Source organism: Globicephala melas, chromosome 2 (genome assembly GCF_963455315.2).
Source record: "Globicephala melas chromosome 2, mGloMel1.2, whole genome shotgun sequence".
NCBI lineage: Eukaryota > Metazoa > Chordata > Mammalia > Artiodactyla > Delphinidae > Globicephala > Globicephala melas.
Window position 1 is genome coordinate 25093831 of NC_083315.2, and position 143407 is coordinate 25237237.

Genomic DNA, 143407 nt, shown 5'->3' on the forward strand with positions numbered 1-143407 from the left:
TGTGGATAATTTCTATTGTCCTTTCCTCAAGTTAACTGATTCTTCCCTCTGCTAATAAGCCTGTTGAAGGAATTCTTCATGTCTGATATCATGGTCTTATTCGTCTGCTAGGGCAGGCCTTATCTCCAAATGCAGCCACATTGGGGGTTAGGGCTACAACATATGAATTTGGGGGGAAGGAGGGAAGGTCACAATTTAGTCCATAAAGAAATGGTGTTCATTTCCAGCATTTTTCTTTAACTCTTTTTTAGAGTATTCATCTATCTGGTCAAATTCCCCATCATGCATGTTGTCCACTTTTTCCACTATACACTCTTAATATATTAATTATAGTTATTTTAAAGTTTCTGATAGTTTCAACATCTGCACCATCTCTGTGTCTGGCTCTGTTGACTATTTTATCTCATTTCATTTTGTTTTGGGGGGATGTCATTTGGATTAAATGTTAAATTTTGTGTGTACAAGAATAACAGAGACTGAAGTAAACAATATTTATACCCAGAAATGAGCATGCATGTTCTTCTATCAGCTCTACAGGCAGACCTCAATTTATTGCACTTCATTTTATTGCATTTTGCAGATATCGTGTTTCTTACAAATTGAAGGTTTGTGGCAATCCTGCATCGAGCAAGTCTATTGGTGTCATTTTCCAACAATTTGCTCACTTCACATCTCTGTGTCACATTTTGGTAATTCTCACAATATTTCAATCTTTTCCTTATTATTATATTTGTTATGGTGATCTGTGATCAGTGATCTTTGATGTTACTACTACAACTTGTGGAAGGCTCAGATGATAAGAGAATAATTAGAATAATCTTACACGTCTTATAACCTTATCAATGTTCTTTTAGTTATATTATAAATTTGATTATTAAGTTAATGTATAATAATAACAGACGCTTTTTTCTTTAAAAATACAACATAATTTTATGTTTTTTATAAATGAAATATAATAAAATTTATTTTAAATCACAAAAGGGTAATGAAGATGTCAAAATAGGCTTAATAGTATCTCAAAATTGATGAAAATAAAGAGTATACTAAATGTTTTTCCTTGCATCAGGAAATGAAAATACCAGGGCTAATGAAAAGAAAATCTGTAAGGGAAAAAACCCAAGCCTATCTGGAACATAGTTTCTCTTTTTAGGTGTATTGTTAGGATAAGTTCAGTTGTAAGAAAAAAATCAAAAGTAGAAATGACCAACAAGGTAGATGTCTATTTCTCTTTCAGGTTCAACAAATTCAAAGGGAGACAGTCCAAGCTGCTTTGGTCCTCCTGGTGTCAGGGACCCAGGTTCTTTCCATCTTAGCTCTACTCTATGGGTGGCTTGTGGCTCCTAGTTTTGAGAGTCCTCATGGCTCAATATGACTGCTGGAGCTCCAGTCATTATGTCTGCATTTCAGCCAGCAAGAAAGAGGAAGGGTGAAGAATGACACATTCCTTCCTTTTAAGGCCATTTAAATCAAGTGACAAGATATAAAGCACATCTCTGTTTTCAGTTTTTTGTTGTTTTTTTTTTTTTTTTGGCAACTAAATCAGCAAACAAAAAAAAATGTCTATTGGTTTTGGAATAGTGTGTAAAGAGACTATCTGGAAGAGATGAACTATCTTTTAGGGATGAATAATCTTGCCTAATTGAGCCTCTCTGGTCTACCAGAATGCCAGATTTTAAATCTCTTATTGGTTAGTTATTTTGGAAACATTCTCATTTTAGAAGCCTGTTTACTTCAGGATTCTTATTTAAAATGGCTACTTTATACTAGAAGTATACTATACTTTACACTAGAAGTATCCCTAATAAAATGGCCAAAGTAAACTTTCACTGGAAAGTATACCTGCAAAACCATATCAAAGCTGTTGGCTTGCCTTGTTTCAATTTCTTAATATTACCCATGAGCTAAAAATTCCTGTTTGAAAACAGGATGTTTAAGGTCGTCATGAGACTTTTTAAATTTAGTTTTTAGAATAAATAATATGGGTCTTCCCTGGTGGTCCAGTGGTCAAGAATCCGCCTTCCAATGCAGGGGACGCAGGTTCCACCCCTGGTCGGGGAACTAAGATCCCACATGTTGCGGGGCAACTAAGCCCATGCACCACAACTACTGAGCTCGTGCACCTCAACAAGAGAGCCCGCGTGCCACAAAATACAGAGCCCACGTGCTCTGCAGCCCACGCACCACAACTAGAGAGGAGCCTGTGCGCCGCAATGACAGATTCCGCATGCCCCAAAGAAGATCTCGCGTGCTGCAACTAAGACCCGACGCAGCCAATAAATTAATTAATTAATTAATATTTTTAAAAGAATAGATGTTTCAAAAATATGGAAAAAAGGGTAAAACTAAACGTATACATTGAAGCATCCCCCCTTCATCCCATGTCCCATTTATTCAGTTACCATCTCCATAGGAATGCACATTTATTGCTTTCTTGTGTGCTTTCCCAGGGTGTTATCAAATATGTGTGTTAATACTAGAAAATATAAATATATTCTTATTTTCTCCCTTCTGACATAAAAGGCAGCATACTATACATAGTTTTGCATATTGTTTGGTTATTTGTCTTCTAAACAATATATCTTGGAGATCTTTCCACATTCGTAGAAAGAGAACTTTTTTACAACTGCATTATATTCACTTGTATGTACTTTCCTGTTGATGGACATTCAGGTTATTTCCAATCTTTGCAACTATTAAGATGTTTCTTACATTTTTTTATAACGTATCTGGAGAAATCATTTTGCAAAAAAAAAAAGAAAGAGAGAAAGAAATGACACTAACAATAACTCTAACCCCAAAGAAATCAGTAAGAGTTTTAGGTTCATAAATACCTTATCTTTCAACTCAGAATCTATAAGTTCTTACATTAAAAAAATTACAATGTCTATAAAATATTATAACTTGTAGGTATTTTATTCTTAATATTTTAGGTCAAGGACCCTTTTGAAACAAACACTAATGAAAGTTATGGGTCTTTTCTGCAGAAAAGAGCATGCTCAAAAAACTTTTGCAAAATGTTCCAAGAGGTCATGGGTCACCTACTGTGATTGGTCATAGATCGAAGATTTTAAAATTCGTGAACCAAACTCATTCCAATAAATTAATATTTCTAATTTCTAGCATAGTGGAGGAATCAAAATACTTTGAGTAGTTGTCTGCATAAAAAGATTACTACATATTAGATGTTGCAAAGCGTACGAATGGGCTTTCTTGGGCTTGCATGGTGTTTTCATTTTTTTCTAAAGCAATAGTCACTATTTGCAAACCAGGAGATATCACACAAGGACCTATATTTCCAATGTTTCTTCAAAAATTAAAACTCTAGTGGCACTGGACACACACTAGTCCCGTAGTCTGCAAGAGCTTTCAGCTCACTTCCTCTCACGCCCACCAACCCGCCCTCGGGTCCTTAAGGGCATTTGGGTTTGAGATTCCAGGATAAATCATGGGTTTGCATTTTTAAAACCCTAAGGTTCTGTCACTTTCTTCCTTGGATTTATCCTGAGTTATTTATGGATGAACTAAAGAACAAAGGAGAAAGCAGGAGGCTCATGAAAGCTGTTCCTCTTCTTCAAGCCCTCCTCACCAGCGATGAGATAAGGGAGGAAGAAGAGGCCGGGCTGGGGGCAGGAGAGGAGGGGCAGATTTAAGGAAGAGCTCCCAGGGTGACAGGCCGAATTGGGATCTTGGGTGAACGAGGGTCAGTAGGGGATTCTCCTGGTGTAACTGAAAGTGGAATACAAAGCTGATTCAGCTCGGGGAGGTTTGCTTTACAAGTTTATCATCTTAGTTGGCTGTTGTCTTGCTGTAGGAAGTGACAGCACAAGTGGGAATATTGGTCCCAGCTGTTGGAACTTCCACCCAGGATGGAGTTTCTATCCTCACCATCTGTTCATGGGGCCTCCCTGTCTATCTCCTTCTTTTTGTTTTGTTTTGTCTTGTTTTTGCGGTACGCAGGCCTCTCACTGTTGTGGCCTCTCCCGTTGCGGAGCACAGGCTCCGGACGCGCAGGCTCAGAGGCCATGGCTCACAGGCCCAGCCGCTCCGCGGCATGTGGGATCCTCCCAGACCAGGGCACGAACCCATGTCCCCTGCAGCGGCAGGCGGACTCTCAACCACTGCGCCACCAGGGAAGCCCTCCCTGTCTATCTTCTTGGTGCTTTGGTGCGATGAGGAGGGAGAAAGAAAAAAAAAAACTATTGAGAAAAACAACTTTGTCTTCTGAGTTGCTGCTGAGGTATTTTACACTATGATAACCTTACTCACACCCAGAGTCTGGACATTTAGATAAAGACTTGAATTGAGGATGCCGCCATAAGTTCCCGCTTTGCTTTTCCTCGGGCACCTTTTAAAATAACGCCTTACAGTGAAGGCTGTGAAAAGTTAGTGACCTTCGCCCAAGCACCTTGTAAATAACAGGTGCTCGCTACCCTGCTCTCCATCTCCTGCTTGCCGCCACCTGGGACGGAGGACTGATTTTCCCCAGGGTCACTGCGCCCCCTCGCTTCTGCGATCCGTAAGTAATAATCAGTCTATGACTCTACTTCCTGTGTGGGTCTATTGAAACTTCACCTTCAATCAAAACGACCCCCGTGGGTTTCGCTTCCCCAAAGCGGGAGCTGGGATGCTGAGAAAGCTGCCTGCCGACACCCTGTGAGTGACTGCTGCTGCCTCGTTCAGCAGGTCATAACCTGCATATTCTTAATCCATTACATCAGCTCGGCTTCTCCACATGTCTGGTCCCCGCCTTGGCAGCTGGCTCGGCTTAGTATCAGATATAACGTTTCTCCTAACCCTTTCTCCACCCCTAGCTTGTACTTAATATTTTTAGCTGATAACTTTCTCTACAATCATCTGAAGTAATTTACAAAGGACAATATATTATATATTACACATTGCGTACCATATATGTAACACTTATTGAGCATTTGTTATATGTGGGGCACTGTTCAAAATGCTTTTGTTAACTCCTCTGATTTTCACAACCACCCTGTGGTGTGGGTCCTGTTATTCCCATATATGCAGAACTGGAGAGAATGTGGTTTCAAAGTCAATTAAAAAGTAAAAGTTCCAAGCCAAATCAAACAAAAACAAACACATAGATACAGAGAACAGAATAGTGGCTACCACAGGGGAAGGGATGGGGGGAGGGTAAAATGGGTAGAGGGGATCAGCTATATGGTGACAGAGGGAAACTAAATGTTTGGTGGTGAGCACGCTGTACGGTAGACAGAAGTAGAAATATAATGTTTTACAAATAAAACTTACGTTATAAATCATGTTACCTCAATTAAAAAAAGTTCCAAAACAACTTTGAGTTAAAAAATAAACTTTAAATAGTTGTTAAACACACACTACTCTGACATGTTTAAATCTTTAAGATTCAAAATCCATTTCATCGCTTAATTTTTCAACTAAACGTGATTAAATTATGGCTATGAGGCTGCAAATGAATATAACTGAGTTATCAAGAAATGGATTGGGGGCTTCCCTGGTGGCGCAGTGGTTGAGAGTCCGCCTGCCAATGCAGGGGACACGGGTTCGTGCCTCGGTCCGGGAAGAGCCCACATGCTGTAGAGCAGCTGGACCCATGAGCCATGGCCACTGAGCCTGCGCATCCGGAGCCTGTGCTCCGCAACGGGAGAGGCCACAACAGTGAGAGGCCCGCGTACCGCAAAAAAAAAAAAAAAAAAGAAAGAAATGGATTGGTCTCTTGGAGATTTTTGCTACTTATCACAGGGAAGAAAGTAAGGGGTGACTTTCCCCAAGAGCAGACAAGATTTTGTATTCTACAGTGTGGGGCTCTCCCACCCGAGGGATGCAGTTTACAGATTATGTATTTGTTTGGTGTTTGTTTATTTGATTGCAGAGTAACAGGGTGGTGGACCCAAATAGGCCTTTTCTGGACAAAGACCTTGGCTAATTGAAAGAATCTGCCTAGATTGTCTGTGAGGCTGTGCAAAAAAGGGGGTCAGGTAGGTCTGCTGAGACCAGAGGCCGGAGGGTGGGTTTGGACAACGACCACCCAGAAATAACCAAGAAGACAGAGGTGACAGAGGCCTCTCTCTATTTTTCCTGGCAAAATCCATGGGAAGGGAAGACAGCCATTTGCCTTTGGAGGATGGGGCGAGAGCGATATCGGATTTGTGTTGATCTTGGCAAGTGGAAGCTTGGAGCCAGATAGGAAGATTTACAAAAATAAGAAAATGTGGTATTTTTTATACTTTGAGGATTGAGAAGCAATTCCTTCCCCTTACAGTCAACATTTGTCTTTCTGCTCTTCAGCACAACTCCTCCTGTGAGTGGACTAGTTTTCTCTGGGTCCCTCTGTCTCGTTTTACTGCCTCGGTGCCCCCAGGTTGACAGCAGCAGCTAGGTGCCCACGAGCTGATGCCTACAGACTTATATTGCCTTAGCTCCTAAGTCAGCATCTCCCAAAGCCAAGGACACTATCCTTTGGTGAGCAGCGGAATGATCGCCCCCAGTCTGGGAACCAGCTGTGTCTGGTTCCTAAAAGGCTCCCCGAGTCTTCATGCTGTCCTTCAAGAATCTGAGAATTACCATGTGACCCAACAATCCCACTCCTAGGCATACACCCGAGAGAACTGAAAACATATGTTCACACAAAAGCCTGTACATGAATGTTCATAGCAGTATTATTCCTAACAGCTAAAAGTTGGAAACAGCTCAAATATCCATGAACTGGTGAATGAATAAACAAAATGTGAAATATCTATTTAATGGAATATTATCCAGTCATAGAAAGGAATAAAGTACTGCTACACCCTACAACATGGATGAACCTTGAAAAAAGTTACACTGAGTGAAAGAAACCAGACACAGAAGGACATATCGTCTGATTCTATTCCTGTGAAATATTGAGAATAGTCAAATCCATGGGGAAAGAAAGTAGATTTGAAGTTACCAGCAACTAAGAAGGGGGGAAATTGGGAGGAACTCCTAACAGGCCCTGGGTTTCTTTTTGGGGTGATGGAATTATTCTGGAATTCGATAGTGGTGATAGTTATACAATGTCATGAATAAAAACCACTGAATTATACTCTATAAAGTGGTGAATTTACTGTTATAGGAATTATATCTTACTTTAAAAAGTTAAGATTCTAAAGGAGGAGGAGGAGGAGGAGAATGGGTTGGGGAATAATCCATTAGCCTTGATCCATAGCCTCCCCTTCTTGGTGGCCCAGTGTGACATGTTATCCTCCCATCCTGAGGGTTCACTGTCTGCTCCCCTCCAGAGGACAGCCGATGGCTGAAGACCCAGCTCCCAGGTATCATCTCTCCTGACCCCACAGCCCTGTCCTCAACTCCAGCTCTTCCCTGAGTGGTGGCTGCTGACCAAGCTCCCCAGCCCTGTAAGGGACCCTCTTATTTGACGGCCCCAAACAAGCTCCCATCTGAGTCACCCTTGAGGTGTGGACACTGTACCGCAGGGATCCAGATCCAACTGTTCTGCATCCAGGTCAGTTCCTTTGGCCTGAGAAAACAGGTCTCGGACTTTGTTCTCAGAAATAAATATACCATATTGTTACAGGTGGAAGTGTGTCACCCCAAAAAGATATGTTGAAGTCCTAACCCCCACTAACTCAGACTGTCACCTTATTGGAAATAGGGTCTCTAAGAGGTCACCACGTGAAAATGAGGTCATTAGGATTAGGGTGGGTCCTAATCCAATACGACTGGTGTCCATATAAAAAGGAGAAATTTAGACACAGAGGGAAGATGAGGTGAAGACACAGGGAGAAGCCAGCCACGTAACTGCAGTGACGCACCTACACACGCAGGAGCACCAAGAATTGCCGGCAAACACCAGAAGCTAGAAGAAGCAAGGAAGGATCTTCCCCTGGTGCCGTCCAAGAGAGCATGGCCCTGCAGACACCTGGATCTCGGACTCCTGGCCTCCAGAAGATCAGAGGACCAATTCCTGCTGTCATTAAGCCACCTAGTTCTTGGTACTTTGTTAAGGCAGCCCTAGCAAAATAATACACATACAAAAGCACAGGGCTGTTTGGGTGTGGATGGCAGAGATTCACATGTTTCTAAAAGAAGAAACCATCAGTACTGCTCATAAAAAGGAACAAACTACTGACACACAGCAACTTGAATGGATCTCGAGGGAATTATACTGAGTGAACAAAGCTGACCTCTACAGGTTACAAACTGTATGATTCCATTTACATAACATTATTCAAATGACAAGATTATAGAGATGGAGAAAAGATCAGTGGTTGCTAAGGCTTAGGGAGAAGGTGAGAGTGGAAGGTGGCTGTGACTAAAAGAGTAGTAGTGGGAGGGATGCTTTTGATAACTGTTCCCCGTCTTGACAGTGGTGGTCACAGACACCTACATATGTGATGTGTAGTGCCCAGAACTGAATACACACGCTCCATTGAGGGCACGGAAAGCGGACTAAAACTGAGTAAGGTCTGGGGGTTGCATCAATGACATTCCCTGCCTGTGCTGTTGTACTGGAGTTATTCAGGATGTTACCACTGGAGAACAGATGGAGACCCGAGCCCAGAGACGACCCATCCTGCCTAATTTCACTCCCAGAACTGGGGATTTCTGATTGTGCGTCCCGAGCTCTCTCACTGCACACTCGCTTCTCAATAATGTCAGGCTTAACTGGAGATCCCAAGAAAGAAAAAAAGCCACCTGCAAAGCAGCAGCTAGCCGAATCGTCTAAGGCACAGAGGTGAATAACTGTCGGTCCTCCCTCCCACGCCCGCTTCAAATAGTTTAAATGTTCTTGGGGAAGAAAGATGCAGCAGGAGTAAGAAAAGTGGCGGTGCCGGGAGCCAGGCAAGGTTCGGGACAGGCGGCCTGGGCTTCGTTCCCTGTCTGGGCCTGGGCGCACCGGTCAGGTGACCGGGCCAGCCGCGCCGCGGCGATATCCCCTCTGTCACTCAGCGTCACCGGCCCGGACCAGCGGGACGCGCGGCAACTCGTTCGCCAGCTCCTGGTCCAGGACCTTCGAAGTCGGAGCAACAGGCAGAGACAAGCGAGGCGAGGTGACCGAGTGGAGCCGAAGCCAGGTGTGACGCCCACCGGCCGTGTTTACGTGAACTAGTCTGCTTCCGAAAGCTTCTCCCACTCGTCGCGGGGACACACGACGGAATGGACTGCTGGGGTCACCAGGGGCGAGAAGGGCAAAGCCGGGGAGGACCCCGGGCCTCCTCAGGGCACAGTCCGGGTCCCCGTCCCGCGCTGCCGGTGGCGTTGCGGGGACCGGGCGGCGGCGCGGAGGTCATAGGGTCTTTTTCCAGGGGAGGGGGTGGGGATGCTGAGTCACGGGTCTGTCACCGCTTCTCACCTCTCCAGCCCTCGGGGGCTAAAGCAAAAGCAAAAGCGAAAGCGAATGCGGCTCGCGGGGCGGCCGGTCTCGGAGCTGCGCCCGCCGCCTGCTCCCGGGCAGTGGACATCTGAACGCGCGAGCGGCGCGGCGTCGCGTCCGCGGCGAGCCCGGGAGGAGGCCGGCGGGGGCGCGGCCGAGGTCGGGCCATGTCGAGGCGGCTCCGGGGCTGCGGAGTCGGCGCCCTCCCCGCGCTGCTGCTGCTGCTGCTCGGACCGCCGGCGACGCCGGGTAGGGAGCGCGCGGGGAGCGGGAAGCCGGGCTGGGGTCGGCCCCCAGCACAAGGGTGTGCGCCCGCGCGCCGGGGACACGTGGAGGGACGCGGGGACCGTCGGCTCAGGGCCCCGCGCCCCGGCTCGCCTGGCCTCTCAAGGCAGGGAGCGAGTGGTCGGGCTTTTCATTCTACGTTTTCCCCAATTTCCGAGGCAAAGGGAAGAAGCCGGGGTTTGCAATGCGGGCTCGGAGTTGAGAGTTTTACAGCGATTTCGAGAAACGCATCAGCCCCGCGAGGAAAGCTGTGCGCGCGTTCATCCGCCGGCAGTCCCCCCGGGGGATGGGGCGGTCCGGGGAAAACGACTGGTCTCTACCCTCCGATCAAAGCAGGTTATATGGGGGGGGGGTGGTAGGACGGGGTACGGACTGCGTGCGTCCCGGAGGAGTGAAAACGTGTCGGGCAGGTTGCACACCTGGGGGACCTGGCAACAGCTCCAAATTCTTCCGCACTAGGAAACCGAGAGAGTGCGCGGGGTGGGGGGCGCGCCCCGGAGTACGCGGTCCCAGGCAAACGGGGAAGAACGAAGTTGAGGATGGCTGGGTGTGTTCGGGAAGAACTTTAGGTCGCACAGATGTCATTTCCCGGTTAGACTCGAACGAGTGTCCTATAGGTTGTAGATTTTCGTCCCGAGAGCTAGACAAGAGGGAGGAGAAAGGAGAGATGGGTCTGGCTTTATCCACGTTGGCGCGCCTTAATCTTGTTACAGTCACGGAGCTCTTTGAGGGTCTGATGAAAGCTACGAACTCTCTCCTCTGAAAAATACATGAATGCACATACTTCCAAAACTTCCATATAATTTTGGGGTTTGGGACCCCAAAGACCAACCATGGACTCTCCAGGAGATAGTAATCCCATGATCTGTGTGTGTGTGTATGTGTGTATGTTTAAGGCAACACTCCTAATAACTTACCTCCAGTCGGGCCAGTCTACCCATTACTCCATCAGAGGCATCCATCCACAGTTGTGGCTGGCTGGCCTGCTGTGAACCCATAGCTCTGAAGGCTTTCCTAAAGTTTAATTTTCCTGAGACTATGTTTGCATTTCCCCCAACTTCTGAGAATCTGAGTTATGTTGGTGATGGAGTCAGTTGGCTAGCCAGTGTCCCACACGACCCCTGGGGAGATGTGGGGCACAGCCAGAGCACTGGGGCAACTCGACTGGACAATGTGAAAGTGAAATTCAGCTTTAGTCAGAACCCGGCAAAGATGAGCCGTCTGCTTACAAATGCAGATGACACTGCAGGCAAGCTCTCTAAAGCTCATCAACCAGCATAGCTCTCTGACCCCACAAAGGCATTGCTGCCATCTTTTGGCTCTCGGTGTTTCTTAGTTTTTCTTAAACAGTTCTCTCGGGGGTATAACTGACAGATAATAAACAGTATACATTTAAAGGCACAATTGGACAAGTTCAGAGGTAAATGTATAGTCACGAAACCATCACCACGGTCAAGAGAGTAAACATGACCATCACTATCAAAAGCTTCCTTACATTTTGCGTTTATCCTGACCTCCCAGCCCTGTCCCCCAGGCAACAAAGATCTGCTTTCTGTCACTATTGATTTGTTGCATTTTCTAGAATTTTATATAAACGGAATCATGCAGTTTGTACTCTTTCTTGTTTGGCTCCTTTCACTTATAGTAATTATTCAGAGAATTCTCCAGCCTTGTAACTTGTATCAACAGCCCATTCTTCTTTATTACTAGCACTGTTCTACTGCATGGATATTGCAGGGTTTTTTAATCCATTCACTTGATAGTGGACATTTTTGGGGTTGTCTCCGGTTTTTGACTATCACATATCAAGCTGTTATGAACATTCACATATAGGTTTTTATGTGGACAGAGGTTTTTGTTTCTCTTGGGCAGAGAAAATGGCTAGGAATGGAATGGCTGGATCACGTGACATGTGTATGTTTAATTTTTAAAGAAACAGCCAAATTATTTTCCAAAGTAATTGTACTCATTTACACTCCCACCAGCGGTGGGTGAGAGTTCTACTTCCTCCACATCCTTGTCAGTACTTGGTATGGCCAGTCTTTTTTTGTTGTTTAACTTCTAAAATTTTTAATTTTTTTACAGCTTTATTGAGATATATGTAATTGGTATATAATATTGTGTAAGTTTAAGGTGTACGACATGATGATTTGATATATGTGCATATTGTGAAATGATTACTACAATAAGATTAGTTAACACATTCATCATCATCTCACAGTTACCAAAAAAAACCTGTGTGTGTGTGTGTGTGTGTGTGTGTGTGTGTGTGTGTGTGTGTGTGTGTGGCCAGTCTGTCTTTTTAATCGTTCCATTCTAATAGATGTGTAGTGGTCTCTCATAGTTTTAATTTGCATTTTCCAAATAATGAATGATGTCGAGCGTCTCTTCTTGTGCTTATTTTCCATCAATATATCTTCTTTTGGTAAAGTGTCTAGTTAAATATTCTGCCCTTTTAAAAAAAAATGAGTTATTGAATTGAGTTTTGAGAGTTCTTTCTATATTCTGGATACAAGTCCTTTATCAGATATATGATTTGCAAATATTTTTTCAGAGTCTGTGGCTTGTCTTTTCATTCTCATAAGCGTCTAACGAAGAGCAGAAATTTTTTTTATATAAATTTATTTATTTAATTTTGGCTGCGTTGGGTCTTCATTGCTGTGCATGGGTTTTCTCTAGCTGTGGCTCACGAGCTCTACCCTTCCTTGCAGTGCTCGGGCTTCTCACTGCGGTGGCTTCTCATTGCAGAGCACAGGCTCTAGGCACGTGGGCTTCAGTAGTTGTGGCACGTGGGCTCAGTAGCTGTGGCTCGTGGGCTCTAGAGCACAGGCTCAGTAGTTGTGGTGCACAGGCTTCGTTGCTTCGTGGCACGTGGGATCTTCCCAGACCAGGGATTGAATGTCCCATGTCCCCTGCATTGGCAGGTGGATTCTTAACCACTGCACCACCAGGGAAACCCAGAAATTTTTAATTTGGATGAAGTTCAGCTTATTAATTTTTTCTTTTATATACTGTGCTTTCAGTGTCATATCTAAGAAACCTTTGCTTAAGTTAAGGTTACAAAGGTTTTCTTCTGTGTTTACTTCTAGAAGTTTTATAGCTTAGGTTTTACATTGATGTCTGTGATTCATTTTGAATTAAGTTTTCATATAATGTGAAGTATGGCTTGAAGGTTTTATATTGGTTTGGTTTTGGGTTTTATTGCATGTGGATATCCAGTCATTCTGGCACCATTTGTTGGAAAGATATCTCTGCTGAATTGCTCTTACACACCTATTTTGAGCATCAGCTGTTTATACATGTGCTGGCTGCTGTAGACAAAACATCCGTACGTGAAAATCAATTATATTACTAGACATTAGCACTGACCAATTGGAAACTGAAATTTTTTTAAAAAGCAATATCACTGGCAATAGCATCAAAAAGTATGAAATATGTAGGGATAAATCTGACAAAAATGAGGAAGACCTGTACACTGAAAACCACAAACCGCTGCTGAGAGAAATTAAAGGAGATCTAAATAAACGGAGGTATATCATGTTCATGCATTGGACAGATCAATATTGTTAAGCTGTCAATCCTCCCCAAATCAAAATCCCAGCAGGCTTTCTTATAGAAATTGACAAACTGGTTCCAAAATCCACACGGAGATGCAAAAGACCTAGTATAGCCAAAACAACTTTGAAACACAACTGAGTTGGAGGATCAACACTTCTGATATTGAGAGTTAGAAGGTTACAGTAATCAGGACAGTGTGGTATTGGTGTAAAGATGGACAAAAAGCTAACAGAACAGAGGGTGCCTGATGTTTTTAAGTGAGCTTAGAAGTGGATACGGATGATTAGATTTGCTACTTGGCAGTATGATCCTGGTCAGGAATTATACAGGGCAGCTCATTCCTTACAACTAGCTGGGTAAATAATACTCTCAGATCTGTTCCTGTTAGTTTTCAGCACTAACAGACACAGCAAGTTGAAACCCATCATCTCGGCTAGGAGGTCATTTGCTTCTTAAAGATCCTCGTAACCTGAAAGGCTGCAGATGATTTGCCCAAAGCAGCTGGAAAGGGCAATGATTTGTTTGAAGATGAATATCCCTGCTCATCAGTTTGGGTTTTGTTGTGCAGGGTGCTAGTGTAGTGCTTGGGGGTGGTTGTAAAACTTACGTCTTTAAACATTTTTTAAACCATTTTTCAGAATCTGGGAAGTTTTGCTAAAACCTTTTTTTTTTCCAAGTCATTTTTACCTCATTATTGCTTTGTGCTGCTACTGATAGCAAAAAAAGTGATAAAAACTTAAACGTACAAAATATGGGATTTGTTGAAATCAACCTAAATGTCCAACAGTGGAGGATTGCATAAATAAAATAGGGTTGCTTTCAAATATATGCATCATATGATTCCGTTTTTACTAGAAGATCTAGTAGTTGTCATTGAGTAGAAAAATTATAGGTTATGTCTGTGTGTATGTGTCTGTGTGTGTGTAGTTGTCCGCCTTTTCTTATTTTTCTGTCGTAATTTGAATTGCTTTTGTAATGAAAGGAAATAAATAAAACTACAAAAGAAATAATGCAAAAAAGATCTAGAATTTTGGAATTTTTTTCTAATTCATCTTTAATTAATTATAGCCGATCTTGTTTGCCAATGTTTTTGTGGCTTTATAAATGTTGCAAATTGCTCAAAATCAGGTTCTATAAAGTCACTGCATATAACATTTGTGCATTATATACATACATTTATAATCCTTTACAACTTGTTTAAACAATTCCTTATTGTTAGAGCTATTTGTAGGCTTCTGTTACCTTCCAATGGTTGGATATTTAGGTTGTTTCAAAATGTCTGATGTTCTAAAAAGCACAGAGTAGGAATAACTGGATGAAAATTAGCTATAAAGAACAAAAAAGGCAAGGGGAAAGCCCTCAAAGTCTTTTTTAAATGGCAGAAATGTTTGAGGATATTCTTTTTCAATCAAATCATCACTTCAACTAACTTGTACTCAGCTAAATCACTTCTGCCAAATTGATTTTACCAAATAGTACGTAACTAAGTAAATTCATGTATAAAATCCCCTAGTATATACTCTTGGAGTCATATCCATGTTACTCGTTACACATGATTGATGTTGCCTGAATGTTTCCACTTGGAAAGACTTACTTTTCTTCTGTGCGGAAGGGACCTAATTAAGGGCTCTGGTGGGGGGATATTATTGGAGTTGCATGGTGGAAGGGGTTACTCTTATCAAGAGTGTGAATAACAAACTGTAGTCAAGAGGGTCTGGAGGCAGGAAGCTAAGTTGGAGGCTTTTGCAATAGTTCCAGTAAGTGGTGATGAAACCCTGAAGCAAGGCAGCGTCAGTAATGGAGAGGGGAGGGGGCAGATTTCCTTTTGAGTTCTACAAGTATAGAATGTATTTCACTCTTTCCCTTTTTTGTTTGCCCTTCAACCTATAGCCACTCAAGTCTTCCAAGCCTTCAAAAGTCATAATTTAAGGACTTGAACTGTGATGAATCCACCTACTACACAAAAGGTAGATTAAGAAGCTCAGTGAATGAGCCTGAGAGAGAAGAGAATTGATGAGTTAAGGGCATGACCTGGCTGTGGTTGGTACTTACACTGAGTGCCAATAGGAAAAAAATGTGTTGGCTTGGCTGGCGTTTCAGCCAGAAAAATAATGAGGAAAAATGGATTACTGTGAACACAGACAGGCTTTTATGCTTTTGAGACATCAGAGTCACAAAGAGCTTGAGGGCAGAAAGCATATCCTATACGTCTTTGTATCCTACCGCAGTCAGCATTCTGTAGGCATTTAAATAATAGAATAAGAGAAAGAAAATACTCGAACGGATTCTGACTTTCCTTGAAGACTGGGAGGCGCCTGCTACCCTTGAACTCTGGATGCAAGACTAGGCCAGGGCTACTTACTCATACTAGACTGTGTAAACTGACTTGATAAAAAAGTCTGATTCACAGGTTCTGAGAAGTGAAAGAGGTGTGGCCCTACACAACTATTTTGGTGACTTCATTTAAATGATCAATAGGACTTGTTATGTATATTTTTTGCTACTTAAGAGCTTTGAAAATGCCAGAATCTTACATTTTCTCCCACTTCCATTACTTCATCCATTCCACTCTATAGATTCATAAGCTAGTAACTAACTTGAGAAAACACCCATCACATACTGGGCTTAGTTAGAGCTGTAAGAGCACCAGAGAAATATATTCCCCCCCTTCAGGAGCTTACAATATTGTAAACAAGGTGAGACTTGCTTACACTGATTATCGAAGGAACAATGTTATGAGAGAATATATAGAGAAATTATAATTGAAGTATCAAAAGATGTGATTAAGGCCTCTGAAATGAAAGGTTATTGATGCAATCAAATGTGTTATCTCCAATGCACTTGTGAGAGAGTCTAGCTTTGTAAAGTTAGTTACTGGCCAGTATGTGGCTGATTGGGTTGGCTGCAGTATACTAATACCCTGTGGATTCATGTATCAATTATTCATGGATTTATCTTTCTTTGAGGACTGTTCACAACAGAAAGTAGACTCCCTTTTTTAGCAAAATGATAGAGTAGGTATTCTGAAAAACTCTCCTGCTGAAAAAAATACCCAGAAATGATAAATAATACAGAGCAAACATCTATTAAAATCCATAGCCAATAAAATAGGTAAACAACTGTTTAAAGCAAAAATAATAATAATGTGTTGTGGTACTTATAAAATATGTAGAAGCAAAATGTATTACAAAATAGCACAAAGGCTGGGCAGAGAGAAATGAAAGTATATTGTTTAAGGCTCTTATACTATATATGTGAAGTAGTATAATTTCACCTGAGAGTAAGCTGTGATAAGGTAAAGACACATGCTATAAACCCGAAAGCAACCACTAAAATAATATAACCAAGAATCATGAAATTTCTATGGGACCATCTCCATAGAAAATCCTATGGAATCTACAAAAATGCTACTAGAATGTGTTTAGCAAAGTTGCAGAGTACACAATTAATTTACAAATATCAGTATACAAAATGCTAGCAACAATTAGAAATTAAAATAAGAATAATGCCATTTGTGTTGAAATAAAAATATGAAATACTTAGGAATACATCTGACAAAATATGTACAAGATTAGTACTCTGAAAACTATAAAACACTTCTGATAAACTACTGAAGATATAAATAAATCAAGAAAGATATTGTGTTTATGGATACTGAGAAGACTCAATATTATTAAGATGTCAGTTCTTCACCAGCTTGATCTATAAATTTAATGCAATTCCAATCAAACTTTCAGCAGGCTTTTTTTTTCCAGTTAGAAATTGATATACTGAGAAATTGATATACTGACTCTATAACCCAGTGAAGAACCAAACTCACCTTTGAAAATAATTAACAAAGTTAGAGGATTTACACTACCTGACTTTAAGACTTATTATAAAGCTATAGTAATCAAGACAGCATGGTATTGGTGTCAAGATTAACAAATAGACAAATATATCAATGGAACAGAATATCAAGTCCATAAATAACCCCACATATACTTGGTCCTGTGTCAAGATCCTACACTAAATACCACTGGAGGTCCACTGCTGTGGCTGCTGGATGAGAGGAAGGAAGTTTTTTAATGCACAAAACCTGTCAAAGATACAAGGGAGAGGTTGGCTGCCATGAAAGGAAAAAGCAATATAACTGAAAACTCCAACCCTGAGAGCCAAGCACACAGGGCCAGCCTAAGAGTGAGGCTGGATTAAGACCACAGAGAACTTCCCCTGATGCCACCACATCCAGGCAAGCAAGCACCAAGTAAAAAACACAGCAGTCAACTGCTCAAGGTGGGGTGGGCAAGAGTGTGGAGAGACAACCCCTGTGGTTTAGATAAATGGAAAAGGACAAAAGATGAGGGTGGAGCGGGAGCACTGAGAAGAATCTTCTGCCACTCTAGCCCCCACCCTAAGCACAAGATAAGACTAGAGGAGGGGCTTCCCTGGTGGCGCAGTGGTTGAGAGTCCGCCTGCCGATGCAGGGGACGTGGGTTCGTGCCCCGGTCCGGGAGGATCCCCCCCCACCCCGGTCCAGGAGGATCCCACATGCCGCGGAACAGCTGGGCCCGTGGGCCATGGCCGCTGGGCCTGCGCGTCCGGAGCCTGTGCTCCGCAGCGGGAGAGGCCGCAGCGGTGAGAGGCCCGTGTACCGCAAAAAAAAAAAAAAGATTAGAGGAATTTGAAGCCAATGGTGTTCTGAAGGTAACCATAGCAACAACAAAATCCAAATCCAATTCAACAGCTGACTAGATTGACTCAATCCTCCCCACATCATCAGTTTAGCAGAAGTGTTCACATTTTCAGGCATAAATACTATTTATCTCAGTTCTACACACATAGTTCAGTGTTCAATCAAAAATTATGAGACATACCAAAAAGCAACAACAGCACAGTCCCACTATGAAGAGACAGAGCAGTAAACAAGACTCAGAGTTGACCCAGAAATTGGAACTATCAGACTGGAAGTTAAAGTAACTATCATTAATATGTTAAAGGCTCAAGTGAAAAAGATGGACAGGATTCACGAGTAAATGGGGAATTTCAGCCGAGAGATGGAAATCATAAGAAAGTATCAAATGGAAATGTTAGAAAATTTTTAAAAAACAAAATGAAGCAAGCCTTTGACAGGCTTATCAGAACACTTCACACAGCCAAGAAAAGAATCAGTAAACTTGCAGATAGGTCAGTACAAATTACTCTAACAGAAACATAAAGAGAAAAAATGAAAGAAAAAAAAAAAACCCATAGAAGAGTATCCAAGAGCTGTGGTACAATAGAAAGTAGTCTAATATATGTGTAATCAGAATTCCAGAAACAGAAGAGAATGGAGCAGAAGAAATATTTGAAGAGATAATAGTTGAGAATTTCCACAAATTTATAAAAGATATTCAGTCACATATCCAGGAAACTCAGAGAACACCAAGAAGGATAAATGGCCCCCCGCGGAAAAAAAAAACCCAAAAACCTCATGCTAAACACATCATATTCAAACTGCTGAAAAGTAAAGAGATGATAAAAAGAATAAAGATACATTATACACAAGGAACAAAGATAAGAATCACAGTAGACCTCATCAGAAACTATGCGAGCCATAAGAAAATGGAGTGACATCTTTACAGTGCCAAAACAAAACAAAACTGTCAAGCCAGAATTCTAATAATCAGGAAAAGTATCTTTCAAAAATGAAACCAAGGGCTTCCCTGGTGGCGCAGTGGTTGAGAGTCCGCCTGCCGATGCAGGGGACACAGGTTCGTGCCCCGGTCCGGGAAGATCCCACATGCCGCGAAGCAGCTGGGCCCGTGAGCCATGGCTGCTGAGCCTGCGCGTCCGGAGCCTGTGCTCCGCAATGGGAGAGGCCACAACAGTGAGAGGCCCGCTACCGCAAAAAAATTAAATAAATAAATAAATAAAATAAAAGGTGTGGAGAGAGGAGAAAAGAGGGGAGGTCGGCACCATGAAAACCACAATTAGGGAAATAATTAAAATTTTCCTGACCAAAAGGTAATCTTGGTCTGAGTTGTCAAGGGCTCATAGAGTTTCCTTCAACAGGAAATCTCAAAGAAAGGGCCCAAGTGCCACTCATCAGGTGGTTTTTCTTTGGATACTTATTTTTTAACTTATTTATTCCAATACAACCTCAAACTTACCATGAAGTTGAAAAGATAGTACAAAGACCTTCGGAATATCCTTTACCCAGATTCGCCAGCTGTTTACATTTTTCCCCATTTGCTTTACCATTCCCCCATCTCTCTAAATAAATCTACATTTATTATACACGTGCACGTTCTTCTGAAGCATTTAAAACTAAGTTGGCGACACTATGCTTCTTTATGCTTATATATTTCAGTATGTTTCCTAAGAACACATTCTCTTACATACTTTCCTAAAAAACAGCACTCTCACATAATCATAGTACAACTATCAAAATTAGGAAATTTAATTTTGACATAATATTATTATCTAATACTTAGTCAATATTCAAATTTTGTCAATTGTCCCATTAATGTCCTTTTTAGCTGTTTTCTTCCTAATTCTGGATCTAATCCAGGACCATGTATCACATTTAGTTGTCACATTTCTTTAGCCTCTTTCAGTCTGGAACATTCCCTTTGCCTTTCATTTTTTTTTTCTTTTTTGGCTGCGTTGGGTCTTTGTTGCTGCGTGCGGGCTTTCTCTAGTTCCCGCGAGCGGGGGCTACTCTTCATTGCGGTGCACAGGCTTCTCATTGCAGTGGCTTCTCTTGTTGCAGAGCACGGGCTCTAGGCACGAGGGCCTCAGTAGTTGTGGCACTCGAGCTTAGCTGCTTCGCGGCATGTGGGATCTTCCCGTACCAGGGCTCGAACCCATGTCCCCTGCATTGGCAGGAGGATTCTTAACCACCATGCCACCAGGGAAGTCCCTCTTGATCTTTCTTGATCGTGAATACAGGCCAACTACTTTTCAGAATGTCCCTCAGTTTAGGTTCATCTGGTGTTTCCTCGTGGTTAAATTCCAGTTATGGATTTGGGGGAGAGAGACCACAGATGTGATGCTTGTGTTCTTGTCAATGAATCGGATCAGGAGGGATATGACAGCTATTTGTCCAAGTGTTGGTGATGTTACTTCTGATCACTTGGTTCAGGTGGTGTTTGTCAGCTTTCTCCAATATAGTTACCATTTTCCCCATTGTAACTAGTAACTAATTGTGGGAAGATTCTTTAGGACTCTATGTACCAGTCAGGATTGTGGTCCTAAGAATCTAAGAAGAGCAGAACCACCTTGTGCAGCTGTGGGAGCTGGTTACCATCTAGGTGAGCTGTTCCTTCTGTGTCTGGAGCCGGAGCCTCCAGGCCACGGTCTGAGTGGGAAGATGGTCATAAAGTGGGGGAAGCAAGAGCCACCTGGGAGCCGTGAGGCCAAGCTGGATCCCATGTTGGCCTTTCATCTTCCCTCCGAGACTCCAGCTTCCACGAGGAGCGTGTCCAGCAGAAGCTGGCGCTCCTCTTCATGGCAGAAGATACACACCTAAGGCCCAAAGGTGGAAGAAGCTGCAGCAAAGAGTCACGGGGCTGGAGGAGCTGTTTGGCCACCCAAGGGAGCCTGCAGATAAGCGACAGTGTGTGAGCGGCAGCGGCCCCTGTCTCCCAAGTGCAAAGGAACATGGATGCTCCTTCCCTCCTTCCAGATTGAACATAAAATCTTTGTTGTGTCACAGGCTAACTGGACACCGTGCAGGGAGGGGAATTTAGGGCGTGTGTGTCCAGCTCAGCTAAACTGACGCAGGGCAAATCTGCCACACTATGTAAATACTATGTCCCTCATTTTTGCATCCATTGTCCCTTTTTCTTATTCCATCATCCTGTCTATATTTATTAGTTAGCATTATACTGAAGGCTTTCTCTTCTCCCCTATTTAGTTATTAGTCCTTTATTTATTTATATTAGCACAGACTTGAGTCTTGTTTTATTTTATTCCTTAATCTGTTATTATATTTGTTTTGACACTCAGATTGTCCCAGATTGGCCAGCAATAGCCAGTTCAACCTGGCCACTAAATCCTTTTGACATGTTGCCATCATTCTCTAAGCCCTTCCCTACTTTCTGGTACCAGATATTCCACACTCACCTTGTGCTTTCCCTCTCCCGGCCCCAGGTCAGCCTTTTCTCCAAGAAGCTGAGGTTCCTTTTAGTGGAGACAAAGATCTTGGTACTAAATGTGTTTTCTGCTTACATGTCATTGCTTCCAGGCACTGTCAGAGGACACAGGTAGCGTGTACGCACACACGTGTACACACAGAATCACGTATACACAGACGTGTACACACACACTATGATTGCATTCTGACACCTACAACCCCAATTCTATCCCAGCACCTCAGGGTGCATTCCAGTCGTCCCCTCCCCATTTCCATAGTTGTAACTTCTTCCTCCAACAGTGAGGACCCTGGGTTGAGTATGTCTTACTCACTGATGACTGGTTCCAGTAGAGAATCAGGAAGAAAAGGAGGGATGACAGTGACTTCAGACCTTTGCCCTCAGGTTTAACAGCAGAAATGGGCTTGGGAGGAAAATCTACGGATGCTACAAGAAGTCACTACTCATTCACTCAGGATCTGGCCCAGCGTGCTTTGCCTTGTAAAACAGAGGTCCTCAACTGTGTGCACAGCACATTTCCTGATCAGTGTGTAAAATTCACTGTTGCTCAAGTGAATATACCAGCAATGACAACGTTTGGCAGAAGGGGTGTCGAGCTGGGAGGGGTACTACCTGCTGTGAATCTAAGGTGAAGTCAAACCACCACAAAGAAGACTGCCTATTTACTGAAGGCTGTAAGAACTCTGAATTATTATATACACCATAAACTTAGGTGCTTTTATACGCAATAAACTATCCCACCCACATAGCAGCCAGCCCTGAAGGATGACCAAGTGAGTTACACATTAGCATGGATACCCTTACGCTGTGGCAGTGGCTCTTTATAACTTGCTGGCACGGTCGCCATTGTCTCAATGTTTTAAATCCCCTTGAGTGGGAAGGGCGCAAATGTTTGATTTCAGAGAATGCCACAGACACTCAAAGTTGAAATCCACTGCCCTAAATGGAGGGGAGTATTTTAAGACTTAGAAGATGTAGAACAATTTGCTGACAAAAATCCCAAATCTGAAAACAACACAGAAAACAGGGAAGACTGAAAAAAGGTGGCCGAGGAAAGATCAATAGATTCAGAACATCATTTGAGGGACTTCCCTGGTGGCGCAGTGGATAAGACTCCACGCTCCCAATGCAGGGGGCCTGGGTTCGATCCCTGGTCAGGGAACTAGATCCCATGTGTATGCCGCAACTAAGAGTTCGCATGCTTCAACTAAGGAGACCACGTGCTGCAACTAAGAAGCTGGTGAGCCACAACTAAAGGAGCCCTGGAGCTGCAACTAAGGAGCCCTCCTGACGCACCTAAGACCTGGTGCAACCAAATAAATAAATAAGTATATTTTTTTAAAAGAACATCATTTGAAATTAGAATCAGTGGATTAAGCTGAACTTGAGGACTACACAGCGAATAAAAACATTTGGGAAGGGATTCAGGCGAAAGAGGTACAACCCAAAGACCAGATGGGAGAGAGAGGAAGATGAAGGAAGTAAACCTAAACAGCCAGATTTCTTCTCTTCACTATGAACTTTGTTCATACAAATTAGTAGGAAATTTTTCTTTTAGAAAACTGGTACATTGAAATAACGATTATCTTATGATCTCATTGAAAAGAAAATGAAAATGTTTGAGTCCACTATAGAAGCCCCGCAAGCGAAAAGAGAACATTGTCACCATCAGGATGGAGTGATAAAGGACGGCAGGCTGTATGTTATAGTTTTAAAAATCTAATATTAGATGTCAATGGGGCTTTAAAAGAAGAGTCAGGGGTTGGATTAAGAACAAAAAGCAAACAATCCATTTTCCCTCTTGAGACTAGGGAGACCAAAGTAAAGCCTGGAGTGACTAACCCACCGAGCTCAGGTGGGCTCCGGCATGAGGATGCTGACACCTCAGTGACAGAGCCTGAAGCAGGAGGGGAGGGTCTGACAGCCGCCCCAGCAGTGGGCTGGCCTGTCTGCAGGCTGCTGGGCACTTGACCGTGGATTGTTCCAACCACACTCTGAATCTGGCTCCTTCTTTTTTTGTTGTTTAAGTTTTTTTTTTAATGTGGACCATTTTTAAAGTCTTTATTGAATTTGTTACAACATTGCTTCTGTTTTATGTTTTGGTTTTTTGGCTGCGAGGCAAGTGGGATCTTAGCTCCCCGACCAGGGATCGAACCCGCACCCCCTGCATTGGAAGGCGAAGTCTTAACCGCTGAACCGCCAGGGAAGTCCCTGGAGACGGCTCCTTGTGATTTTGATATCTAAAGAGGCCCACCTGGCCAGCAAGATGTGGCATAAGGGGTCCAGGTGGTGGTGACGCTGAGAGTCAGGTGAATAAGTGTCCTGGTGATTCTGGCAGTCATTCTCTGACATCCAAACCTAGGCCAGCAGCTGGGGAGTGTGGAAACCCAGGGGATGCCCTCTGGAGGAGAAGATGGACAAGACCTGGGCAGAGGGGCAGTCCCTAGTCCAGAAAGCTAGGGTCCTGGACAGAGGCAGCCCAGTCCACAGGGAGCAGGTGAGAAGGATGGTGAAAGCTGCTATTTGGGGGGCCCGTGGCTAGTCAAAGCTGACCCCAGATCCTGCCCGACCAGAGGAAGGTTCGGATTTCTAGGAAGCAGGCACAGGTTCTGGTGGGGTAAATCAAACAAGACTGGCTTATTCGAAGGCTGTAGAAGGAACTCAGCACCACCAGGACACACGGGTGAAGACAGAGACATTTTCCAAGGCAGATGAAGATTCATGTTCTGGAATCCAGCGTCCTCAGCACGTCATGCAAAACTGTGGAAGATGGTCACATTTTCCAGACTCTGTCCCCCTCCGGGCGTAGCACAGGCTCTAATCTGGATAGGACACTGTCCAATCCCAATAGGTGACTGAGCCCACCTCATCCATTTGGGAGTTGGGCTGTTCCTAGTACTCTCAGGTGGCTAAATCAGCAGATTTTCAGACTAGCACTGTCTGATCCTAGCCTGTTCCCAAACTCAGATATGAGAACAAAGGACTTCACTAGGTGTCATGCTAACAGCACTAGACGAACTATGGAGCTGATTGCTGATCTACTGAGCATCTGTCTACAGAGAGGTGCCTCGGGAATGAAATGAAGGTCCAGGACGGGGCAAACCCCAGGACACTGGTTTTAGCCATCAAGTTTCATACAAAGAAAATCGTAGGGTCTAAATCTTGCTCAAATCTTTCAACTTCCAACTAATTAGAAGGGGGCAATTATTAAGAAAACTTTAATTGTTCTAGTTCTGGCTCTTACCTTCTTTTGGTAACATTCTCTGATAAAACGTATCTTATTTTTCACTCCACATGCACTTGGTCACATCCACAGTCTGCTGGGAGTGACTTGTGTCTTGTCTCCCAAAAGCCTGTCCAGAATCCTCCCAAATGGCCTCACAAGTCTTCTCGGCTTCAATTTTACCCTAAGCTGCCCTAACTTGCCCAGAGGAAGGAGAAAATTCCTAATTCTAGGATCTCCTCCCTTTTTCACATTCATTTAGCAGCAAAAGCACTGAATACCCACCCTTGGCATGGTTTAGCCCTCTCTTGCCCTGTGGTCAGCCAAGGTTTCTGACTTCTTGTGGCAGGGTATTTTAAAATCCCCTCCCCCACTTTTTTATTGTGAAGTATTTCATATATTTAAAACAGTATATAATATATACACATGACTAATATTCTTCCAGTCCTCATCGGTGTAGCCTTTCATCTATGGCCAGTGGTTACTCTGCGGGGTCGTGGTTAATGCCAACAGCTATTCTGATTGTGGGGCTGAGGGAGGGCTTTCCTGAGGAAGCGATGTTGAACTAAGCTAAGAAGGGTGGCAGGAGATGGCCAGCCAAGAGTGGCCGGGGGAGGTGCATGGTGAGAGGCATGGGGGGACCAGAGGCCAGTGTGGCCAGAGGGAAGGGCAGCTGGAGAGGCAGACAGTGCCGGGTCCAGCAAAGCCTTGATTTTAGTTTTTATTCTAAGAGCAGTGGGCAACTGAGAAAGAGTGAAGTCATCAAACTTGAAGTCATCTGAAGATGATGCCGGCTGCCTTGTGGAAATGGATTAAAGGCTTGTAGGGATAGCAATCCAGAGGCTAAGAGATACTGAGGCTGGAGACTGATGGGAGTGGAGGGCAAGAGAGAGGGGTCTCTATTTATGACCCCTGGTATCTAGCTATGCTGAATGGCTGGTACTTGAGGCAAGATTCTGGACAGCTTCTAGACAGTGGGGGCCCTTCCTCAACATCTTCCACATGCTTGGAATCTGAGGTGTATCCCCAGGGGCCCCTACGATAATCCAGACCCCGACTATAAAGTTATTGACTACCACCCGTGTTCCCTCGGAGCAAGCTGAAATCTCTTCATCTCTCCCCTCTCATCTGCACTTCTGCAGGCATCACATGCCCAACTCCTACATCTGTGAAACATGCAGACATCTGGGTCAAGAGTTACAACCTCAACTCCAGGGAGCGGTATGTTTGTAACTCTGGCTTCAAGCGTAAAGCCGGGACCTCCAGCCTGACCGAGTGCGTGTTTAACAAGACTGTGAACATCGCCCACTGGACCACTCCCAATCTCAAGTGCATCAGTAAGTGCACTGTCCCTCCGCCCCTTTTGCCAAGGCCACGCAGAGAGCAGACTGCACTGTGGGCAGCAGAATGAGGTGGCCTTGACATCTGGGTTGAGGACTGAGACTAAATAAACAAATGGGCTTCTAAACACACCTCCGGGAGATGGAAATACATGGGCTTTGGGGTCACACAGTTCTGGGTTCAAGTCCTGGCTCTGCCACTTAACCATCTGTGAGACCTGGAGTGAGGGCCTCAATGTCTTGGATCTCTTTGTTCCTAATCTAGAAAATGGACCTGATGTCAACATTGTGGCTTGTAGGAGGATTAAGAGAAATCTGGTAAATATTAACTATTATTAGCTCAGTGCTTTAAGATGACAGAAGCAAGAATTTGGCTACAGACAAAAGTGTGTGCTCACAGCATGCTTGTTTCCCAGAGAGCATTCCCGATTCCTCCCTAGGAGACAGCCTGCAAGGAAATCACTCCCCGTTCTCCTCCCCGGAGAGCAGCGCGGAGACCCACAGAGCAGAGACCCCCTTGGCCCAGTTATCATGTCTGGGGTCCCGCCAGAGCTCAAGACTGGGTGTGAGGAAAGATCTCCAGAATCCCTTTTTTTTTAACCATCCACAGCTGGATAACCACACCAGAAGTCAAACAATCTTGGAGTGGAAGCCAGTAGTGCTATTTTCAGGAATACTAAGCCCCATACTCTAGAAAAGGAAAGGTTAATCTGTGATCTTCCAAGAGAATGATGATTTAACAAACATTTATTGCACACGTGGTGCATGTCCAGCCGTGATACTTTCTCACGTAGTATTTGTGAAAATTCGCCACTCCTCTCTGGGCAAAGCAGACAAGCGGGGCTGTTCTACAGCAAACTCACAACTGGGGGACTCCTTGAAAAACCAGACTCCCTCTGGCTTTTTGAATCTGTATTGAATCTGTAGCGCTGAGATCGCCCTGTATCCCTTCCCCTCCCGCTGCGTGGCCACCATGCAGGCATCAGAGGCCGGGCAAGGAGGGAGCCTTCTGCTTGTTGCAGAGGAATAGCTGGGCTGGGAACATGGCGCCCACGGCATCCTGGGGCCATTGGAGGGATAAGCTGGGTGACGACGGGTCTGAGCAGTAACTTCTGGGAGAACACAGGTGTCTTCCTCGGTCTAGTCCGGGGACCCACTGGAACCATAGTCCAGGGGCAAAAATGAGGGCTTTCCACTGTAGGGAGAGTGACTGTTTCTGCAAAGTTCCAATTCCTCTGGGTGAATGAATCGAGGATGGCGAACTGAACAGGGCGGGTTGCAGGCGGGAGAGGAAAGAAGGGGGCGAGGCCTGGAATCGTAGACTTTTAGAACCCGAAGACTGGAGGAACCTTTAGGTCTCATCCCCAAAGCCCCCACCTTTTACCACTAACAGCTGCCTCCATTATTTTCCCCAACCTCTTGTGCCAAACACAATCCATCGCGTAATCATTTATTTTCCCACGCAAAAGCCAGCGTTATAAAGCTGAGTTGACATCGCTGCTATCATCCCAGCCAAAAATAAAACACACGTGATACTTAACTCATGCAGTCTTTCTGAAAGGCTAGAAAAAAATAGTGTGCAGTCTGTTTGCAATGGGAACTGCAGACTGATGCTTGTTTATCTCTTGTGCTTCTGGCCTAGCCTAGGGAGCCAGACGTGTCCACTTTAAATTTATATATTTATTTTTTATTTACATCCAGTTCTGAAGCCACACCAGGTTCCACCCTCAGGATCATAAATGCCATGTGGTTATCCTCTCTCTAGGAGACCCCTCCCTGACTCACCAAAGGCCACCCTCCACAGCAGCACCGACAGGGGTGACCCCAGAGCCAGACAGCCCCAACCCTTCTGGAAAAGGTAGGAATGTCACAGACTCTCTCCGGACTCTCATCCCCTGATGCCATCCGGTCCACAGAGAACCCTCAGATTCGTGGACCACTGCCAGGGTTCCACTGCAAACACCTCTTATTCACGTCAAGAATGAGGATTGACATTAGTTTCATTTTCCCTTTTAAACCAAAGTAGCTTGATAGCCAGGCTTCACAGGTACATAATTAATAAGAGTTTAAAATCCACTCTTAATAGGCCAGATCACACTTTGTGGGAGAAACGTAGCCTCAAGAATGGGGGAGGGTCTGAGGTTCTGAATGCCTTGCATGTCAGCCTTGCCAGGTCTCATGGGCGCTGGCAGAAAACCTGACCCTCCTGGGTCAGAGATGGAGGACTTTCCTACCCGGCACCATAGGCAACAGGACTGTCAGCAGGTTTCATCAAGTCCCTCGTCCCCACATGCCTTAAGCAGGCCTAAACAGATGACCGTACAGGCAGCCTACGTCACTGGAGGGGAAGCCTGAGCAGGAACCTGAGTGTTTCACTGCTGGCATGAACATGTCTGCCTTGTGTTCCAGGGGGAGGCACTGTCTCCACCTTCCAAGGCCATCTAAGCATCCTTGAAAAGACGGTGTCAAGAAAGGGCCGTCAGTGCCCTGCTGGCAAGGTGTGCAGAACCGGGAGAGACCCACGCAGAGCCGTCTCCCAATAACCTGTGATTGCTTTAGTACAGACGCTTGCACGAAGCTGCCAGGGTTCTGCATTTCCACCGAGTCTTAGGTAAACTCTACCCCAATTTCCTCAGCACCGTCCTGATGTTAAGAAAATCCGAGCTCTTGGAGGCTGAACATCCTGGGACAACGTGCGCTGTATCCTCTAATGCCCTCTCTTGACTCCTGGTTTTCTGTCGCCCATTACCCACTGTGAGGCTTTTCCTGGTCCCCGTCTCCTCCCTTCCCTCCAGGCACAGCTATCCCACTGTGGTTGACCGTGCTGCTCGGGCTTCCTCCCTGGAGAGCCGGTTCTTAACCGTGGATGCTCGTTGAAATCTCCTTGGAACTCTGGGTGGTCTGGGGAGCATCTGGGAATTAGGGTTCTAGAAGCTCTCCTGGGGACCCTTACTTAGGTGCCCAAGGCTGAGAACCACTGCTGAAGGGAGGATGGAGAGGCGGGAGCAAGGTTTCCTCCCAGTTACTCAGCTGATGACAAATGGAAGGAAGGGGCTGGAGTACCCAGAATCCCTTTGGTCCAAGTCACACCTGGTTCGGGTGGCCTCTCAGAGCCTTGCCTTCATGCCCCAAACACTTGGCAGACGCTGCATAGTGAAACCTCAGACATGAGATTGATCTCCCAGGCAGGCACCATGGCCACGGGTGCCCACCCATGCTCTGCCCACGTGGCTGGGAGAGCGTGGGGAAGTGGCCCGACTGTATGGCCCGACAGCCCGGGATGCGGGGCTCACAGCCACCCTTGCACACCCTCTGCTCCAGGGCTGGGCTCCTAAGCACCGTACTGTCACAGTGGAAGACCCATTTTTCACAGAAAGAGAACAGCGGAGCTGTGCCACCACACTTTACACTTTGGGGCAGCCGTTGGCTAGCGAGGGATGGGGAGGTAAAGGACCTAAACATAAGTCAGGTGGCCCACCCTCCCCGAAATGGGGGCCAAGCCAGGACACATCCCTCAGGGCAAATCTCAGGTTCCCCTGATTTCAAATGTTTTGTGCAAACATGTAAAAAGTAAACTAAAATCAGCATCCCAATGTCTTTTGGCCAGTACAGTTCCACTGTTTATCTGAGCTGGGTCTCCTAGTAAACACTTCTCTAGTGCCTGGTTCTACCCAGATCTTTGGGATGGTTAGTTTATGTGCCCCATGATGAATAACCATAAATCCTCTAGCATCCTCAAAAGCCCCTTGGCCATTCCAGATGGATGAAAATGTTACCCACTCAAGGGGTTTTCCCCAGAGCCGTGGAGGAGTTTGCTGGGGGCGGGCTGGCTGGGGCAGGCTCACGAGAGCCGGTGTTAGTATACTCTCTTCCAAAGCCAAGAAAAGACACTGTTCTCAATATTTTCGTTGTCCATGTCTTGCACTTCCCTGCAGAGCCAGCTTTTACTTCCAGGTCAGACACCACAGTGGCCACAAGGCTGGCTACTGGACCAGGCTCCAGGCTGATGCCATCCAAAGCTCCTTCTGCGGGGACCACAGGGGTAGTCAATAATGAGCCCTCCCAAGTCCCAGCTCAGACAACAGCCAAGGCTCCGGAACACACCCCCTCGGCCTCGCAGGACCCGCCCGGTTAGTGCTGGCTTTGCGTGCTGGAGGAGAGGGCAGCTCCCACAGGCTGCTTCTGAGTTGCAGATCCTGAGCGAGCCGATCGCATCACACCATCCAATCCAAAGTCAGGATGACTGAGCAACCCTCTGCCTCCTGCTCTCTGCCACAGCCTTGGTTCTCTGTGCTCCACCCTGGCTCAGCTCAGTGGGGAGAGAAAGCCTGTCTCCTACATGTGACAAGCCTCCCCGTATTAATTCACATGGCAGAGCCTTTGCCAAGAATCAGAACAAGATCTTCCTCCTCCCGACATGGGAGGCCAGAGGAAGCTTTCCTTGATCTGGGATCACAGTGTGTGGGATGGGAGAGCGCTCGGTAATCGGCATCTTCTCTAAGAGCGTATCTGATTCTTAAGCATGGCCCAGCATCAATCAAATCAATGACCCTGGTTCTGTGCTAAAGTGAGGCTGGTTGTGCTAGCCGTGACTCTCTCAAGGCTTTAAGATGGGAGCCAAATTGTCCAGGATTTGTCTTGCTTAGTGAGAAATTAGTGCCTTTAGGACCATGGCAATAACTGAGCTGCAATCTCTTCTCTGCAGGTGCATATCAATACAATCCCAGAGCTGTGACTGGTAAGTATTTTCCTTTGTCCTGGTAGTGTTTATGCTCAGGGCATCTCAGTGCCAGGGTGCTGGGCGGACCTGGCTTATGCCTGCTGTCCCAGCATGGTCACCAACAGCTCCCTCTTTCACTCTCAGAAGTGCCTCTGTTTAGTAAGTTACATGATCCCCGTTTATGGAATTCTAACTTGACTATTTATCTTAATGTTGGTAGTTTCTCACTGTCAGGCTACTGGCGTAGAAGCCAGAGTTGGTGCATCACATTACACTGCCATATTCACTTAGTGCACGAGGAGTAAAGGGTTTATCTTTCAGACTGTATTATACCTCTCATCTCTCACAGCTGAAATACATTTGCTGCAGTTTATATGCTCAGCCTTTAACAGGAGCTACCCCTATATTATGTCATTCATCTATTCAAACAATATAAATTGAGTTCCTATCCTGTGCCAGATATGGTCCTAAGCTTCAACGAAATGCAGATTTCTCATTAAAAAGCAAATGGCACTTTACATGTCCTTCAGCTTACGGAAGGTTAACGGTTTAATTTGATCAATTAAGTATTTATTGATTACCCACTCTGAACCCAGCAGAGTGCTCAGTACTGGAAGAAACAGAAACCACTGCCCAGGAATAAGGAATTGACATTCTCACTTCAAAACTACCTTCAGCAGATGCAGGCACACGGCACATCAAATACACTACCCCGCGGCTTAACTAGTTTGCACAGACTGCCAAGAAATGACGATTCCCTGGATGTTCACAGAGGACACATTTAAAATTGAAGTATAGTTGACTTACAATATTACATTAGTTTCAGGTGTACAGCATAGTGATTCAGTAATTTTGCAGATTATACTCCATTTACGTTATTATAAGATAATGGTTATAATTCCCTGTGCTGTGCAGTATATCCTTATTGTTTATCTATTTTACGTATAATGTTTTGTATCTGTTAATCCCTTACCCCTAATCTGCCCCTCCCCCTTCCCTCTCTCTTTTGGTAACCACAAGTTTGTTTTCTCTGTGAGGCTGTTCCTGTTTTACAAATACATTCATTTGTATTATTTTTTTAGATTCCACATATGTGATATCATACAGTATTTTCTCTTTCTCTGTCTGACTTATTTCACTAAGCATAATATTCTCTAGGCCCATCCACACTGCTGCAAATGGTAGAATTTCATTTTTTTTTTATGGCTGAGCAATATTCCATTGTATATATATATACCACCTCTTTATCCATTCATTTGTGGATGGACACTTGGGTTGCTTCCATGTCTTGGCTTGGAAAATAGTGCTGCTATGAACATTGGGCTGCACGTATATTTTCAAATTAGTATTTTCACTTTTTCCAGACATATAGGCAGGAGTGGGATTGCTGGATCATATGGTAGTTCTGTTTTTAGTTTTTTGAGGAACCGCCAGACTGTTCTCCATAGTGGCTGCACCAATTTGCGTTCCCACCAATAGTGTAGGAGGGTTCCCTTTTCCCTGCACCCTCTCCAGCACTTGCTATTTGTAGACTTGTTGATGATGGCCATTCTGACCGGCGTGAGGTGACACTTCATTGTGGGTACAGAGGACCCTTTCATCACCCACACTGAACAGTGGCCACTGGCCACCTTGGCCGCCTTCCCCAGTGTAGACCCAACATCACTGTAGGTTGAAGTCAAGGCGGGGGCTCCTGGCCCTTCCGGGCTCCTGTGCAATCATCCACCTTTTCTCCCCTCTTTCCTCTGTCTCACCAAATCTCTTTTCCTTTTTCTCCAATCCATGTGCCCCCTAGGAAACACAAAAGGGTGGAGAACGTAGCAGTTGATATATTAATCTATTGTTTTGGTGATTCTGGTTTCTTTACTAAATTTGCCTGGAAATAACTGAGGAAGAGGCCAAGTTCAAATGGCTGAATTCAAATTGCTGTGTTATATCATTGGCTCAGGGGCGCTCTTCTCATTTGAGTTGGAGTCTGCAGTTTTTATTCTCAATAAGAAACACGAAGCAGCATTGTGAAAGTGGAACTACAGTTAACATCAGCTTGCCTTTTCCAATAAACCTCTCCATGAACAGTAAATGCATGCCAACCTGATTAGTCAACATGAAGGAATAGTTTAACGGAGTCACATAAAAAAATTTTGTCTTTTAGTCATAATGATGATTAATGTTAAGTCTAAAAACTCAAAACAACTTCCACTAATTTCCCATGTTTTCCATTACTTTTTTTGGAACAACTTTTCTATGCTTATTTTTATTTACTTAGGTGCAACTAGTTATGTTTCTGTAACTTTAGTGTCTCTTCTGATTACAATATCATTGCAAAAATATCAGGAAAAAAACTTTTTAAAAAAGAAAATAAGGTTATCTACAATCCTAAAGTATTACCTAATACTTTGGTATATAGTCTTCAAGACTTTTCTGTGCGTATGGATACACACATGGCTTACTGGAAATTTTTTTTTGTTTTTATGTCAACCATCTTTTTTTACTTAAGACATTGTAGCCATCTTTCCACATTAACAAATGTAGATTTCATAGTTTTAAAAAGCTGAATAATATTCCATTGTGTGGGTATGCCACATTTTAATTTTCTACTGATAAGAGATTTAGATTAACATTTTAAAAATTATTTTAAACAATACTTTAGTGAATACTGTATATGTATTTCCTATTTCCTTAGAATAAATTTCTAGTAGTGGACTTAGAGAGTCAAAGGAAACGGTCTTCTCCAAAGCTTCTGTTACACGTGCTAACTGCCCTTGAGAAAAACTTCACCCACTTCCTCTTCTATCCTGCAGAGAATCTGGGTATTTCCCCTCATATTTAGCTGTTTTTCAGGAAAGTTCTATTTTTAAGGCCACGTCATGGGTGATTCATCCTTGTACGCACGGCTGTGTGCTGTCCGTATAGGTGCAGGTCTGAAAAGCTCAACAATTCAGGAGATGAATGTGCCTCCTGGTCCACAGTGAGATTCCTGGGTCCCCAGACGTTCGGGGCTGTCATCTTACACACAGGGCACATAGGCGATTTTTTTGCAGGGAGATTTCACAGTAGTAAGGCAAACTGGCCAAATCTGCTTGGCGCTTATGATTGATACAAATGTTTTAAAGACAGTTCTGTTCAGCTTGCCCTCAGGCTCAGCCCTCTCGCTTCCATGTGAAGATCCCACCCTCCCTAACAATCTCAAGTCATCGTGCCTGGGGTCCTCCACCCTCAAGTCCCCCTCCCAATGCTGGTCCTTTCAACTCCAACGAAACATGTGTTTCCCTTTTCCTAAGCTGTTACCTTATTCTCTTCTAATCTGTAACACCTGCCTCATGACACCCTTCTTAACACCACCATAAAAAGTTGCAAATAAAAAAACATAGTAAAGATGAAATTGGAAGAAAAATGGCACTGCCTTCTATTGTTTCTAAATCAGGATTCTGTGAAGATGGAGAAAAGGGGGACATTGTGGCGGGGACAACTGAGGAGGATCCCTGACCTATTTACCCACCTTCGGGTTTAGCAGCAGCTTCCTCTCCTCCTGGGGTGCTGGTGCCCTCGCCCCGATGCTCACGCCCAGCTTCTGATTGCTGAGGCCCTTACTTTCTCCTCCGGCCTCACTCCTGTCCCTGCCCAGTCACCCATGCCACACTGATCGGGAAGGACGAGGATAAAGATAATGCGAATGGGGACGGTTTGAACTGGCAGTGTTGGTGGGAAAGGAGTGTCCTTTGTGCCCAGACGTAGAATAGGCTGAACAGCTGGACCTCAGGGAACTGTTAGTAACGGTGAGCTGGCTAGGAAGGCATCTGGATCTCGCTGCAGGAATGTAAACTGTAAAGAATTTTCAGTCTCAGAAACAAATCTGCTGCCGGGCCTTCGAGCTCAATGCCAACTCAATTCTGCTCTCTTTCTAGCGGCCATCTCCACGTCAGTCGCCGTGCTCTGTGGAGTGTGCGTGGTATGTCTTCTGGTACGTTACGTACGTTACATACGGTCAAGGTGAGTAGACAGAAGACTCACACCGCACAAGATGCTTCCTCCCCCAAGAAAAGGGCTGCATCTGGATGACCCCGGGCCTGCCCTGTCCAAGGAAGACCCCTTTTCCTGGCTGTAGACACAGGCACTTCCGTGCACCCTGTCTGTGTTTGCCAAAAGGAGTGTCGGGGCTGAGCGGTCACTGAGTCGGGCCTGTGCCCTTCACTTTCCAAAGCAGCCTGCAGGCCACTGGTCAGAACCAGGCAGCCAGAAGCCAACAGATGACACAGGGCCAATTCACCGAAAGCCGATTCAGAAGGAAAGAAGGTTCCAAATAACCAATCTGATGGATCTGCAATTCTGATGATATAGTCACGAATGTATTCTTCTTGAATGTACTCGTTAAATACAGATATGCTTCCCCATAAATAGGCTCATTCACGTTGGCCTTGGAATTTCTAATACTTGAAATTCTATATTTCAGCAGTAGTGGCAAGACTGTTTCTGCCACTTGCTGAAATTTCAGTCATTATTATTTTTCTAATCTTTACGCATTTTTACTATTCCTTCGTAAAAGCCTCAAGTGGCATATTAGCCTTGATTTTGTACTTCCATCAGTTAGTAGCCAGTATTTTAGAATTCCATAGTGATGTGGCTGTTCCAGACATATCAGGTGTGTTGAAACTAAACTTTTGGTCACTAGTTATGAAATATTTTTTTCTAAATATTATCTCAATACAAAAGACTGTATCACCCTTCGAGCCTAACTTTGATAAAATTAACATTCCATGAAATGCTACTGTAAAGCCAAAATGAAAAACAGCCATCAAAAACTTCACACAAATCTTCAAAAGCTGTTAATACCACCCCAAGCAAAAGAAATGCCACAAACCTCACAGTTTAGAAATCAAAGTAAGGTTGATATTTTACCCAAAAATTCATCAAAAAATCCCCCCAAGTGCTAAAATATTAGCAAAACAGAAAATGACTTTTAAAAGGATTTTAAGAATACCATTACAACTAAATAATTTCCACATAAAATGTTGTATTTGGAATTACATTCTTAGGAGATTATAATGAATATATATGTTTTTAAATTTCCTTCCATTATTTATTTTAGTCTTTGGGTGCACCCCACAGCAATGTGGGATCTTAGCTCCCCGACCAGGGATCAAACCCACGCCTCCTGCGTTGGAAGGCAGAATCTTAACCACTGGACCACTGGGGAAGTCCCAATAATGAATATATTCATTGACTATATTAGAAAAGAATATATACACGATCTTTTTTAAGAATACATTAAAATATATTTTTAAAAGGGATTTGTAAATTTGATATATATGGCCAATAAATATGCTCATAAAAGGAAAACATCAATATTCACTCAATATATTATGGAAAATCATAAATATATCTATAAGAAGAATTGGTAAACCTGGTAAGTGTGACTACTTGGGCATCTGGTGAGTCGATTCTTGCCATAAACTGATAATTTGCAAATAAGTTATTAGGTAGATTTGTCATTCAACAAATTGGCTTTTAGAAAATTGTTTTTGGTAAATTGGCCTAGAGTCCTAATTTACAGTTTAGCCCTCACTCCAAGGAACTCGAAGTGCTTACTCTAAAATGTCCTAAAAGTTGCTTATCCTCAGGAAGTAGACTGTATAATCCACAGACCCACATACTCAGGGCCTAAAACACATGTCCAACGACAGACAGGGAACTGTGGAATTAAGATGCTCTGCATCCCCTACTCTTGGCTTCTCAAGGACTGATTAATATTTGGTTTTTTCTTTGTTTTTTTTTAAATTAACTAATCTTTTTCTTTATTTTTTATTTTTTTGCTGTACGCGGGCCTCTCACTGTTGTGGCCTCTCCCGTTGCGGAGCACAGGCTCCGGATGCGCAGGCTCTGCAGGCCATGGCTCACGGGCCCAGCCGCTCCGCGGCATGTGGGATCTTCCCGGACCAGGGCACGAACCCGTGTCCCCTGCATCGGCAGGCAGACTCTCAACCACTGCGCCACCAGGGAAGCCCTAACTAATCTATTTCTTTATATTTGGCTGCGTTGGGTCTTCATTACTGTGCACGGGCTTTCTCTAGTTGAGGTGAGCAGGGGCTACTCTTTGTTGCAGAGCACGGGCTTCTCATTACGGTGGCTTCTCTTGTTGCGAAGCACGGGCTCTAGGCATGTGGGTTTCAGTAGTTGCGGTACGCGGGCTTCAGTAGTTGTGACTCATGGGCTCCAGAGTGCAGGCTCAGTATTTGTGGCGCACAGCTTAGTTGCTCCGCGGCATGTGGGAGCTTCCTGGACCAGTGCTCGAACCCGTGTCCCCTAGATTGGCAGGCAGATTCTTAACCACTGCGCCACCAGGGAAGTCCAACATTTGTTTATTTATTTAACACTTAACTAAGTAAATGTCAGGAGCTGTTTTAAAAGCTTTGTAACCATTACACCATTTTTATTAAGACTGTCACACCTGGCTTAGCCAGGCTCCTGGTGACTCACTCCTTCCACAGTGCCCGGCATTTGAACCACCATCTTTAGCAGAGGGAGGATTGGCAAGGTATGGGAGGCCACTCCAAGAGCATTGGTAAACCTTGGTGGACAAAGGGCTTAAAATACCAAAATAAGATTTAAATACCACCTGTGAGTGGAGGCAATCTAGGTGCTCTCCATCTGAACACCTAGAATGAACTATCTTTTGACCTAATCTCTCCTCTTTTCAAAATGAATTACCTGCTTTACAGGCAAGCTTACCAGATACCCAGTGTTGAAATGGAAAGCATGGAGGTCGTGCCAAGGACTGGGGGAACCGACGCCAGAGGGGAGGGCACAGAAAACGAACCACACGACCTAGGAGGCTCCAGGGGACACCGAGGACAGCAAAGGCCACAGTGAAGGCCTAGCTCTGCTCCAGCCAAAGAGGACCTAGAGAAGCCTTGGGGCGGCGGCCTCGGGGAAAAGCCCGCCAGGGTGAGAAGACATCCTGGTACCATTTTACCGACTGGCCAGCTCAGGCACTGCCCGTATGAGTGGGTTCTCTGGGTTCAGGACGGACACTTGCTCCCTGCCCTGGGGCATAGAGCCCAGTCCCCAAAGTCCCAGCGGTCGACACTTTCCCAGGAGAGAATGAAGGTCTCAGGTCTTCGTATCAGGGCTTTTATTTCATCATGACATTTATTCAGGACAGCTTATCCACTGGACTCTCTCTCCCATTCCTCACCCGGACCTGCAGTTTACAAAGAAAAGAAATACGCTCGAAGCTCCAAGTGAATTACGAGGCTCCTCCTGGCTTGGGAGATGTTTACGAGGATGACACCAGCATTTCAGCTCCTAAAACCTCTCTCTCAGCTAGGTGCTCTGCACACATTGAAAGGGAACAGAGAGATTGTGCCCAGTGAATCCTCTTGATTTAAACGTTCAGAAAGAAAACTGAACTTGGTGACATTTTCTATAGATGTGCATTTATATTTATATCCTTGTCTTTTATAGCTACATATTATAAGATTTGTATTTTGAAATTGTGTCTTGTATAAACAAAATAAAATGTCTATTTTCAATACAAAAAAAATGCACTGAAAGAATCACGAGAAATGTACCACAAATAAAAAAAGGAGATCAGGAATGCAGAGTCCCAAATGGTTGAGTTCAGCTTTTCTTTCGCAAAGGAGAAAAAAAAGCCTTGTCTGAATCCGAGTCAGATCACAGTTTTGGAGAATTTTTAATAGCATTTCCACGTCAGAAGCAACGGGTGTCAGGTTGTGGCCCAGGCATGCCTGGTGCACACACTGTCTCTTTCTCTACAGTGTTCTTTTCTTTCATGCTTTGATGCTTATAACTTTTGTTTATAAAATCATGGGCCTGGTCCCACCTCCTCTTTTTACAGATGGGAAAACTGAGGCCTAGAGAAGTGACTTGCCCAAGGCCATGCGGCTCAATTAATGCCAGAGTCTGAACAGAGTCTGAACAAGGCAGGTGCAGGGGTAGGTCTATAAACCAGGTGTCAGCTGCCCCATCACACGGCACAAGCATACAGGAGGTGGGGCATAGGCACAGCAACAAATTCACAAGCTGCCGCGGCTCTCAAAGTACCATTTCTTATAAACTTCTTCATGTCATGAATTTAGATGGCTTCAGCAAAAGTAGGGCTTCCCTGGTGGCGCAGTGGTTGAGAGTCCGCCTGCCGATGCAGGGGACACGGATTCGTGCCCCAGTCCGGGAAGATCCCACATGCCGTGGAGCAGCTGGGCCCGTGAGCCATGGCCGCTGAGCCTGCGCGTCCGGAGCCTGTGCTCCGCAACAGGAGAGGCCACAACAGTGAGAGGCCCGCGTACCGCAAAAAAAAAAAAAAAAAGTAAAGGAAGGGGGACTTCCCTGGTAGCACAGTGGTTTAGAATCTGCCTCCCAATGCAGGGGACACGGGCTCGAGCCCTGGTCTGGGAAGATCCCACACGCCGCGGTGCAACTAAGCCTGACTATTGAGCCTGCGCTCTAGAGCTCGCAAGCCACAACTACTGAAGCCTGCGCACCTAGAGCCCGTTCTCCGCAAGAGAAGCCACCGCAATGAGAAGCCTGCGCACCGTGACGAAGAGTAGCCCCCGCTCGCCACAACTAGAGAAAGCCCGTGCACAGCAACGAAGACCCAACGCAGCCAAAAATAAATAAATAAATTTTTTTTTTTAAAAAGTGAAGGAAGGAAGGGGAGGAATTTTAAATGGCTGCTTTGGGGATTTCAGAGCCACCCCATTTTCACTATCTGCAAATATCTGTTTCAACAAGTAGGAAAACTCATTGCTAACACATGAGCTGGGCCATTCTATTCACTATTGGCCTTAAGTACTTGATTATCCTGAACCTGCCTGATTACCTAAACTTTTTGCTTCTCTCTTCAGCTGCTTGCCCCTAAGTTTCTAGAGTTTACCATTAACTGGATCCAGTTTGTTCTTACAAGAATCTTTAAGTGTATGACCCTTGTTATTTTAAAACTAATTAGACAGGGAAAAAAAAGCAGATGTTCAGTGGAGCCAGGAATCTGAAAGGTTTCTATGGGATGGAAGAGGGCTGAGTCACAGGGATAGTTCAAGGATTTATGGTTCAAAATCACCATCATCTTTGGAAGAGTGAGTGACATGATGACCTCTAGGGGGCAGCGGGGTGCTGTTTTGAAGATGCAGAATCACCCGGTTCAGGTCCAGCACGGAAGTCTGCGATCTACCAGGCACCAACCAAGTTCAAGCTGGGTAAATTATATGACAAAAATTAGATCTAGACATAGAAGCAGGGCTGGGTGGAGCTGAGGTCTAAAAGGACCAAGAGGGGTTGGGTGGGGATAGATCAATCAATCAATCAGGACCTTTTTTCTTTCTTCCTTTTTAAGTCTAAAGGGGTAAAATGAATTCTCTTACCAGGTGGTGTAGTCCTTCTAGGGAAATGTTTAAGTAACCTGTACGATGCCAGAACATACCATGGCCTCAGAATTTATCCATCAAGCAGTGATGAACATTTTGAAAAGAACTGTGCTTTCATCTTTGAATTCTCAGAGACTGATGCAGTGCCCTGAAGGTCATTAACAGATGCTAGATCAATACACTAAAAGATTCCTAATCACAGTAAGGCCAAATTTTCTGAGACAGGGTAGCAGGTTCTCAGGCAAAGCTACAAAGGAAGTGATCTGGGAGGCACTCAGCCACTTGTCTTTTTGCACCCATCTCCCTAGCCTTCTTTGACAGCTCCAAGCACTGCTTCAAGTTCTACATCTGGCCCCTATTTTTACACACAAATAGTGACTGACGCCCAGAGGGCTTGGCCTGGGAGGACACAAGGTGACCTGGAAATGAGGAATAGACGTGGAAACCGTAACAACGTATGCTGGAAGGGCAGATAAACGGTATGCGGGGGTCTCAGATGCACCTCTTATGTGGCATCAGGACCCCCTTCCTACTCCCTCCCACCTGCCCCCACCTGTAGGCTGCCTGCGAGAGTTCTCCAAAAACTACCACTTCCCCTCTCCTACCCGGAAGCCCCAATCCAGCCAACCTGGGAGGGTCCTGCAGAAAGACCTGGTGTGCGGTTACCTCCTCCAGTTACCTGTCACCGCATCACAGGCCACCCCAACAGCAGCTCTGCACCACCACTGTTACTGTCTCTGGGGGCTGACTGGGCTCAGCCAGGCAGTTCTGCTCTGTGTCATCAACTCGGCTGCATTCAGTTAGTGGCTGGGCTGAGGTGAAGGTCTAAGAAGGCCTCACTCACTGCCTGGGGCCCCAGTGCTCCCCTGTGTAAACTCTCCACGTGGCTAGCCTGGGCTTCCTCACAGCATGGTGGCCTCGGGACAGCCAGACCGCTTACAGGTGGCTGAAAGAAGAGCCACCAGGCACCTCAAAGGTAGGAGCTGGCACACTTGATGGGCACACCTGTTGCATTTTATTGGTCAAAGCAAGTCGCCAGGCCACCCAGCCCCAAGGGGAGGGGGATGACAAAAAAGGAGGAGAGGAATCAAGGGAAACCATCTTTGGAGATTATACCAGAGTACTTCCCAGGGGCACCAGAGAAGTGGCATTTATCTTTCAATTCTTGGCACTCCATAAATCCAGGAAATGTTGGACAAATGAGTGAAGAGAATGATCGGGGGTCAGTATCTGCCAGGCACTGAGAAGAGTCGATCTTTTTATTTTTACTTTTTAGTGGACAAGGTACACAGGACCCAAAGGGATTTGCAAGTTCTACAGCTGTTAGGTCTTTAGCCCAGATGATGTCACCAGCTGGCTACAAACCTACATAATTCACATTTTCCCCTCCTCTCTCATTTCCTGTGCTCCACCACATTTGTCATGAAGAAAACTGATTGCCCATCATCTTTTTTTATCTTAACTTGATTTTCCTTGATCAATAAATAAGACTTTGACTTTCATCTTTTTAAACCCTCTCTAGACATTAGGAAGTAGGAGAACAGGGACCAAAAAGGCACATTTAAGGGTTTCTCCGTGCTCCTAATTGCCCAATCCACCTTCTTCAATTCTGGCCTCAGAATTTTGAGAACGTAGCCGAGAATCTTGAGTTTGCTTGTTTTCCCATAAGACTCTTGAGTTTGCTTGTTTTCCTGTAAGACTGTGCTCCTTGAAGGCAAGAGCAGCCTGATTCAGATCAGAGCATCCCCAACACCTCACACTGTGGGAACCTATGAGGAATTCAACGTGTGACTGTTTTCACAGAATTTATAAATATATGGCGCTACACTTAGGAGGGAATTGTGGTTCACACTGTTCTCCCCTAAGGGCCTGTCTAAAAATCCACCCATGCTACTTTTGTGGTCTTGAGCTATCTGGGATGTAACACTCCCTCTTCTCCAATTTGGGGACCCGCCACCGTGTGGGGCAACTTCCCTCCCACAACGCAGAAAGGCCAATATCCCCTCCACCAACTCCCACCAGGTGTGGGCCCCAGAGCCACATGAGGCCCATCAGATGCCCTCACCTGGTGAGAAGCGTTGACTATGGGATGAAGGAACACAACAGAACTAATGGAGCAGCGCCCAGCAAGGCTTCAGGGGCATCCAACGTTGTCAGGCTGCCTGTTTCCTAGCTCTCCAGACTGCTGTGGTTCCTACCTGTTTCCCTAGCCTAATCCTCCAACATCCTGTGATTCTACGAGCCCCCAACACTCTTCCAATACATCTTCTCTTTCCTTGTTACAGGTTCAGTTTTCATTACTTGTCACTGAGAAGGTCGCACCAGTATGGAATTTGGTACTAGTAACAGGTATTGCAAATTACAGAGAAGTAGGGAAAGAAGGAATAGTTTTGAATGGTTATCTGCCTTAGAGAGGGCAGAAAACAGCGTAAGCTCGGCTAGCAGCCTGAGATGGGACTCCAGTGGCCCAGGGCAGGCAGTGAACTAGTTCCCCAGGAGTGGCCTAGAACGGCAGGCCCGCTGAAGGCCCAGCTCCGGGAGGCTGCACCACAGCTGGCCTAAAATATTGTGGGTGGAAAAATCCAAGGCCATAGCCGGGTGGCTACTATTCATGGCACTGAATAATTTAGATAAGAGAACACGAGTTCAAATCCCTAAAATCTCTATTCAAGTTTCAAGCCACAGTCTAAAACCTAGAGATTCTGTAACCACTGAATCGCATGCCTTCGAGATGCAAGGTCAAGAGGAAACCCAACTTAAGAGCTCAAGTCTTCACAGTGTTGAATCATGTTAGCTGAATTTACAGCCACGGCAGGTTTAAGAGACCTGAGGGCTGGAAGACAGAGCACTGATTGGATGAGGACGAGGCCCCAGGATTGGAATTAAGAAATGCGGTGGGGGGTGGAGGGGAGATAAATTGGGAGATGGGGATTGACATATACACAATACTATATATAAAATAGATAACTAATGAGGACCTACTGTATAGCACAGGGAATTCTATTCAATACTCTGTAATGACCTATATGGGAAAAGAACCTAAAAATGAGTGGATATATGTATATGTATAAAGATTTACTATGCTGTACACCTGAAACTAACACAACATTGTAGATCAACTATACCCCAATAAAAAAAAAGATATAGGGGCAATTTGGAGGCTCACAAGCCTCCCAGCTCTACCCCCAGGGACCCTCCCTCGTCCTCAGCAGCAGCCCGTTTTACCTGGCAACGCTGCTCCTCACTTGCTTCAAGGCAGCATCGCTACTTCCTTGGTTGAGGAGTCACCTTGCAAGAGAAGCCTGTGGCCCTGTTCTACCCCCGGTGGGCACAGGAAGAGAGCTTCACTGATTATGCCAGCCAGACCCTCAGGATCACGTAGCAGCCTGTTCGCCTAAATCACAGCCCTCACAAGGGCCATCCAGGGCCTTGCTCCAGGCTGCCTCCTCCACCTTTCCCCCCACCGCTTCCCTGTGTCCCCACAGGCCAAGCACGACGTCCACAGTCAACCTATCTGCCAGTCCTTGGCCATCCTCTCTACATCCAATCTACCTTTCAAGAGCCAGCTCGATATCTACCTGCTCCAGGGAGCCTTCATTAGCTACTCAAATGTGTGAAATCGTCCGCCTCTGAGCCCCTGTAACCTTTATTACGTGTCCTATAAATGCGGAGTTTGCTGAATAGTACCTCAAACAGAGGCAGGAGCACAGGACTCGGACCACCTGGGTGCCAAGCTCGCACTCTACCCTTCGCTGGCCCCGTCACCTTGCGAGAGTCACTTAAGCTATAAGGACCGACATTCCATCTTTAAAGTGGGGATAACAACACCTGCATTGTCCTTTTCACAAAGGTGAGGATCAATGTGGTGTTTGAAAGTGCTTTCTGAATTGCTCCTTTCTCTCTCTCTCTCTCTAGACACTAGAGATGCTAAGTGAAGACCTGGTTCTTACCCTGTAGGTGCTTACAGCCTGATCAAAAAAAAGGGGAGACATAGCAAAACAAAGCGAAGCAAAAACTTCATACCACACATTAGCAGATATAAACGCCACATGGGGTGTGAACACAGTAATATTACCACGTTAAGCTCGGGAGGGGAAGAAATCACTAAAAGGCCTGGACACTTGAGGAGTATTTTAGATGTAATGGGACTTGAGTTGAAGTATGGTTGTGATTTAAATAAATAGAAATAGGCAGGGAGGGTTCTAAATAGGGGGAACGATACAGGCAAAGACAGAGGGAAGCAAGTGACAAGTTCAGAAGAGGAGGAAGCAGTTGGAATGACAGACCACTTGTGGGGCTCACATGACAGACGAGGTGGAAGGCAGACTGTGGAGCTCCGTGCTTCTCTTACAACCCCTGGGGTGGCCTGTGACATGAACTCGTTCTGGGAGGACTGCTTGATGACTATTATAAACAAACAGAAACGAAAGCAGCCTTAAAGAGCGATGGTCTTGCAGGGATTGAGTGCAATCAGCAGAATCTTAGGGTCTTGCAAGTCCCAGGTGCTACCCAAGGGCCCCCTTCTGATGGACACCATCACCATGAACTTGGATGGTTATCTGTCCAGGGCTGTTTCCTCATTTCTCTGGGCAGAGAGCCAAAAGCACTAATTACAAAACAAGCGTGTAATCTTCAGAACCCCCTTTGAGATGAATGTGATCCAGAGGCGCCTGAGCTTCTCTAATTCCAAGTTGTCCAGGGCCGCCTGGGCTGCATGTGGCTGCGGTGTCTCTGGTCTGTTCCCAAAAGCCTTAGAGCCTTAGCCTGGGGGCTTCCCAGGGGGAGAGCTTAAGAAAGAATTCTAGTTGCCACCCCAAGTCCTAATTACAGTAGCTACACTTTAACTGGCAGTAAAATTTGGTTTGAAGAATGCCATGGCTGAGAACATCAGAAAGCCTTTGATGCTTTGTTTTTGACAAATGTGGGCTTTTTGAAGAGTTCTAGTTCTGTTGACATGGTGGTGCTGGAAATACCACGGGTTTGGAGATCACACTTGTTTTAACCTGAGCACTATTCTATGTGCTACTGATCAATCACTCTAAAGGCTGCTTCATCATCCGCTCCTCCAGGTTTGTTGGGAGAACTACATAAAATAATGTACAGTCCCGAGTATGTCTACCATGCTAAGAAATGCTGCAGTCATTTCCTGGACGACATCGATGTGTACACTGGACAATCAGGCCCTGGCAGTTGCCTGCCCCTCTCCTTCCTTTTCAAACGAGTTCCCACTTTTGGGGTATTAATTCTCTTCCACACCATCATGTATATCAAAGGAAGCAGACCTCATTCCAGACTCCAGGAAAGCAAATCCTGATTATTTTAAGCTACCCTCCTGCTAGCAGCTGGGTTAGGAATGGGCAAGTGACCTTGTTCTGACCACTGAGACGTGAGGGGAAGCTCCTGGGGAAGGATTCCTTGCTCCCAAGAGACACAAAGGACAGGCTTTCTTCTCACTGCTGCATCTGGACACACTGCCTGACAAGATACAGGCAGCTTGCCATGGGGAAACCAGCCTGGCGGCAAAGCTGACACTAGAGACGGCAGGGAGGCCAGAAACAGCCCGCCCTCCTCTGCGAAACCGTCACATTTCCTGTTCAACGCCCTTTAGAGCTTCTGTCTGGGGGACTCATGGCCCCAAGTGTCCTGATACAGAATTTGGTAACACAAAGTGGGGACGGTGTAAGTTACCCTGAGATGTGAAACGGGCTGAGCAGAGGGGGAGGACAGGACAGTGAGGTCCCTCCACCTCAGGCCAGGAAGCCAGTGGCCCTTCCTCATGCAGCTCCAAACCACTCATTAGAATGTTACCTTTTCTGTCACAGGCTCCAGATCAAGAAAACATAATACCAGGAAAATGATTACATAAAAAAGAATCCAGGACCATTGAATTGGACATTTAAAAAAGGAAAAAAACAATCCAGGATGTTGAGTCCTGTCAGCTACTTCTTGAGGCCCTGGGTAGGTTCTTTAAAGGATGACCTTGGGTGAAGGTAGAGCAGATAATAGGCTTTGCACTAACACCATCACCTCTGGCTCTGTACCTTCATTCCCCTCGGTCTGGACAGTGCTGGATGCTGAAGCTCACTCCTGCTTAAACCCCTTCCTCTCCTGAATTCAGCAGCAGCTCTATCTTTCAGAACTAGCTGTCACTTCCTTCACAGAATCCTCTTCCTTTTTCCTCCCAAGCCTCGTCGTCCTCTGCTCTTTTCTCTCTGGACCCTATGCTGGGGTGAGCTCGGAGACCCCTACACTGATCTACCTCACCCACCACTTACACATGACAGCTCTAAACCCTCTGCTCCCAGCCCAAACAGGTCTGCTGATGTACACACCTGTTTTCCCAATAGCCTCCAGGACAAATCTACCTGGGTTTCTCATAAGCACCCAAACTCAACATGTCAAAACCAAACCCATCACTGTTTTTATACAAACCTACCACATCCTGTGTTTTCTGTCCCAATGATGGGTACCCTCACCCATCCTGAAAACAAGCCAGAAGACCAGGGGTCCCATCGGGATTCCTATCACCGACTCGCCACTCCCACTGAAGCACTAAGTCCTACTGATTCTACCTTTTAATCCTGAGAGCAGAAGTTCTCAGAATTCAGTGTGTATCAGAATCACTGTAGGGCTGGTTAAATGCCAGCTGCTGGGCTGTCTCATGGGTTCTGATCCAGTAGATGTGGGTGAAGAACAGAATGTGCAGTTCTATCAAGTTCCCAAGGGATGCTGACGCGGCTCATCTGGGGCCACACTCTGAGGACCACTCACCTAGGTCCATCCCTTCCTCACCAGACCCATTTTGCCTGTCTTGGTCCAGCCCAGTGGTTGTCATTTCTTGCAGAGATCACAACTCTGAGCCTCTTAATTGATCTGACCTTCTTAAAACATCCTCCAATCTACAACTGGAATGTTCTTCCTGAAAACAAAATCTGATGTCTTAAAATCTCACATTGACTCATAATCTTTGAGGATACCACCCAAACTCCTTCGTGTCCCGGGCCCTTTGTTACCTGGCCCTTGCTAGCCGGCTCCTACTATATACATTCTCCAGCCACACACATCTCATTTCCCCAAGCCTTTCCTACAGTGGCATACCTTTAGTGAATGCAATTTCAGGTGCTGATGTTCTGTGACATTTTAAAATTTCTCTATGCCAATATTTCAGGTTGGTCAACTACTATCACCTAGTTTTTTAAAAATCTAAAATCTGAAATATGTTTTGAGAATAATTATGTGAAAGGAAAAACTAATGCATAGTCTACAATGCACTATGATATTTTAACACTTCTATTCCAAGAATAATTTTTATTTTATTTCAAATACCTTCTAAACAAATGGATTATGACATAACATAATTTGTTTTTATATGAGTAACTCTGCATCAGAACCTCTATATACATGATAAAGTCAAAGACAGAGACAAATCAGAAATCCTAACTTTGAAACAAAAAAACTAGAACTTGCTATCAGTAGACTGCACATTCTTAAACAACTGAAAAAAGAACTCCTCTAAGTTATCAAATAAGAGGGATTATTTAAAAATTAATGAACCAAAGAAAAATATTTGGAACTAGCTTATAATTATTTTTTCTCCCAATTTACGTGGTGTAAAAACAAAACAAACTTCTACAGAAAATTGTGCACAAAAATACATTAACAACTAAATGAAATCATGGAAGCCCCATATTTTAAAGACTATACCTTATAAAAGATCTAAAAGATTTTCATTTTCATGTAGTATTTAGTTTACATTTTTGAATAATGCTTTTACTCTTTCCATCTAATCACTTTTATTCAAGTGATAATGGATATTTAACACTTATAGATAAGGGTATGGGATTAAGAGATGCAAACTACTATGTATAAAATAGATAAGCAACAAAGATATATTGTACAGCACAGGGAAATATAACCATTTTTAAAAACTTTAAATGGAGTATATCTATAAAAATATTAAATCACTATGTTGTACACCTGAAACTAATATAATATTGTAAATCAACTACACTTCAATAAAAAATTTTTAATAAAAATAAATAGAATATAATTAACTTTATAAGTATATTTAACAAAATCGTAAGTTTTATATAGGAATTTCTATCTTAAACTGATTACTGATAAGAAACTAAAATAAATAACATTTCTATTTTTACTGTGTATTTAAAAATTGTTTTTCTATTTGAAACACACCAACCATTTGATTTTACTGATTTTTTAGAAATTCTTAACACTTAAAAAATAAAGTACCAGCATCAATTCCTAGATCCTATTATTTTTTAAATAAGTACCAAAATACTAGTGCTGACATTTTGCCCTGGTAGTGCCGTGACCACCAACACCTTCATGTTTTTCCTTCTTTCTAGAATATTCTTTTCTTCTTTAATATCTAACGACTCACCCCGTTATTAAAAACAGCTCCAGCACCACCCGCTTTGGTGGTCCTCCGACCTCACCTCTGAGAGAGACACCCCTCCCGCCCCAGAGCAGCAGTGCGGCCCCCTCTCCGGACGCCCTCTGCCCCACACCCGAGCGGCCCGCCTCCAAACACCCCACACGCATCACACCTCTTACTGTCACCTCTCCGAGTCAGGACCACGGCTGACTGCAGACGCCCGCGACCAGGGCCCTGCCCCACATCAGGTGCTCTGAGAAGGTCTAGAGAATTCATGACTTCTCCCTAATAAATAAGTTGCTTCCTCTCTGGTTGGTAAAAGCAGATTTCCAGAAAACGTGTTCATGGCCCCTCTTGCTACCCACCCCCACAAACCCCTCTTCTGAACGACTCTGAGCACTGTGACCTCCAAATCCAAACCATTTCCTTTCACGTGCTGTTTTGCTCTGAGTTAACCAAAAGCACCAAATGAGGCGAGGCGAGGCCAGGCATGCCGGCGGAGCAGATGAAAGCACCCCGTCCCACCTCTGTCTTCAGGGCCCATTCTGTGAATTCTCTGCTATATGCAGACGTGTCCCTCACCCTTTCCAAGCACCCCAGCCCGATCCAACAGCACCCTTGCTTTACTCACCGGCCTGCTCGCTAAACTCCACTAGAGGCCTGACGTGGGAGAGGTTAGGGGCGGCCGCAACAATGAGGCTAGGAGTCTGCTCTCCACTCCGCTGACTGGGCTCAGACACTAGCTGGTGAACTCTCTGGGCAATGCCCTCACCTGCCATCTGCATCCCTGAAGTGCTGCATGGCAAAAATGTAAAAAACCAGATCCATGTACGGCTAAGCAACGTGGGTTTTCCCACTGGTCTCTATAAAGAACAGCTTTATTACGACATCCACCCAGCATCCCCAGGCAGTGAACTAGGTACCAGCTGCCCATCTCCACCTGCTCCTGTCTCCCCCACAACGTGGCTGGCCTACTCCACCTCCCTCTCAGGTATTTCTGGTCTTCCGTTCTACCTGTGGGAACACAAGGTGTCTAGCTAGTGTCACTTTCTACTTGTCTTGTTGTATGTCACGCTGCCTCCCTGTTCAGGCTGTGAGCCCCGTGATGACAAAGGCGCACGCTGTGTCTTATACATGTGTGATTCCCCACAGCATGAAAAATCTCATTTTTGATGCATTAGTTGTCACCCTGGACAATAAGCCTCCTACTCTGCTTGGTGTGCACTGTGAACAGTTACAGAGCTTTGAAAAGAGTAAGAGGAGAAAAGGAGAAAGTCCAGAAACAACAGGGCTGAAGGCAGGGGCCGTCACACAGTGGAACGCCAGTGCTACAATGCCTGTTTAATCGAAACCTTGTAATAAAAGTTTAAATACATAATTTTTCTGTTTTTTTTCTTTTTTTTTTTTTTTATCAAAAGACCATCCCCTGCATCCCCGGCCTGCTGGGGTGGAGGAGGGGCAGTGGGGTCTGGCTACCTCCAGGGGTGGAGACACGGCAAGTCCAGCTCCAGTCGGCTTCATCTTCCTCAGAAGATGCTCTGTGAGTGAGTCCGGTCTCGGGGAGGGAGCCCCCCATGCCGCCGTCCACGGAGGCAGGAGTCTGCCCAGCATCCCGGCCGGAGGAGAGAGCTCCCTGCACCTCAGAAGACAAGGAAGAGCAGGGCCTCATGCCGGGGAAGCACGATGTTCTCCACGGTGCGGTCCATGGCGCGCACCTGCTCGGGGGAGGCAGTCAGGAAGGCCAGCGGCCCAATGCGCTGCTCTGCACATGAGTGGCACAGGTACCCACCCTTGTTTTCCTTCCTGTTGCTCTGCAGGGCGGGATGAGAAAAAGGGAGCAGGGGGAACAATTGAAGGGCAAGCGTTTCCCACCAAGAAGCGTGAACCAACCACCACCAGCACTGCCATCATGACTGATGCTTTCAGACCCGCCTGTGTGGCCCTGAGGCCGTACCTCCCCCAGCACAAGTGCCCAGGGTGGACTCTGCTCTATCAAATCCCCCAGAACGTATCAAGGCAAGGGATGAAGAGCCAAGAAAAAACTAACTGGGCCCCCAGGTAAATCGTCCTCACCTGAGTGTCCACACAAGCCCACCTCCCAGACTGTGGTCACCCAGCCTGGCCCCACTGGGTCCAGTGTCTGTGACACTGAGGCCCACCAGACACCTCTGGGCCTTCCTCGTGGAAGGATTGGACGAGCTTCCCCTTCACCTCCCTCACCCACAACCCAGATGGGCACAAAGACGACTGAACTAAATCCTACGGAGAGCAGAGGTCGTGGCCGAGACACGTACATAGGTGATGGGCAGCTTCCGCATGGTGAGCACGGTGTCCACGGGGATGGCGTTGCTGCACTGCCCCACGCAGCAGCGGACCACGCCTGTCTTCAAAACATTACTTGTCAGCTCTGCTTGCAAGAAATACTCCTGGGAAGGAAAGAGTGAGGACAAGAGTCACAGCAATGCCTCTGCCACTTCCTACTTGGACACCCCAACAGCTGAGGGCTGTCAACACTCTGTAGACCTTGCACAAGTCCCGGAATGAGAAGAGCACTGACCCCTGCATCTTCCCTCCGTTTCTCTACCTTCCTCCTGCCTGTAACACCGTCTCCAAGAGAACACTCACAGCTGGACCCAGTCTAGCTGGATTCTTGCTAAAATGGTCAGTTTAAAAAGGAAAGGTTTAATGGACAAATGTGAAACTGTTGGCTATAATGATATTTCAGGACTATTTCTGGATTTTATCTTAGGCTGACCTGTGCCTGAATCATTAAGGATGACTTGTATATTCTCTTTACAGCCCAGATGAGCTTAAAAGACCTGCCCACATCAGTCCTGCCCACTACCATCTTGCAAGTCTTTGGCTGTCCTAGGGGGCAAACACTCAACCTCTCTAAACCCCAGTTTCTCCATCTGTAAAATGCACAGAAGCCAGCACCCACTTCACCCGGCTGTTGTGAGGAAGACACACAACACCGAGAGCTAAGTGCTCAGCGACTACACACAATGGGCACCCAGATCAAATGCCAGACGGGAAATGCCATGAGAACAGGGACCAGGGTCTGGTCTGCTGCTGCCCCACAGGAGGCTAACAAGGTTCTGGCATACCAGTAAGACTGCAAATACTTGCTGACAAAATAATTATGATTTCATGTTTTTTTGGATTACAACTGGCTATTTATCCAATTTTTGCAAAATCCGTGTCCAAAGTTCTGATTTATATGGTTTTTCTCTCTTTCAGGATCTGGCTACCTGCTTTAGGAAAGAACAGAAAATAAATAAACACTAGTGTTCCCAATCTAACGGTGGGAAATCCTTTCTAAAATAAAATTAGAGATTTTCTTGGAGTCCCCTTTGCCCATCTGTCATCACAGTCCCTCCGTAGGGGAAAGCAGCATCATGAATCTGGCATGAATCCTTTCCAATCCATTCTAAACTGGCTTTACACTTAACATATATTTCTAAGAACATAAGGTGTCATCTTATAGGTATTTGTTTACGTAAGTGTTATACTGTTAGTTTGCTTCTCATCTAGTACATTTCTTTTTGTTTTTTTTGGTTTGTTTTTGTTTTTGCGGTATGTGGGCCTCTCACTGTTGTGGCCTCTCCCGTTGCGGAGCACAGGCTCTGGACGCGCAGGCTCAGCGGCCATGGCTCACAGGCCCAGCCGCTCCGCGGCATGTGGGATCTTCCCGGACCGGGGCACGAACCCGTGTCCCCTGCATCGGCAGGCGGACTCTCAACCACTGCACCACCAGGGAAGCCCTAGTACATTTCTTTTAAGTGCTGTACAGGATTCAATCATCTCACTCTCCCACATTTTATTAAGACAGTCCCTTTGTGTGGAGACTGATGTTACCAAATTATTTCCAACAACGCAGCAATGAACATCCTTGTACATGATTTCCCACCCACACATGCATGAGGTCCTCCAGGGCTTTCTACCTTTTCTGACCCCGATCCACGCCAAGAAATCCACTCAGCACTACAATTCTACATACACACACATGAATGTATGAAAGACTGAAATCAGTTTCACAAAATAGTATGTAACCTCACATGCTGTGGACTGATTCCTCCTTTAGACTTTACTCCACTTCCCTTTTTTTTTTTAAAGATCATCATAACCCACTAACTAGGTTCCTAAGTCGTTAATAAATTGCAATCTACAGTTGGAAAAACACTGCTGCAAAGCAGTGGTTTTCAAACATTTTGGTCTCGGGACTCCTTTACACTAATAAACATTAAAGGCTCCAAAGAGGTATTGCTTCCATGAGTTAGAGCTACTAATGTTTACCTGATTAGAAATTTAAACTTTTGTTTTTTGGTTGTGCCGGGTCTTAGTTGCAGCTCATGGGCTCCTTAGTTGATGCATGCGAACTCTTAGTTGCGGCATGCATGTAGGATCTAGCTCCCTGACCAGGGATCGAACCCAGGCCCCCTGTATTGGGAGCCTGGAGTCTTAACCACTGCACCACCAGGGAAGTCCCAAACGTTTTAAAATGTTTATTAATTCATTTAAAACATAACATAATAAACCTATCATATGTTAACCTGTATATTTTTATGAAAAACAACTGTATTAAAAAAAACCTTAACAAGGGACTTCCCCAGCAGTCCAGTGGTTAACACTCTGCCTTTCAATGCAGGGGGCGCGGGTTCAATCCCTGGTTGGGGAACTAAGATCCCACATGCCGTGCAGTGTGGCCAAAAAAGAAAAAAAACAAAGGGTACCATGAAAACAAACCAGCTCAATAAAAGTAAATAAACAGACTGGACAGCTCATATGTCAATTAGGCGTTGTGTTCTACTGCCTGTAACACTTAAATAATGGCTCAAATAATTGCAGGGTTTTTATTAAAAAAAAAAACAACTTTAACGAGAAGAGTAGCATTGCTATACATTTTTGCAAATCTCTTTCATGTCCGGCTTAAAAGAAGGCAACTGGGCTCCCATCTCTGCCTCTGGGTTCAATCTGTGGTGACGACATGCCATGTGGCCTCTGGAAAACTCCACTGTACACTTGTGAGAGCACTGAGGGAAAAGGGCAAGTAACTACCCAGTATTATGAGAAGAGCACGGAGTACACGTACAGTGTGTATTGTGAAAGGTTCCCAGAAGGTTCCTCTGACCACACTTTGAGAACCAGTGCCCACCCCCGACCATCCTGGCCAGAATCTGAAAGGACAGACTTCTTCATTCTCACCCATCAGACAATTTTAGGTTGCATTTCCCTGACCATCAAGGAGGCTGCATAAATATAAATTTTTTAACAGATTCCCTGGCCCCTGGGGCTTCCTTTGCCCATTTACCCACTAGGTTGCCTGTGTCTCAGGAATGTGCAGTTCTTTATGACTGTGTGGGTCCTCTTCCACAATCACATAAGCTCAAGGAGGGCAGAGTTATGCTTGGCTCATGCCCACGACCTCAGCACTGTGCCCAGTACAGTGCTCAGTACAGCTGCGCTTAGTAAGCACATGTAGGACGGATGGGGGAAGTGTCCCCTCCACTCCGTGACGGGCCTTTTAACTTCATGCAAAGCAGCGGCCGGCACGGTGAAGGGCACAGGCCCTGCAGACTCACCTCAGTTCACAGCCCAGTCTACTCACTTTGGGGTAGTGCACCTTTGGGCAGGTGATTCTACTCGGTGCCTCAGTTTTCTTATCAGTAAAACTGGCAAAACGACAACTGCATCACGAAAGATGGTTTTTTTTAAGGGTTAACTATATGTTAGCTGTTACTTTATCACACTGAAGCTTTACATCTCGATGCAATCAGATTTACCTGTTTTATGATTTACTATTATATGTCCTGCTTATTATTAATCTCCTCCTAAATGCCAGGCCTCCCTCGGCCCCTGCCCCTGGAGGTCAACGTCTCAAAGACAAGTAGCCATCTCTGAGGACCCTGACGCTTCTCCCAATCGACTGTAATGCAGTTATCTCATCAGCTCATCATAACCCTTCTCTAACCGTCTCCTCTGAGGTGCGGTGATCGCCGTTTTGCCAGTATTACAGACTAGGAAACAGAGGTACAGAGCAATGAGTAACTTGCCAAGGTCTCAGAGCGCCCACGTGGAGGACCCAGTCTGACCCGGATCTGTAGAATTGGCCCCGCAAAGCCTCTCAACAGGAGGGGATGCTGCTGTCCCTCATCCCACAAATGCGCACTGAGTGCTGACTCTGTGCAGGCCCTGTTCTAAGGAGAGACCCGTGAGGGCTGGGTTCAGAATCCAAGATGCTGAGGCTGAGAAGCGTCTTTGAGCAACCAGCATAACTCCACGTCATTTAATAATTCAATAATGTAATGATCCCCTCGCTTCCTCAAAACTTAAAGAAACAAAAGGTGTTTACCTAGATTTTCTAAGGGGGTCAGAGAAAAAGGAGTCTGCCTGCCCTACTTTTGGTTACAGGGGAGACCAGGATGGCTCATCACCTTACAGGTGATAAGGTAGCAGGAAACAAGGGCTCCCTTTTGTTCTAAATCCTCACCAGGCACGACTTGCTTTCACCTTCTCCAGTGACTACCCTCCTCTCCCCCTCCAGAACCTCCAAGATCCCCCATGAGTTGAGGGTAGACTTAGCCACTTCTGAAACAGGATGCCCCCAAATTGGTTCATATTGCAGCTGCGATAAAGAAAAAGCAGAAGTCCTCACGCAAGGTCCTTCAGACTTAGAAACATCTAGTCACGCAAATGGGCAATATTTCCGGGGCTTCCTCAGAGCCCCCCACCCTGTGGGCCAAGAGATGTTTCCCAGCCCAGCCTCAGTAAGGGGGAAGTATTTCTCTAGAGTCTGTGTTCTTTTTTCCATGGAGAAAATTCATTTTCCCCATAAAATATATGCAGTGACCAACTGATAAGCTTCCAGTTAGTTTTAAAAAGCCTATTAGACTCTAATACATAACTTGTGGGACTCTAAGGTATAAAATCCATGTGATGAATTTAGCAATACCTAGAAAAATGACATATCCATTTACCCTTGACCCAGAAATTTAGATTATAGAAATGTATCCCCAAGAAGCACTGGCAAAAACAGAACATGACTTGTGCATAAGATTATGCATTGTGGCATTAGTTTTAAAACCAAAAGATTGGAAAGAACCCAATACCCATCAGTGAGGAGCTACATAAATCATGATAAATGGACACAGTGAATACTACTCAGCTTTAAAAAGGAGAAAGAGCTTTAGAAACTGATAAAGAGCCAGCATCAAAAAATCTAGAAACAATAAATGCTGGAGAGGGTGTGGAGAAAAGGGAACCCTCCTGCACTGTTGGTGGGAATGTAAATTGATACAGCCACTATGGAGAACAGTATGCAGCTCCTTTAAAAAACTAAAAACAGGGCTTCCCTGGTGGCACAGTGGTTGAGAGTCCGCCTGCTGATGCAGGGGACACAGGTTCATGCCCCGGTCTGGGAGGGTACCACATGCCGCGGAGCGGCTGGGCCCATGGGCCATTGCCGCTGAGCCTGCGCGTCCGGAGCCTGTGCTCCGCAACGGGAGAGGCCACAGCAGTGAGAGGCCCGCGTAGCGCAAAAAAAAAAAAAAAAAAAAAAAAAAAAAACTAAAAACAGAACTACCATATGACCCAGCAATCCTAGTACTGGGTATATAGCCCTGAGAAAACCATAATTCAAAAAGATAACATGTACCACAATGTTCATTGCAGCACTATTTACAATAGCCAGGACATGGAAACAACCTAAATGTCCATCAACAGACGAATGGATAAAGAAGATGTGGCATGTATATACAATGGAATATTACTCAGCCGTAAAAAGGAACGAAAATGGGTTATTTGTAGTGAGGTGGATGGACCAAGAGTCTGTCATACAGAGTGAAGTAAGTCAGAAAGAGAAAAATACCGTATTCTAACACATATATATGGAATCTAGAAAAATGGTACTGATTAACCTAGTGGTAGGGCAGGAATAAAGATGCAGACGTTGAGAACAGATTGAGGACCCAGGGGGGAAGGGGAAGCTGGGATGCAGTCAGCAAGTAGCACTGACATACATACACTACCAAATGTAAAATGGATGGCTGGTGCGAAGCTGCTGCACAGCTCATGGAGATCAGCTCGGTGCTTTGTGATGACCTAGAGGGGTGGGATAAGGAGGGTGGGAGGGAGACGCAAGAGGGAGGGGATATGGGGATATGTGTGTGCATATAGCTGATTCACTTTGTTATACAGCAGAAACTAACACAACATTGTGAAGCAATTATACCCCAGTAAAGATTTATTAAAAAATGTATTAAAAAAAAGGAACTGATAAAGAGTGATTTCCATGTCTATTTCTCGGTGACAAAGTGAGGTACAGAATATTACAGAATGCTACTTTCTGTGAAAAAGGAGAACAGAAGAATATATATACACATATCTGCCAATATTTGCAAAAAGAAATACTGAAGGATAAATCAAAAACTAATTTTTAAAAACTAGCTATCGGGACTTCCCTGGTTGGCACAGTGGTTAAGAATCCACCTGCCAATGCAGGGGACACGGCTTCAATCCCTGGTCTGGGAAGATCCCACATGCCACAGGGCAACTAAGCCCGTGTGCCACAACTACTGAGCCTGTGCCCTAGGGCCCGCATGCTGCAACTACTGAAGCACACGTGCTCTAGGGCCCACATGCCACAACTACTGAGTCCGCGTGCTGCAACCACTGAAGCCTGCGTGCCTAGAGCCCTTGCTCCACAACAAGAGAAGCCACTGCGATCAGAAGCCTGCGCACCACAATGAATAGCAGCCCCCGCTCGCCGCAACTAGAGAAAGCCCGTGCACAGCAACGAAGACCCAACGCAGCCAAAAATTTAAAAATAAATAAAAACTAGCTATCAACAATGGAGGGAGAGAAAGTCTGCAGGAGACAGGGAGGGAATGAGACTTCTCGGGGATACATGTGTTACAAAGTTTTCACTTTGAAAACGTAAATTTTATACATTCAAAAAAGATAATCAAACAGGAAAGCAATTCTTTCAGGAAGTGTAGACAAAGAAACATATCTGCCTACAATTAAACTGGTGATCATACCACACAAAGAGAGACTCATCTCAGGCACCTTCAGAACATGCTCTTCTGACTGCACATCCTCAGTGGAATGTGGGGAAACAGAGCTGGTAGGAAATCTTAAATTCCATACAGTATTCTGCCAACAGTAATACTGGTATTACATTAAAACTTTTATACACAGAATAGCGTAAATAAGTAAGTAATAAATACTGTTCGGAACCAAGATTTTCAGTGTAAGAGAAAATATTCAAGCATTTAAAAGAAGTAAAAATCCTTAAAGGTTAAATCTGATTGGGCTGGAAAACCACAAGTGATGAGGTTTATAAACGTAATTGGCCACCGGCTCCAACAGTGCGGACACAGAGCAGCCTCACGAAAGGGGAGCAGAAGGACAGCAGGTGAAGAAAAGGTTTTCACTGTCTGTGGTGCACACTCGGCAAAAAACTCTGAGGAAAAGTGAGAAAGTGCTTGTGGTCACAGCTGGGGCGGTGGCTACTCCCGGGGGTGGGGGTGGGGTGGGGGTGCTGGCTGTGAGGCCACCAGGAAGGCAGTGGGGACAGCTGGCAGACCCACTCTCCTGACCTGGGTGGACACCCACCTCACCCCTAGTTGCACCCGCCCGTGTGTTTTATACATTTGTGTCACGTTTAACAACAAGAAGTTTAAATTAAAAATTGCAATTGGAATTATCAGTATGATAATAATCAGAACTGTTGATTTTTCTTTTCAAAAATACGGATTTCCTAGCCCTGTCTACTAAAAAGGTAAACAGTCTGAGCATCACTAAGAGGGAGAGAATCTGAAATCACTGCCTCCTGATGGGATGCAACACAAAGCAAAGCCCCCTGCCCACCCCACCCCCCATGGAGGATTCTGGCCAGAACAGTTAGACCCAAATCCAGTCATGCCCCTGCAGTGACTTCCAGTGATGGGGAGCCCAGGGCGGGGGACAGCAGAACAAACCCAGAACGGGAGACGTTCTGGGGGACAACCAACTCGGTTTCCACAAAAAGACAGGAGCATCAGAAAGGACGCAGGGGGTCCTGGGCTGCTCTAAATTAAGAAGCTTAAAAGACCTTATAACCAAACATGCGTTTGGGTCCTAATTTGAACAAATCAACTGTAAAAGACATTTCTGAGATAATCATAAAAGTATGACTGCAGAATGGGTAGTAGAGCCCATAAGGAATCACCATAAATTTTATAAGATATAAAATGGGACCGTGGTTACCAGAGAAAGGTCCAGGGCGTTTTAGAGATGTGGACTCCAAATATACACATGGGTGATTTGTACACGGAAATTCGATATACCATTTTCTCAACTTTAAAACGTCTCAAAATTTTCCTTATGTAGCCCATGTTGTGAAGTATCACTGCTCTACAAGACCTCCATTAAAAGTCACAGATGAGGGCTTCCCTGGTGGCACAGTGGTTGAGAGTCCGCCTGCCGATGCAAGGGACACGGCTTCGTGGCCCGGTCTGGGAAGATCCCACATGCCGCGGAGCAGCTGGGCCTGTGAGGCATGGCCGCTGAGCCTGTGCGTCCAGAGCCTGTGCTCCACAGTGGGAGGGGCCGCGACAGTGGAAGGCCCACATACCGCAAAAAAAACCCAAAAAGTCACGGATGTGACAATCTGCTTTTGTTACAGATCTAACCACTACCATAACACAGGTTCTACAAGAAAACCATACTACAGGTTCTAAAAAAAATTACTTATGATCAAAGTTTATGCAAAAACTCACACAGTAGGTACAGATTATTTGTACATAAAAATTACTCTCCTACTTCACTCCCTAGGGTACTGGTTTTAGAGGTTAAAAAAAGCCATGCTTATCTCTACACTAGGAGTCAGCAAACTGCAACCAGGGGCCAAATCCAGACCAGCATCTGCTGCTGTCAATAAAGTTTTATTGGGACGTGGCCCACCGTTTGTTAACAGATGGCCCACAGCTCTCTTTGCTGTGGTGGCAGAGTTGAGAAGACGCAGCAGAAACTGCAGGCCTGCAAAGCCTCAGATATTTACCGTCTGGCCCTTGACAGAAAGAGATGGCAGCACTCTGCTCTAAGTCATCTCTGGAAACCCCACTGGGTGACCCAGGTGCCACCAAGGGTGCAGCCAAAGAAAAAGGCTTACAGTTCTAAGCGCTGACACATTAGCTGTTACACACAGCGAGGCCCAGGCGAAGCAAAGCTGCTGGGGAAGCATGCAGCTGACTTCAAATTCCAGAAACATTCTTATGGCCAAACAGGCCTGTCTTAGAGAGGCATGGAAGACAAGTGCCAGAGAGGGTTCAGAGAAAAGTGCAATAAAAATGCAAGGTCATCAGTCTCACACAGGAAGCTTTTGCTGCCACGACAGGTCATACAGCATATTCATCTGCAATTTCTCCCTTTTAAGCGCTGACACACTCCTCCTCAAGAATGTGAAGAGAAATGCTATTTGCTAACTTGTTTACCATCTATCTCTTGTCCTAGAACTCAGGCTCTGTGAGGGGAGGAATTTCTCCAGCCCACTATCACACCCCAGGGCCTAGACACGCACTTGGAACACATCAGACACTCAACAGATATTCGATTATGAGCATCAGGGTTCTGTGTTACCACCACTTACCAACTCTGAGACTGTGGACACCACTTACTAGAAAGGACCACTGCCCCCCATCTCCCCCAGCCCAGGCCCCAAGCCGTGAGCAGCAAAGCTGAGATTCCGCGGCTCCCAGTGTTCTCACCTCTGAGAGAACACGCACTACAGCACTTGGACTAAATCCTCCTACTGTACAAAACCTCACACGTTTGGGAGACGGCTAAGGAAAAAAGAGTATTTATAGGGACTTCCCTGGCGATCTGGTGGTTAAGACTTCCAATGCAGGGTTCAATCCCTCGTCAGGGAACTAAGATCCTGCAAGCCATGCAGCACAGCCAAAAGGAAAAAAAAAAAAAGAATATTTACAGTCTCTTTTACATGTAAGTTTTATGTTTCAGGCTTAAGAATCTTTGCTTCAGGGAAAGACAGACGAAGTAGTAACCATTAGCTCAAATTTCTGTTCTAGTTTCAACCCAACAGCGTTGAAAAAACTGAACAGCTTATCCTCTAGACCCTGAAAGGCAGAAAAGACATGGAAATGAGGGGGTGGGGGAGGGGGCTGGTCTGTGAGGGGTAAAGAGGGAGGGCTGACACTTTCCTGCTTCTCACCAGTGACAAGGACAGGTGCCTGAACACGCGCTCTCCCTGGCAGGACACATTCTGTCCAAGTCTGGAGTCCACCAGTCCAAAAGGGACCAGGGAGCAGAAGGAGGGCGTGCAGACCCAGAGGACATTCCTGCTGTTCTTCCCGAAGAGTGCTGAGCGCTAACCGAGCAGGGAGAACTCACCAAAGACGTGAGCGCAGTTAGTGTTTTAAAAAGAACTTTTAAAACTGACTCAGGAAAGAACGTAGAAAAGAACCCAGGTTTTTGTTTCTGTGGTTAGGAAGGACCCTCCCCCACTGGCAATCGGCCTCCAAGCACCCAAGAAAGAGAAGCCCCTCTCTTCTGATGCAGACCCCCAACCAAAAGCCTCGAAGGCCCCGGGTTGGCTGATCCCTTATTCAAACCGGTAAAATCCGGACGTTGTTAAATTAACTCGTGCTGTCCTCTTACCCCAGCCAAAGTCAAGATGTTCTCCAGTGACCTGGTCATGATGAGACGCTTCCTGGCGCGAGTTACTGCTACATACAGTAAATTCCACTCGTCCTCAGAAAACGACTCTGAAGAAAGCAAAGGGGAAAAAAATATCAACACAGAAGCCTGCTTACAGAAATTTATATTCTTATCTAAACGTTTACTATTCGGGTCTTCCCTGGTGGCGCAGTGGTTAAGAATCTGCCTGCCAATGCAGGGGACACGGGTTTGATCCCTGGTCCGGAAAGATCCCACATGCCGTGGAGCAACTAAGCCCATGCGCCACACCTACTGAACCTGAGCTCAAGAGCCTGAAAGCCATAACTACTGAAGCCCATGCACCACAACTACTGAGCCTGTGCTCGAGAGCCCACAAGCCACAATTACTGAACCCATGCACAACTACTGAAGTCCATGCATCCTAGAGCCCGCGCCACAACTACTGAGCCCACATGCCTCAACTACTGAAGCCCACGTGCTCTAGGACTCACATGCCGCAACTACTGAGCCCACGTGCTGCAACTACTGAAGCCCACACGCCCTAGAGCCTGTGCCGCAATTACTGAGCCCACGTGCTGCAACTACTGAAGCCTGTGCGCCTAGAGCCCGTGCTCCGCAACAAGAGAAGCCACTGCAATGAGAAGCCCATGCACCACAACAAAGAGCAGCCCCTGCTCACCGCAACTAGAGAAAGCCCATGTGCAAAGCGCGCGTGCAGCAACGAAGACCCAACACAGCCAAAAAAAAAAGTTTACTACTCCCCATCGCCCCAAAAAACCCTCAGGATTTGCTGGCTTTATAAGCAAAATTTTCCTACAAACACCAACTCCGAAAAGAAACAAAACTCTAACAGACTAGGGGCACAGAACACCCACATTTTGACTCCATGACTAACAGAGAGCTTTTGTTTGTCTGTTTGTGGGAAAACTTCAAATGGTTTTATTATAAGACTTAAAACCAAAACAACAACACTGGGCTTCCCTGGTGGCGCAAGTGGTTGAGAGTCCGCCTGCCAATGCAGGGGACACGGGTCCCCTGGTCCGGGAAGATCGCACATGCTGCGGAGCGGCTGGGCCCGTGAGCCATGGCCGCTGAGCCTGTGCGTCCGGAGCCTGTGCTCCGCAACGGGAGAGGCCACAACAGTGAGAGGCCCACGTACCACAAAAAAAAAAAAAAAAAAAAAAAAAACAGCACTGATGCTTAGATGCTTAGAGTTTAACAGGTAGCCTTGAGTATAAACTGATACAAAAGCAGACAAATGATAGAGTGCTTACACTAATCCCTTGTATGATTTTCGGGCCTCTTTAATAAAAAGGAGAATTAATTAAAGAAAAACACCTTGGCGAGCAGGTAAACTGTTTTAGAGCTTCTGTCTGATGGGGAAAAACCCACAGCTGAAGAGCCGGTGCAGGTTAAACAGGATGCAATAAACACAGCTGCCCTCCGAGCAGCCCTGAGGGAGGTGGACCCTGGAGGCTCAGTTTTTCTAAACACACAGTCTAAAAACAACAAATTTAGGAGCAGGAGGATTTTCTTGTTCTAGAAGGATCCTTCCAAGGAGCCACACCGTGCAAGAAAAAGCAAGGCAGCCCTGCAGTGAGGCGTCAGCGGTCTCCTTACCGACTCTGAAGTGGGGCAGCTGAGCGAGGTTGTGCCTAGCACAAGGCACTTTCACGAAATCATCTAGGACATGCACAGTGTCAAACTCCAGGCCTTTGGCCTTGTGCACAGTGCCCAAGATGTACTCTGGAACAGAAACACAGCGGACGGGCAGATGAGGGGGTGACTGGGAAAGAAAGGAAAGAGGTGAAAAGCTTACACTTCCCACCACTCTCAAAACGCTAATTACGTTTTCTTGCCTGGGTGCGGCTCTGCAGAAAAAGGGGGAAAGAGGAAACCTCAGTCAGAATAAAAAAGGGAGAGACAAAAAAAAGACGAGGGGAAAGTAGAAATTCGTTGCAGGTGTTGCGAACACGGCCGAGTTCCAGTCCAGAGCTCATGGCGGCTGCCCACCGCCTGCTTCCTACGCACGAGGGGACAGAGGCCCAGAAGAGGCTGGGGGGTTGCCAAGGGTCAGCCGGTAGCAGAGATGGGACTCGGGAGCCCCTTCTACGGGCTGGAAGTAGAACAGAAATAAAGGGGCCACAGGAGAACAGCAGCCTTGTTCCACTGACACAGCCGCCCCTAGTCACCCATGATGTCCACGCTGGCAAGAGGCAACGGAGGCGGGCTGCCCCCGCCCCCAGGGGGAAGTGAAGAGCCCCCGTGTCCCTCACCTGCAAAGTCCAAGTCCTCTATGTGGCATCTCTCTATCCTTTCCACCAGCTCTGGAATCCGGATGTTGTACTTCTCCACGACCGCAATCTTGGCTTCCAGCTCCTTGTCCTCGGCCGCAGTCACATACCGCTTGAAGCCACTGAAGCCCTCTCTGTGCACCCACCTTCTGATGAACCTGTCTTTAATGACGAGGTTTCCTAGAGGGAACAGGCGTAGGGGTCAAGGTGACACAGGCTGCACCGACGTGCACTCCTCACTGACCACATGATAAACGAATGGTCTCAGAGCTGGAGACCCAGGTCCAGGCTCGACGGCATCACTAACCTGCCGTGGGTGCCTGGGCAAGTCAGCGCAGTGACCTGTGCCATAGCCCCTCCAGCTCCAAACTCAGGGTCAAGAGCCCTGCTGACATCCTTGTCTGCTTCTCAGGGATTCGAAATTGTGCAGTAATGAAAAAACGAAAGCGCTACAGAAAATTAGAAAGGATCACATGGGGCCCATGCAGAAGTCTCGGTGTGTGAGGTCACCCGGGCAGACAGAAAGATGGTGGGGAAGACGGCCTAGGGGCCAGCGTGACAGAGAAACTTAGACTCCTGAGAAAAGGGTCTGGAAAGAGCCATCGGTGCCTCTGAAAACAGGAGGTCTCTGGCATCCCACCACTGATGAGAAGAAGCCACACTGGCTCCTCCAGAGCAAACGGGAACTGACTCAGAACCTGCCCGCCCTCCTCCACCCCGCCACTGTGTGCCTGCGTCCACCCCACGCAGCAAGGAGGACACTCACGTCTCTTCCGTTCTTCCTCCGGCTGAAGAAGCGTCCAAATATCAATGATTCTGTCCAATCCAAATGATTTAATCCCCTGAAAAAGTTTTTCGGTGGGAATTTTTTGGTGTTTTGTTGTTTTTAATTTTGTTTTATTTTTGTTACTGTTGTTAACAGGACAAAGTAAAGCAAATGTAGAGGTGGGATTTTGAAATGAGACGGTTTTTTTGGAAACAGATCTCAAATTGCACCCAAAGCATAAAGACATCGAGTGGGAACCTTCATTACGCACAAAAGCAGAGGTTACAATGCAGCCTGCAAACTCGGGATGACCCAGTGCTAAGCTCTGGCTGCTCCCTCAGACTTCTCCTACGTTTAAAAAAAAGGCAAGAACTAGCTGCATGTTGCTTTCATGTCAAAGAAGGCAATTTAAATCATCTACCTTCCACGAATATAAAACAGCTGCAGCAAAGAAGACAGATGAGACCTGAATACTGAGTGTGGAGCACAAACACTCGCCGCTGTTCCTTCTGAGGAAAGAACTAGACTGTCTACAGGTATTGGATCTGTTAAAAGGTCAGCTCCTGGAGGAGAGGGCCTGACCCTCCCAGTTCAGCCCACCTCTACTGGGAAGCGTGTACTGAGCGCTGACTGGGGCCCAGGACAAAGGCTCCACACTCCAAGGGTTTAGATCATTTGGGGAAGGGACACATAAAACATTAACATCAAACTGAGACCAAAATAAGACAGTACAGATTATAACGTAACCAGAAGTGATCAAGCGGGATGACACATGTGGGACTGAGACAGGGGAGAGGACAAGCTCACATCCTGCCTGGCGTGGAAGATGCTCCAACAGTACCATTTCCTTACAATAACAAAGATAGCTAAACTATGCTACATCCACTGAGAAAGTATTGTAAAGTCACTCAAATAGCAACATGGGAGAAAATATGCTCGTGGGTGGAGTAAAAAACACATACTCTTTTTTGTACACTCTAAATGCAATTGTGTAAAAATACACAACTATAAGGCCAAAGACATAAATAATTAGCAAAAATGAGAATTTTTACATAGAACACTGAGATTAAGGGTGATTTTTTTCCTTTTAATTTCCAAAACTTCTGTAACTTGGTTACATAATCTTTATAAATTAAAAAAAGGAGGATCAGAAATTTTTTATTTTGATTCACTTACTGTATGTACTGAGGGTCTACACATAGTAGGCCCTAGAAAATATTTTTTTCATACATGAACGGGTGAATGTCTCTTAGACATAAAACTCTTGCTTCCAAGAGTTAAAAACGCCGTACACATGTCACTCAACCCTCCTAGCTTCCCTGTGAAACAGGCAGTGTCGCTGTCCCAGAGACAGAGGGGCTGAGTCGCCTGCCACAAGCCACACACAGTTAGTGAAGAAGCAGAGCTAGAACCAGTGTCCACTCTGCATCTGGAGCCCCGGGCACCTCCCAGCTGTGCCCTCACCTCGCTTGTCTTACACGACTGATCATCACACCTCAGGACACTCACAGGCAGCTGGCAGCCCCGCATGCACACAGGTTAGAAGGGCATTCTTTCTTTTTTTTTTTAATATCGGAGGAAAAGGTCCACAGTCCTTGCTGGGCCAGACTTTACAGGACTCGCTGGACCAGAATGGCCAGGGGGAAGGACTTCACAGTGCAGGCTCGGGAACAGTCACAAACCCAAATGCCTGTGTGCAGAGTAAGCCTGGACATGTGGGCCGTTTTCAATGGCTCTGTTTGTCGGCAATGTTTCCGGGCGAGAGCAGAGAACAGAAACGCACTCCTACCCCTATCAGGTGGATCCGGGCAGGCACTTCTCCTTCCGTCACCCGGACGGCCTCATCAAACACGTTGGCGTTGGTCCGGGACAGCAGGGCCACCTGCCCCTTCGTGTCACCTCGAATGCCACCTTTTGGGAGAGAGCACAAACTCTAGGGCAAATCCAGATAAAGAGGGAAGCTAATCTGTGTAACAAATACGTGTAACTGAAAGCCTTACTCTGATGGTTGCCTCCAACCAAAGTCTTTTTTCTTACTCGTTTGCAGACATCCAAGATTGTAGCTCCCACATAGGCAATTTCCACACCAAACCTAAAACTCTGTGGGAGAACAACACAATGAAAGGAGTTAACACCCCCTGAAGAACGTGAGCGCATTGCTACCACCGCCAAGGCCTGGCCTCGCCAAACCCCACTGAGCATCTCTGACTTGCCCGACCTGGAATGGGTACTTGGAAATTCCCTACTGTAAACTGACTTACACAGAACAGGAGCTTGGCAAGCAAAGAATCACCATTCTAAGTTTTCAGAATAGCATTTTCTATCTTGAAACCTGAGAGTTACCTGCTTTTCTTTATCTCTTGCCCCCAAATCCAAACCTTGACAATCTTCCACCATGTTTTCTACAGTCGTTTTCTTACCACTGCTCCCAGCGCAGCTCAGAGACCCCTACCTCATGCCTCCCCAACTTGGCCTCTTTCCCTCTGCCACTTGAATCTTTCCCTCATGTGTTCATCAAGCCCCGTGCCTCGCCACAAAAAGGACGAGCACTCTACGAAGAAAAGGTGACGTGTGGACTTTCAGGACTCCTGCAGCCTGGACAGCCTTAAGCCCCTTCGTTCCCCGAGACCAGCAGCAAACTTTTCTTTTAAGCAAATCTACCATTCTTTCCAAACTGCCTCTAACAAAGAAGCGTATATTATACAGAAAATTAAGGGAGGAAGGGGGTCTCTCCCTGCCCCCTGAGGCTCCCTCAACATCGATTCAAACCCTACATAACCGGCCACGGGACTAATCACCATTTCCTGAGCGTTTCCTGCCCTCCCCCTGCCGTGCTGCATGGCAGTAACTTCAAAACGCAGCCCAACACACTAATCCCTTGACCACTGTAGCTGGAAAGACACCATTCTTGCCCAAACTCGTGGTATTTATTGCCTTTTTCCATTCACTTATAACTTAAGGTAATGAAGTATTATGTACTTTGGTGAATATCAATAACACAGCCTAAGGAAAGCAAGACTTTCAACAAACAGTACTTTGTTGCTATAGAACTATTCTAAGTGAGCCATAACTCAAATTATAAAGATCCACGAGTCCATGCTGACACAAATAAATAAACGAATAAATAAATGGAAGAGAAGACACAAAATCTCCTTTGCAGAAGAATTCCGAATAATCTATGTAGACACTCCAACTCTTGTTCCCGAGTGAGCACTGAGGGCAATGACTTCCTTCCAAGGCACACAGTGTGGAGGGGTGGCGGGGGGAGTCACTTCACGGTGAAGGGAACTGCCAAGCACCACTTCAGCAAGGGGGCCAAGACAACATCATCAGTTATAAATCATGTTGATGGGGGACTTCCCTGGTGGCGCAGTGGGTAAGACTACACACTCCCAAGGCAGGGGGCCCAGGTTCGATCCCTGGTTGGGGAACTAGATCCCATATGCATGCCCCAACTGAGAGTTCACATGCCACAACTAAGGAGCCCGCCTGCCGTAACTAAGACCCAGTGCAACCAAATAAATAAATAAATATTTTTCAAATAAATAAATAAATAAATAAACCATGTTGACAGTACGGGCCCCCAATACCTTGTAATGAAAATGGCAATTTTTCTTCCAAGGCCTTCCTCCCAAAACATCAGTGCAACCACCAGACAAACACCAACAGAGGGGTATCCGACAGAACACCTAACCAGTCCTCTTCAAGGTCCAAAAAAAAGACAAGCGTGAGAAACCACAGAGCACAGCCAATAGGAGCCTAAGAAGACTTGACAACTGAATGCAGATAGGGTCACCTGAATAAGATCCTGGAATAGAAAAAGGACATTTGGTAAAAAACCAAGGAAATCTGAATAAACGATGGACTTTAGTTTATAATAATGTATCCACGGTAGTTCATTAACTGTAGCAAATGTACCACACGAATATAAGACGTGAATAATAAAGGAAACTGAATGTAGGATGTGTAAGAACTTTCCATACTATCTTCTCAACTCTTCTATATATCTCAAACTAAAAAACGTCTATTAAAAAAAATTCCTCTGGGTTGACGCCACCCTAAGTCACTACAGCAAACAAGGGAAACTCCAGAAAATAAGGTCACTGAGTGGGCTACAGGGCCTCTTAGAAAAGAACAGAACACAGTTTAGATGACGCTGGCACTTTCGCTGGCAGTCTCACATCCTCTTACTAGAAGTGAGGTTCTTAAAAGCAGTGGTTTTCACACCTTTTAGTCTCAGGACTCCTCATACTTTAAAAAATTAGTGAGCACCCAAAGATGCTTATCATTTACGTGAGTTGTACCTACCTACAATTACCACATTAGCAACTTTAGTGCATTTCAATATAACAATAACCCCATTACATGATAACATACAGAACATATTTTTAAAACGGTATTTTTCAGGACTTCCCTGGTGGCACAGTGGTTAAGAATCCACCCGTTAATGCAGGGGACACGGGTTCGAGCCCTGGTCCGGGAAGATCCACATGCCATGGAGCAACTAAGCCCATGCGCCACAACTACTGAGCCTGCACTCTAGAGCCTGAGAGCCACAACTACTGAGCCCACGGCGGTGCCCTAGAGCCCACACGCCGCAACTACTGAGCCCTCATGCTGCAACTACTGAAGCCCGCATGCCTAGAGCCCGTGCTCCACAACAAGAGAAGCCACCGCAATAAGAAGCCTGCACACCGCAACAAAGAGTAGCCCCCACTCACCGCAACCAGAGAAAGCCCACGCGCAGCAACAAGACCCGACGCAGCCAAAAAATAAAAAAAAAAATTTTTAAATGGTATTTTCCAAAACATAAGTTAGAGAGAAGAGTGGCACTGTTCTTACATTTTTGCAAATGTTTTTAGTGCCCAGCTTAAGACAGCCGAATCTCAGAGCTCTGTCTGCATCCAGCCTGGTGTGACAGCCTCACAAAGATGAGTGCTGAAAAGGGGAGGAACATGTAACAGCTTTTCCAGATAATCAAGGCCCCAGGAGTTGCCATGCTCATGCTGGAAACAAGGTTTCCAAAATCTGGATTTCACTTGAAAGCAAGTTTATCTTCGGCAATACATATGTCAGCTGTTTTCCTTGAAGTCACAGCTCATAGCATGTGTTTTTGAGAAAATGCCAAATCCCCAAGTCTGAATAACCAGAAGTGGTCTGTCAGCTGCTCGTTCAAGAACAAACGAAAGAAGCAGTAGTGGAGCTCACAACACAATCACAAAAGTGCTCCTGGTCAGACAGCAGCACACTGCAGGGGCAGAAGGACTTCATCCTACTTCCCATTTCATCACACAGACTGTGAGAGAGACGGACTCAAGGGTCTACAGTAATGAAATTAATCATTTTTCCTGTGCCATCAAGGATGTTCTTAGTAGGGACTTCCCTGGTGGTCCAGTGGGTAAGACTCTGCGCCCCCAATGCAGGGAGCCCAGGTTCGATCCCTGGTCAGGGAACTAGATCCCATATGCATGCCACAACTAAGAGTTTGCATGCTGCAACCAGAAGATCCTGTGTGCTACAATGAAGATAATAAATAAATATAAATATTAAAAAAAATAGTACTCTTAAAAACAAAATATGTTCTTAGTGAACTGCCTACTTTCTTTTTTGACTCAGTGCCTTGCAGTGAAGAATAAGGCAACTGCTAGGACCGGCTGGTGCCAAAGCCGAGATTCTCAGCCACAGTCTCACCACTGACTTTGCATCATCAGTGCAAATGTCAACATAGTGCAAGAGGCAGATAACTATTATGAAAACAGTTTTGACTTTGCAGACCCCCTGAGAACCATGGAGAGCCACTGCTTAGAGGCACGGATTTGCTACACACAGTGAGCCTCATGAAAAGCCTTACACGGGGCCTGGCACGTAGTCAACACCGGAGAACCAGGGTGGGGAGCCACAAGGCTTGCGTGTATATACGCGTCTGGGGACTGGGAAGAAAAGACAGCGCTTACCTGTGTGAGATAGAAGACGTGCGTGTGAGGGACTGTGAACAGAGCGTTGACTGCACCTCGGAAGGTATAGATCTGTTGGTGTGGGTCCCCCACGAAGATTTTCCCACATGGCTGAGACAGAACTATGTTCATGATCGCTGCGACCAAGAAGATGGAAAGTAAGGGCTCTGAAGCGACACCAACCCACGGAGCAAAAAGAAACCAAACTTAAGACAGAAAAGGATGAAAACGCTTGCACACTGGACAACAGTTATCTTTCCCTCCAGCATAGGTGCACTCAGTCCAAAGAAATGATTTTATAACAAACAAAAGAAACAGCTTCTAACCCTACGAATGCAGATTATTTTTACTCCTGAACAAATTATTGAGTATAAGAAACCACATAGGCAAATATAAAATGAGGCAAGTTATCTTCTCTGATATTATAATTTAAGGCCCCAAAATGACCAAGTCACACTATTTTCTATCAGCCACTGGAAAAATACACAACACAAATTGTTCACTCTAAATTGACTACCTTTTCCCCCTCCACATGAGTCTCAACCCAATCATGTGGTGACCTAGGCTCAGCCAATATTTTAAGAATAACGCAAGCAAAACATTTAGAGAAAATTAAGTCTCCTTTGGGTGAGGGGTGGGGGTGGAGAGACAAGTGCTGAAATCCACAGTCAGACAGCAAAGGGTTTCTGAATGACTAAGCGTCACACGCTCCTCCTCATGACAGACAAGAATCATCGACTTATGCACACACGTGTCCTCTTACACATTCACAACACTGTTGCTATGTGTTTGGGACTACTGGTGTCCTGAATGGTTTATCACCTGGGGTACAGTCCTGGGCCTCGTCCACAAAGATGGCGTCAAAAGAGGCCAGCAGAGGCTTGCTGAGCTGCCAGAGTTTCAAGTAGCCTACAAGAAGGGGCAGAAGAGTCAGAAATCGGAATGAGGCGGGTCCACGGCGGGGCTCAGGACTGGGCGCGTGCGTACCGTCGTGCGTCATATGGTAAGCCTCCTCCTTGCACTCGCCCAGCTTCCGCATGTTGTCCCAAAGTCGGCTCGCTTCGAGGACACCGTTCTAGAAAGCAAGTGACACGGTGATGTGAAGGACATGACCCTGAAATCAGGAGTTCATGTCCATGTGCAGGGGTCAAAGCAAAGGCCCCAGCTCACGGTGAACGGCAGCCACCCCCTGGCCTCCCCCGGCTCCACGAGGGCCTCATGTCAACGTCAGGCGCCCAGATGGGCAAAAGCCAGGGGCTGGACCACACCCAGAGGTAGAGCATCGCTCAGGGAGCACAGCATCTGATGAACCAAGAAAGGCTGGATGATTCCTCTAGATTTATGACCAACAGTTAATTCATAAAAAGTGTGGTCAATGACTGAAAAGACTTGATAAAAATTAGAAAAGAGAATCACATCTTTAGACCCTGGACCAGCAGACCCCACGACGAGCTCTTATAAACCCTGGGCAGGAGCCCCATCTGTGAAATGGAGGACCAGGCTGAGGACTAAGCAAGATGAGTGCTCTTCACAGAAAACCCTGTACACTTCGCAGCCAGCACAACTGGCCTAGGGTCTCCCCTCCACCTCTACCTCCTGACAGCAGCTCTAAAGACATCAAAGACCAGTACAAGCTGGCACCGTGTTGAGCCCTTGTTCCTCCCGAGCCCTAACTCCAAAGGGACTGAGACACTCACCAGCTTCTCGCTCTGCTCGACCATGACTCTCTGTCCCTGGCTGTTCTTACACCAGATGGGCACGTGGTCAATCGTCAGCTCGTCGTCAGCCGAGGCAAAGAAGTTTTCCAGAGTCTTACATACTAGCTTGGCCCTTATGAAGCCACCCTTCCCTTCAGCGAGGACAGAGTTGACCATGAAGGGGGTTAACTTGAAGAGATTCAACTTCTTCTTCAATTGGTACCTGCAATGCACGTCCCAAAGGCACTGGGCTGGCTTTTGTGGCAACTCGCGATTTAGTGTCTCCCCCAGGTCTGCCCCCTTCTCTCCAATGACACCACCAGGTCACTGGAAGTGGCACATACAGGTGACAAAAAAAAGCCTGAGGAGCTGAGTGAGGTCCTCGTAGGATTGGAAAGGGCTCCGTTACGCTTTCCAGAATTCACATCTAATAACCCAGGAGACGAAGTGGCTCACAGCAGATACCACTGTTCCAAGGTGTGGACCAGACTCCAGGAGGCCCCAGGGGGGGACCCTCGAAGCTCCCTGAAGCTTTCTCGTCCAAGGGGACATGGCTCAGAGGCCCTGGGTGCCTGGAACAAGTGCCCCTCAGCCCCGTCTTCTCCCCTCCAGCTTCTAAGGAAAGCCTGAATGGGTCAACCAGACTGGTGATGCCCTGAACTTTAGGCAAGTCACTCTGACCTTCTGTGCCTCAGTTCAAGACATGAAAATGCCTCCCTCAGTGAGACAGTGTTAAGCTTCCCTCAGTAGCAATATATCTCTATGGGGTGAAGTAAAAATTACTCAATCTATGGCCATATTCCCTGCCTGTAAGTGAAGACAAAGCACTAAGTTTTCTCCGAGTCACTGTGGTGTACTGACTGCAACGTGAGAGCAGTGACTGGACGTAATGGCAACAGTGGCACCATGATGCTCACTTGCGCCCGATGTGCCCGTAGGCCATGGAGTGGAAGGTCTTGCAGATGACATTGCTGGGGAAGACGAGCTCGGCCTGCTTGGCGATGCTCTTGTTGAAGGTCACGTACAGAAACCTGCTCTCAGACCACTTCTCAGCGTACTTGACCAGGGTGGAGGTCTTCCCAGTACCTGAGGAAGCCAAGAGCAAGGGAGGTGACCCTCTGACCAGGAATAACGGTTCCCACAGACGCTATAATCGGGTCCCACCCATGCCTATCTCCCCGCTTGTCTGGGACCAGACAGTGGCAAGTTCTCCAGTACTGATGAAAACTAAAAACAGTGCTGTGAAGGGAGCAGCAGACTCAAGACAGAGCCACCTGGGTTGGGGTAGCAGACCCTGCAGCTCTAAAGGGGCCACTTCAGTCTGTTCCTCAGCCTGTGTGGGTAACACTGACCTCATAGGGTGTGCAGGATAATTACCCAGGTACCCAGCAGAGGAACTCATAAACAGTAGCTATGCTGGCCTAGGCACCATTCATGCTTCGACAGCAAGAGCATGAAAATGAGATTCAAGGATCCTTCCAACCTGTTCTGAACTATCCTATCTACCCCTCCTCCCCGCCTTTCATTCAGTTATTCAGTTAGTCAACTGTCACCCACTGAACAAGTATTTCCTGAGCACCTACTGCACATTCAGCCCTACACTAGGCATGTCACAAACACAAAGCAAGGTTCCTGCATTACAATCTAGTTGGGAATAAAACACCAACACAGTTGGAACAATTGGAACAAAAAAAAAAAGAGAATAATGATAACACAGTAGAGTGAAAAAGAATATGGATCTGGAAACAAAAAAGAAAATCTCGCCTATGAAAGAAGATAAATAGCACCTCCTTTCCTACCTACCAGGGCTGTTTGAAGATCAACAGATCAATGACATAGTGTGGAGGTGTTTACAGAAGGTGTGTGTTGGCTATTCTTCCTATGTAATCAGGCACCAAACAGTTAATACAGATTAGTCACAGTGAGAGTTCAGAATCACGGAGATCTCAAAGGGCTGAGGAAGCCTCCACCAAGAAGACACAGAAGTGACGGGGGTCAACGTCAGATGGCAGAGAGATAGAGGAAGTAGGGGACGGGGAGGGTAGGCGAAAAGGCACGTTTCTGGAGAGAAATAGATCCAGCTTTGAATTCCACCTCCACCACGTATTTGCTCATTTAATCTGGACCACATCATTTTAATTTCCCTGAGCTTTAAAACCTCATACATAAAATGAACCAGAAATTCCCTGGCCATCCACACTTCCACCGCAGAGGGCATGGGTTCAATCCCTGGGGAATTAGGATCCTCCATGCCAAGCAGTGCAGCCAAAAAATAAATAAATAAACCAACCTCACAGAATGTTAGGATTAGCACAGGGCAGACATTTGATAAAGTGGCTGTTGTTTTTAGTACGATATTTAGGCAGAAAAGAAGCGGGAAGGCATTCCAGGTACAGAAAATAGTATGAGCAAAGGTTCAAAGAGCAACCAAGTACTTTAAGAGCCAGGAAGCACAATTAGCTGACTGAGTAATGTATGTGAGAACCAAAAGGTAGGAGGCCCTTCCAGACTTCACCCTATAGAAATCAAGGAGCTCCTGACACTGTCTGAACAAGGGATTCACATGACCTACCGCCCCATAAGCAATCAGTGTCTGAGCAGATATGATGATATATAATAGGCTGGATCAATCCCAGTGGCATCTACCCCACAAACAAACTCCTATGGACCATTTGTTCAGCAGGAAGCCCAGTGTGGATGCCCCCCTGGAGTGGTAAGAAAAAGCACTTATTCCTTGGCAACTGCTTTTTAGATGATTTAATTGCAGCAGTTCAATAATAGATTAAGGTAAAGATATTCTGGCAGGTGGTGGGTAAGGTGGTAAGAGGCATTCCAGGAATGGCAGCCCCCTTACCTGCAAATGCCATAATTTTTACCACCTGGAGAGGTTCCATCTTATGGCTTAGGATCAGCTGTTGTTCATGTGTCAGCTGGATGGTTGTTTTCTTGCTATAATCATTACAGAGGAGAAATCAGGAAAAGAATAAGGAATTGAAAAGATCAGGTGATAGACTGTCAAAAATGCAACAGGAAACCAAATGGGACGAATAAAATTTAACCAGAAAAAAGGGGAGGGCCGCCCCCCTTAGGGTGATTAAATTGTTCTAAAACTAGGTTATGATGTTAGTTGCACACTCAGTAAATCTACTAAAAATTATTGAATTATACAATTAAAATGGGTGAATTTTATTTAATGTAAATTATAACTCAATAAAGTGGTTAAAACAAAACACCTTTTCCTCTTCAAGTACGAGAGTCAGGAATCAAAGACGTCCACACACACACCCCCTTACAGACATACCCTGGCCAGACCGATGGTTCCTCTTTGACTTCTGTGGCCTGAGCACAGGAATTCTCCTGAAGATACAGGCAATAGAAAATGTTGTAGTGAATCCTAACAGGAAAAAAGCAGATTAGAGATTTTCAAATTCAGTCATGACCTGTATCTTATTTTTCCTCAGATGTTTTTTAGACTCCTAATCATTGCTAAAAATAAAATATGTACCACCATTTTATGAAAAAAAGGGAAGAAAAGGGTTTAAATATACCTAGAGCTGAGCTATATTTACCTGCACTGTTGGAGGTAAATATTTGGAGAGCACGGTTCTGGGAGAGATGCCTGGCTGCGATGGGCAGAGGCAAAGGAGACAGACCAGGATGTGCTCTTTGGGGAACAAAATGTAGCCACGTATGAACACAGAAGGCTCCGTCCACTCCAGGCTCAACAGCCCTGTAGGTAAACACTATCTTGGGGATGGTGTACGACCCCACGGCACCTCACGTTCACAGAGCCCGCCTGCCTGCATCACTGCACTCAAACCTCACGGAGAACCTGGCGGAGCAGTGGGTGGTGGGGCTCGCCCAGCAGTAACGCGGGGAAGGGGCAGGGCGGGGGCCAGTTACCGGTTGCTGATGTTGATCCCTTTCTCCCTCATGGCGTAGAGCAACACGGCAATGCAGTACAGAGTCTCGGTGATGTCTGGCATGGTCACTGTGGAGCTGGGCCGCCGGAGGCAGAAGAGCAGCTGCTGGATGTCATTGACGCTGCTGGACAGGAGGATGATGGCCGCCACCAAGGCCCACACGTTGACACCCTGAGGAGGGAGGTGGACAGGACAGGAGACGAGACCCAAAACACAACCGGTAAGAATCACATGGGACAGCCGGTGAAGAAAGCCAGGTTTGGGGTTCGTGTACCTTCCTCAGACCATCTAAACGGAGCGCAAACTTCCTGAATGACATTTGGGAAACACCAGGCATGTCTCCTTTTACCCTGGATTCCTTCTTTCTCATCATTTTTGGGTTTGAGTTCTTAAGTTTTCTTTGATTAAATAACATTTATAAAGTACTTAACGCAAGACGCTGCACAGACGTGATCCTCCCGCCTCCTCACCAGCCCACCCCACCCGCACCAGGTCAGTGTGAGCTCTGAGGTCCAGACACGCAACTCAAACAAGCTCACTATTAAATGGGTGCCCATCTGGGAGGCACAAAAACTGGGGGATACAAAAGAAGACAGCAGTCTTTAGGGGGAAATCAAGACTGACAATTCAATGGCATTAAGATGTTAATTTAGTATTTATGTTATTATTATTTAATACTTATTAAATATTAAGTTAACTAAATATTAAATTATTGAAAATTTATTATTATGGACACAGTATGCTCCATCTATTAATGTCTAACAAAATGTTCACTAACATGGAAATATCAATAACAGACATATAGGGACTTCCCTGGTGGCTCAGTGGTCAAGACTCCACGCTCCCAATGCAGAGGGCCTGGGTTCGATCCCTGATCAAGGAACTAGATCCCACATGCAGGTCTCAACTAAGAGTTCGCAAGCCACAACTAAGGAGCCAGCAAGCCGCAACTAAGGAGCCCGCCTGCTGCAACTAAGACCCAGCACAACCAAATAAAAATAATAATAATAGACATATAAGTATATAACTATCATTCTTAACTTTACTGCAAGCCTCCCTGTTAAAAATGCATCCACAAAAGCAAAGTTCCACACACCTTTCACTACAACCATACTGGGAAACAAATCTCACTCCATCGACAATCACTTCACTAAAGATGGACAGAGAAATGCACATGGCTGGATTTCCAACCCTCGACTGGCTGCAGAATGAGGCTGAGGTTGCATGTGGCTTCCAAAACAAAATTTAAGAAGAATCGCTATCCAGATGAGAAGCCACAAGACACAGGAAACTGGAGACTATTTCCAGCTTCTCATTAACTCACTGTGCGTCAGTACAAAATCCTTCTTTTCTCTGGTTCTTTCAAATAACCCAAGGTGTCAACAATACAATGGGCTGCCTTGTAAAGAAGCCCTTACTAATCAAAGTGTGTAGAGGCTAGATGACCATCCTCTGTTGGAACCGCTCAACAGAATGGGAAATTGGATGAAATACTTTTTAAAATTCCTTCCAAATTAAAGAATCTATAACAATGTAGCCTTTTATTTCTCTATGGGACAAATGACAAGATTAAGGCTTCAAAGCAAAGGCTGAAGGAAGATTTTGAAAATAAATCTAAAATAACCTTCAACCAAATTTGATCACCAATACACTTTCTTCCAAAGAGAAAAGGTGTCACCTCCCCAACCCTCCCCTCCCTGCAGCCTCTTCACGTACGGCAGGGGCAGCGTAGAGATCGGAGAGGTGTTGGCGCACGCAGGCCTCTGCCTCGGGGAGGAGGAGGTGATCCCTCAGACTCCACAACGCCCGTCCAGGGTCCACACTCGGGGAGCACTTAGTGGTGGCTGTGTAGCTGTAAGACATTCACAGCAGCGTCCATGGGAAAGGTGATCCAGTAAGTGCTGATTTCTGGGAAAGGACTTTGGAAACTGACTTCCTCCCAGGAAACGGGGACTCACCGGATGAGGTTCAGCACACACAGGTCTGACTCCTTCTCTATGCCATAGCTCGAGAGGATGCCATCCACTTTGCTGACAGCTTGCTCTTCATTCATCAGGTATCGGTGATACAGCTTTTTCCAAGGAATGAACTAGAAAGTTTAAAAAATCCAAAACAACATGCAGGCAATGGCTATTAGAGAACTGATCAGGCCACAAACATATAGATAATTGCTTGAAAAACAATTGCAGTCTACAATTCAAAAGCTGGGCAAATAGGGTAGAAACATTATACAAATTTTAGTTGGAAACTAGGAGAAGGGGGGGCTCTTGGTCTGGGTTCCAACATAACTTTTTACAGAATCTGGGAAAAGGCAGTGCTTCAATTTCCCTATCTGAAATAGTGTCCTGTCCCTGTTGGGACACTAATGGCTCAGAGCTTCAGCGAGGATTAAATAACATGAGAGTTGTGGCTATACTAAGATTAGACAAAATAGATTTTAAGTCAAAAGTTATTAGAAGAGGGACTTCCTTGGTGGTCCAGTGATGAAGAATCTGTCTTCCAAGGCAGGGGACACAGGTTCGATCCCTGGCCGGGGAACTAAGATCCCACATGCCGCAGGGCAACTAAGCCCACGTGCCACAACTACTGAGCTCACGCACCTCAACTAGAGCCTGCACGCTGCAAACTACAGAGCCCACGTGCCCTGGAGCCCACGCCACAACTAGAGAAGAGAAAACCTGCACAGCACAACTAGAGAGAAGCCTGCGTGCCACAACAAAGACCCCGCACGCCACAGCGAGCGCTGCAATGAAGATCCTGCGTGCCTCGATGAAGACCCGATGCAGCCAAATAAATAACTTAAAAAAAATTATTAGAAGAGACAAAGAATATTACTTGATGATAAAAGGGTCAATTCACCAAGAAAATATAACAATTATAAATATGCATGTACCAAATATCAGAGCTCCTAAATCTAGGAAGGAAACACTGACAGAATTGAAGAGAAAAACAGCAACATAATAACAGGAGACTTCTATACTCCACTTTCAAGAATGGATAGAACAAACAACACTGGACCAAAAAGGCATATACTGAACACTCCATCCAGCAACAGTAGAATATACAATCTTCTCAAGTATACATAGAACATTCTCCAGGAAAGATCACGTACAAGAACACAAAACAAGTGTCTTAACATATTTTAAAAGACTGAAATTATAGAAAGTATGTTTTTCAATCACTATAGAAACTAGAAATCAGTAGCAGAAAGAAAACTGGAAAACCCACAAATATGTGGAAATTAAACAACACACTTAAAACAACCAATGGGTCAAAAAGGAAATCACAAAGAAATTAGAAAATACCTTGAGACAAATGAAAACAAAAACACAGCATATCAAAACGTATGGAATGAAGTGCAAGCAGGGCTAAAAGTTAAGTTGATAGTTATAAAAACTTACATTAAAGAAGAAGAAAGATCTGGATTTCCTTGGTGGTGCAGTGGTTAAGAATCCGCCTGCCAATGCAGAGGACACAGGTTTGAGCCCTGGTCCAGGAAGATCCCACAGGCCGCAGAGCAACTAAGCCCATGTGTCACAACTACTTAGCCTGTGCTCTAGAGCCTACAAGCCACAACTACTGAGCCCACGTGCCTACAGCCCATGCTCTGCAACAAAAGAAGCCACCACAATGAGAAGCCCGCACACCACAACGAAGAGCAGTCCCCACTCACCGCAACTAGAGAAAGCCCACATGCAACAATGAAGACCCAACAAGCCAAAAATAAAATAATGTTTTAAAAATATTTTTAAAAAAATGAAGAAAGATCACAAATCAACAACCTAACTTTACACCTAAAGGAACTATAAAAAGAACAAACTAAACCCAAAGCTAGCAGGAAGGAGGAAATAATAAAGACTAAAGAGCAGAGATAAATGAAATAGAGAATAGAAAAATAGGAAAAAAAACCAATAAGGGCTTCCCTGGTGGCGCAGTGATTGAGAGTCCGCCTGCCGATGCAGGGGACAAGGGTTCGTGCCCTGGTCCGGGAAGATCCCACATGCCGCAGAGCAGCTAGGCCCGTGAGCCATGGCTGCTGAGCCTGCACGTCCGGAGCCTGTGCTCCGCAATGGGAGAGGCCACAACAGTGAGAGGCCCACGTACCGCAAAAAAAAAAAAAAAAAACAATAAAACTAAGAGTTGTTTTTTTTTTTTAACAAGATCAACAAAATTGACAACCCTTAGATATATTTTGGAAAAAAGAGAAGATTCAAATAACTGAACTCAGAAATGAGGGGAACATTACAACTGATGTCACAGAAATAACAAGACTTATAAGAATACTATGACCAACTGCAGATCCACCAACTGGATATAGTAGAAGAAATGGATAAATTCCTAGGAACACACAACCTACAAAGACTGAATGATGAAGAAATAGAAAATCTGAACAGACCAATAATTAGTAAAGAGACTGAATCGGTAATCAAAAGCCTCCCAAAAAGTTAAGAGTCCAGGACCAGACTGCTTCACTGAAAAATTCTACTGAACATTTAAAGAACTAACATCAATCCCCCTCAAACTCTTCAAAAAAACTGAAGAGGAGGGAGCACTTGCAGACTTATTCTGAGGCCAGCATAACCTTATACCAAAGCCAGACAAAGACACTACAAGAAATAAAAAGAAAATGAGAGCTGTGACAAGGTCACTGAAAATAACCAAGTCATTGCTGGTGATGATAAAAACATCAAGAGGTAAGGATAAGCTGGGATATCTTCCCAAAATCCTCTTGAGCAGAATGGAGTGAAACCTCATCTATCCCCAGTTCACATCAGAGAGATAATTAAATGGGTAGAAATACTGAACCAAAACAGAGTTCACAAATAAAAACAGAAAGATATTTCTTAGAAAGTAGGAGACAAGACCCCAGGCAAAGAATGGAGCAAGAGCGATATGAAATTTCCTCCAAAATCTTTTGGGCTTGGAAGAGAAATGTACTAAGGTTTGATATATCCACCTTTCCCTCCATCTCCAAGGTTTTAAACTTCAATGCATTTGAAGAATAAATTAAACTCTCTACCTCTGGTTTCTTCCCAATGTCTGGTCTAAGGGACATACAAGCTAAGGAGAACATTCTCCCAGCCCTCAGGCTTACTGGAGACCTGAACCTGGGAAGTATAATGACACAACAAAGGGAAGGGCAGGGCACAGGATAACGGTATCAGGAAATCCTTTCTGAGATCACGGGCTGCCCCTGTGTCATCTTCAAAAGGTACTCTTGTGACTAAACGCAACACTCATTTACTAATCACCTACTGTATGTAGAACATCGTGAGACAGTGCCGAATGCAAAAAGAAACAGGACAACCAGCCCTCTAGCAATATGCTAATAATTTACAGGGAGGAAGAAGGCTCTCTAAGACCATAACAGAACATGATAAGCTTGAACAGAGGTATAAATCACTATAATAGCACAAGGAAGAGAGTGAGTGATTTCAATGGGATGGAATGGGAAAGCGTTAGTCTAAGAGTGCAGCCTTGAAGAGGAAAGACATCAACAGAGCTAAGAGGGGCCCTTTTGGTTGGCTGGGGGAAGTGGGGTGCAGATTAGATCAACATAAGGGAAGTACTGTGCAGTCCACAGTTGGGAAGCAGAACATCATTGGTTGTGGACAGAATACAGGAATGGACTGGAATGAAGTCAGCAATGAGCCTGGAATAATAAGGTGGGACACACACAGAAGGTCCCAGTTGCCTCCAGGAGATTGGGATTTGATCCTGGAGGCAAATGGACACCAACATCTCTGAAGAAATGCCATTGTCAGGAGTATGCATTAAGTGAAGCAAATCCATGGACTTTTTAGAGAAAACACGAGAGAACGAAAAGCGCTTTCCATACCAGTGGATCACTGATTATCTCCCTCCAAAAGTGGCACACCAAGCTCAGATTCCAGTAGAGGTCTTCCATGGGGAGGAAAGCAAAGATGTGCCTCAGGACCTCACTGGGCAGGCTGCAGATGTGGCTCTGGGGTTCCTGGCAGGGCGAGGTCCCAAGAAGCCCATAGTAAGAGTCAGGAACAGGATCAGGACCAATGTCCTCCACCTCCTGGCTGGATTCTCCAGGCTGCGCAGAGAACCACGACACACCGTCCTCTGCTTCCTGCCTGCCTTCCCTGGGCCATCTGCACGACAGGGACAGATGATGCCGTGGGGTCTTCCTAGAAACCCCATCCCACTGACTGGTCCCTGTGGCTTGATTCCTCTCGTCCTCGAAGGACCGAGACCGCTTCCCTGACGAGCGTGGCCGTACTGCTCCATCACCTCCCTGAGGCAGGGCGCAGTGGCCTTCTGCAGCAAAAATCATCTCGTCCTCCGAGTCCTTAGAGCTGTCCTGGCCCACAGAATTGCTTTTGGCCATGTCATTGGTGCGCCGCTGCTGGCCAGCGAGGAAGAATTCAGGGTTGTATCCCAGGCATCCTCGACCTGGAGAGAGAACCCAAACAAGGTGAACGAGAAGTGAATAATGACTGATGACCCTTTGTTGACCCAAATAAGACAAACTAATTTTCAATTATCTATTTTAATAGAGGAAAGAGACAAGGATGTATTTTATTGGTCAACTGATTATATAAATAGATTAATCCAAAAAATATTTATATCGGGCTCTATCATACAGTCAGATACACATTTGGAAAGGGACAGAGACCAGTCTTTGGATGGTGTGAGGACCACAGTACACCTTGCAATAGGCCAGGGTTAAATTCTGATGTTTTCTAATTGTGGAGTTAATTACACCAATATTTATGAAGAGCTACCACCTGCTCAGTGCTAGGACTTCACGCTGAAACACACATGCTGACAAGTCTTTATCAGTAAAGAACTCACAACACAGAGGAGAAGTTGCCTTATACACACAAAACAGACAAAATATCAAACACTATATAACCACCGAGTTTAAAACTGCCTCATACAATTGGTTACAGTGGTTCCAAAAAGTGGGAAACAGAGACTACAATCACATCACAAGAATTGAAGATGACTAGTGAGATCCGAGTTGGATTCTGAAATGAGATATATCACAGGGAAATAAGACAATCTGGATTATACAAACAGGTATTAATGAAAGTGGGAATTCACTTGGCACTAAATGGGTCATAAGGAAAACAATCTGCCAGAAGTAGAGCCTGCATGTAATAACGTCAGGGGATTGAGCCTGAGTCCCTCATAGTAACAGGGAACATACCACACTGGAGGTTCTTGAGAATGGCAGTGACGTGACAGAAAATGGTACTCAGGAACATTATTTGATATTCGAGCTGATATGGAAAAAATAAAGTCTGAAGGCAAGGAGAGGGTTATTGCAGCAGCCCAGGTACGAGGTGACTGAGCACACAATCTACCGTAAAAGCACTGAGTGAGGGGACGTTTGGGAGAAAAAGAGTGAGACAGTGGACCTAGTGATGGATTGGACAAAGAGGACTGCTGAAGAGTCAGGAAATCACGACGGTTCCAGAATGGTATCGTGGTGATGCTGGGACGTGTTCCCTACCACGTTAAAGTTAAGCCAGCTAGTGGAATTCATTCAGCCGTGCTTTTCTGGGGCTTTTACCAACCACTATGATAGGATGGAATTTTCACAGAAAACTCACAAATAGTGAAAAAGTGTCAAACTACTGCAACAGAACCACAAGATCACAGTAGCAGTATTTACAAATACCGGGAGATACTCAAAGGCCACACACACTACAGATTCTGAAACGCAAGATATTTGGGGGAAAGACATACCTCTAGTCCCTCTTTTGGTTCTGGGTCTAGGATAGAGACCGTGGTTTGGGTCTCTGTTTGTCCATCTTTGACCGAAGGGCTGGGTCACGGCCAAGTGACTGCGAGCCAGATGTTGGCAGTCGACGGCTGTAAGATGCTTCCGCTTAAACGGTCTCACTGTTTTGTATCAACAGGCAGAAGAAATGGGACACTTGTTAGTTATCACCAATTCTACAAGCTAGCAAGTTAACCTTAATTTTCAGGAATACAGTGGCTGTGGGCCACCCCAGCCAGCCCTTTCCCTCTTCCCCATATTCCCATCAACTTTCAGTCATTTTATAGTTTCTTTGCATCTCTTCCTTAGGGTTTGAGAATCCTAAAATAGCCTTCTTTTCTACCTATCACACTTTGTAGAAGCCCTGATCATGAAATGCTCATTCAAAAAGAAGTTGCCACTAATGGATAAATGGAGATCTGGCAACTTTTCCTTGACTTTAGCCAGGCCATTTATACTATCATAATAACCATAAATATTTTAAGAGTTGGCTATAGCTTTTCAAAATATACTCATGCATTGTCCCCTGTATACACCAGCTTTTCCAAGTCTGAGAAGCAGAAGGCACTAAGCGGACAGTCACAGGAGATTTCCCACCCCTGCTGTATGTCTCTCCCCATGCACCCCACCCCACCCCATGCACCCCTCTCGGCCCCGAAAGCATCTCAGCATCGGGCACTGATGTAATAGGACAGGAGCAAGGCCCCCAAGTAGAAGAGAATGGAGCCCACTTTTCAGCATCTTCAGAGGAGGAAATTTCATATTCTCCCTCAGCAAAACACTACAGCAGTGACTGTGCCTAGAATTCGGTCTCGAGAGTATTGAAATACTTTTGTTTATATTAGTCATTTTCCTGCCAGGTATTTTTTCATTCCTATTTCTGCATTTTATCGCATGTAAGATCTAACTACCTCCTTATGGCATTAAATAGAACAGTTACACTACTGTAAAACAGAATAGTTACACTTAAAAAAAAAGAGAGGACAAGAACAGATACAAGAGAATTAAAGTGACCCTTTAAGGACTTCCCTGGTGGCGCAGTGGTTAAGAATCACCTGCCAGGGCTTCCCTGGTGGCGCAGCAGTTGAGAGTCTGGCTGCTGATGCAGGGGACACGGGTTCGTGCCCCGGTCTGGGAAGATCCCACATGCCGCAGAGCGGCTGGGCCCGTGAGCCATGGCTGCTGAGCCTGCACGTCCGGAGCCTGTGCTCCACAATGGGAGAGGCCACAACAGTGAGAGGCCCGTATACCGCAAAAACAAACAAACAAAACAAAAAGGAATCACCTGCCAATGCAGGGGAGATGGTTTTGATCACTGGTCCAGGAAGATCCCACATGCCGCGGAACACCTAAGCCCACGCGCCACAACTACTGACCCTGCACTCCAGAGCCCGCGAGGCACAACTACTGAAGCCCAGTGCCTAGAGCCTGTGCTCTGCAGCAACAGAAGCCACTGAAATGAGAAGCCCGTGCACCGCAACGAAGAGTAGCCCCTGCTCGCCACAACTAGAAAAAGCCTGTGCACAGCAACAAAGACCCAATGCAGCCAAAAATAAGTAACATAAATAAAAATAAAATAAAATAAAATAAAAACGTGACCCTTTACAGGAGATGGTCAACAGAGAAATCAGTTCCTGCCAGTACCGTATTTTCAGATGCTAAAAATACTCCAGTAAACTGTAGTATCAAATGCCAGAATCTCACTCAACATTTCCTGTAAGCCTGAAAACGTCTGAAACCAAGACACCACTGAGTATATCTGATACAGTTTATAAACTTAATAACTCCCCTCAGCCCTTAGCTTCTTCAGAAATGATCCTTCCAAATTTCAGTTTATTCTTTCAAGGTTTAATGGAAGTTTAAAAAAACTTCATGGATATTTCAAGACTTTTTAAAAATTACTTCTACACACAGAAATAGTTCTACAGGCCCCTCTGAAAGGACGCTAGAGACCTTTTCACTACCTGAATTCAGAGTTAAAATGCAGTGGTATAACTCTTAAGTCATGAAGAAGTACTTAAAAATATGCTCAGCCGGGCTTCCCTCGTGGCGCAGTGGTTGAGAATCCGCCTGCCGATGCAGGGAACATGGGTTCGAGCCCTGGTCCAGGAAGATCCCACATGCCGTGAAGCAGCTAAGCCCGTGTGCCACAACTACTAAGGCTGTGCTCTAGAGCCCATGAGCCACAACTACTGAAGCCCACGCGCCCGGAGCCCATGCTCCACAACAAGAGAAGCCACCGCAATGAGAAGCCCGCGCACCGCAACAAAGAGTGGCCCCCCGCTCGCCGCAACTAAAAGCCGACAAGCAGCAACGAAGACCCAACGCAGCCAAAAATAAATAAATAAATTTATTTAAAAAAATGCTCAGCCGGATAAAAGCAGTGTCACATAGTGAGGGGACAGTGGACTTAAAAGGAAAAAAACTGGGTGTGAGCCCTAAGTTGGCCACATAGTGGCCGGAGGACCCCTGGTCACTTAGCTTCTCTAAGACTCAGGGGCGTTACAATGATTAAATGAGAAAACACACTCCAAAAGACTTGTTAAACTATAAAACCCTACACAAATATACACATCTGCTTATTGTGTCAAACAAAGCTTAGATGTGACTGATTTGCATAAAACATTGAAATAACTTTCAAATTATAAAGACGTCACCTAATGGCAAGACATGAAGTATATCAGCAGTCCAATTACAGCCTACTCTGTATTACTGAAAATACCTTTTAAAAAGCCAAGGGACTTCCCTGGTGGCGCAGTGGTTGGGAGTCCGCCTGCCGGTGCGGGGGACACGGGTTCGAACCCTGGTCCGGGAAGATCCCACATGCCACGAAGCAACTAAGCCCGTGCGCCACAACTACTGAGCCCACGCACCTCCGCAGCGGGAGAGGCCACCGCAATGAGAAGCCTGTGCAATGCAACGAAGAGTAGCCCCCGCTCGCCGCAACTAGGGAAAGCCGGCGCGCAGCGGCAAAGACCCAATGCAGCAAAAAATAAATTAATTAATTAAAAAAAAAAGCCAAGTCATATATCTTAATTACTTATTATGAACAAAAAAGTTCCCTCCACTATAATGGTTTTATAATTATTTTGTTGTTGAACATATTCCTCATACTTACAGAGGCAGAAAAAATGAATGTGCAGTTTTTCTATGTTAAAACAATAAATTTGAAAATTTTCCACATAAAAAAAGCTTGAAATCTGATTATTCTTTTTAAAAATAAGACACGAAAGTTTACCTCTTCTGCTCAAAATTCTTCATCTTACAAAGCCAACAACCTAATTGCTATTTTGTCTGAATGGGGACCTCTGGGCTGACTGGCAGAAGACATAAGGAAGCTACAATGGGCCTTGCAGAACAGAGTTGGCCCTTGGGATCCGTGAGTTCCGCACCTGCGAGTTCCACCAACCGCAGATGAAAAACACCAACACCTGTGGTTGGCTGAATCCGCGGATGTGGGATCCACAGGTCCCTGTCCACAGGGTGGACTCTGAGGGGCCTGAGCCCTCTCAGATTTTGGTGCCATAGGGAGTCCTGGAACGAATTCCCTGCAGAAACCCTGGAATGACTATACTGACGAATACTGGCCCCTAATTCAGGTGCTCCAAACACACTTGGGTCAACTACAGAAGCAGTTGAAGAATTCCAGCCAATAAACCCACTAACCCTGTAGATTCCAGATATGAGACTGATCTCTGCTTTCTCTTCAAACATTCCCAACTGTTTCAAAGCTGGCAAATACAGTGTCCAGAATTAAAACTGGAAACAGTCTAGAAAAATTATCAACAGACAGTATCTTATTTAAAGAAGGTTCCATAGATAAAATCACAAACGAATAAGATTAACAATATCAAACCCTCAAATTCATATGACCCAGGACCTTGGCGCTGGTACAGACCTGCAGGAAGAGTTCTGCTTCCAGAGTCCTGGTACAGCCCAGAGTGGTCCTGCATGAAGCCATCACAGAGCAAAGGCTAGCAGCTGGGGACACAGGTGCCCACACTGGGCCATCTGGCCTCTGGGTACCAGCACAGCCACCTACACTGTCCATCTGGAATGGTCCTCACAGCCCTGACTGCTCATCTGGGAGGCAGAGCTAGCTAGCACTTTTACGTTCTTACTTTTCTGACTTCAGTGAGAGGTCAGAAACTATTCTTTCTGCCTCTCAGGTCTCTGCGAGATGAAGCGCTGTGACTCACTGCACGGGGAGCTGGGGCCCCCGCACCTGTCTCCGGAGTTAACAAGGCACTTAAGTCAAAGGCCGTGTGATGCACTCGGATCCGGAGCCGGGAGACCTCCTCCCTAACAGCCTTGGTCCCCTTCTCATCACAACGAGGACCCTGACAAGCTAACATGCAGAGTTAACACCACAGTCATGTGGTTTGAACCAGACAAGACAGATGAAAGTACCTAGCGACACCCATGCAGAGGCTCACAAAGCCCAGCAGCTCAGAATTACACGTGGACCACACTGTGCTGAGTCTCCTAAAAGATGCCTACATTTTAACAGCACCAATGTTCTTGTGAAGTTATTTAAAATTACTACAGTAAAATTCTAACCACCTTCTGTTCTTGTTAATATACTTCTAAACCAGCAGCTCAAATATAACTTTATCAAAATAAAGATGCTCAAATGCTACTTCTTGCTTCCCTGAGTCCCCAAACCTCGTGTTGCTCCTCCGTCCTCTGAGCAGTAGGTGCCCTTTGCATCGCTCTCCAAGGGCACTATTAGAAGCTGCTCGCGTTTCTTCAAGAAGCAAACTTAAAGTGGTCGGTGAGGAACGTGCACCGTTAAAGGGATGGAGGGAGATGACAACCAAACTACGTGAGGCCCCAGATGTCCAGCGGAATCATCTCCAGGCCACAGTGGGTATCTGTACCCTTGGAGACTCTACCACAGTAACTAACAGAAATGTGTCACATCCCTCAGATGTGATGAAAGAAAAACACTGGGAAAGTATGAAAACCATTTGTCAAACAGAATTTTGCTCATTCCCACGCTGCTTTTTCTGTGATGGTCCTCTCACAGAGAGACGCCTCACCGGACCGCAGGTGCAGGTCCCGGCCTTGCATCTCACTCTGAAGTGGCGATCACCTGGAGTGCGGCCCTCTGCCAATCACCGATCTCTTCACCTTGATGATGACCTGTCCCACCCACCCCCACCCCCAGTCAGGCACACTGCTGGAGATTAGACTCTCCTCAGCCCCCCCTGGAACGATCATCACTAAACCTGTATGAGACCACCAGCCCTGAAAAGGCAGGGAACATGTCTCATCAGCTTCTTCCTCAAAGCACTTAGCACGACATTGTGCAAGTAACAGTTATTTCCTCCAACGCTTATTGAATGAGAAGTACGTGCTATGACTCAATTCTGTTGTAATCCGCCTAGCTTCATTTTGTCATCTTCTTGATTGCAAGACAATTTAAAAAACAAGTCACACAAAGCAGAATGGACTGCTCCTGGTTTCGTGGTGAAGACTGTCAGTCCCCTTCCTCCTTGGCACATGGCTGGTCCACGCTTCCCCATCGTGCTGGTAGCTGGAGGCCCCACAGAATGTGCGTAGAAGGATGTGCGCCTCTTCCAGGCCTGGCCCATAAAAGCCTCTCCTGCTCCTTCCTCCGTCCGCTGCTCCCATCCAGAGAAGGGAAGGGTGACCCCAGAGAATCTTAGAGGCCAAACATTCGAAAAGGAAGACCCTCCAGCAGGCTGGGTCCTCGGATAACTGCTTTAAAGAGCACCACTCCTCCCGCACAATGCTCACACGCTCACGCTCACACTCACACACACACACACACACAAAACTGCAACCACCTGAGGCTGTTATGGGATTGAGAAATGAGCTTGGATTGTGAGGTCATTACACGTTTGGATCTGTTTGTTACTGCAGTCACACCTACCCTAACCATTCTAGGATCATTTGAAATTGACACAAGTCACTTCCCTTATTCCCCTACATTTGTTAATCATAATTTATACCAAAAGGCTTGCAGGACTTCCCTGGTGGTACAGTGGTTAAGAATCTGCCTGCCAGTGCAGGGGACACGGGTTTGGTCCCTGGTCCAGGAAGATCCCAAATGCCACAGAGCAACTAAGTCTGTATGCCACAACTACTGAGCCTGCGCTCTAGGGCCCGCAAGCCACAACTACTGAGCCCACGTGCCACAGCTACTGAAGCCTGCGCGCCTAGAGCCTGTGCTCCGCAATGAAAAGAAGCCACCGCAAAGAGAAGCCCACACACCACAAAGAGTAGTCTCCGCTCGCCACAACTAGAGAAAAGCCTGTGCGCAGCAACGAAGACCCAACACAGCCAAAAATAAATTTAATTAATTAATTAAAACAAACAAACAGGGCTTCCCTGGTGGCGCAGTGGTTGGGGGTCCGCCTGCCGATGCAGGGGACGCAGGTTCGTGCCCCGGTCCGGGAGGATCCCACGTGCTGTGGAGTGGCTGGGCCCATGGGCCACGGCCGCTGAGCCTGTGCGTCCGGAGCCTGTGCTCCGCAATGGCGTAGGCCACAGTGGTGAGAGGCCCGCATACCGCAAAAAAACAAAAAAACTAAAACAAAAGAAAAAACAAAAGGCCTCCAAAATGTACAGGTTACAGACCTAAATGGACAAGCTGAAAATAATAAGTGCCTACAATTCCTGGAAGGAAAGATTATTAAAAAACCATTTAAAAAAAAAATTAAGATAACTCACCAGCACAGGTGCTTGACTGGAGAAACAGCTCATAACAAGAACCCAGCTGGGTGGTTTTGCTAATCTAGAGAGACCCAACCTCGTCCTGTTAGCTCCCCACAAGCCTCCTGCCCTTCTCCGAGGGACTCCGTGCAGATCAAGCGGACACCCTCTTGTTTCTGGTGAGACAGCAAAGATGCCCACTGCTGGCCCATCGTCACCAGGAGCAGGTACTTCACAGGCCAAACTGCGCCCTGAGAGAACTAAGAGCCCAATCTGAGCAACATGAACGGTGTTGGTCCCCAATTCCAGTGCAACAGAAAGTATTCATTCAACCCAGGCAGCACTCTGTAGTAATAAAACCACCCTGTATGTCTCTGAGAGACCTGCAACAATTATCTGTACAACTATATTTAATATAAGTCATTTATATACAAATTATTACTATTACTATAGTATGGTTTTTTAAATTTATTTATTTAATTAATTAATTTATTTGGCTGCGTTGGGTCTTCGTTGCTGCTCGCGGGCTTTCTCTAGTTGCGGCGAGCGGGGTCTACTCTTTGTTGCGGTGCGCGGGCTTCTCATCGCGGTGGTTTCTCTTGTTGTGGATCATGAGTTCTAGGCCTGCGGGCTTCAGCAGTTGTGGCTCGTGGGCTCTAGAGCACAAGCTCAGTAGCTGTGGCGCACAGGCTTAGCTGCTCTGCGGCATATGGGATTTTCCCAGAGCAGGGCTCAAACCTGTGTCCCCTGAATTGGGAGGCGAATCCTTAACCACTGCACCACCAGGAAAGTCCCTATAGTATGTTTTATTAACGTCTTCTTAATCATTGTTTAAGCGTGTATTAACATGTCTTCTGCCCCTAGGCTGAAAGCTTTATAGTCTGGTGGGAGGAGCAAGGCACTCGGCCCCAGCACCCAACACTCACTGCTCCATAAATATTAATGAAATGAATGCATTAAAAGAACAAATGCACAACTACGGCACTTCCCTCTGAAGAAGATGAGGTTGAGGTTGTCTTCTTTGGCTTTGAAATCCTACACTATGTTATAGGTCCAACGTGCTTCACAGTTTTTGGAAGTTCTTTCACGTACTCTCATCTGATCCTTGCACAATCCTGCAATTGTGCCAGGATGACACTGGGGCTCAGGTGATGGAACTTAGGTCTTCTGACTCCTCAAGCCAGAGTTCTTTCTACGGAAGGTAATATTCTCTCTTCCACATCCAGAAATATTCAAAGCAGCGTCTAAAAACCTCAGCTTTAATTTCTCTGTCCCTTTTTAGAAATCACTGTGGAACACCATAACCAAAGATAGCAAGTATTTAGAAAATAGCAAGCATAAGGAAAATATCACAAAATACTGTACACTCAAAATGAAAAAACTTCCAAATATTTTGTCCCCATTAGCTCTACAAGAAGCAAAGGCAGAAAGGAAACACAACATCCAAGTCCTCACTCTCAGCGCAGAGCTGGGTCCCTGCCAGCACTACATCCCGCTTCCCTACAAACCCAAAGGTCCAGGCCCGCAGGCCCAACCTCACTTAGGTCCCCTCACACCCACAAACACCTGCTCCTCCCCTGGAAGAGCACTCACTTATTACAGCAAACAAGGATGGCAAGAGCTTTTCTACGTGTTTCTCGCAAGGAAAAGAAAGAACAGGGGAAGAACAGAAATACAAGAAAATAACCATTACTTACAGACTAGAATTTATAGATTTGAAAGGCTTTTTTCTACTGTCAATTCAACCCACAACCACTTTTAAGTATCTATGATTTCCCAGATTCATTATAAACACCATGAGGGCTTCCTCTCTTGGCATCTCTGGGGTCAAATGCTATTTGAGACACTGAGGATTCAAAAACAAATGATGTCACTTGTCCATAAGGCAGCTCTCAAAACACACACAAATTACTATACATAAGGCACTATAAGTGCTACACAAATGCACTTATGAAATGAAGAAAAGTGACCAGTTAGGAAGGATGAAAAAGGCTTTATGAAGAGTTCAGTCTTGCAAGATGAGTAGGATCGGGGAAGGCAAAAGAAACAGTGTGTGCAGAAACACAGAGAAATAGCACACCAGTGGTGTGCCGGTAAGCCGGGTTTCATTAGAACAAGAGGCTCATGGATTGTGGAAAAGGATGGAAAAGAATTTGGAAACACAGAGGATAAATGTCCTTAAATATAATGCCAAGGAATTTGGACTTTATCATGTAGGCAACTCGGCGAATCATCTCGCTTTTCTAAGCAGGGTCAATGACCAACCAAATCTACACATTAGAATGGTAACTCTGGAGGCAGGCAGAGGATGAGTAAACATGCAGACTGTCAAGAAAACAAGGCAGAAAGTCACTTTACCAACCAAGGCAAGAGGTGGTCAAGGCCTAAGGGCAACAGCAGCAAAAATAGGGAGAAGGGGAAAGTGAAGCCTAACAAGTTTTTTTGGACTGGTGAGACTGGAAGAGAAAAAACAAAACAGGTAACTGACGTTTCTAGCCAGAGCTCAATGATCACATCATTAACCACGTTAAAGAGTAAAGGAGAAATCGTGTTTTCGTTTTAATCACTTCTTCCGGGAATGAACGGAAAATGAAAGCTTTCAGTTTTGAAAATGGCAGTTTGTTCTGTTTTAAAATTATCTGTAGCATGCCAGGTTAAGCTCCGAGAGGTACTCTGAGATATGAGACTTGTCCTCAAACGTCTGTGAGTGACAACTGGAGACATAAGATTCAAGACGCTTTGGTGAGATGCTCTAAGAGCAGATGATTCCACTGACAGATGGGCAAAGACAGAATTCACATTCAATCTTCGAAGAAAATCAGCCTAGGAAGGATAGAGGGGAATGACAAGCAGAGAAAGATGATGACAACAAATCTGAAATGAGAGTTCTAAGTCCAATACCAAGTTTGGTGTTCACACACTCACAGGTCACAAAACATGTCAAATGATCATGACACTGGAACCACGAAACACAACAAAAGATAAAGGAAAGAGGACAGCCAAGCAGCAAATCACAATGCCAATGAAAGCCACATGCGAAATGAGTCACCACAGGGCACACCACAAATTCCAAACACCTGCACAAAAAGGAATGAGCAGACCAACTGGGAAACCTTAAGACCCCAGTATAGCTCCATCCATTAGCTTACTGTCAAGATCTGTCCCCTCTACACCAAACTTTTACTCCAGAGAACCACAGGGGCTGTGGACAGGTTAACATACATTGTCATCTAGTTATCTCAAGGGGGACGCAGACCAAAATAAGCTCCTAAAGAAGGCAGGAGGTGCAGAACTGCATGTGGGATACCAGTTAAATAACCAATCATCTGCATTTAAAATACTGTCCTATACTGCAAACGTTTTGTTTTTAAAAGCAAGGAAGCTGGAGGCATAAGGCAAGAGAAGGTGGAGTCACTGGCAATGAGGATGTGGAGGGGGATTAACAACAAGTGTGAAACTACCAGATACCTCAACTTCCATTTGCACCAACACCAACAGCTGCGCTAAGACCAATGCTTGGCATGTCCTAAGACTTGATGCACTTCAAAGCACTTTTACACCTTCCTTTCTTTTGGAAGTGGCAAAATACAAGGGGACAATAACTTTGGCAAAGCTGATACTGGACTTGGTTCTATCTCTGATGATTATCCATATTACACTCAGTTAACCAAATTCAATCCGCTCACAAGTAAAATGAGCTTGTTTTGAGGTCTTTTTTCATTTTATCTCCCTTAATTTATTTGAGCAGAGTGCCAAGCACTAGCAGACCCTCACCAGGGGCTACCACCCTTCCTTCCAGAGGTCTTTATTAGCTGTACTCCCGTGGGAAAATCGCTAACTTCTTTAGGTCTCAATTTCCCCACCTGTCATGATGCCTTCCTTACAGGGTTGTTTGCGGATGAGATAATTAATGTAAAGTGGTTTGTAAACCAGAGTACAATACAAGATGTAAAGCAGAATTGTCTCCAGGCCTGGCAAATAGCAGCTGCTCCCATTTTATCTCTAAAGGAACCGAAAACACCAGGAAGGTTAAATGACGAGCATCCAGGAAGATCGGGTAAAGAACTCAACACCTACCCTCACGTCTCCCGTCACCCCACACAGCTTGCTCAGACCTCAAGTACCCTCCACCCGCTCAAGGCCCTCCCACATCACCTTAATTTTCTTAATACTCAGGTTAGGGGGAGGGCGACTGCAAACGAAAGAGGCAAAAGGATACCACAAAATGACTCGCCCAAGGTCAAAACAGCAGAGCAGAAGGAAAGGAAACGCTGGCTGCCCCCAGCGGAGGCCACGTCTCCGCGACTCCCACACCGCCGAGCAGCGCCGCGCCCCCGCGTCCCAGGGCGCCTCGGCCTCCAGCGCGCGCGCCCCGCCGCGCCCCTCACCGCCGGCCCGCGCCCCTCTGCGTCCGCGCCCGGCCCCCAGTCCCCCGCGGACCCCCTGAGGCGGGACCCGCTGAGGAACCCAAAGGTTCAGCGTCCACACGACTGGGCCCACCCGCGTCCCCTTCCACGCCGTCGGCCTCACGCACTATGGCGCTCCACACCGGGGGTCCCGCCGCCGCCGCCACCGCCGCCGCCGCCGCCTCCGGGCCAGAGCCGCCCGGACACCCAGTCCCAGCATCCCCCGGGCAGCGCGAGCCCGAGAAGGCCGCGGACTTCCTCCACCAGCTCCGCCCCCGCCGCAGCCCAGGGAAGAGCCCGCCGCCGGCGCTGACGGAATGCGCCCCTGGCCAATTGAAACGCGCGTGCGGAGGGGGCGTGCTTACGGACTTCTCTGGCGGCCAATCGAAACGCGCACCCGGAGAAGGGGTGGCTACCGCTAGCGGGCCCCGCCCCGTCCGTGCTTCCGCTAGGGCGGAAGAGGCGAACAGAAACTTTCCCAGAGTTCCTCCGAGCTCGGGGACCCACTGAGGGGCTGCGGCAGTCGGGGTGGGGCGGGGCCGATGCTGTGGGCGGGGCAGGCTGCGGTGGGCGGGGCTGTGGGCGGGGACGCGCGGGCCCCACCCCGTCCCCGCGGGTCCGCTCTGCTTGTTACCGGGAACGGCAGCGGCGGTCCTGCGGTTCACCTAATGTTTCGCCGGAAAGTGAAACCAGCGCGGGCTGCAGCCTCCGAGCGTGCGTTCGCGGCGGCCAGCGGGGCGCGTGGTCAGCCGGAGACCTGAGCGCCCGCCCGGGGCCGAGCCGGCAGGGCGAGGCCGGGGGCGTCCGGGGGAAGGGTCGGGGAGGGCCCTTGGGGGCGGGGGCGGACCAGGAGCGGAGCCAGGGGCCATGGCGGCGCCCGCGGACCCAAGGCGGCTGTGCCGGCTGGTGCAGGAAGGCCGGCTGTGTGCCCTGCGGGAGGAGCTGCGGGCTGCGGGGCGCGCCGGCTGCGCGGGGCCGGCCAGGGACACCCTTCTGCATTGCGCCGCGCGCCACGGCCGCCGGGAAATCCTGGCCTATCTGGTCGAGGCCTGGCAGCTGGACATCGAGGCTGCCAACAGAGACTACAAGCGGCCTCTGCACGAGGCTGCCGCCATGGGCCACCGGGACTGCGTGCGGTATCTGCTGGGCCGAGGGGCCGCGGTCGACTGCCTGAAGAAGGCCGACTGGTAGGTGGCGGAACTTGCGGAGAGACCCTCACCATTCCCCGCAGAATCGTAGATTCCCGCTCCTTGGTCGGCCTCCACGCCATAGCCCCTCAGCCTTCCCCTATTGAGCAGAACATGGTTGCTACCCTTATGGGGTTACTGCTCCGATCTTCTGTTCCAGACTGCCTCCCATGATAGAGCAGAGAACAGTAAAGTACATGATCAGATAGAATATAAGCAAACTACAAATTGTCTATATGTCCTACGTATAGCATGAGCCCCAGGGCGGGATGTTCTTCTAGGAACATGTAGCTAAATGATTACTTCACCAGTGACATTGTTTTAACTTTATACTTTGAAATTCGTAGTTATAGGTTCTCAGAAATTTGCAAAGACATGGGAGAAGTCCCATGCACCTTTCCCCCATCTTCCCCCAAAGTTAACATGTTAACAGCCACAGTAAGGTAACAAGAAGAAGGAACCGCAATTGCTACAATCAGTATACTTACTCGGATTTCACCAGTTATACGTACACATGTGTGTGTGGGGGGGTACTCTGTGTGATTTTATCACGTGTAGCCTTGCATGACCACCTCCACAGTCAACGATGCTCACCTGTAACCATCACACAAAGTAATTGCATTGTGTTAGATCCACATCGTTTTTAGTACTATGTCTGTCCACCTCCTTAGAGGTTATGAACATCTGAAGATTCATAACATAATGAAGTTCCTGAATGAATCCACAAGGGATTCCTGATCTGATATAAATAAGGAACACATCAGACAGCCAGATAGCTAAACAAAGTGCATCTTGCCCACTGGCATGGGGGGGTGGGGGGCGTAGACCTGGTGACTTTTTGAGGTTTGCACTTTGGCTGTGACTAAGCACAAAACTGATTTTCTTATGCTTATCCAGTTCTGTGGGTAAGGAAACAGTCTTCCCAAACAACCGTTAAAAGGGCACGTTTCATTTGATTGTGTGCTTGGGAAGTGCAGTTACAGTGAGACATTTTTGCCTGTTCTCACCTTGCTGGCTTTCTCAAGTACCTTCCCTGGATTCATTCCCTCTGTGAAGCACTCTTGAAGATTCCAGCCTTCATTTATCTGGGTGTCTCCCTCTTGATTTCTCATTCACTATCATTACTACATTACCAAAAATAAAAAATCAAAATAGTGTTGGTAATTAAGTAATGTCAAAGCAGTCTCAGAGGACAGATCCTGGCTGAGACCCATGTAGTTACGTTGAGCTTCAGCTGGGCCAGCCCCTGGGACAGGAGGTAAACAAGACCTGCCCCTGCTTCCGAGAGTCATAGCAGATGAGAAGGCAGAAGCACAAAATCACTGATGTGGGAGAAGAGGAGTTGATAGTGATGTAGTTCACTGTCCCATGGTTGTGGACACACATCAGTTCAGAACCTTATTGTAATCACGCCGTTTCATTTGCTCCACCAATGTAGGCTCCTTACGGCAAGGCACTTTGTCATCTGCTCTGTTTTAACTCCGTTTCAGAACAGTTTAATTATCGGTTACTGATTGAGGTGAATGGGATAAGTCCAGCACAGTACTTCTTATGCAAATATTAAGCACAAACTGTGATTTTGACTAGTTCTGTTCCAATTCAGTGCCATACTAAAAACTAGTTCAGAAACAACTTTGCCTCCTCAGTATTCCCCACCTGTAGGGGCACCCACGTCACAGTCATTTTCCCCTTGTTAATTCTCCCAGGGCCCTCACGACAGGCAGGGAAGTTGCCAGCCAAAGCTGTTTTCCTGCTTCCCAGACTCTCGAGTCCTCTAGGTCTTCCGTCTCTGCCAAGGGTGTGCGTTTTTCTGAAGCCCTGGTCGAGCGCTTCTAATGCCTCAGCTGCCCTTCCGTCTGACAGCTTGTCCCGATTGATCTTAGGACTCCTCTGATGATGGCTTGCACAAGGAGGAATCTTGAGGTGGTCCAGGACCTCGTGGAGCATGGCGCCAATCCACTGCTGAAGAACAAAGATGGCTGGAACAGTTTCCACATTGCCAGCCGAGAAGGCGACCCTCTGATCCTCCAGTACCTGCTCGCTGTTTGCCCAGCTGCCTGGAAGACAGAGAGCAAGATTGGGAGAACCCCGCTGCACACGGCAGGTATGACCTGGAGCTGTGCGGGATGCCACCCACCAGGGAGCGAGGGGTTGGGGAAATGGCAAGGAATACGAGCAGCTTTGGGGTATTTTGGCAAACACTTAGTTTCTAAAACCAGTGTCACCGGGCCCTTAACATGCTCTTCTTTCTTGTTTTAGGTGACTTTTCACATACATTTGTCTTCTCCTCCCCAGTTAGATGGTAGGCTGGTTCTGTTCCTTACTAAGTCTTTGACCTTGGGCAAGGAACTTAGTCTCTTGAGCAGGTTTCCTCAGCCACAAAATAATGATAATGATGATGCCCATATCACAAGGTCGTAGGGATTAAGGCACATGCAAGGCCCTCTGTGCAGTGCTCCACACGCAGTGAGCACGGGACAGCTACAGCTGCTATTTTCACAACCATTTTGACATTATTATTATTAAAAGCAAAAGGAAAGGGGACTATTTCCTTTTATCTTCAGTAATACCTACTATGGTACTGTCCATTTAAATAAATATAGGTGCTTATAATTAAATACCAGGGCTCAATGGATGTGACTTATCTAGTGACAATGTTGAATATAAATCTGGACTACCATTTTCATTGTTTGGAGTAATTATCCTTAACTCTGAACTGTTTATTTGTAGATTATCTTAGTTGAAAGCAAAAGCACCACGGTATAAGACAAAAGGGGCACTAAGCAGACCAAGAGTCCAGGTCAAGACATTTAGAACATAATCTTTAGCCCTCTGGATAGCACATTGAATTAGAATACAGGGCTTTTAGGTTTCTCTGAAATCAATGCCTGTGACATGATGTAATTGAGGAGATAGGCACACAGTTATTCTGGCCACAGTTAGGGACTAAAGAATCCTTTATAAAACTTTGCACATGAGTGGAAAAACTTCTCTGCTCATGAATTGTTTGATGAACTACCCTGCTCTTGTGGAGAAACAGTCAGTGCCCAGTCATTCACACAAAATAGTGGAGAGTAGGTAGTCAAAATCTTTTTTTTTTTTTTTTTTTTTTTGGCCACGCCGTGTGGCTTGTGGGATCTCAGTTCTCTGACCAGGGATTGAACCCGGGTTAGAGCAGAGAAAGCTCGCAATCCTAACCACTAGGCCACCAGGGAACTCCCTCGAAATCTTTATTATAGAGGATAGTTATTTCTAGCAGGAGAATTAAATTCCTGGTTATTTTGTCATGGATTACTCTTAAAATGTTTTACATTTCTTGGGAAAAAACTGACTGGTCCTAGGGATTTGTAGCACGAAAGTGAGGAGGCAGGTTTAAGATTGAATGTTTGCCATCAGAGTCTCATAAAGACAAGATAATCAAGTGTGAGCCTTGTACCTGTTAAGTGAAAACATCACCCTTTACCACTCATCGAGCTAAATTTGTCTTTTTCTGGGGCGGTGGCAGTGTACCTAACTTAATACTCTTTCCTGGAAGTTACAGCTAGAGGGATGGGGCACAGAGAGGTGCCAGGAGGGAAGAAGCATTTTGGTTTTGTGCTAAAAAGCTCTCATTCTCAACTCTCTCCACCCAGCAATGCATGGCTGTTCAGAGGCAGTAGAGGTGCTTCTTCAGAGGTAAGAACAGAACAGCAGATTAAGGAAAATATTTGCTAATTGACAGTTAATATCAGTGCTGCATAATATCAGAGCTCAGACAAAATGTTCATAAAGAATCTAAGGTACCAAAACAGACATGAACAAAGGACTTAAGCAGATAAAGAAGGTGAAACAAAAATAGCTGACAAACCTGGGGAAACATTGGCCTTTTATCTGTTCATTCAACAGACATTCATATGCTCACTCAGCACTCACTGTACCAGGCACAGGGGCTACCACAGCAACAAGATAATGCGGTTTCCCCCCCAACCCATGGAACTCACAGACGGGCAGGGAAGATAGACGCTGCCCATGTCGTGTGAGTCTGATGAGCATTACAGGGAATTGCGAGGTCCCCACAACAGCATGGGACGTGGCCTAGGGGTGAGGGATCTTGGCCCCAGTGACACTGATGCTATGACCTGGAAGAGGCTGAAAATGGGGGCAGGGTGGAGGGGGCATTCCAGGCAGAGGTGACAGTACCGTGAATGCTCAGGGCCGGGGACAAACACAGTGCACGGAAGAGACCAAAAGAAGATAGGCACTTGCTGTGTCCCAAGAGTGACGGGGAGGCTGCAGAGGAAGGGCGATTCAGGGCCAGTGGGACACTGGGCACCACCTGAGGATTCCAGATCTTGTGCTAAGCATATAAGATACCACTGAATAATAAGAGATTTTCATTTTTCAAAGATCCCCTGGTTGCAAAACAGAATGGATTGGAGGGGGAGCAAGCGTGGGTGCTGTGAACGCAGTCCGGCGGCTGTTGCAGTTGAACAGGAGAGATGGTGGTGGCTGGACCACGATGCTGACTATAGGGTGAAGAGAAAGGTCTGGAGACACTTGAGAGGTGGAATCACCAGATCTCGGTGAATAAAGGGACAAACGGAATGAGGGAGAAGGACGAGTCCAGGATAATGGCCAGGTGTCTTGTTTAAGCAGCTGGTGCTGTGCTGGTGCCACCTGCCGAGGTAGATGACACCTGGGGAGGAGGGGCAGGCTTGGGGAGAAGCTGGCAGTGTCACTTTTGGGCATGTTGAGTCACATGTACCTATGAGACACCCAGGCAGAGACATCCAGCGGGCAGTTAGACACAGATTTTAGCCCAGAAGAGAGGTGTGGGCTGAGATACAGGAGGGGGCCTCGTCAACATGGAAGTGACGATTGAATCCATAGGATGGAAGTGGTTACCTAGGAGACGATGAGTGAAGAGGAGGAGGCCTCATGTAGTGCCCCGAAAGCATCACTGTGTAGGGCTTGCCTCCTACGCGTTGGGACTGTATACCTGCAGTCATAAATACTCCTTCCTTCATTCAACAGATGTTTTCTAAGCACTTCCTGTGTGTGTTAAGCACTGGGTGATAAGCAGTTAACACCGTTCTTTCCCTAACAGCCTTCAGGCTAGTGTGGAAGCCAAGTATAGACACACAATCACAGAAATGTCATAAAATTTCAAATGGTGATGATACTACAAAGGGAAAGTCCACAATGCTTTGCGGGAGCAGGGGTCGTCCTGTAGATCTGGGGGAGAAGATGGGCCTCTGAGGTCCTCCTGAAGCTGAGATTTGAAGGATGCCTTGGAGTGGCCAGGTGAAGAATGGCACTAGGATGTTCCAAGCAGAGGGGACCAGCAAGTGCAAAGGCAGCAAAGAGCCTGGCACCCTGGGGAGCAGAAGGAGGTGGGACAGGCAGGACCGTTGAAGGTAGGAACAGAAGAAGATGGGACAGGTGAGAGGTAGGGCCGAGAGGAAGGGGAGACAGGTGTGACCACGAGGAAGGTAGGAACGGAAGAAGGGAGGACTGGGGAGAAGGGAAGACGGGTAGGAATGAAAGGAGGTAGGACCATGAAGCAATAGGAACAGAAGAAGGAGGACAAATAGGCTGTGGGACCGAGAAGAAAGTGGGACTGGACAGAAGGGGGGTCGCCTTAAGCACAGGGAGGAGGGGCCAGAGGATCCCGGAGAAGTGAGTGGATGCCACATAATCCTGACCGTGGGAGGTCATGTTGAGGTTTTAGGCTTTGTCCTTTGTGGTTGGGAAGTAGTTAAAGCTTTTAACCAGGAGAGGCTGTACCCAAATTACATGGTGAAAAGATTACTCTGTTAGTGGTGAGAACAGAATGGCTGGGCCAGAACCAAAGAGAGAAAAATGGGTAGGAGGCTGTTGCGTGTTGACTTGGTCTTTTGTTTTCTTTTTCCCGGCTGCACTGGGTCTCGGTTGCTGCACATGGGCTTTTCTCTAGTTGCAGCAAGCAGGGGCTATTCTTAGTTGTGGGGTCAGGGCTTTTTTTTTTTTAACATCTTTATTGGAGTATAATTGCTTTACAATGGTGTGTTAGTTTCTGCTTTATAACACAGTGAATCAGCTATACATATACATATATCCCTCTTGCGTGGGCTTCTCATTGCGGTGGCTTCTCTTGTTGTGGAGCATGGGCTCTAGGCGCATGGGCTTCAGTAGTTGTGGCACACGGGCTTCAGTAGTTGTGGCACACAGGCTTAGTTGCTCCGTGGCAGGTGGGATCTTCCCAGACCAGGGCTCGCACCCGTGTCCCCTGCCTTGGCAGGTGGATTCCTAGCCACTGCGCCACCAGGGAGGTCCCTGTTGACTTGGTCTTAAGGGGTGAAGACAAAGATGGAGACAAGGATACAGTTTTGTTTAATATTTTGGATGTAGAATTGAGAGGTTTTGGTAATAGATTGGCTATGAGGGATGAGGGGTGACTTCAAGGTTCTGCATGAGAAGCTGGAGAGATCATGGTCCCTAAAATGTGACAGGAAGCTTAGAGGAGGAGAAGGTTTGCTGGGGAAACCAACCTGCTCTCGAAGAGCTCAGTACAGATACTGAGGTAGGGAAGGAGGGCAAGCACTCCAGATTCTCACGGATCATCTATAAGGCAGCTGGTCAGGAGTCAGCACCGTTGGGTTTGAAGCAGTGACTGTTCCCAGCTGTTACTTTGTGTTTGGGCTCTAGGTGCCAGTATGAACCGGACTGCAGAGACAAGTGTGGCCTCACACCCTTCATGGACGCCATCCAGTGTGGACACATCGACGTAGCCAGGCTGCTCCTCGAAAAACACAAGGTATAGAAATGGTTTGGTTTTATCCCTTTAGTTCTTCCTACAAGTTTTAGATCATGGGATAAACAGGAAGCATTGTTCAGATCATGGGTTCAAATCTCAGCTCTGCCACATCCCCCCCTCTGAGGTCCCCTTTACCTCTTTAAGCAGCAGTGTTTCCATTTGTAAAACAGGGTTACTATAAGGATTACATAACATAATGTACATAAAGCAGTTAGCAAAATAAGTATTCAATAAATAGTAGTTGTTTCGTAATAATAATAACAACGGACTCTCCCCAGTGACTCTATTTGTTTGGCACTTTAGCCTACAGCGTTGAATCTTAACCATTTTTTTTGGTTAGAGCATCCTTTGGGAATCTGACAAAAGCTTTGTATGTATCATGTGCCCAGGAAAATGTACGTAGACCACAGAGTTTTGCCAAAATGTCAGAAGTCCATGGTCCCAGGTATCTCTGCTCCTTACTTTTGTTCATGTCTCTCCCAACCTCTAGGCTTGTGTTTCTGCTGAGGACTCCCTGGGGGCCCAGGCCATCCACCGGGCAGCAGTCACTGGGCAGAATGAGGCCGTCCAATTCTTGGTCTCTGAGCTTGGCATCAACGTAGATGTGAGAGCAGCCTCCACCCACCTCACAGCACTTCACTACGCAGCTAAGGTTTGTTTCTTTCCAGAACAGTGTTCCTGCTTCCTGAGGCTTGCCTAATTCTGTTGATGAGTAACCCTGTAGTCGTGGTTCTTTTGCTCGATCTCTATGGAAAAAAGAAATTGCCCATGACATACTCTTAAAATGGTCATGATTCTAAAGCCCTGTGGCCCTTTAAATAGAAACCTGCCTTTATTTGTTTCTGGGTAAAAACTGAGAAGAGCCCTTTACTCCATGTAATGTCTGGGCTCTGTGTTCCCTCCTGCCCTTTTTTGTTTTCAGGAATAATGTTATTTGAAGCCGTAAAAATCCATCGTATGAACTTCCTAGTTCCTTATCCTTTTACTGGATTTCAGAAGATTTCTTTAAGGAAAGGGAATTGCATTTACTGGGCTCTCTGATGTATGAAGTATTGAAGACACACAAAAGTTTTCGCTAGAAAACTAGCCACTATCTTTAATATTATTGGCCGCCTGCCTTTACTTGTTTTCCTAGCAACAGGAATAAACATTTTTCTGGTGAACTGCACTCCCCTGCCTGTGTTCCCCCTTTGAGAACGTGGGTATACAGTTGAGGGTGGGCTAAGAGCATGGTCTATGGCCACGGGGATAAAAGCGAGTGGGAAGATTGAACCTGCAGCCTTGGTTTCAGTCTCAGCAGGTACTGACAGGCTAACTGGCTGGACAAAGGTATATTGATTGCTTCACGAAGGACAATGCCAGCTATGATAAGAATCCCATCCAGGGGAGGTTACGCTCTTTTCCAGTTTATTTCTCCCCTAAAGATTTAGCAAAGAGTGTGTTTGCTTGGGACATTTAGAATTGTGCTTTCTGAGTAAATCACAAGATTTATACTCCTTACACTGAGGGAAACCCAACCATAGTGGTCAGTGATTTGGCTACAAAATTGATCATCTGTATTCTAATAACTAAACGTCACCTACATCTTTAATGATTTATGCTGAAGTTCGAGAGTAATGTGATGAGCCTTCCTTTGGATATGAAAATTCAGTTTCAGCAGTCGAGTATTTTAGAAGAAGCACCTAATGTGCATTAGAGTTTGTGTTTAAGACTTGCTTTTGTTGTTACAGTGGTAACACCTTTATTTCAACTCTCAGGAAGGACACGTAAGCACAATTCAGACACTCTTGTCCTTGGGTGCCGACATCAACGCCAAGGACGAAAGAAATCGATCAGGTACGACCTCATTTTACACGTGCTTTGAAAATTATTAGTAAACTGAATGTAAACAATGTAAACAATGGACTTCTATGTTAAAATCATCACTTTTAATATTATTCCTCTAGTAGCTCAGCAACTTTTCCTTAAAAAAGCACCTCTTCCATTTGCAAAGCTATAGAACTACTGCTGTTACCATGGTAACAATGATGACTACTACTCCTTACTGCTGCTGGTATTACTGTTGTTGTTTTGATTATTTTAAACCACACAACATATGTGACATCAAAGCACTTTCTATCTTAATCCATGATCACACCAGCTCCCCAGGTGTTACATAGATTCTTCATAGGTCTTCTCTCCACGGAATGTATTTTAAAACCTTAATCACTATAATTTTTTAGATTTTGGGCTCAGAAAGATATATTCAGAGCTAATTCCTTAGACCTGGACTTTAGAATAAACCTTCTTAGCACTCTATGCACCAGTGTCCATCTTGCAAGGGTTAAGTAGGACCTTGTGATGCCTCACAACTCACTCCAGGGCTGCAGAGGAAGATCACTAAGTCCCAGGACACAAACTTTCTCCTAACGACAGGGGAGCAGGACCCAGGATCATGGCTCACAGCACATCAGAAACCCTCAGCGCCAATTTCTAACCAGAATGGGAAGATGTGTCAGCAGTTTTTCTTTCTGTTACGTCATTCTCACTCATGGTGATATTTTCACTTACACAGAGAATTCACAAAACTTTGAAAATGTCTTCTGTACTATTTAAAGTCTCCTATTTCTCATTAACTTACTTTGTTGTTTTAGACAAGTCTCTCAAATTCTCTCTGATTGGTTTTGTTACTTTTAAAACCATTTGTGACCAAGTCAGGTTAAAAGGAAAAATGTTTTGATCCAGAATAGGCAAAGTCATAGGGAAGAATATGGAACTATGAAATCTGTGCAGTTGAAAGAGTCAGTGTTTTTATCAGGGGCATCCTGCTCCCCAGTCAGTACTGCTGTAGGTGATGCACTGAGCTGGGTGCCTCTGTCCCCACCCAGCCCTGCACCTGGCCTGCGCGGGGCAGCACGCGGCCTGCGTCAAGTTCCTCCTGTGCTCTGGGCTCGAGGACTCTCTGGACATGACGGGCGCCCTGGCTCAGCAGCTCACACGGAGTCCGGACGTCCTTCAGTGCTTCAACCACAGCGCAACAGCGGAGGGCGTTTCCAGAGGAAAACAGTGAACCCACAGTAATCCACGTCCTGCTGCTTGAATCTGTTTGCAGATGCAATGAAATGGGCCAGTAGCCAGTGTTTTCTGCCCTCCCTCTCCTGCACTCCCCGCTTTGGTGGCGGATTCCCCAGGAATGAGGCGTCTGTCTTCCTGGCTGTATGACTGCACACCGCACGATCGGAATCTTTCCATAATCTCTGATTCACTTTTTCTGCCCTTCCAGTGGAGTCAGATGATGTTGATGAAGTCGGTGTCTGGAATCCTTAGAGAAGCATGAAAATACAGTGTACATACTGTTATGTATGTGTGTGAAATGTTTTATAATCAAGAGTGTGTGGTGAGGCCATGATAACAATATTTAGAATATAGCAAGTTCCTATTGCCTTGAGAGGTAAAACATAATTGGCCTGTATACTTTCTTCTTTCATGGGCTTTTCATTGGCATTGCAATGGTTTAACTTTTGGCTTCAAAGCCTGGAAGGAAATGCTGGGATCTGTTTACATAGACATTTACAAGGAATGGAAACGTTTCTATAGTCTAAGCACTGCTCCTTGAGCTATAATGTTTTAATCTTGAGGTTATTATTTTTTTAATGACAAGTTCTGAATTGGCTCCCTTTGGATAATAAAGGCATCTCAAAACGCATTGAAGATATTTACAAAGCCTTTCCACGACCTCATTTGAAAAATGGGGTTTGTCCCACAGGTCACATTTCCTGTCCCACCTTCCACCTGCCCACGGAAGCTTGTGGCTGTCCAGAAGTGAAACACTCGACATTGTAACTTTGAAAAATTTTGTAGCAACTTAAACAGATTGAAGAAAGGATGAGTCCTCAGGCATTTGGATTCTTTTCCTGTATCTTTTCCTTTTCTTTATATGCAAATAATAATTATTAGTCCAAGTCAATCTGTTAAAAAAGCGTTTGCATCAATCACAAGCAAGACTCAGTCCCCTCGTTCAGTGTCATCTAGTAAGAACTCATCGCACGCCCTCACCCCCGTTCTCAGCATCGTGCCAGGCTGGGCAAATAGCAGGAATGTCCAGTTCTCTGTTATTCCCAGGTGGTGCTGGCTGATTTTTATCCCTAACAACCAGATAAATGTGCTGGTAGAAACACGACTGGGACCTCTGAATCACACACTGTCTCCATCTGCACCTTCTCCAGCTGCAGTTAACCGTTTCCTGTTGCTCCAGAGATGTCTTCGTGTCCCTGCCTTTGGGTCTGAGGATGGCCTGTTACGTGCATCCCTACTTGCAGGTGGGACAGAAAGACCGGTCTGGGGCTGCCCTTCTCCCCTCAACACACACGTGAAGCAGCTTTTTCTTTGCAGTGACTGCACACAGGTGTGTTCCCACCCGAGCTGTGCCTCTGCCTTACACACTCGCCGTGATGATGGTCTGTCGGGTTATGCTTGGTTCTCCAGTACACGGGTCTCCATTGAAAACGCCCCTGTAGCGTGGACAGGGCTGCTGGATGCTGCTGCCAAAGCTACTCGAGAGCCAGAGAGGGCAGTGATGATAGTAACATTCATTGTGGCAAAGATAGTGGTGATGATATAATTACAACCTATTACCGCAGTAGTAATATATTGAGAATGCTAATGACAATGGTGGTCATTACTAATGATCATTAGTATTAGTATGGTGGTCAATACATTAGTAATGGTGGTCAATACTAATGATCATTAGTATTATTCTCTCACTTCCTAATTATAGGTACTTTTCTCACTTCCTTTGGGTGTTAAAAGTGGGGCCCGTCCCTGGCCACCAGATCTAGAATTTTGTTCCCTCCTTCAACATTTTATATCTTCTTCACTTAGTTCATGTTTTCTCCATAGCATTTACCACTGTGGAATATACCAGCTGTCTTGAGTTATTTATTTTCTCTGTTGTCTGTCTCACCCACGAGAATGTAAGCTCCTTGGCCAGGGTTTTTGTGTCTCTTGCTCACTGACTATATCTACAGGGCCCAGAACAATGCCTGGCACATGGTAAGGTTGTAGATCATGAGATAGCCAACGAGTGAACAATAACTTCTGTTTCTTGAGCACTTGCTGTGTCCTGGATGCTGTGCTGAGTGCCTTTCCTGGCCAGTCTCGTTCCATCCCTGGCTCTTAAGAGGGGCAGCCCCTCCTAATTATCCTCCATCTCAAGCATCCTTTCTCATCCCGACCTCCTTAGAGAAGAGCCTGTGCTTGGTTCCCAGTTCATGGGCACTGCCGGCCCCTGCCGCCTGGCTTCCTCACTGCTGCTTTTAGGTCACCGGGACCCAATTGCCAAATCAAGTAACGTGCCTTTAGCCCTCATGTTACTGATCCTTTCAGTTCAATTATCAATCACTCCCACCTTCCGGAAGCTCGTTTCTTGTCACCTCCGACAACACGCTTCTGGGTTTTCCTTTCTGACCTTCCTTTTCCGTCTCTGTCGTGAGCGCCTCTGTCAGGGCCTATCCCACACATGCTTCTGTCCCCGCTCAGCACTGTCCCTGTGCCGAGTGTGCCTCCACCCGTCTCATCCATCTCATCTCACTGCCCCCTGACCGTTGAGTCCCTCCAGCCCTGACCCTCTGCTGCCGGCTGTACGTTTTTGCATGGATGTCCCAAGGCTGCCCCACACTCAACTCGCTCAAAACCTAGCCTCCCCCTAAAATAAAAAATTAAAAAAAAAAAAAACATTGTAAATCAACTATACCCTAATATAAAGTAAAAAATTGTAAAAAAAAAAAAAAAAACCAAAAAACCCTAGCCTCCCCCAAACTGTGTACATTCATTCTGCGCCTGCTGTCGGAGCTGTGACACCGCCCTTGATCCCGCCTCCCCGGGTCCCTTCCTTCTACAGGAGGCCCGGCCAGTCTGGTCAGCTCCATCCTTATGGTGACTCCCTGGTTCAGGCTTCACATCCAGACCGCTGCTGCCACAGCCCAAGTTCTCCTCCTGCGCCCCCTCAGATGCATTCCCCGCACAGCCGTCGGGGCTCTGATGTGACCAAGGGCGCTGACCGCCGATGCTGGCTGCCACCTTCACCAGGGTTCCCAGCGCCTCATCCATGACCCACGTCCAGAGACCGTGGCCGGTCCTTCCGAGAGCACAGCTGATCCACGTGAGAGGTCAGAGCAGAAGCCGGAAGGGATACAAAGAATTGCTGTCATTTGAAAATAGCTGGGACCCAACACACATTACCAAAAAAAGTTATACAAGAAAGTATTTACAAGACAAAAGTAGAAAAGGGATTGCAACATGGAAAAGAAAGCACAAAACTCACACTCAGAAAATGAGAGCTCTGCTGTTGGGGGGCGGGGGGAGCAACACTTTATCCAGCCTGCTGTTCCTAGATCCGCTAGCAGGTGGCGGCACAGAGCAATGTCCCTTTTATTCGCCCAGGCTTTTTTTTTTTTAATAGAGCCCATTGTAAAATATAAAAAAGTAAAGGAGAAAACAAAACCGATCATTCCGCTGCCCTGAAATGACCACCCTTACTTCTTCCTAGTCTTTGTAAATGTACATAGTTGAGATGATGCTGTCTGTGCGGTTTACCCCAACTTTACATCTCAAGCACATCCTAATACTCTTCAGAATTCTGTGACCTTTTACTTTAATGGCTGTCTAATGCCCCATCGTATGACTGTCCACACTTATTCCTTTATGTTGTCATTTTGGGGTTATTTTATCTCGTTAAGATGAGATGTAGATGGGATAACCAGTGAAGCTTTGTCAAATTCGACTGAAAGCAGGTTTAGGGAGCGGGTCCTTCGGGAGGTGGGGGAGGGGGACCGGAAGTCCGTGGAGGCCAAGCTCCAGGCGCACAGGAGAGCGGAGGGAGGGTAAGGAGACAGCTTCAGGTGGACCCACGCAAACACCTCAACTGACATCGGTATTTAGAGGGAGTGGGGTTGGTGGAACACGTGTGTTACATTTTCTACCATCGCGAATAACAATGTGAACTTACATTTGACGGTCTGTAGACTTGTTAAAATTGCTTTCATAAGCCGGCAAGGGTGTGGAGGGTTCAAGACCCAATTTGAAAGAGGGATGTGATGTTTCTCGAGAAAAACGAGGTAGAAGTGGGGCCTGGCCTTTGACCTGAGCCGTGACAGTAGGATTTGCTTGGCCTGCATGAGGAAGGCCTATGGGAAAGCATTTGTAACATCCCCCAGAAAGGTGATTGACTTTGTAACATGGACAGGCCAAGGGCTTCCTGAGAAGAGCGCTGGGGAATATCTACACTCATCAGCCACCCAGGCGCTGCCACGGGGCCTTTTCTGGCCTGAGAACGTCAACCTCAGGGTGGACACAGGCATTTCAGCCAGCCTCGTGGTGTGAGCTAAACCTCTTTTTCCTTCTTCCCCGTCTCTGGAAGACTCAGAGCATACTTAAGGGTGGGTGGCATCCCGGAGGCACATGAAACAAGATGAAAAACACCGCAGAGCGGTGATTACCTCTTGTTCAGGGTTCACTGCTCCAGGCGTTCCTCGCCCGGTTACCAGGATGGCCTGAGGACCAGTGGTACTGCTGGCAGGATCAGGGCGCCTCTCCAGGCTCTGCAGTTAGCAGAATCCAACTCACATCCAGAAGTGTGGCTGGAAGGGAGCCCAGGAAACGTGGTTTATAATCTTCCTGGTACTGCAGCGTAGGAAATCCCATAAAGAGGAGGTGGCGTTCGAGTCCACACACCCACCATACTCGGTGTTGCTGGAATACCTTAGCAAATCTACCACCTGGGACCAGCACAGCCCCAGGGGCTAGTCACCAATGCCTATAAAATAATCCCCCCAAAGGAGAATCATTTCAGTGTTCTTGGGACTTCAAAAGTAGCCAAAGAATTCAAGTGACAGCTTATGGCAGAAAGTCTTTTTCAGTTATTGAAATTAGGGCATAACTAAGAACATTCAGAATACCACACACACAGTTTAGGTGGTCTTGGTATAACTGGTAGGGGTGGGACAGCAGTGACTGCAAAATGAAAGTAGTTAGCATGTACATGCTCTGTTAGGGGAGACTAAGGGGAAACAGGTGTTCAGCCTAGAACATTCCAGTGGATTTCCTATGAAGTCAGTGTGTCCTGAGTTTAACTTTGAAACAAATTTAAAAATTGAAATTAATTAATTAATTAAAATCTACCACCTGGGAAAGTGCCTGATTCCCACACACATCACCAGAGCTGTGCTACCACGTTCTTAATTTCTACTAACTTGATATACCATCTCACTGTTGTAATCCTGCATTTCTTTAATTATGGATCAGATTGAAGATCTTTAGATTGATTTACTGGCCATTTACATTTTTTCAGTTTTTATCAGCATTCGTTTAGCTATGACCTAGTCAACAACAAACTACCACAAAATTCAGTGGCTTAGAAAACAACTGTTGATTTCTCCAGAGGCTTCGGGTCCTCCGGTGGTTTGCTGATCCTACCTGAGCCGGGCGGGTGGCGTCCTGTCGCTTGAGCCAGCCGTGCAGGATGGAGTCGGCTCTGCTTTGTGTGGGTCCCTTCCTCAGTCAGGCTGGCCCGGGCTTGCTCTCCTGACAGCGGCAGAGATTGGACAGAGGAAAAAGAGACTCCAGTGCCCTTCTGTCTCTGCCCTGTGTGTGCAGACACTCCCATCCCATCAGCCAAAGCAAGTCCTCCTGCCAAGCAGAGCATGCGCCAGAGGGCACCACCCAGAGCCTGGATACTGGGAGGCTATTGACTGAGACCACTAGTGAAATCAACGTCTTGCATTATATTTGACTGTTGTTTTGTTTGTCTTGATTTGTGAGAGCCTTTTTTATATTGAGTGAATTAGCTCTACACAAAATTCACGTGGTAACTAAAATTTTTGGTGTGCATTTATAAGTGAAGAAAAAACAGACTACAGCATTGCAGAGATAATTTCCTATATATCTCCTTTTTTAGAAAACCTCTTTTGAATAGATATGGTCGTACATAGAGGCTAACTAAAATTCTTGGAGTGGAAAGACACCGCCTGGATGCAGTGGGGTATGTCTGTTTGGATTAGTCTCTGATAACTTCAGAGCACCTCTCAGATTCTAGAGCATTCACCCGTGCCAGACTACAGCATGCGTGGACTTTATTTTTCCCCGTTTTGCTGAAAATCCACAATCAACTAAGATTCAGATGAACATAAAAGACCTAGGAACGAAGTCCAGCTTGCAGGTTACCCTGTCCCTTGGTCCACAGCTCTGGTCTCGCTCTCTCCCCATTCTTCCAGTTGACGCGGGCTTAGCTAGCTCAATTTAATCATTTAACATTAGACTGAAACAAAAATCGCTTAGTAAGAAAGGTCCGCAAGTAAAGAAAAACACATACTCCAAAAGCAAAGAAGAATGGGCCTCCATGAGTGTGGATCCCATATTTTCTCAAAAACACCTTCCTGACCTTATATGCATGTATGTGGGGAGGGAAGATCAATAAAACATTTACACACATAACTTTTCCTTCTCGGAGCTTCCATCCACTCTATTCACACCTCCTTTGTTGCCTACATTAGTTACAATATAAATTCTCCCATAGCAAATACCCAAAATAACAGAGGCATAAACACAAGTGTATTTCTCTCCCAGGTAAAAGCCTGGGCAAAGCCAACCTAGGGTGGGTTAGGACAGTTGGGGACAGACAGACTCCCGATGTCAGTGGTCCAGGCCCTAAGACTGCTCACCAGCCTGTAAAGGGAGTTGCACCCCCGTTTTAGGAAGGCAGGTGTAGGGACTTCCCTGGTGGTGCAGTGGTTAAGAATCCGCCTGCCAATGCAGGGGACACGGGTTCGAGCCCTGGTCCGGGAAGATCCCACAGGCCGCGGAGCAACTAAGCCCGTGTGCCACAACTACTGAGGCTGCGCTCTAGAGCCCACGAGCCACAATGACTCAAGCCCGCACGCCTAGAGCCCGTGCTCCGCAACAAGAGAAGCCACCACAATGAGAAGCCCGCGCACTGCAACGAAGAGTGGCCCCTGCTCACTGCAACTAGAGAAAGCCCACGTGCAGCAATGAAGACCCAACACAGCCAAAAATAAATAAATAATAATAAATAAATGTTTTAAGAAACCTTTAAAATTTTTTTAAATTTTTTTAAAAAATTAAAAACGAAGGCAGGTGTATCATTTCCATTCCCATCCCGCTGGCCACAGCTTAGCCATGATAGCTGGCAGAGAATCAAAGTTGGGGGCCAGATGGGGTCTCTGCCACATGCCATTTTCAGAGCTGCCTTGATGAGGGCTGTTTGTGTGCCTTCCGTGTTCATTGTGAGGATTCAGTGGGGTCGTGCTTGAGGTGACCGGCACATGGTAAGCACATGCATGTCACCTGTGGGCATCTTCCCCGGTAACAGCAGCAGGATAAAGAGTCAGGGCTGATGCCCTATGGAGGCATCATTTGTATTTTGTGTCCTGAATTTTCTTTCTCTTTCCTTCCTTGGGGACATCTCCCCACTTGACCCTCAGGTGCCTCCCTTTTCTTTTTTTAATCATTCTTTTTTTAATTAATTAATTTACTTATTTATTTATTTGGTTGTGCCAGGTCTTAGTTGCAGCAAGCGGGCTCCTCAGTTGCGGCTCGCCAGCTCCTTAGTTGCAGCTCATGGGCTCCTTAGTTGTGGCTTGCGGGCTCCTTAGTTGTGGCTTGCAGGCTCCTTAGTTGTGGCTTGCAGGCTCCTTAGTTGCGGCATGCGAACTCTTAGTTGCAGCATGCGTGTGGGATCTAGTTCCCTGACCAGGGAGCGTACCCGGGCCCCCTGCATTGGGAGCGTGGAGTCTTAACCACTGAGCCACCAGGGAAGTCCCCCTCCATTTTCTTTACTGAAAAGAAAATTTCATCTCAAAATCTTTATCCATGCTAAGATGTTAATAAATGAATGAAAAACTCAAATTTTACCAGTCCCTGAGTAATCTGCATTTTACCAGGGATCAAATTATTAAACTGAACGAATGAAGCTCTCGAGCTGAAATGCATGCACCATTCAAAATGTAAAGAGGGATTTTAAAAATGTGTTCTGGGCTTCCCTGGTGGCGCAGTGGTTGAGAGTCCGCCTGCCGATGTGGGGGGCGCGGGTTCGTGCCCCGGTCTGGGAGGATCCCACATGCCGCGAAGCGGCTGGGCCCGTGGGCCGTGGCCACTGGACCTGCACGTCCGGAGCCTGTGCTCCGAAACGGGAGAGGCCGCTGCAGTGAGAGGCCCGCGTACCACAGGGAAAAAAAAAAAAATGTGTTCCATCTGGGCCTTTCCTCCTATCTTCCTACTTGAGACGTTTTCCATCCCTTTCATGACTACGTCTTGTTAACATTGTCTCCTTTCAGCATCTCAGGTGGGTCAGCTTTTCTCCAGGTCCCCTGCTACCCACCCAAGTTCCAACCAGGATCCTCTTGTTCCAGTGACTATGGCTGCGCAACATTTTACCCCAGAGTCTAACGGTTCAAAGCAACGTTTCCCGTGCTCATGGAGGCTGTGGGTCAGGGATTCAGACCAGGCATGGCGGGTGGCTCGTCTGGTGTCCATGTGGCCGGTTGGCGGCCACAGGTCTTCACAGGGGCTTCCACTGGAGGCCTCTCCCTATGGGCTGGTGTGAGCTTCTTCACGGAGTGAGACTGGGGTCCCAGGGGTGAGCATGCGGGGTGGGGGGAGGGCAGGGCAGGCAGAACCCACACTGCCTTTCCCCACCTGCCTGGGAAAGTCACGCAGCATCACCTCCCCACCTGCCATCCGTCAAGGCCGGCTGGGAAAATCTCACCCAGGAGCCAAGGGAGACAGCCTCCACTTCTTGGGGGGAGTCGACAAGTTCCAGAACAGGTGGGACAGCAAGTGAGCCCCTTTCCACGTTGCCTCCCCCATTTCTCTCTCACCTGAATTCCTATAATGGCCTCTGACTGGTCTCGCTTCTTCCACCTTGGTGCTTCGCTTTGTGTAATTCTCACAAGCAGCCCAAAAAGCTTATAACAGATTATATTGTGCCCCCACTACCCACCGCTAACTCACCAACTTCACTTGGGGTGGAGCTCAGTCCCATGCCACCCACCGCGTAGAAGACCTCTGGGTCCCACTTCCATGTCAAAGGCCTGCCTTCAGTTCCCCAAACTGACCAGATTTTCTTACCCCTCAGTGTCTTCTGGAAATTTCTCTTGACTTGTCGTGTGGGTTCCTCCTGTTCATCCTGGCCCCTGAGCACCACCCCCCAGAGAAGCCGTGCAGGACCCCAGCCTCAGAGCAGCCCTTCTGCAGCACTTTGTCCCATCCCTTCACGCAGCTGTTCATAACTGCCCGGATAATGCCGTGCTTTCCTACGAAACAAAAACCCACGAGATCAGCATCCACATCTGCTTTGCGGTTGGCATAGTGTGGAATGAATGAATTCCACAGTGAGGAGCTGTGGGAAAAGGACCAGCGTCTGCCCTCACGAGTCTGATGTCTGAGAGAGGAGCAAGGCTTGTTCTGTGACTATGTGACAGGCACAGTGTGCTGGGGGCCAGGAGAGGAGACAGCTTCGCAGAAGACGTGTTATCTGGGATGGGCCTCGAAGGATGGAAAGAATTTTGATTCGTGGGCTTTCTGAGCGGAGTCCACAACAACGATATGATATCGTGAGTTTGGGGCTGCCAGAGAAGATGCAGTTACATCTGAATTTCAGGTAAACCACGGGTACTGTTTAGTATAAATATGTCCCAGATATTTCGCAGGATATAATTACACTCACAAAGTATTCGCGGTTTATCTGAAATTCAGGTTTAAGGGGGTGTCCCGGGTTTTCACTTGCCAGGTCTGGTGACCCTAAGTGAAACTCCAGTTCACAGAGCATCCTTGCCTCTGCTGGGCAGTTTCTGCTGAACAGTGGCCCCTTTGTTTCCCGTCTCACAAACCAGGGACAGAGACAGCGTGAAAAGTCATGTGACTCCTCTGTGGGCATCTCAGCCCCTCGAGATGCCATGTTCAGGTGCCCCCGAGCTCACCCATGCCGAGTCAGAGCAGGTGTGTAGGATGAATGCCAGGAACCAGGCTTGGGTGGCAGAGGACTCTCCCTGCCTTTCACTGTCTGGGAGACTGCACCAAGTGACTCAAGGTTCTCATCTGCACAAAGGCCACAACACCCACCCGGCAAAATCGCCAGAGTACAACGCCTGGCACACTGAAGGGGCTGAGCGAAGAGTTGGCACCGTGGCATTGTTATTTTGTTTGTAACCTGTCTTTAAAAGCATCTCCATGGCTTACTGTGTGGTGTCCGTTTCCCCGATAGCAACAGGGAACAGTATTGTCAAAATTTTTCAGATCTTAGAGTTTTAAGTCTAAGAACCCATCCAGGGACTTCCCTGGCAGTCCAGTGGTTAAGACTGCGCCTTCCAGTGCAGGGGGTGTGGGTTTGATCCCTGGTCGGGGAGCTAAGATCCCACATGCCTCGCAGCCAAAAAACCGAAACATAAAAAAAACAGGAGCAATATTGTAACAAATTCAATAAGGACATTAAAAACGGTCCACATCAAAAAAAAAAGCACCCATCCAATCCAGTGGAGGCTCAGCAAAGTTCAATAACTTGTCTGCCCTACAGCCAAGTGTCTGAAAACCCAGCTGGCACCCTGCCCTCTTAGTCACGGGTGTGACGCTCCCCGAACGTCCAGTCACCCAGGCATTTCTCCATGAAGGCATCAGGCTGCATCGCTACCTCTTTCCAATAGTTGGGAGATTTTCTCTCTTTTAAATATCAGTGAGAGGGAACCTCCCTGGTGGCGCAGTTGTTAAGAATCTGCCTGCCAACGCAGGGGACACGGGTTCAATCCCTAGTCCGGGAAGATCCCACATGCCATGGAGCAACAAAGCCCACGTGCCACAGCTACTGAAGACTGCGTACTTAGAGCCCATGCTCTGCAAAAAGAAAAGCCACCACAATGAGAAGCCCGTGCACCGCAACGAAGAGTAGCCCCCGCTCACTGCAACTAGAGAAAGCCCGCGCGCAGCAACGAAGACCCAATGCAGCCCAAAAAATTAATAAATATTAGTGAGAATTGTGCCAAGGCAGGAATTTCAGTTTCCCACTCCATCTGCCGGAACATAATCCAGAAGTTGTCTTTTCTCACTGGCCTCAGCACCGAACTTGTGAGCCTGACTTCTCGGTGGGGTGAATTTCCTGCCGCCTACACACACACACGTCTTACTCATTTTTTTCAGCGTGTAGGATACCCCCCCATGATAATAACCAAACACTTTTACTATGCAGGTGTCCGAAATAGTAAGTGGATCGAAAGTGGGTTGCTAATGACAGCAGGCAAACAGCCCAACCACATTTCCCCTGCTTTGCCTTTTGGTTTTCACTTCAGTTTTGTTTTGCCAAGTCAAAGGAGCTCACAGGAGAGGCCAGGCTGCCAGGCCGACAGCAGGGCCTGAGATCGTGTACCTGGGGCTCTTCTATAGTCAGCATCTGCATTGCTTGGGTTAACTGATCTTCACCATATTTTTCCAAATGTCAGGGAAGAATGGGACCAGGGAGAGAGGAGCAACTGATTGTGACATGAGTTTCTCAGACGTCCCGGCTTTGTGACTCATTGCAACAGCTCGGCTGGTTTACCGTGGGGACGTTGCCCACCTGCCAGTGTCCAATAATGGAACAGGGGTCCATTGGACCCCTGGGATCAACAATAATCTTCCCTTTTCTCTTAATCCAAAGATGGGGTGGTACACTCTGTAGGCAAGTAACATCCTTCAAAACGATTAACCCACGAGGAAGTGGGGGGAAGGGCCAGGGACAGGGAAGGACCAAAAAAAAACAACCACCCACAAATCATCTCGAACCAGTTCTTCTTTACAAGTGGTTTTCAAGCAACTAACAAGATCCTATTCTCTAGATATTTTCACGGGGCAAATCACAAAACAAATCGTCCCCCTGGCAGATTGGCGAGTAAATACATCCAAGGCTATGTTATAAACGAAATACCCAGTTCTACAGGAAGGCTTGAAAAATACCTCTGAGTAAAATAAGAGGAAGTTATGAGGAGGTTGTGATTTAGAGTGCGTTCAGAGCAAAGATTTGAGAGGGTGCTCCCTGAGAAGCCATCATCACCTTCTGTTCACTCTGTTTCCCATGAGGGAAGAAGAGGTTTCCTGAAGGAAGTAGCATCTTTGGGTCGACCCACGTGGGAGATGAGGTGTCAGGAGCCACTGACCCAACTCCCAGGCTCAGAATTGTGAGATTCCTGGACCAACCAAAGACTCACAGTTGACTCTTCTTTAAAAAAAAAAAGAGAGAGAGAGAGAGAGATCTCACGTGATGATTGTTGATAAGACCAATTCCTCTAGTTTATCCCCTCTGAGGTGGTCACCATCCTTCCTGACAGCCAAGTCCAGCTAGACAGCACACACAGCTTCCCCTCAGATAAACAGGAAAGAGAGAGGAGAGGGAGAAGGCAGGTTGTGGAAGGAAATTATTATTTACGCAGATGAAAATAGCTGGGTGATTCCACATTTTCACTGCGGGAGGAAGGAGTTGCCATTTGATAGAACAGCTGCTCTTCCCATCAGAGAGCCTGGTAACTTGTGAAAAGCTAAATACAGTGCTGGTTTAGAATTGGGTCTGTGCCGGCCTCAGTGTGAGCATGAGTTTTAAGAATTAGATTTTTTTAAATGCAATTACCAAAGACAGAAAAGGTGTAGCTAAAATGGGTGATTTATTCAACAAGGACCTGCTGTATAGCACAGGGAACTCTAAATATTCTGTAATTACCTATATGGGAAAAGAATCTGAAAAAGAATGGATATATGTATATGTATAACTGAATCACTTAGCTGTACACCTGAAACTAACACAACATTGTAAATCAACTATACTCCAATATAAAATAAAAACTAAATTTTAAAAAAGACTAAAAATATAAAATGGGTGATTTAAACTTTTTTATTGCTAACTATACAACATGAATACATGATCAAGTGCAGGAAAACATAAAAGGGCAGAAAAGGCTTACGATTTTAAATGTTTATTAAAATAAAAGTGTAAGCATGCAAATAACACAAACAATATAGAACTATGAACACAGAAAGTGAAAGTTCCCTGTTATCCTTTCCAGAACCAACCAGAGGTAACAGCTTAGTGAGCAGTTTTCCAGATTTTTATCTATATGTATGTAATCAAATACATACATTTGCAGGGGAGGGTACTACAAAAACTATGATCATAATTTAATACTTTCTTTGGGGGGTTCACTTTCTTTTTCTCTCATAACTATATCTTGGACATCCTTCCATGCTAGGACTTTATAGGCACACCTTACACTTCTCAACTGCTACATAGGGTTCTATTGAGTGGGTATAATTGCAGGTGCACATTGTAACCCAAATTTTATCTAATAGCATTATAGTCAAACCAAAAGGCAATTTTTTTTTTTTTTGAGGTACGCGGGCCTCCCACTGCTGTGGCCTCTCCCGCTGCGGAGCACAGGCTCCTGACGCGCAGGCTCAGCGGCCATGGCTCACGGGCCCAGCCGCTCCGCGGCATGTGGGATCTTCCCAGACCGGGGCACGAACTCGTGTCCCCTGCATCGGCAGGCGGACTCTCAACCACTGCGCCACCAGAGAAGCCCCACCAAAAGGCAATTTTAGGGGATTCAATGTAATCATACTCTCATTACACAAATACAGTGTTTCTACTTTTTCATACTTTTTTCCTGCCCTCGTCCATCTGCACACACGTTCTCATCACTCGTTCATTTAACCGCAAGCCTCTCACGGAACCCCTGCTCTGAGGGCTGCTAGGTGCTGCCAGGTCCTAGGGACCAGGCATGGCTGGTTTTGGGAGGGAACTGACAAAACAAGCAAACGTATCAAGCCCTCCAGTTGCTCTGTAATTTAAAGTTAAATGTAAACAGGCCTTTTGTACAAATGTTACATACCTTCCTGAAAAAGCAAAAGACTCTCATTTCTGAGTCCACCTGCCGATGCAGGGGACACGGGTTCGTGCTCCGGTCCAGGAAGATCCCACATGCCGCGGAGCGGCTGGGCCCGTGAGCCATGGCCGCTGAGCCTGCGCGTCCGGAGCCTGTGCTCCGCAACGGGAGAGGCCACAACAGTGAGAGGCCCGCGTACGGCAAAAAACCAAAAACAAACAAAAGTACTCTCATTTCTGTCAGATGCTTTTATCAAAGGCAGAATTCCCTTTCCCTGTCCTGGGTCTGTTTAGTCACAGTGCGTGGGAATCCCGGGGATGGGGTGGGAGGGCAGTGCTAGGGTTTGGTGTCTGTTTGTTCGTGACAGCGGTTAGCAAGCTGGTAACTTTACCTCACTGTTCTCACAGTTCCTCTGGGGCCTGACAGGAAGTGGACTGTTTTTTCCTGCGGATCCTCCGGGCCACTGCTACGCTACAAGAAGTGTCAAGTGTAGAAGCTGCAGACACATCACCTATTCAAACATAAAGATAGACTCGGGGACTTGGATTATTATGAGAACAGAGATGCTAAACTCTTAGTAGGTAATAAGTATTTTATTCTTTTGTGAGAAAATATGTCATATTAAGAAATTAAGTTGTTTATTTAGCACACTCAACAATGGATATTTAATACTATTAGTATTTATTAAAATGCTTATGAGGCATTTAAAAATATTGTATATCAGACTTGCTAAAAATTGAAATTCAATATCAGACTTGCTAAAAATTGAAATTCAAAAAATTCAAGTAACTAAGTTTATTATGAGTAAAGAGGAATTGTGCAAAGGGGCACAGTGCCTTCTGGAAACTTTTAAAAACAGCTTTATATAATTCACACGGCATACAACTTACCCAGTTAAAATGTGGTTTTTAGTGTATTTACAGATACTTACAGCTCTCACCGATTTTAGAACATCTTGAGTCAATTTTAGAACACCCTCATTGCTCAAAAAGAAACCCCATGCCTTTTAGCCATCATGCCCCTCCTCCCCACTCCCACCGCCAGCCCCTGCAACTGCTAATTTACATTCTACCTCTATGGATTTGCCATTTCTGGACATTTCATATCAACGGAATCATACGTCAAGTGGTCTTTTGTGACTGCTTCTTTCATTGGCTCAATGTTCCCAAGGTTCGTCCAGGTTGGAGCATGTATCAGCATTTCATTCCTTTTTATGACCAAATAATATTCCATTGTTTAGATAAACCACACGTTGTTTATCCGTTCATCAGCTGATGGACGTTTGGGTTGTTTTTACCTTTTGGCCATTACGATTAATGCTGCTATGAACATGCTTTCTTAAGTTTGTGTGGACATGTGTCTTTGTTTCTCTTGGATGTATACCTAAGAGTGCTGGGTCCTATGACAGCTCTGTGTGTAAGTAGGTCCAGTGTATAAGTTCACTTGTTTGAGGAGCTGTCAGACTGTGTGACAAAGTGGCTTCTCCGTTTCGAACTCCCCCCAGCAGTGTGTGAGGGTTCCGGTTTCGCCACATCCTCGGTAGCACCTGTTATTGTCTGTCTTTTCAACTCTGGCCATCCTGTCAGATGTGAAGTGGTTTTGATTTGCATTTCCCTGTTGACTAATGACATTAAACATTTTCACATGCTTGTTGGCCATGTGTCCATCTTAGTTGGAGAAATATCTGTTCAAGTCCTTTGCCCATGTTTTAATTGGCTTGTCTTTTCAGTTGAAGAGTAATTGAGGTGTACAATGTAGTGATTGGATGTTTTTATACATAAAATGATCATCAGTTGGCCTGTCTTTTTATAATGAAATGTAAATAAACCTTCTGGAAACTTTTCTTTCTTCCTCTCTTTCTCCTTTTTCCCACTAAAAGAGCACTGGACAAGATGATTACTTAAATGCAGTCCCTGAGCACAGGATGTCAAGGTCTAGTGGAGGGGATAACACAAAAGGGGTGGGGGTCTGGGGGCTTCCTAGGAGACAGAGCACTTGAAGTGAGTTGAGAAGAGCAACCCAGCTTGCCTGTGGCCTTAGGTGAGTCTTACTCTTGATTCTGTTTCCAGCATATATTTAAATTAAGAGGATGGTGAAGAAAGTGCCTCAGTGCACCTGTACTCACTCAGAGTCACCTGTTTGTCAATTTAAAGAGCAAATACTGCTATTGAGCCTTTGTGAAATAAACCTGTTAAATAACACGTAGAATAGGCTGTCACATAATTTGGGGATTATAGAAAGACCTCCTCCTCATATAAAATATATGTCCAAATACCTCCCGTCTCTCTGCAAATACACTGCTGCTACCACAGAAATCTCATTTTTACTCTGTTGAGACATTATGTCATTTGGGAGGGATAATTTCTCCAATCACTGGTTTACTAGTAGAGGTCAGTTTATTAACATTAAATTTAGAGCTTGAATCCTATCCTGCCACTAACCAGCTGTTTACCTTGGCCAAATCCCAATCTCTCTGAGTCTGTTTCCTTATCAGTACAGTGGACTTAGCAATACAGTACCTGCTTTCTGTGCTAATGACAAGGGTTAAATGAACTGGCTAATGATAAGTACTAGCTAGTTCCTGTCCAAAGCAGAACCACAAAGCAGTGGTTTGAATTTGTGTCAGAGACCTTGAAAGAACGGAACAATGGAACAGACGCGTGGAAGGGGATTCTGGAGAAGAGAAGGAGGAGTCTGATGGGTGTCAGAAAGGGGGCCTTAAATGGGGAGGAAATGCCCAAAATAAGGGGAAATGGAGGGGGCATGCCAATGCCTTACCTTTTCCCAAGCCGACTGCAGAGTGAAACCTTCAGGGAACATGCATGAACTCCAGAGCCACACCTGCCAACAGGTTCTGTCTGATTCCATCGTCTGATTCCAGGAAGCGGTCCCTAGCCTCCCAAGTCCCCACCCTCCACAGCACAGAGCCCAGACCTGAGTGGACTCCATTGCCCGGGGCCCCTCAGACATGAAATGAGGTGCTCTGTGCAATGGAAAGAAACCTTCCTGCCTTGCAGGGTGGCAATTCACCCCCAGAGGAAAATGTACTTTGTAGCTGCTTCATCCACACAAGGGCCGCTTTGTCCTCCCCAGGATGCTGTGCAGCCGCAGCAACGGGGCAGGGGACGCATGGTCCTTGGAGAACAGCCCTTCCCTCCGTCTCTGAACAAGCAAGCTCTAAACAAGCTCCAGCAAGCACAGCCGGGCTCGGGACCCTGCAGTGAAGGCCCATCTCCCTGGTGAGAAGCACCAGCCTCCTTGTAAATCAGAAGAAAACGGAACCGTGGGTCCCTGCACACAGCTGCGCTTGCCTCCGTTACTCAAAGCGTCTCCCCAGAGGAAGTCTGTGCCCAGAACGGCTCTCCTGACCCCACCATGCACTTAATCACCCCTCCTTCTCCAACCTGACTTCTCATATGCTTTGTATAACTTACGGACAACTTCATGGGCACTTTTGTTTTTCATTGAGTGAAATTCACATCACATAAAACTAAACATTTTAAAGTGAGTGCTTCAATGGCATTTAGTACAATCACAATATTGTGTAACCACCACCTCTATCTAGTTCCAAAACATGTTCATCACCCCAGAATAAGCCCCAGTAAACAGGGGCTTACTCCTCGATCCACCCCCCATCCCCGCCCCCTGAAACCACCAGTCTGTTCCTTGTTTCTGTGGATTTGCTTGTGCTGGATATCTCATACAAATGGAATCATACAACACCTTTGTGTAGCACTGTTTTCACTTAGCACAAAGTTTCACCGCATGTGTCAGTGCTTCATTCCTTTTTATGGATGAAGCTTCCGTGGCGTGTACAGACCACAACTTGTTTTACATTCATCCACTGATGGACATCTGGGTTTCCTTTTGGCTCTTGTGAATTGTACTGGTGTGAACACTGGCGTGCAAATATATGTTTGAGTGCCTGCTTACAGTTATATTGGGTGTATACCTAGGAGCAGAGTTGCTGGGTCAGAGGGTAATTCTGTTTAACTTTTTGAAGAACCGCCAAGCTGTTTTCCACGGTGGCTGCACCATTTTACATTCCTACCAGCAGTGTATGAGGGCCCCTGTTTCTCCACACATACTTTGTCTTACTTTTCAACGCAGCAGCCACCCTAATGGGTGTGGACTGGTACCTCATGATTTAGATTTGCATCTCCCTCATGACTAGTGACGCTGAGCATCTTTTCATGGGCTTGTTGGCCATGCATGTACCTCCTTTGGAGGAATGTCTATTCGAGTTCTTTGCTCATTTTTTTTTTTTTGTAACTGAGTCTTCTGCCTTTTCGTTTTTCAGTGGAAAGCATTGTTTACACATCCTGGAGGCATTCGTGTCCCTTTATCGTTGCTCTTTTAACACATTCCAATTTCTTACCGGTTTCCCTCCTCTGCCAGGTGGAGAGCACCTGGACGGCAGGGCCTGTGTCTTCAGAAAAAGTCCTCTAGTCCCTGGGCCTGGAACAGCGCTAATTACTGTGTGCTAACAGGTGGTAGAATGAATAAATACCGGTTGGTAGGTGGTCCTATGATAAAACGTGGTTCATCCTTAGCGTTCATTCTGTTCTCCTCTTCAGAGTCTTGGCACTTCGGGCTGTGCTGCTTAGTGCAGGGTGGAAGGGCGACTCGACACAGAGAATAGTGGTTAAAAGCCATGGTGGGCCTGGTTTTGCCTGAGCAGCATCCCTTCCCTCTCTTTCGGCAACAGAAGCCCTTCTTCCTGTGGGGAGCTGATTCCATGCAGTTCAGGTGGGGCTGCTGCCTACCCAAGGGCAGTCTCAGGCCAGGCCTGGGCAATTGGAGGACCTCACCCCCGCCCCCCAGTTGCCTAATGGGTTTAGTGATGGGCATGTGACCAAAGCTATGTCCCCACAGTCCTCTCCAGGCCATCACAGAAGAAGCTCTTTACTGAGGTGACTGGCCTGGACATGATCTGGGTGGCCATGAAGTCTGCCACTCGGGAGGGCCTATATCTGAAGAGAAGGATGGACCCCCAGTGACATAGCCTCTGGATTAGCCACGCTTAAAGCCTACACTTACACTTCTAAATTAGGGGACCCAAATATCCTCTTCTTTGTCGAAGATAGTTTGACTTGGATTTCTATAATTTGCCACAGAAAGCCAAAAGAGCCCAGATTTGGGTGTCAGAGAGACCTTTGTTCAAAACCCAGCCCTGCCATTTACTGGGGGTGTGACGTTGGGCAAAACCTTTAACCTCTCAAGGCTCCGGTTTCTTCATCTGTAAAATGGGGATGACAGTGAAACCCCGTTGTGAGGCTGTGGAGGGTGCAGAACCCATGTAGGGGACCTGAATGTGGGCGCCCAGGTTCTCTTGCCGTCTGCCTGACACCTGCCCTTCTGTGTAACTCACATCCCATTTCCCCCTACTTGTTCAGTGTCTGTCCTTCATACCAGACTTGACTCCAGGAGGGCAGGGCCTGCGATGTTTACCACTGTCGTGTCCTCATTACAGTACCAGGAACCTCCAGTCACTCAGTATTGGTTGGATGATTGACTTTTCCACTAATTGACTGAGTTTCTTCAGCAAATCGCTTATTCCCACTGAAGTCAAAGGCTCTAGTGGCCCCATCTACCCATGGCGGGGGGCATGCATCTCACTAAATACCTGGTAGAATCCTAGAGGATCTAAAATCCAGGTGGTCTGTGTGATGGTTAACATTATGTGTCCACCTGACAGGGCGGAGGGTGCCCAGGTCGCTGGTAACATTTCCAGGTGTGGCTGCAAGGGTGTTTCTGGAAAAGATGAGCATTTGTGTCAGTGAACTGAGGAAAGAAGATCACCCTCCCCAACACAGATGCCCGAACAGATCTAAAAGTTGGAGAAGGGGATCTGCTGTCTCTGCTGGACGCAGGGTTGGACACTGGTCTTCTCCTGCCCTTGGACTGGGACTTACACATTGGTGCCCTGGTCCTCAGGCCTCTGGACTCCACCTGGAACTTACACTGTCAGCCCTCTCGTTCGCAGGCTGAGTAAAGAAGATCACACTCATCAATGCGGGGGGCATAATTCAATCCAGAGGAGGGTTAAATTTGCCCTCTGCTTCAGGTGACCTGGGATGTCCATCTCCTCCCGGCCTCACACATCATTGCTCCTGGCTCTCAGACCTTCAAACTCGGACTGAAATACACCCCCGGCTTTCCTGGGCCTCCAGCTTGCAGACAGCAGATTAGGGGACTTCTCGGCCTCCATAAGGCATGAGCTAGTCCCTGTAATAAGTCTCCTCTTGTGTATATCTCTACATATATCCTGTTGCTTCTGTTCTCTGGAGAGCCCTGACTAACACAGTCTGTTTCCTCCCCGCATCTTGTTCCGTGGCAACTTGCAAGCTCCCTGTCCTGGAATACACGTGTTTCTCCCAAATCCCTTCTGAAAAAAAAGGATTCATCTCCTATTAGGTTTGTATAATTCCTAAGTTATCTCCCTTTCCTGGGAAGCTCTTGTGGTCACCCACACTCGCTCCCCAAAGTGGCCCCTGCTTTCACAGAGAATCCTTTGCCCTTCTTAGGCCGCATGTCCATCCATGCTTCACCCACAGGCCAAGCACAGGGACCAGTGCTCGGGGCAGGTGTGAGGGAGGCCTCAGGTGTGGAGACCTCAGATCGGAGCCCAGCCCACCCTGAAGGCCACAAGACCCCTGATTCTCTCACTTATTTGGTCCTCACCAGGGCCTGCCCCCAGAATACAGTCAGGTCCCCCCAGCTTCCAGATTGCTTGGAAAATGCACTCCCAGCAGAAGCCTGAAATTCTTTCCTTGAAAGTTAGTCCCTTTGGTAGAATGCATCGATCCCTATCAGGATGTAAATGCTCAGGAGAGGTTTCAGCTGGGCCACTCACTTGCTAAATGAAAGAAGGATGAGATGGACAGCAGGGCAGTGGATAGGGGCAGGGCCTGTTTGGACCCTCTTCCTTTCAGCTGATGTCGTCAGCACAAAAACCAGAGACAAGACACACAAGAAGTGTGCCCTGGCTCCACAGGCTCCAGCTGTACTGTCCCAGCCCCAGGACCTCAGAGTCCCTGTCTCTGAGGCCCTGCTTCCAGACCTCTGCACTTTCCTGGTGAGGTGCAGTCCCTGTGCACCTGCATTCACATCGCTTCCCAGCTGAGGACCGAATGGACCCACAGCACCTCAGGGTCTTGATTCCAAAGCGGCCAGAGGGGGATGTGCCTGGTTTAGGTCAGGGGCCCATCCTGGTACAATCAGTTCTCGGAGGGAACAGAGGCAGTGGGGGGGAGGGGGCCATGCAGGATCCTGAGGGTCTCTCTATCTGCAGAGCTCATGCAGTTCTGACCGGGCCTTTGTGGCTTGCAGGGGTGGGGGAGGGGTGTGAAAGAGAGATTTTGTTAGGTTTGGGGTTTTTATTTAATTTGCTTTGATTCTCTTAATGTTACATTTTCCTTACTAAACTCAAGGGCTGTTGTACTTATAGGTTAGCACTGTTTTGAATGTCTGGAATGAGTTGGAAAGTACATCTAAGTGGGGATTAACGACACCCTTGCTAAGCAGTCCATGCCATTCCTCTTCGTTTAAACTACAAGGAACTAGTGTCGGTTCATCCACCACGTTTGTTATGCCCAGTCGAAGGCCTGTGAGGAGTCCCGTTCAGAAAGCATGATGCCCACCTCAGGAGACTTAAACCCTGTGAAGAAACAAACGTTAACAGGAGCGTGCAGCGAGGGGGTATCCCGGACCTCCAAGGTCACGGCCCAGCATGCTGCCCCCAGCTTCCCCTGGGCCAGACAGCGGGGGCTCCCCGGCAGAGACTAAGTGATGGGGACAGGGTGCTCATGGTGTCCGGGGGTCATGGTTTGTCCACTCAGTAGCACTCTCCTGCCTCTTATGTTGCCTGGCTGTGGCCCCCCTCTGAACAGGTAAACTGAACACAGCCGGCGTTGCTTCTTCCTGAGTCTGGAGCCGCCTGCCCCAGTCAAGGCCAATCAGCGCCTTTTCCCAGCATCTGCCCTGGGGACAATGTATGGTCAGGCCACTCAAGATGGCTGTTCTCTTGCTCTTCGTGCATCTCTGCTGGACTAGCCCCTGCTTCACCTACACCCCACTTATCTGACTGATCTGCCTACATACTTGCCATGTCCCAGGTGATGATTGTTCTTGTCAAAGGGGTGGTGAGGGGCGTGCCCTCTGCTAGTATCCCTGGTAACCAAGGAGCCAACCTGATGTAATTCCCCCTATAACTGGCAATTCACACCACCTGCTACTAGCAAAACCTGCTGCCATGTCCTGCCCACTGTGCTGGGGTGTCCCTCTAGGACCCTGCTTCTGACACGTAAGCGCCCCCATCCATTAAACCATTGATGTCTCGTTCACTGACTCTGGGCTCTCTCTTTGGTCTTAAAGCGGGGCAAGTGCAGGGCTTGCAGGCCTGTGGGGTGCAGCCCAACAGGAAGAGACAGGAGAAGTCTGGCTTCTCTCTGGTGTGAGCGGCCAGCGTGAGGCCAGCGTGGAGCAGGTCTCTGGTCGAACCCCCGATCCAGCCCCTGGTACATGGGTCCCAGGCTGCTGCACTGCTACTCCACGAATGGTTTGGTTACAGAAGCCAGTAGCTTCCCTGCCCAGGCTGGGATGGAGATGGGGTTTGGCGGGCGCGTGGCCCATTAGGGAGTGTCTTGGTGTCAACACCTGTGGTTGGAGGACAGGATTGGGTGGACAGAGGAGCCTCACTGCTACACAGGCAACAGGACAGCCTGGACTGGCCCCCGGGGGCTCTGGACAGCGAGTCTTCCTTCCAAATCTAGGGCGAGACCATGTGCCCCTCAAGGACGCATCCCTGGACGTGGACCTGGCTTTCTGCAAGATGTCTCTCCTGTGCTGATGCAGCCCCTTGAGGAGCTGACAGCCCAGGGGTTGCCACGGCACTCCTGGCATTTGAGGTGGAGAGTTATTCATGAAGGGGGATCTAGGTGATGCCACATAACATCCACACGGCTCCCCTTTTCCTAAGCTGTTTTGAATCGTGTTTGTCACCAAAGAGTCCTGACCTTTTGAAGGGAACATTGTTCCTTCTGGTTGGGAACATTGTTCCTTCTGGTTGGAAACAGTCATGAAGTTTCATGCCAGCACTCGTGGAAAAGCATTAGGTGGCCACGAGGAAAGAAACACTTTGAAAGGAAAGGAGAGAAAAAACCAAGTGGTGGAAAAGGGCAAATACTGGCTCCGCGGCCTGAGCTGATGTATTCACAGCCGGAGCCCGCACGAGGGCATTCTTGATGCGTTTGACATAAAAGGAGGCTAGAAAGGCCTGTGTTATAAGTGGTACCTGTAACCTCTTGATCTAAGGGACCAGAAACTGTAACAAATAGTGTTGTTTTTTTTTGAGGTACGTGGGCCTACTCACTGTTGTGGCCTCTCCCGTTGCGGAACACAGGCTCCGGATGCGCAGGCTCAGCGGCCATGGCTCACGGGCCCAGCCGCTCCGCAGCACGTGGGATCTTCCCGGACCGGGGCACGAACCCATGTCCCCTGCATCGGCAGGCGGACTCTCAACCACTGCACCACCAGGGAAGCCCACAAATAGTGTTTTTTTTCCCCTTAATGTCTTCCCCTTCCCATCTCCCCGCGTCTCCACACTATTAATTCGAGAAGCAGTCCCTGACGCTGTCGGCAGCCTCCCTCCCTGTCCTGCTCAGCTGGGTCTCCTGGTCAGAGTCCCTGCACCTGTCCTCCAGGCCCCCATCCCCTGCATCTTCTCCGTGGCCCCGATGTCTCCTTGCTCATCACTGCAATGTCATCCTCCCACTCAGCTCTCCTTGGCAGACTTCTCGATTTTGTCACCTTGGTGAAATAAGCTACCATGCACGTATAAACATGGGTTTATGCTTGTATATGTACAGAATGTTTCTGGAAGGACACATAAGAAATAGTGGGGAGTGGAGATCTGGGATGGAAGGAACACATGCTACTTTCCACTGTATACTCAAGTTTAATTTGACTATTTTTAAACTATGTGTGCTATCTTGAGATCAAAAATTAATAAAAATATATACCACTGGCTTTTTAAGGTGTTGGCAGTGTTAGTGTTCTGACACCGTAGAAACATTAAGTTCTAAGGTTGTGAGAACTTGCCCAAGAATTTCTCCTGCCCACCAGCTGAGCTGCAGGTCAAGGCCAGTTTCACGTATGGCAAGAAGTGTGGGATGGTCTTTGTGCAACACAGGATCCCCAGGTGTCTCCCACAGGAGTGACAATATTTGCATATTGTGACCCCAATATGCAAATAAAGCTGTTTGATGAGCATGCTAATCTTCAGAGCTGTCTTCCAGGAGGCACTTGGATGAGCAGCAGGAAGGGTGACCACACAGTGAGGCATGCTCTCCATCCACATCCCAGGCCCTTTTACTCGGCACGTTGAAGTGAGCAAAGCCCCCAGAGAGAGACAGAGCCCCTAGAAACCCACCACCTGATAGTGCTAGGAAGACAGAGACAGAGACATAGACAGAAACAGAGAGACACAAAGACAGAGAGACACAGAGAGAAAGAGACAGAGAGACAGAGACAGGAGGGGGGACAGGGACCTACTGCACGTTCCAGGGGGTGGAAACAAACACTTCATTACATCACACCAACAGCACACACAGGAAGAGTTGACCTCATGTCAGTGGCTTGGAAAGTGTCAAAGGTGCCATGGGAAGAAAGACCCAAGAAAGGGGGAGAAATAAGGCAAAAAAAGAGAGGGAGAGAGAGAGAGAGAGAGAGAGAGAGAGAAACAGGGAAGAGGGAGAAGAAGAGAAAGTGTGGGCAAGAGATGCAGAGCTGACAGAGGGTGTGTTTTCACAACCTGAGGTGACCAGGGGCTGCTGACCAGCTTCTGAACCCCCAGCCCTCACTCCTGCTTACAAGAGAGTGTTACTTAAAACAGTGAAAGAAATGCTGTTGAGAGATGCACTAGGCATCAAGGATACATTAAGCCCATGCATATTTTTTTAAATTTGCATTTTGGGAGTTCTCCTTCTGTGCTGACCAGTAGGGTAATCAGTGTAGCACAGCCAGTGGGGCAGGGCCTGCTGGCTCAGGCCCCCTGGAAAGCAGAGAGGAAGCACACGGTCAGCTCTGAGTGTGAATCGAACCTCATAGGTCAGAGGGCTGAAAGGTGAAGAGATTCCCTGGGTCCAAAGTAAAGTCTTCACAGCATAAAGCAAGGCCTTCATAAAACACACAATGATAGTGTATGGGGAGGGGCCAGGGGGAAATAAATTAGGAGTTTGGGATTAGCAGATACACACCACTATCTATAAAATAGATAAACAAGGACCTACTGTTATAGCACAGGGAACTATATTCAATGTCTTGTAATAACTTATAATGGAAAAGAATCTAAAAAAGAAGATATATACATGGGTGCGTGTATAACTGAATCACTTAGCTGTACACCTGAAGCTAACACATTGTAAGTTAACTATACCTCAAAAAAAAAAAAAGTGTTAGCACATATACACAATGCTGATGGGATTCTACCAGCAGGGAAATGTAACTTAATTAACTGACAGATGGTGGTTAGAGGTACAAGCTACCGAGACTTTCTTAGGCATGGGTTTCTTCATCCATAAAATGGGGAGATTGAGTGGGGCCTCCAAAATCCTTTTCCGTCTATTCTAGAATCCTGCGGCTCTACACTGAAGAGAAGTGTGGGGAGGCAAACCGGGACCTGCAGCATCAGAGACCTGAAAACCTTGTGACAAAAGCAAGATAAACATGACGATAAGCTCACCTGAATGTGAATGAAATGGCAAGAATAAAATATCTACAGCTCAGTTCCACAGATTGATACATCAGCACAGACCCCCCGACCCTGTTTGGAAGTTGTTTTTATTGCCATGGAAGAGGAAAGGTCCAGATGTTTGTAGATGTTCATCCGAGTAGCCAGTAAACCTCTGCGGCCGTAAACACCAGAGGAACCAGCGAGCCTGCTGCAGGCCCACCGCTGCCGGGATGCAGGGCCGCTGGTCACCGGGAACCAGCGGTGCTGGGGGGGAGGGGAGAGGGGCCCACGCCACGTCTCCCACCCGCCATGTCATCACCAGGGAGATAGTCACTCTCCCTGCATCACAGTTTTCTCACCTGACAAGCGCCATTTGGATTCCTTTTATTTTCTCAAGTGAAAATGCTATATTTTATTTTCTTAAAATGAGAATCTATCCCAAAGCATTTTAAAACTCTCTATTTATTATGATTATTATTTTGTTCCTACACCTTTTTTTTTTTTTTTTTTTTTTTGCGTTACGTGGGCCTCTCACCGTTACGGCCTCTCCCGTTGCGAAACACAGGCTCCGGACGCGCAGGCTCAGCGGCCACGGCTCACGAACCCAGCCGCTCCGCGGCATGTGGGATCCTCCCAGGCCGGGGCCCGAACCCGTGTCCCCTGCATCGGCAGGCGGACTCTCAACCACTGTGCCACCAGGGAAGCCCCTACACTTTATTTTTTAGAGTGGTTTCAGGTTCACAGCAAAACTGAGTGGAAAGTGCAGAGATTTCCCGTGTACCTCCTGCTTCCCCCACTATGAGTACCGGGCCCGGCGAATCCCATTTGTTCAGCTGTGAAGTGTTTTTTCTCTGTGTGTCTAGTGCGTCAGAATCAGGACCTTGCTGACTCAACCGCCTGCCTTTGTTGGGGCAGGGGGAGAAGGAGGGATCCAGCAACCCACTGCTCCTTGTCTGCACCTCCAGCCAGTTCTGTTTTCACCCCTGTGCATGGCCTGGCCTTTGAGGTTCCCCCTAACTTCTGTTTTTCTGGGGTCTTCTAGCTTGAATGCGTTTGCTTCTTAATGCCTTACCTCTGTGCAGGCTCTGAAGTTTTGGCTTCCTCTGGTCTGTTAAGTCAGTTAGATTTGACCATCTGCTTTCGATCTTTCAAAAATTCCATCAGCTTCTCTCAACGGCTGATCTCCTTTTCTATTCTCTTTGAACTCACGGGTTTATATCCTTTTTTATTCCCTTATTGCCATTTTAGCAGACTTTGAGGAAGGAGTCAGATTAAAGGCATGTGTTCAGTCTGTGAAACATCATCTCATGTTCCTTCTTTTATTTTATTATTGTGCCCCCCCTGCCTCCACTCCCCTGTAACAGAGAAGAACAAACCTGACTCCATATTGGATCTGTTCCTGTAGCTCTAACTTTTGGGCTCTGTTGCCTGTGCTTAGTCATGCTGGCTCTGCACCTTTTGTAAAAGAATGTTGCCTGTAGCCTGAAATTTATGGGGTAGCCCATTCTCAAGGCTTTGACCTTTAAAGGTATAACACTTTTCCTTTCATGTAGAGATAAAAGGTTGCAGAACAGAGAATAACAGTTGTCTTGGTGGAGGTTTATAGGAACATTGTGACCAGACCTACATGGACAGCTGCAAGAACAAAGGGTTCTGGCACCAAGAGGTTTGCAGCAACCAGTCACCTCCCCTCCCCTTTTAGCATTAAAGAAGTCCGAATGCATTCTAACTCGGGTAAGATGGTCTTTGGGACATGAGTCCACCATCTTCTCTGTCAGCTGGCTTTCCGAAAAAAGTTGCTATTCCTTCCCCCAAAACCTCGTCCCTCGATTTTTGGGCTTGTTGTGTGGTGAGAAGTACGAGCTTGGACGCGATGACATCCCATACGTTCACCTGCTCTCTAATGAGTGCCATTGCAATTCAACTTAACATAAGTATTTAAACATAAGTATATTTTGAACAATGTATAAGATGCATGTGATTTACAGTTTTACAATAATGGCATTGTGCTGGGAATCCCATTTTGTTTTCAGCCTCCCTCACTTGGCTACATTGTAGATTGATCCTTCTGATTGCTGCAGGAAGGTTACCTCCAACTCTTTGCTGCTACATGTTGGTATCCGATGAACATTTTAACACATCTTCTTACACACCAGAAAACTGATTTTTGATACGTACCCAGGAGTAGGGAGATGGGATATAGGGTGTACGCATGTTAAGTTTATTAAATACTGCCGATTTCTCTCCTAAATGGCTATGGCAGTGAGAACTCCTTAGAGCCCTTACATCCTCATTGTGGCTCTCACGAAAGAGGGTATAAAAGGCAGCACTTCAACTTATATGACCTTGGAACTCTCTCCAGGAAAAGCATCTTGAGTGCACTGGGAGATGCTGATGTAGATTACAAGGGACTGGAGGAGCAGCACACTGTTTGGGGAGGTGGGAAGAGATTAGTAGCTGTAAACCTAGCTCATTTTGTTTTTGTTGTTTTTTTTTTTGGCTGCGTTGGGTCTTCGTTGCTGCATGCGGGCTTTCTCTAGTTGCGGAAAGCGGAATATCTGTCCATCCCTCCCACAGGGGTGGACTCCTGGCAGCCATATTTCTGCCACGTGACCCTATGCCCTGGCTATAGTTAATTGGGTCGAATTGGACACAGACTCGAGCTGGGCCAATCCGATTCTCTCTTCTGGAAATTTGATGCTGAATTATGAAACACTAGATAGTCTGGTTTAGAGGTTCTCACCCGCATTAATTTTTGAACCCCCCGGGGGGACACTGACAATATCTAGAGACATTTTGATTGTCACAGCTGGGATGGGGGTTGGGGGATGCTGGCATCCAGTGGGTAGAGGCCAGGGATGCTGCTAAACACACTGCAACGCACAGGATTGTCCCCATCACAAATTACCTGCCTAAGTGTCAGCAGTGTGTGGCTGAGAAACCTTGCTCCAGGTGAGCCCCTGAACAGGCATCGGGTAACTCAGGTGAGTGGGGCTGCCCCCGGCCGTCTCCCTTCTTCATCCAAGGGAAGCAGAGTGGACCCACAGGGAGAGGACAGCGGAGAAGCCAGACAGAGGGCAGCTGAGCTCAGAGACAGCCTTCCAGTTCCTGATTCCCATTCCTTCCAGACCCCTGACTACATTTTTGCCTCTTTATCCTTCTAACATATTCTCCTTTTATTCTTAAGGTAGATCGACATGGTTTTTGTTATTTGAAACCAAAGTAACTTAAGTTAATACAAGAAACATTCAAGTGAATGTTTTTTTTTTTAAATACATTTATTTATTTTTGGCTGCGTTGGGTCTTCGTTGCTGCGTGTGGGCTTTCTCTAGTTGCGGTGAGCAGAGGCTACTCTTCGTTGCGGTGCGCAGGCTTCTCATCACGGTGGTTTCTCTTGTTGTGGAGCACGGGCTCTAGGTCCATGGGCTTCAGTAGTTGTGGCACATGGGCTTCAGTAGTTGTGGCTCGCAGGCTCTAGAGCGCAGGCTCAGTAGTTGTGGCACACGGGCTTAGTTGCTCCGCGGCATGTGGGATCTTCCCGGACCAGGGCTTCAACCCATGTCCCCTGAATTGGCAGGCAGATTCTTAACCACTGCGCCATCAGGGAAGTCCCCAAGTGAATGGTTTTAAAGTGACTTAAGCAACATTAAGGCTTGGGCAGCTTAGAGAACTGTCTAGTCTTTCAGGATGGAACAAATATGTGAAATGAAATAGTTAATTGTCATTACTTCTTCATCCCACGAGGTCTCTACACTTAGGTGCTAGAGTGAGCTGAATCTTCCTGAAGGGCAAAGGGGTCTAGAACATGCCTGCCCTGTGCCTGTGATTCTTCTGGGAATCAGGACACCTGGCTTACCTGTCCTGCCACCACACCTGAGCCCCACCCAGTTCCACCAACTACCAGTCCACATACAAAGCATCTCTGCAGAGCGGCTAATAATTACACTTGCTAATGATTTCTATTTTGCATATTATTTTGTATTTCCATGTACATTATCAGTCTTGGTACTGATTTTACTTCTCTATATACAAGAATTCAATAAAAGTGATGGAGGCTAAGACACTGAAGTGGTCTTTGATACTCAGTTTCTTCCTGGCAGTTACATTTTTCTTTACATTTTAGGAATATTGTGAGTTCATTCCGTTATCCATACATACAGTTTCTTAAACATTTAGGAGTCGTTGACCCCTTGGGGAATCTGATGGTGGATCCTCTCTCTGGAAAAATTCACATAAGCACTATATTTTGCATACAAATCTGAGGGCTCACAGACCATTGAGAGGCCATCACAATTATCCCCCAGATTCTGAGCCTTGCATTAAATATTTATTTACTGCCTACTATGATTTAGGTGCTAAGGAACAAAGGATGAAAAGGGAGCGTTCTACCCTTGAGAGGAATACAACTTAGTAAGACTACAGAGCAGTAAACACTCAGGTGACAAGTGTCAAGAGAGGGTTGGTAGAACCCTGTAGCCCAGAATAGAGGAGTTTAATCCCGACTGGGCATTAAGAAAGGATTCCTGGAACAGGCGACATCTGCACTGAGAATTCTAACAAGCAGGAGAAAGCAAGGTCAAGTAGAAGGAGAAGGAAAGAACATTTCAGATAGAGGGAAAAGTATGTTCAGAAGGGAAAGAGGGGAATTCCCTAGCCGTCCAGCGGTTAAGACTCCACGCTTCCACTGCAGGGGACGCGGGTGAGATCCCTGGTTGGGGAATTAAGACCCTGCATGCCACATGGCACGGTGCCGCCAAACAAACAAAAAACAGAAGGGAAAGAGCCTGGTGAGTTCACGGAACGCAAAAGCATTTAGCTCTCTGATCAGCTGTCTGGTGGCTCCCGGCTCCATGCCTGCTTTTCTCTATGTTGCAGGAGGCTGAGTCAGCAGAGTACACCAACCAGATCCCTCTGCCAACTCGCTTCTGCTGCTTCTGGGGAGGTGCTGCCGAGGGGAAGCGCTGGTAGGAGACTGGAGGCAGGAGGGAGGGAGGAGCCATGTTCCCTGCCCTTGTAGCATCTGGGGGAGGGGGCAGCAGTAGCATCAGTGAGTGGGGGGCACTCCTGGGTTCCTGGGGCAGTGGTGGCAAAGTGGCCCTGTAGCAGCAGTACCAGCAGTGGGTCAGCCTGAGCAGCCCAGCAATCATGAGTGTTGGGTAACACACTCCCCTTCTGCTCCAGCCTAGTACCCAGGCACTACCTCACTTCTGGGTCACCTTTTTTGCCCCTCCAGCCCTTACAAATTTTGAAACCAATTCCATATATTTTACTGCCTTTGTTTAAAATACCTAGAGTGGCTCTGATTTTGTGACTGGAAACTAACGAATACAGCAATGGATCAGAAAATACAGTGGAGGAGGGCTGGGGTGAGGATTTGGTTGACTAGGTAATTGAGGCAGATCATTCAGGCTCCTCTTAGGAAATGACCAGGTGTTTGAACTTTATGCTAAGAGCAATGGAGACCCATGAAAGACTTTAAAGTCATGGTCAACTCAGTCACTTTCTATGAAGATCATTTGGGCTATAATATAGAGACCACTAAATGGAAGGAAGCTTTTGCAATGATCTAGGAGAGAATTTGATGGTGGCCGGTACTAGGGTAGTGGCCGTGAGGATGAAGAGAAGGGACTGGAAGGCTTTTTATGAGGTGGAATGGCCAGAACATAATGGGGCATTGTGGCCAGTTAAAGGCGGCTACAGATTCATTGGCACTGTTTCCACTGATAGCTGGGTTCTATAGCTCCTTCTTTTGAACTTGGGTGTGCTCTGTAACTGCTTTGACAAAAGAATATGGCACAAGGGACACTGTGGCAGGTTCTGGGCCTTAAGAGGCCTGCAGCTTCTATTTCTGATTTCTTGCTTCTTGGAATCTCTACTATTGGAACACAACTGCCATACTTTGAGAAGTATAGCCAAATGGAGAAGTCACACATATATAGCTGCTCTGGTTGACAGCCCCAGCTAAGCTCCCAGCCGACAGTGGCAACAACTGTCAGCCATGTGGGTGCCACGTTGGACGTCCAGATCACTAGAGCCTTCAGATGACCCCAGCCCCAGCCCCAGGCCCAAGCAATTCCCATGCGTCTGAGCCCATTCAACCCACAGAACCATAAGAGGTAATAGTACACTGTTGTTTTAAGCCACTACGTTTGTTGGTTTGTTTGTTTTAAAGCCACTAAGTTTTAGGGTGGTTTGTTACACAGCAAAAGAAAACAGGAATATATGTGGAAGGAGAGAAAGAAGACAGAATCAGGATGATACCTAGAATTCCGGTTTGGGCCCAGGGTGGAGCCAGTCACTGCTGAGATGGAGACCACAGACAGATGAAGAGTTTGGGGGTCGGGATGGGGGAGTAAATGATCTATCATAAACTAGAAAATATATATTTTTGGAAATTCATTAAAATTTTTCCTAGATCCTATCATGTTTTATCTTCAGCATTAGCCATCCTGATTTTAAACAGATTTATGTTTTGCCAATTCCTACCTTTAAGACACTCTAAAATATGAACTTTAGTATCTTCTGCTATAAGAAAAGCTGTGCTTTTCAAAAGTACCAAGAGGAGCTGGTACCTATTTCATCACATTTAGTCCTTGTAGATCTAGGGATCAACTTCCAGGTCTCTTATTCGTTCGTCAGATATTTACTCATCACCTGCCAGGGACTCAGCAGGACTCAGGGAGTTTACATTCTGATCCACAGGCAGACAAAAAACAAGCAAATGATCACCAATTTATTTTAAAAAAAGGAATGAAAGAAGTAAGCAGGGGGCTGATGGAGAATAAAAGTTGAGGGGAACCCACTTTACATAAAGTGGTCAGGGAAGATTTTTAAGCTGAAACTTAAGGAAGTGGAGAGAACTAGCTGTGAGAAGAGGTGCAGGAGGGGAAGTGAGGGTCGGTAGCCACAGGACTGCCAAGAGTGCAAGGCCCTCAGTTGGTTAAATGCTCCACCAGATTCTAGGAACTGAAAGACTAGTGTGTTTGGAGTGTAGTGAGACAGAAGTAAGGCAGGATGGAGCGGGAGAGGGAGAAGAGGCAGATTAAACAATACCTTTTAGGCCCTATTCAAGAATTTGCATTTTACTCGAAGTGCAAAACACAGGCAGAAAGAAGCATGAACATGCTCTGATTCAAGTTTTAAGAAGATAATGGTCAGATCACCCAGGAGGGGGAATACTGGTTGAGAAACTTGTGGTTTTGGACAGAGAAAGACAGCCTGGACTAAGAAGGTTCACTCTAATTTTCTTTTCCTTGGACTCTGTCTCTTCCTTTGTGAAGTGCAGGCAGAGAAACAGATCAGCAAACAATTATTCCCCAGTGCCAAGTATAAATAAGACTGTCTCTGGACTCCTCTTGCTTTGTGTAAAGATTTGAAACATTTTCAAGGTTGATGGTGTTTTCTACTCCTTTCCACCAACCTACTTCCCCCAACCTAAGGTTTCACACTCTATCAGGAACTGCCATCTGTGGCCTTTGATACACTGAACCAATTAGTGGCTTTTAAGCCACTGCACCATAAACAGTATTTGTTGTCTGCCAAGTTTGTTGGCAACTGGAGTAGGTGGGGTGGAATCTGGATGGACTCAATCTGTTGAAGATTAGTTTTTTTTTTTTTTTTGTCCTTCTGCAGGGCCATAGGATTTATCTGCCAACAAAACTAAACTTGAGTGTAAGGGATCAGACTGAGGAGCCTTATTAACCTTAAATTCTATTCTCTTATCTAATACCTTTAAGTTTTTCAGTAACTTCATGTGGGTATTGATGAACTATCCTTCACTTAAGACATGGCAACGTAATTCAGCTGATATGCTTAAAAGCTTCTTCAACATTCAGAGGCTGATGGCAATATGTGAAAAAGGTTCTAGTTAAAAAAAAAATGAGTCAATATTTTCGGTCAGTTTAAAAACATAGGTAACATTATAAAAGCAGCCCCAGAGAGATCCCTTGTCCCTTCCGCCACATAAGGACACAGTGAAAAGACAGGGTGAACCAGGCAACTGGTCCTCACCAGACACAACTTGACCCTGTACTTCCTAGACTCCAGAACTGTAAGAAATAAATTCCTGTTGTTTGTAAACATGTTAGATACACATGACACCTGACTACTTAGAGAGTAACAGCAGGACTTTCTTAAGGCATCATCTGTTTAGCCAAAGAAAAGTCAGTTACACTGTTACACAATCTGTTCAGTAGTCTAGTAACTTTGCACTTGATTTTTGTCTACTTGTAAAAATTCATTTGGTCACTAATGTATACAGATCCAATTAAGATTGAATATAGGGACTTCCTTGGTGGCCCAGTGGTTGGGACTTCACCTTCTAACTAGGGGGTACAATCCCTGGTGGGGGAGCTAAGATCCTGCATGCCTCCTGGCTAAAAACCCAAAACATAAAACAGAAGCAATACTGTAACAAATTCAATACTCTAAAAATGGTCCACATCAAAAACATCTTAAAAAAAAATTGTAAATTTAAGCAGCTTTCTTCTCCCTCCCCCTCACCCCCCCAAAAAAGTCCATCTTCCAATATAATATACCTTCTTAACCTCTAGTTAGGGGTGAAGAAACATTGTAAAAAATTGTTACATTCTTTCCTGAATCAGTGATTTAAACATGAAGGAAGGCAGATCTGTCTACCAAGATTTACTTTATGCTATCATGCTATTCATAATAGCACTTATCCAGCTATGTTTGAGAGTAAATCTTGAAGGAAATACCAACTCTTGTCTGCTGAGTATGCAGACCTGTCACAGGCTGAAAACACAGGTTGTCAAGGCCTTTAGGAAAATTACCTTTATAGAAGGCCTGTATAGGGTCTACTCTCTGGTTGAGAACACAAGCCACTGCTTACACCTCACCCAGAGCTGGAGATGCCAAATAGAATCCTAAAAAAAGGTGTGTGTGTGTTTGGAGGGCCGGGCGGTCAGTGGTAGAGGGAGTGGAAGGCAAACAGGGACTCTTTCCTGCTACACTCATGGCGTAAACCGATGCACATACTGGTCAGCTATTTTTACAGCTGGTTTAAGTTATAGCCCTCAGTAGGCTCAGACCTGCTTCCAATCAAATCTGGCCTTCCCCTTTATGCGAAGGGTAACTTTTTAAAAGGAAGATTTTTTGTTCGTTTTTCAAAATTCTTCTAAATTTCCTAAGGCTGCACAAGGGGCAATGCATCAAGCAAGGACGACATAGGGCGGGAAGTAAGAGAAAACAGTGATTTCTGAATTCCTTAAAATATGTTGGGTCCTTTTTCCTTCAGGAAAGGGAGGCAGGATAGAAAGAAAAGCAAGAGAAGTTGCAAAAGACCAGCCTAGGCGCGCCGTAGGTGCGCAGGGGGCTGAGCCGCAGCCACGGTCAGGTCACATGGCGTCAGCTCCGGGTCTGCGGGGCCCGGGGCGGCCGCTCGCTGTCCTGGCCCAAAGTCCAAGGGCGGCGGCAAGGCTCCCGCTGGGCGGCGGGAGTAACGAACTGGACAGCTGCCTCCCGGCCGCAAGCACGCTCCCGCCCCAGCCCTCAGAGGCCAGCGCGCGACCGCCTCCGCCCCCAACCACGCCGGCAGTCCGCCGCGTGGAGAGCCGGATTCCGCAAGGGGCACGGCCCGCCCTCTTCTCGCGAGAGGAAGGTTGGGCTGGCTACGGGGATCTAGCCAATGAGCGAGCGGGAAGGGCGTGATCGACGGCCTCCTCTGAGCCCCGCCCCGGCTGCAGAGGCCCCAGTCGCCGCCCGCCTCTCCTTCTCTCCCTTCTTGCACTCCCTTCCCTCCCCGCCCCGCTCTTCTCTTTCCGTCTGAGGTGGCGGCCGGCTCCCTCCTCGCCAGCTCCGTTTTCCCTCTGCTCCCGCTTCCCTTTTCCCTTGTGCCCGGGCCCGGCCTGAGCGCTTCCTCCGCCTTCTCAGGGTGGCCGCCTAGCTCCCGACCCCTAGAGTACTGCGCCTTTTCTTTTCTCTGGTCTTCCGTCCGCGCCCGGCCCCGCCATGAATGAGGAGTACGACGTGATAGTGCTGGGCACCGGCCTGACGGTGAGGCCCGGCGGGGAGGGGCGGGGGTCCCGGGGCCGGGGGCCGGGGTTCAGGGTCGGGAGAGAGCTGGCCGCACGCCTTGCTCAGCCCCCTTTTCCCCATCCCCGCGGGCCGCGCCGCGCCTCGCCTCCGAGGGTCTCCGGGTGGGGCCGGTTTCCGCCGCGGTCTCGGGCCGCGCTCTGGAGCGGAGGCGGGTCGGGCCTGCGGCGGGGCCTGCGGACCGGGCGGCGCATCGGGACGGGGAGGAGACACCGGGGGATGGAAAGCCCGGTCCGGCAGGTGCCTGGGCGGGTTGTGACGGCCGAGTAAGAGTAGGTGGGAAACGAGAGTCCGCTCTGCTGCAGCAGAGGCCGGAAAAGCCCGGATTGGTGTATTGATGCGTCTTCCTTACGGGTTGATGGCCTCTCGCGATTGGAAACAGAAAAGCAGCCGGCGGAGTGGGGGAGGGTGGAGGCCAATCACAGTGGCATTTCCTACTTAGACTTCAGCCTCTACTACTAGTCGGTGTCGGTGAAGAGTCACTGGATAATCACTGTTTGGTAGGTAATTAAGTTCAATGAACTTACATTTTTGGAGAAAATTAGATTTCATCCTCCTGCCCCACTCCAGGTGAGAAGCATTATCCTTTTCTTTTAACCACCCTCCCATCCCACTTGAGCAACTGTAGAATGGAAATGAGTTTTCTCAAAATTTGTCTAGTCCATTCTCACCTGGCCTTTGCCATCTTTTACTTTTGTGTGGTCTGTCCTTGCCTACATTGTCTCTTCTGGAGGCTTTCCCCTGAGAAAGAGGTTGGTGATGGGGTGCTAGAGGCCAGGTTCTCTATTACTGCATGGTGTGCGTAATACCATGGTAAATTTATTTTCCTGGCTGTCTGCTTAGAGAACTTTAGATAATATTCTGCAAATAATACAGGCAGATGTTTTACTTCTTTTTGTGCTTTTAAAGGAAAATGAAGACTATTCATCTTGCAAAAGAATTCCATTTGAAGAGAGGACCATTTCCGTTATCAAAAGTTTTTTGGAAATTTGAAATTCTGACATTGGACTGCTTTGTTTTAAAAGATGAATACTGATTTTGATCTTGCGTGTCCCATATAAACTGATCTCAAAGTCCGGAGTCATTTAATGTAAACCACTACGAATTTGTTGAAATGCATTGTAATCTCTCAAGATGGAATTAACATTTCTTTCAGCTAACACTCCAGAGTAACTATTTTAGATTTCTCTGGACAAGAGAAAACTGTCAAACTTGCATTTGGCCAGTTTTTTAGGAAAAGATTGTTGGGAACTAGAATGGCACTTTTCTGGCATGTCATTTTTCTATTTATGGTGATTTATGGTGATTGTTGGATAATACTCATTTCTGAATGCTTCATTATGTTTCAGCAGTCCAGAAAAAGAAATGGGACTGGCTAGGAAATATTACCGAATAGATGAGATTGTTTACCTAGAAAGCTATTTAGTCATTTTGAATGTGAGGTATTGGGTTGAATTTCTTTTTTGATGGTGAGTTGGAAGACTGTTGGATGCCTAAATGAATAGCCTACCCACTGCAGGGTGTTTTTTTTTTCATTTTCTAAGTGCTTAATTGGGATTCTGAGCTGAGCTTATTAGTTTGTGGTGGATTTTGCCCACTGGAATGGGCACTGTTGTTGCCAGCATATTGTAAGAGCTAGTTAATTCCACTGTTTTTCTACGGTTATTGCTGGTCTTTCAGATTTGCTCTTGATTAGGGCAGTTAAACACGGACAAATAAGTGCAAATCCTTTCTCATGCAGGTTTCTATATGCCTAATTCGGAAGTATCACTTTGTCTCAAAGAGGGCACAGTCTTATTGCATAACAACCAAGTTAAGATAATGCACCTTATTTAAATTTTCATTTGGATCAATTGTGACCGTTTTGGTGAATGATAGATGCATACTTAACTAGTAATCAGATACATTTCTGCTGTCATTTATTATTTTATTTATTTTTGGCTGCATTGGGTCTTCGTTGCTGCACGCCGGCTTTCTCTAATTGTGGCGGGGCGGGGCTACTCTTCCTTGCGGCACACGGGCTTCAGTAGTTGTGGCACGTGGGCTTCAGTAGGTGTGGCTCGCGGGCTCTAGAGCGCAGGCTCAGTAGTTGTGGCGCACGGGCTTAGTTGCTCCGCGGCATGTGGGGTCTTTCCGGACCAGGGCTCAAACCCGTGTCCCTTGCGTTGGCAGGTGGATTCTTAACCATTGCGCTACCACGGAAGTCCCGGGATGATTTTTTTTTTTTTTTTTTTCTGGACGCGG

General features: G+C 46.5%; 4 protein-coding genes and 1 long non-coding RNA gene across 7 annotated transcripts in view; 3 read left to right on the forward strand and 2 right to left on the reverse strand.

Moving 5' to 3' along the window:
• Nucleotides 1-9519: 9519 nt before the first annotated feature.
• On the forward strand, nt 9520-38021 carry IL15RA (interleukin 15 receptor subunit alpha). The gene is made up of 7 exons (XM_030836894.2): nt 9520-9601; nt 25678-25872; nt 27641-27733; nt 29811-30005; nt 30581-30613; nt 34501-34585; nt 37312-38021. The coding sequence occupies exons 1-7, from the start codon at nt 9520-9522 to the stop codon at nt 37460-37462; spliced, it is 834 nt and encodes a 277-aa protein (XP_030692754.1). The 3' UTR covers nt 37463-38021.
• Nucleotides 38022-47267: 9246 nt separating this feature from the next.
• Nucleotides 47268-94790, reverse strand: FBH1 (F-box DNA helicase 1). The gene is made up of 21 exons (XM_030836890.3): nt 94654-94790; nt 83405-83560; nt 81519-82102; nt 77638-77768; nt 77396-77531; nt 75660-75850; nt 75058-75150; nt 74611-74705; nt 72674-72842; nt 71757-71979; nt 71047-71134; nt 70882-70968; nt 70060-70196; nt 66106-66205; nt 65895-66016; nt 64106-64181; nt 63322-63519; nt 62666-62791; nt 61025-61131; nt 50662-50793; nt 47268-50178 (listed from the first exon to the last, which is right to left on the reverse strand). Coding segments are annotated over exons 1-21 (3123 nt in total). The 5' UTR covers nt 94655-94790; the 3' UTR covers nt 47268-50007.
• A 559-nt stretch (nt 94791-95349) lies between these two features.
• Nucleotides 95350-118856, forward strand: ANKRD16 (ankyrin repeat domain 16). 3 transcript variants are annotated; one of them, XM_030836887.2, is made up of 8 exons: nt 95350-95712; nt 97596-97816; nt 99345-99387; nt 102379-102487; nt 102978-103139; nt 104245-104323; nt 106693-106871; nt 114615-118856. In XM_030836887.2, exons 1-8 carry the CDS (start codon nt 95393-95395, stop codon nt 114846-114848), a joined length of 1347 nt encoding a protein of 448 aa, XP_030692747.1. In that variant the 5' UTR covers nt 95350-95392; the 3' UTR covers nt 114849-118856. The 3 variants fall into 3 exon arrangements, with proteins under 3 accessions (XP_030692747.1, XP_060149349.1, XP_030692748.1); XM_060293366.2 differs by lacking the exons at nt 106693-106871; nt 114615-118856 and adding an exon at nt 110904-114155 and having other exon boundaries at nt 95351-95712; XM_030836888.2 differs by lacking the exons at nt 106693-106871; nt 114615-118856 and adding an exon at nt 105355-106172 and having other exon boundaries at nt 95351-95712.
• On the reverse strand, nt 101706-115273 carry LOC132596358 (uncharacterized). The gene is made up of 6 exons (XR_009562462.1): nt 114608-115273; nt 110939-111046; nt 109963-110103; nt 102950-103233; nt 102222-102472; nt 101706-102019 (listed from the first exon to the last, which is right to left on the reverse strand). It is a non-coding gene; the product is annotated as an uncharacterized lncRNA (long non-coding RNA).
• A 21961-nt stretch (nt 118857-140817) lies between the features above and the next one.
• Nucleotides 140818-143407, forward strand: part of GDI2 (GDP dissociation inhibitor 2) — a 44386-nt gene continuing 41796 nt past the window's right edge. Inside the window, exon 1 of the mRNA XM_030836885.3 lies at nt 140818-141124. Coding sequence (XP_030692745.1) covers nt 141080-141124 — 45 coding nt within the window. The 5' untranslated portion in view covers nt 140818-141079. The remainder of the gene's footprint in view (nt 141125-143407) is intronic.

Excerpts from the sequence above, each read along its gene's own strand:
- IL15RA (XM_030836894.2), top strand. The coding sequence starts at position 9,520 with ATGTCGAGGCGGCTCCGGGGCTGCGGAGTCGGCGCCCTCCCCGCGCTG. Across the intron at positions 9,602-25,677 it reads CGGACCGCCGGCGACGCCGG|GCATCACATGCCCAACTCCT; the intron begins GTAGGGAGCGCG and ends GCACTTCTGCAG. Across the intron at positions 30,006-30,580 it reads GGCCTCGCAGGACCCGCCCG|GTGCATATCAATACAATCCC; the intron begins GTTAGTGCTGGC and ends TCTTCTCTGCAG.
- FBH1 (XM_030836890.3), bottom strand. Across the intron at positions 75,851-77,395 it reads ATCTCTACGCTGCCCCTGCC|GGTGTCAACGTGTGGGCCTT; the intron begins GTACGTGAAGAG and ends CTCCCTCCTCAG. Across the intron at positions 74,706-75,057 it reads GAACCATCGGTCTGGCCAGG|CAAGAAAACAACCATCCAGC; the intron begins GTATGTCTGTAA and ends TAATGATTATAG.
- ANKRD16 (XM_030836887.2), top strand. The coding sequence starts at position 95,393 with ATGGCGGCGCCCGCGGACCCAAGGCGGCTGTGCCGGCTGGTGCAGGAA. Across the intron at positions 99,388-102,378 it reads GTAGAGGTGCTTCTTCAGAG|GTGCCAGTATGAACCGGACT; the intron begins GTAAGAACAGAA and ends TTTGGGCTCTAG. Across the intron at positions 102,488-102,977 it reads TGCTCCTCGAAAAACACAAG|GCTTGTGTTTCTGCTGAGGA; the intron begins GTATAGAAATGG and ends CCCAACCTCTAG.